Source organism: Hakea prostrata, chromosome 8, assembly GCF_041222555.1.
Source record: "Hakea prostrata isolate BN-2017 chromosome 8, UWA_Hpros_2, whole genome shotgun sequence".
Classification (NCBI taxonomy): Eukaryota; Viridiplantae; Streptophyta; class Magnoliopsida; order Proteales; family Proteaceae; genus Hakea; species Hakea prostrata.
Genome location: NC_142607.1, coordinates 12,805,217 through 12,947,992, shown reverse-complemented (window position 1 = coordinate 12,947,992; position 142,776 = coordinate 12,805,217). Strand labels below are relative to the sequence as shown.

The following is a 142,776-nucleotide window of genomic DNA, read 5'->3' as shown; positions in this document are numbered from 1 at the left end:
TCTTTTAACTTATCACATACTAGTTTTATCCTAATCTAGTACTCGTTGACCAAATTAGACCTCATTAAGCACATAACATTGGCATGCATGCCAAGATTGTTTCTAGAAAGCATTATGAACCCAATTATTGGACAATTTTATTTTGGTAACTAAAAGGGGATGTAGTAGTGGTGCTCTTGCGCCCCTCGCTAGGCTATGTTTGGACTTTCGAATTGACCTATGCAAACATTAACCCTGTGAACTACCAGTGTAAACATTGGCCCCGTCAGTGTGGCCCCGCCAAAAGCTTAGTATTATCTACAGAAGCGGGTAGTGACCCCATACCTAGGCCGAAGAGCACACAACTGCCAATGTGAGAAACAGAAGAGTAGAAGGAATTCAAACTTAAAACATAAGTCTACCAAACCACTTGAGAGTGAGCTTGAAACCACTAAACCACCACCTCCGGTGATATTATTGGACTAGTCTGGGAGGAAGGAAAAAATAAGAAACCTGGATATGACAATTTGCCAATCTTGCTTCTGCTTTAGTTTTGGCAATAGATTAATGTGGTCTGGGACTTTGAGAGTGGGAACAGCTAGAAAGTGAAAGAAGCTTTGTTTGCTGGGGTCCTCTGGCTGGCAAGAGCTACCATCAAGGCTCATGTCAAGCCAAGATTAGTGAGAGAAAGCAAACCAGGCATCCCAGTCCCAAGTCAAGTCTCTCTCATTTTCTTTTTCTTAGTTGGGGAGAAATTACAGGCATCAGTCACTTTATGAGTATACTGGATAGAAAATTCCCAAGAGAGTATATATAAATTCCCCTAAGCAATCCAACCAAGATCTTAGATGGATGTTAAAGCTTGCCTCCAACTCCCAGTGGAGTTCAATTTTTGTCCATCTTCTCTCAAATTCTTAGTTTTCAAAAATTGAAAAATGTGAATGCTAGCTCTTCTACAATCACCACCTTTCACTCTCCAATCCAATTAGTGTAAAAAAGAGAATGTTGTGGAAGTTGAATCATCTTTCCTTTCACCTTTCTAACAACTATAATGTCCAAAGTCCACCAAATTAAAAATAAATTAAAGTTGGTTATAGAAGGTGGATCTTTTTGCTATGATTTAAAGGATCAATTTCCTTCACATACATTTTGGAAAGTATATATGAAATGTATCGAAATTCCAACCACTAGAAAGATCTGGAGAGTGATTCAAAATTTTTGTGTTACCAAACTTAAAGTTCACACTGGACCACCCAGGATAGCTTGAGTACCCCAGGTTCAGTGTGGTTCACACCATTTTCCAACATTGAAATTTCAAATTTGGTTTCAAATCGACATAGCTTTGAGATTTAAAGATTTTGGAAGATGATTTCATACTATCCACTGTGGTCACTGATTCGAGTCATAGAAATAGGATCGTTAAAAGCAAAGGTAAGGCTGCATACAACTGATTTTCCCTATATTGTGCTAAAAGTGTGAGCCCTGTGATTGTGTATGACCTTTCTTCCCAAGCAATATGAGATTTCCCCAATCTTATCTGCAATCTAGATCAGTCCGCTAAAAATACATTAGGCTGGGGGTTCAATTGGATGAATTGTGAGCAGTTTGAACTTGGTGATGTTAGGTACATAATTAGTAGTCCAAAAACTTTGAAGCTAATGGAACGGGTAAAGTTCTTTAAACTATGCCATACTAAGCTAGTTCAATCTAGTGGCCATGTACCAAAGTGGACTTCATGTCATCCTGGAGAACTCTCACTCTAAGCATCCAAGGGAGCTCACAATTTGATGGTAAATTCTAACCAACCCCCCCCCCCCCAAAAAAAAAAAAAAACCACAATAATTTGATGGTAAATAGCCCTGTCGAGGTAGCTCATTTAAAAGTAAGTAGTAGGAACAGAATGGTTTAACTTCAGTGCTAAATGCGCAACACTACGCTGCCAACGGTCGAGAACGAAATCTCAACCTAAATTTCTATCTCGACTGTTGGCAGCAGGTATTGTGCATTACAACATTCAAATCCAGGTGTCGATCTCGACTGTTGGAAGATGTTGGGCATTACAACATTTAAATCCAGATTTCATCTCGACGGTTGACAACAAATGCTACGCATTAAATGCATAGTATTCAAGTCTCCCTTAAGTATACTACCCAAATTGGATTGAAACCTGAGTTTTGTCCCAAGCAATGTCGTATCACAAAAAACAATTGATTGACCCAAAGAAAAATAAGATTAAAGCTGGAAGAGATAGGCTAGATAGCTTCGCAGTTTACACTGTTCACCGTTGACTTAGGTTAGTACCTTGTGTCAGTGGAGCCTATCATCATCACCTGATATTTATAGGTGTTCTGTTCGTAAATTTCCCATTAAAATCTGAATTTTCTGCATCCTTTTCTGTTGTCTTCTTTCTATTTTTTATTTTATTTATAAAATTTTTCCATTGTCTTCATGCGACATCCTAGACTTAGGAATGAAAAGATATTGAAATCAAGGTTTAAAATATTGGTATCGATTATTGATCACGTGATTTTAAGAGACATATTGTACTATATCGAATATTATATTAGTCTAGTTAATATATTTTAGTTTAATTTAATGGAAAGACGTATCGAGATGTATCTTATCAGTTGGGTCAAATATAAATGTGTACCTACTAATACCGTATAGTATGTAGGATTTTAAACCTTGACTATAACACTAATATGAGAGAGAAAGAGATGATGGATGGAATTGGGTTGGAGACAAGGATGGATGGTACCTTGGAAGAGCACCATGTACCGTGTTTAATGGATGACATTAGGCTGTCCCCCACTTTTTATTTCTTCTTTTTGAGTTTCCAGATAAGATTACGGCTTTGGTGTGTGCTTTTGTTGAGGGCCTGATTATGAATCACGAGCGGATCAAAGAGAACCACCAACCAATCACTTTTATCACTCAAACAGATATGCATTTTCACCAAAACCAGAAACCAAAAATATAAAATAAAAGGGGGAAAACAGATCTACATTAGTCTGCATTAATACAACATTAAAATGCAACATAGGTAAGTGTGGTGAATGATAATAGATCACCTCTTTCTGAAGGAGTATATTGCATTGATTCTTCCTAAATGTTCAAGTAAATTTATAACTTTTACTTGGTAAGGCATCTTCAGAGCTGGTGGTGTTAAATCGACTGTCTCAGACAAAGAGAAGAGTCTTTTTCTCAGTATCAAAACATGATTCATGCCACCACCGCAGAGTTTCATCAAACTGGTTTCAGTTCTCACTCTCAAAGTCTCACCTAATAGACCCCTACGTCAGAATCAATGTGTTTGAATTATTTTAATACCAAATAGAAACTCCCTCCTAAGCTTCGGCCACCAGAAGTTGATCTCTAGCTACTGAATCTATCTTCACACATGCATTTGCTTAGGTGATTTGTGACACTCTACTTAAGAACTTACCCAACACACTGGACTATAGGAGAACTCAAAAGAACTGAAAACACGGGGTAAAAGCAAAGCTTTTTCTTTTTTCTCCTACAAAATTAGCCTTTTTTATTGCCATCAAATAATTTTTCTGTTCACCACCAGGAAACTAATGCATGAAATCATACAGTAGAGATGGCTTACAATTACCATTTGATAATTATAATACAGTTGCTTGAGCTCCAAATGCATCTCCACTGTAATGCCCACTTTAGACTGAAGGTCATCAGATCCCAGTCAAAGCATCGTCTTAGTTATATGAGGCTTACCGCAAGTCATGCAGGGATGGCACTTAAGCCAGATGATGATTTTACGGTTGCAGCAAAGTTCCGGGCCCAAAGATCATAGTGTACAATCTCCTCAAGAGATGGGCTTGCTACTAATTCTGCTTGGTGCTTCTCGCATGTCTCCTCCACAACTTTGAAAATATCCAGGTAGGGGATTCTGAAAAGTGCATACCACATGCTCATCAGTAGAGTTTGAAGATATTATAAGAAAATCAGGAGCAATGGTCATTGTGAAAGAAAAGATATTTCAGGGTATTCCAGCACATCTGGATAAGCAACATGTCATGCCAAATCAAATTAAGGTAGATGACCAGAATCCCACAGCAAACAGTGTATACAATCTGGTTGTTTCAGAACAGAGACTGGTCCTTCATTATTAGAAGAGGAATTTGCACCCCTCCTCAGATCTAATTTAATCAACTTCATCTTACTCTTTGTTGATATCATTTTCTTCTTCTCAACAAAATATGTAGTGAAGACACCTTAACAATTAGGAAGAGAGAGACAGCACCAAAGATACTGATTATCAAGACAATTTAAGTGACAAGAATTTTCACCAGGATTGCTTTTTATTGATCTGATAGCAAATGGGAGAGTTAGGTCAGTGAGGAGGCATTAGGTTCTACCTTTATTAGTTTCAATTTGAATCTAGAAAAGTTCCTTTCCCCCCTTCAGTGAATCATGCTTCAAAGACAATGCTACCAATGGCTATTACCCTTTGAAACTTCATAGAACCCCATAGACATGTTAACATTTTAAGCTTTCTACAACTTGTATCTCTGTTCTACGCACATGCTAAAGTTTAAAATAAATAAATAAATCCAGTCAGAAAAGAACGTTTGCAGCTTTGCAGTTGATTTTGAACTTCTTAAAGCATTACTTTTAAAAAAAACAGAAATTAAGTGGCAAACTGCAAGGTTATTTCTGTAGCAAAAAAAACAACTGTTATCATATGTTCTTCGAACACAAAAGTGATTCTGAATCCTTTTGATCCTATATAAATGTGATTTCGAATTCTAGATAAGAGAGCAAAACAGGGCAAAACTTGATGAGAGACAAGCAAAAAGAGAAAAGCCACTCAGTAAATGGGAGAGAATAAAGGAAAAAAAACAGAAGGGGCAAGGGTGGGGGAGTCCTGAGACAAGATACTTACTTTTCATCAATAAACATCTCTACAGCTTTCTCATTTGCTGCACTAAGAACCCCAGTCATGGTGCCTCCAGCTCGTCCAGCAGCATAGGCAAGATTCATTGAAGGGTATTTATTATTATCAGGAGCTTTGAACGTTAGGGAACCAAGCCTGCATGGTTCCATTTAAATAGAATAAAGTCAAAAATAAACAATAAAACTAACCAAAAGTTGAACTTTGGTCTCCATTACCTAATATCAGGGGGTTCAAACAATTCCAAGTAAATCTTTGCTGGTTAGCTACAATAAACTTTTCATGAAAAATGATTTCCATAACAAATATAATTGTCCTAGCCCCTAGGAATTTAGTTAACATCAACTCAATTATGAGTAGAAACTGGAAATTTTAACACCGTGACACATCAATGCGTAGGCTCACAACTTTACAAGTGATGAAAATATTAGTTTGGTTACTATTATCTAGAGGAAGGAGTATAACTTTTTGGCATCTTTCATCCCCAAAAAAAAAGAAAAAAAGAAAAACTGGCCTTTCTAACAATATTAAGTAGAATTATTCATATATTCCTGTTATGTGATTGATTCACACCATTATTGAAATTGTCTTTTCGAGTTTGGAATTATCACTGGAAGAGAGAGAGAGAGAGAGAGAGTTGAAGACTTAGGGTAAGAACAAAATATGAAGGTATTACAAGGCATTAGGTTCTGTAACCGATTCTATCCTCCTTATCTTTCTCTATTCTTCTTTGTGCGGAAGATCAGCACAGGATGGCTCTTGGCATAATGATAAGATTGCTCCATTAGAATCTAGAAATCTCAGGATCATGACAGGAAAATGCCTCTTCAGGAAGCAGAGTAAGGCTTCATACACTATGGCCCTCCCCAGGCACTGCAGGGGCTGGGAGCTTTGTGCAACAGCTATGCCCTTTTATATTTTATTGAAGATTAGAATAATCCAACTACAGTAATGTTCTTATTTCTGCTGCAAAATATGTAAAAATTGTATAATGCAATGCAAGGGAAAGAGAATCCCTACTTGCAAAGATCAAGACGAGGCCAGGTTACTTCAGAGCAGTAAATTCTGTCAGGCCAAGATAGTGTGTAAAGTATTGGCAAACGCATGTCCGGCCACCCTAATTGACCCAAGATGGATGAATCCTGGTGGAGAAAAAACAAGAAAGAAATCAAAATCTATCAGCAAGGAGGATCAAGTATGTGAAACCAAGATTTCAATTTCATGCAACTTCAATTCCAATGCCTCCAGAGTTTCCAAACTTTCTTTCTTCGGAAGTTTTGTGCAAAGATTTTAATATATTCAGCATATCCTTGTTATAATTATATCAAATGTTCAAAACCAAACAAAGTAATAGCTAGGATGATGGAGAAGGCAAGAAATGAACCTGTGTCTCAATCATCGAGTGTATGATCGACTGTGGATGAATCACAATCTCAACATCATCATATTCAGCTCCAAAGAGATAATGGGCTTCAATTACTTCTAGGCCCTATTACAGGAGAAAAGAATGCGCAAGAAATAAAAGGTAGTAAAACTTTAGGCCCTCAGAGGATGCATGATTCAGTGGGTAACATAACATAGCATGAAAAAAAAATCCATAAACCAAGTAGACAACAAGGAAAGAATGAAAACCTTATTGAAAAGGGTAGCAGAATCTACTGTAATCTTCTTTCCCATATTCCAGTTAGGATGCTTTAAAGCATCAGCAACTTTCACATCTTTCAATTTTTCAACAGGCAAATCCCTGTTGTGGAAACCACAAATAGTTGGTTAGCCCAAGACTCTGAACACTGGCTTTACAATTGAAGGTAAAAGTGTAAAAGATACAAGCCTTTCAAACTGTATAGACCATTATGAATAGAGAGACGTACAATGGTTTTACTCATTTTATTGAGAAAAATAATTACCAACTTTCAGGTTAGGGGTTTAGACAATTGGATGCAGTTACAAGCAGTGAGACATTAGAAAAGTATAAACAAGAGTATACTCCAAAGAGACTAGGCAATGGCTACCGGTGAACAGAATCAGAGTAGCTGACCCCATCTAAATGGAAGAAGGGCTTAGTTGAGTTACATGTGCATCTTAATTTCAATGAAGTCATTCACTTTTAAAAGTTGATGCATGTAACCAGAAATAGAAAATCATCATCAATTTTTATATCAGATTTCTTATTTTCCTCTATAACTGCCAATATGTGGGATTCACAATGCTTGAGTTATGAGTTCAAACCTGAAAGCTCCTCCTGAAGCAGTCAAAATAATTCGTCGAAGTGCACCCTCTGGCAATCCCTGTATACACTGAAGACAGAAAAAATCTCTCAGAGCTTCTCTAATCAGCACTGATAGCATCTTACATGAACACAGAATCATTAGAGAAAGCAAATACCCAAAAATTTCTCTCATATAATTGCAAAAAGGACTTCCGGTGAGATGGAGGAATCTCGAACTCATAACCCTTATTTATAGGCCAGATATATTCAGGTGAATGGGGGTAGAGATACTAGTAAGAATACATTTTCATACCTGAAATATAGCAGAATGTTCTGAATCAGCAGGAAGTATTTTCACTTTATGCTTCTGAGCAAGTGGAAGCACAAAAGGACCCCCAGCAATCAAAGTCTCTTTATTTGCCAGTGCTATATCTTTTCCTGCTTCTATTGCAGCTACTGTGGGCTGCAACCACAAGAAAGGAGCAGTGTTCAGCAATGGCTTGGGCTTCCATCGTTTGTTCATTTTTACAAGCCAGTACAGTTATGCATGCTTGAAAGTAAACCATAAGTTATTCAAACCAACATATCTCCTATTGTTTTTCTTTTTTTTTTTTTTTTTTTTTTGGGGGGGGGGGGTTGCTGAAGGGTCATTTTCATTAAAATAAGTGGTAAAATAAAATAAAACAATTGAGAGATCACCTTGGATCAGGTAATCGATGCAATCATTTTGTGGTGAGAAAGAAATGCTCAGGCTTTTTCAACTACTTCCAGGCCCAAACTAAGCACCACTGCACCTGATTAATGCCAATGTTTTCTTAAGACAGCTTTAATTTATGAAGTACGCTGCATATAGAGAATGATTTGACTTCTACAGTCATTGGTACCAATACCTTCCTAGAATGCTCTAACTTCTAATCTATAAGCTCTGATATTTAGGTTACCCTGTATCAGGACTTCTAGGAAGTTGTGTCATTTCACTCCAAAACTAAAATTAATCTTTTCAACTCCAATCGCTTTTAGGTGCTTTAGATCAAATCTTACCATGTACTGAAACAGGAAACTGTATTGGAGTTTCGACAGGGAACTGGACCACCACCACGTCCTGTAGCAGGAAGTATATATTCTCATATTATTGAAATGCAATGCAACTCCTTATATTGCTTTGATTCTGTTTTCATTTACACCTTATATACACCCCAAAAGTACTAGAATGTCACCACGTCGCCTTCCTTCTCGTCATAATCATTTAACCCCACACTTAGAGGGTGTATCAATGGACAAGGCTACCACAAGTTGAGTCTAGGAAGGGTCATAGCATATGCAGCTTTTTTTTGGCAGCTGTACAGCTGCAGATTGTGCCACGTATCTATGATAAGATCCAACGTTCCTGGTTAAAAATGCGGGGAATTAATTGTAAATATCAAATTCTCATTTTACCAAATTCCTACAACAACGATAAGCCTTGTCCCAACTAAATGGGGTTGGCTACATGGATTCCTAATCTCTTTCTAAATTTACATAGAAAACCCAAGTTCCCAAAGGCTCTCCTTCGAATCCCGAGTCTCTCTCTCACTCAACCCAGATACTTTCATAGATTTTCTCCCTCTACCTTCTCTATCTATTTCTCCGGCACTGACAACACATCATCAATGATATCAAACCATCATGAATAACATCAAAGATACTCGTTTAGGGTTCGGACAGTTAGGTTCATTACCATAGAAAAACCTCAAACTGCTGCGCGACAACAACTGAAAAGAAAAATCCCTTCCAATACCCCACACTCCAAAAAGCTAATAAGCAAAATTTTTAACCGAAGGATTTACATCCAATGAACTCATGCTTCGGTAACCCAGAGCAGCTATATTACAATACCACCCAAAGGAAATTAACACCCTATCAAAGAAAATTCACAACTCTTCAGAATCCAACCTACACAAGAACCCCTCATTCTCTCTCCAGGTAGCAAATGAATGTTTTATAGCCAAAGAAAAGAAGCCCCAGCTAACTCCATGCCAGCAGCCACAGTAAGACCGGGGGGGGGGGGGGCAAGTGTTCTTCGGAATCACTGGGCGTACAGGGGGCACATAGGCAGTGAATCAGGTTGAAAGTGAAAGTCGCCAAAACAGGCGGAATGCCCTTGAATTGCAAAAATTCCAATGATCAAGGATGAACCATGTTTTTTGGGGACCTCCAATCATTCCAATGCAAAACACCAAAAGTGCATGCTAATTCTGAAGAACATTTTAAAACAAAAGCAGATTGTTGACTCAATTTTGAACTCAGCCAATTCCTCACAAGGGAGGTGCAAATAGTCAGAAAGGGATGGCTACTCTAGTTATTGGGATTACTCTTGGGAGGTAAGTGTAATCTATTCTTTAATTCTATTATCCCACCTTCTTTTTTTATTCTTTGGTTAAATAGATCTTATTGTTTTCATCATTTGATGGGTCTTTTGATGAAATTAAATGTACTTAGTATGTTACACTTAAGTTGTCCCAGCCCCAAGAATATTCTAGCGCTTCATGTCCTGTTTCAACAAGGTATGTTGTTGGGACAGCAAATATATGTAGATCTTGGAGCCCTTCACATTCAGTTTGAAGGAGTTAATTCAGGTTCTTTCTTTTATTGAGGATGATGTTTAATTTGGTTCTGACTGAACTTGATAGGACCCCTTTTTCGTCTATGAATTAACCTCCAGATGAAAAGACAACAGCAGTACAACGCTGAATATATTCATTAAAATCTGAATAACAATTGACAAAACTTTCATAATCTCTCAATTGTAATGCTACTGCCATCAACCCAAAACAGAACAAATTCAAGAAAAACCTCAGAACCCTGCCGAAACCCTATCCGAGAGACCCCTATCTCCCAGCAAGCTCAACTTGCTTTCCACTCCATCATTCCCCCCCCCCACCCACTCACACTTCCCTCACCCACTCCCTTGTGTACCAACAATCCTAACATACTCTTATACCCCTCACCAATCTTTTCTTGCCACGTGGTTCATCCTCTGTGTCCCTCTGCCTCAGCAGGGTTGTGGTTGCTGCCCAATACTAATTTGCCACCTGTCATTTGTTGGTTGGGCTGGCTTTTGTATTTGCTAGTGATGATCCTACACTTCTCCCCTATCTCCCATTTGTACACCCGAGTCCCTAGGGGCTTATCAGAACTTTTCAGCAAGGATTCTTTTCTTGGTTGGCTTCTCTTTCTTCACCATATGTACATGTGTTACCTCTTTCTCTAAGAAACATGCAACCTAAGGGACTGTTGCAGGTAACTAGAGCCTGAAGTTGCTAAAGAACTAGATTAACTAGAGGTGAAATATATTACTAGAGAAGCTAAAGTGATAAACTGATAAATTCTCAGAGGTTGAAAATGTTTCCCGTTCTTGCTATCTTAAAGCTCCTTTCTGTAAACTTTTAAGGGGGTGGGATAACCCTCAAGCACTCACGACAAAACTTCCAGAGATGGGATCCATGTAATGTATATACCAAAAGTCAAAAAGTAAAGATGGTAAAAAAAAAAAGAAAAAAAGGGTTTTAGCCATTACCTTCAATCCTGCACAACCCACTATTCCTGTAACTACTGTGACAGCATCAGGATGACGAGCAACCTGAAGATGAACAAAAGCAACACAAATCAATGGATGATCTTGTGACTACAATCCAAGAAGCTAGAACAGTATAATACAGCATCCAACCTCTACAATGCCTTGCTCTCCAGGAATGATCTCAGGCCTGTAGTCAGCATCAGCCAATGCCTCCTTGAGTTCATCAACTAATGATTCATTTCTAACAGAAACCAACTGAGGCTTAAATCTTTTCACCTATTTTGGAAAAAAACAAATTCATGAAGCTACTGAGCACCCAAAAAAAAGTATTTTTAGGAGCTTCTGAAATTTAAAACCACCTCACATCTTTCCAGAGACTTAAACTAGAAATATCATAACCTGATCAGCAAGAAGTGTAACATTGGAACCAGCTGCCAAAGCCACAATCCTGAACTTATCAGGGTTCTCAGCAACAATGTCCAAAGTCTGAAAACAGCAAATTATAAAAGATCCAAAGTTGTTACGTGAAGAAAAGTAAAATTAAAGAAAAATAAAATGACGATGACAAAACTTATCAACTATGAGGAGTTGAGGACTAAATGGAACCCACCAATTCTGACAAAATTAAGTCTAATTGAATACCTTACAGTATAAAAACGATAAATGGAAAAACTAAACTAGTCTCTGAGTAGAGGAAAGATAAAATGGAAGACCCATACATACACATGGTAAGTTTTAAAGGAAGGGAAGTAAATTGTTTACTAGATTGTTTAGGAGACATTACCTGTGTTCCAATGGAACCAGTGGATCCAACGACAGAGATGGGCTTAGGACCATCCCAAACCTTACGTCCTGGCTCCACGACAGCTCGTCCTGGCCAGGCTGGAGGAGGTGGCTGTGCTGAACAGCAAACTTGTCCGCCGAATTTCATTCCATTGTCCTTTCTCTTGAAGGCAAATCCCCCTGCAAATACCTAAAGAAGGTCAAGATTACAAGTTCTCCTGACAATGGAGAAACAGACCTATTCTGCCAGTAAGATGCATATAAGCAATCAACAATAAATTGTTGGAAGTCGAAACATGAAAGCTGTATACTGCTACCAAACCAACAACAGCCAAAAAAGACAATCGAAACACGAAAGCTGTATACTGCTACCAAACCAACAACAGCCAAAAAAGACAATCGAAACATGAAAGCTGTATACTGCTACCGAGCCAACAACAGCCAAAAAAGACAAGGGGAGAAATCATTGGAACATAAAATCTCGGAATACACAAAATCTCTCCATGCCTTGTTATGGCTTTGAGAATTCACATACCAATCCAAACAACAGCACCTGTACTGATACGTTTCAAAGCTCTCCGAATTCGTACAATTCTCAAATTGAGTTTTGAATTCTATTCACAAAGAAAGCCGAAGAACCAAATCAACTACAAGCAACCAATTCTGATCGAATTGATTTTGCCGGAACGAACTACTAAAAAGGAAATGAACACTGAAATATGCTGAAATTAAACTGCAACTCAACAGAGAAACCATTGTTTGGCGAAAGTCAGTCCATGAAGCAACTGAAACAAATCGAAGCAAGCTCATATGCAATCAACAGTAACAGTGAAATAAAGTCAACCAGTACAACTCAATCAGCTCCGAAAGGGCAATAGATACACAGAAAAAAGATGCGACAGAGTTAGAAAGAGAAGGGAAAGGGGGAAAAAGATCAAACCTTTAAACAAATTAAGCGTAGGTTTACTACAATCCAAGAAGGACACGTTTCGGACTTCCATTGGAGAAGAGAATTTCAGAGCCATTGTTGCCGTCGCCGGAGGAAGAAGAACAAAACCAGATTCGAAGAACAAACAAGATTCTTAAGAATTTGATCAAATGTTCATCAAAACCAGAAAAAAACAAAACAAGGGCTCCGACTCGCCGAGAGAATCAGAGAAGATAAGAGTGGCGATGGAACGAAGCTCGTGGACAAACCACTGAGAAGTGTTTCTGAGTTTTATAATTCTCGAATTACTGAGCGTGGGAAAATAGAATATAGAAAACGGTCATGTTTTGGTATTACATTTGGTCCCCACTTTCCGTTATTAATTTCTTAATGATTTATTTTCATTTTTGTTTTTTTTACAGTTGGGTCCCTCGTTATTTCCTGATTTACACTACTCCCTTCCATAGTTCCATGATCCATCACTAGTATTCTAGCGTAGGTCAATGATGGTGAAAGATTTGAAGATTTTGAAACTTTTTTGGCATTTTTATGTGCCTTGTTTTTTATGTTTTGTTTTTAATATTTTATTTGGACATAATCTAATTGAATAAAAATAAATATGATGTGTAAAAATAAAAATTAGGGTTGTTTTAATTTTAATTATAAAAATTAACATAAATGATAAAAACAATATGGTGAGTCATACATAGCATCTACGTAATCAAGAAGTTGAAACAAAGCCTAAATTCTTTAACATGACAATTAGAAGATTGTGCTACATTATATCTTTTCACCATACATTTAGAAAGAAGGCCCACTATCGAACATTAGCTAGAGGTTTCTAACACATCAAAATAGAACCACATGTTGGACAACCTCATATGTGGAGCTCAGCTTGCAATCCCCCTCTCCCCCAACCAAAATTTTTTTACCCAGACAAGTAGAAGATTGTGCTATATTACACCTCTTCACTGTACATTTAGAAAGAGGACCCACTATCGAACACTAGCTAGAGATTCCTAGCACATCAAAATAGACCACATGTTAAACAACTTCATTGGTGGAGCTCCCCTTGCAACCCTTCCCCAACCAAAAAAGTTTTGTGCCCCCTCCCCCCTCTTTTTTCATTTTTTCATTTTATTTTATTTTATTTTTTGGCCCTCTACCTGTGTAAAATATCAGCACTTGTCCCCCAACCTTTGCGGGGCATATTGGAGAAATTTTTTTAAAGGAAAAAGTCAATGGGTAGAAACATCATTATGCCCTCTCTCGGGAAAATGTTGAGTCCTAACTCCACACCTGAACAACCTAAATACTTTGTTCATAGGACGTCAGAGTTTGAATCCCCTCGGGGCGCCCCCGCCCATATTAATTATATAAAACTCCCTTGAAGATGTAGTCGATGTGCACGTAAAGCGGCCTGGATGAACCTCAGATCCAAAAAAAAAAAATAAATAATTTTGGACACCTAAAAAATACGTAAGTGATGTCTTAACAAGTATATTAATATTATGATTATTTTATTTTTTTTGGAAAACAGTAATTTACTTTTTTGAATTATGTTATAAAGAAAATAGATTATGATAATTTTCTTTTTTTAACTACCATTTATCTCTTCTATTCCTTATAGGAGCCCTTATTAAATATTTTTACTAATTAATGTTTCATATCATACAAAGATATTTCTTCAACTTCAAAAACCTAGAGAATTTGGTTGTTGAATTTAATAAATTTGATTAACATTGAAATGATGAAATTTTTTAAGTAAATGTTGATTTGGAGAAACCCTTGCCTAAAAAGCAAAGATGCATTTATAATGAACAACATCAATTGCATCAATAAAACATGAGAAACGATGAAGCTAAACAATCAATACAATAATAATTAAAAGTTAATGTCAATATCTTTCCATCAATTCACTTCCATATCTCTCTATTGCTTTTGCAAGTAGACAAAGTCGTCGTAGCATTAGGATGAAAAACAATTAAAAGACATAAAGAAAAGATAGACCTTAAGGAGTTACATTAAGTAAATAATCATGCTTAAATGCTTAATCAAATTACTAATTGACAATTCATCAGCTCTGTTTATGAAGATGACATGCGACACATATTAAACTTTTTTTTTTTTGGCCATCAAATTGGAGTTATTGGAATCTCTAGCAAGTCTTTTTCACCCAACAAGAAAGAAAAATCAAAGGTCTTTATTATTCCTTTTAGCCTTTAAAGAGTTCCTTCCGACAATACCTTTTTTTTTTTTTTTGGATAAGAAGTTAAAAGAGTTCATTCATTGAACTTGAAAAGAACACAATCATAATTTATAAAATTAAATTATTACAACCAAACAGGTATAATTCTTGAACATAACTTTGCAAATTGATAAAAAATTCAGTTCCTACATTAAACTCATGTTAACACAAAAATCTTTCTCAGATCATAGATGTCACAGACAAACTCCACAGCATATCAAGGCATGCAATACCGTGGCACGAATCCAATCTAGTTTGGCCTAAATTGATAGATTGAAGTTAAGCATTTAGTAACCTGGAGATTTGAAATCTTTAGATTCAAATAACCAAACAGGCCCTACATAAATCTAGAGATTTCAAGATTTGAAATCTCTAGATTTATGAATATAAGAATTATACCTATTTGGTTGTAAAAATTTCTAAATTCATGAAATTTAGAAATTCACATTTTTACACTAAAAACGTGAATCTTCACCCATTGAACTTGAAAAGAACGCAGTCATAATTTATAAAATTATATTATTACGACCAAACGGGTATAATTCTTGAACATAACTTGCAAATTGATAAAAAGTCGGTTCCCGTTAAACTCATGTTAACACAAAATCTTTCTCGATCTGATGTCCGCACTCCCCTATCGGCGCCCGGCCTCCCTGTTTGGCCTTTGTGTTGGTTAGTTGTAACCGGGACTGAATCTTTGTTCCTCCATGAACTGGTTCGATTTGTTTTCGCTAACGGATCAGAGATTTATGGGTAAGGGGTGAAATCCAGAGATTTCAAAAAAACTATACATTTGCACATTCACAAAAATCACGTCGATCAAATAGTTTTATAGAATGAATCCACATATTTCATTCCACAACCAAACATTTAATTTTATAAATTATGACTCCATAGATTTGAAATCTATAGATTTGAAATATCCAGACTCATGTAACCAAACAGGCCCTTAAGTTATCCTGTTGAAATGAAATATATTAATTTTTAGAAAAAAAAAAATCCTCTATTATGCACAACATATATATATACCAAATAATAAGTTGAAAATTTTAAATTTTGATTTTAATTTTAAAAAAATTTAAAATAATTTTGTAATTTCTTTTCTTTCTCAGTCAATTATTATTTGATATATATAAGTACGGTGATGCACAGTAGATTTTATTTTTTATTTTTTATTTTTCACATGACATAATATTAAGGATAAATCTCTCTGATACCAAATTATATACAATAATACCCATTTCAATATTGTACCAAAAATCATGGTCTGAAATGACCAAAAACACCTTCATCTCCTGTTGAAGTTGAATGGAAAGAATCTCTTGCCAGTTTTAGTACTATGTCTTAATAATAGCTTCCAACAATATCTGTCCTATTAGAAGAACTTTCAGGTAAATTCCAAATCAGCTTTTTTATGATAAAAGTTTCTGAAACGGCATATGGTATGTATTATTGTTCAGGGAAAAAAATAAACACCCTTAAGTGTTTTTGGCTGTTTCTCTCTCCCTTACTTTACTTTAGCCAGAATTTGTTATGTTTTGACTGAAATTTTTGTACCTCGATTTGAAAGATAGACCTATACTGGCATATTTTAGTAGGCGACTTGAATAACCCGTTTACGGAGATTTGTGGTGGAAGCGGACCCACTATTGATCTTGGTTCGTGGAGACGGGTGTGGGAAAGAGCCCTGCAGTACCGTACGACCCAACCCGATAGGTAGACCCGTTTACTCGATTGGAGTCTATATATATATCTTATGTTTATTTATCACAGTATTGAGAATTTTGGATTTTTCGATTAGAGTTTTGGGTGAGGGTTCTCGCAACACCGTTTTTGGCGATTGGTTGTGAGATCTTCTTCTGTTTTTCTTCTACATAGTGGAAAAACTTTTATTCTTTGCCTATAGACGTAGCATACCACATCGGTGTGTGAACCATGTTAAATCTCTGTGTGTTTTTATTTTTGCTAGATTCGCTATTTTGTGGTGTTTGTTCTAACAGAATCAATTGATCAATATTTGAAACGACTTTAAATGATACATTAAATTCAATATCTACACCTATACCGATACCGATATGTACTTAAAATATGGAAAATAAATCTTGTTGTAGGTTTACTCATTCTAGTCAATTTCAATGAAAAAGTATCCACTACTTTATGTTAGTGTTAGCTTTATTTTATTAGTTTATGACCTAATTAGTGTCGGTAGAAGACTTCCATCGTTGCCCTAATGTAAATATATTAGTTTACTCAGAATTTATTATGTTTTGACCCGAATTATTGTACCTTGATTTGAAAGATGGACGTGAAATCTGTGTGGATCCATTATCGACGTTTTTTGGTGGGTGACTCAAATGATCCATTTGCGGAGATCTGTGTGGAAGTAGACCCGCTATTGATCTCAGGGGCGAGTCCCGTTGTACAAGTATCATCCGACCCGATGGGTCGACCCGTTCACTTGATTGAAGTCTATATAAATGTAACTTATGTTTGCTTATTACATTATTAAGAGATTTGAGATTTTCGATTAAGATTTTGGGTGAGAGTTCTTGTAATGCTTTTCTTACTGATTGGTTGTGAGATCTCATCGGGACCCGGATTCAAAGTGGGGGGGCAAGAAAAAAATCCGATAACCTTCCCACGGAGCACTAATGCTTATTTTGTAGCCCATTATTGATAATAATTTTTTGACAAATATAGATAAATAAATAAATAAATAAATAAATAAATATATTAAAAAAAAAAAAAAAAAAAAAAACATGATTCAACCCTAGAGTCATACACAAACCAAATTTTCTTTGTTGTAGATGAACCTGGTGTTTTCCTTACTAACTATGCTTTTTTCGAAATCAATACAATTGTAAGATAGCTGTTAAATCAAATTAAATCTTACTTTCCTTTGTGGGTTTTTTCCAATTTTTCCTCCCTCTTTGGGGAGATAATAGAAGAGTTGGGGGAGAGTTCGGTTGGTTATTTTAATTGGATGATTTTGTACCTAATGTTTTTTTCAAAATTTTCCTTCCCGTTTAAGATGAGAATATGCTGGAGAGGGGGGAGTTGGGTTGAGGCTGTTTTTTTGGTGCTTTTTCCTTATTTACCTTTATGGTTCTCAATTTGGGGGGGCCATGTGCTTTCCTGTAGAGAAGATGAGAATATGAATTAACTATCCGTTAGGATTTATACATTTTTCCGGGGGGCCGCCCCCCGGGCCGGTCTCTCTGTTCTTCTTCTACATAGTGAATAAAAATTCTTCTTCTTTGCTTGTAGACATAGCATACCACATCGGTGTGTAAACTATTTTAAATCTCAGTGTATTTTCGTTTTTGTTTATTTTTTTTGATTCGCTATTTTGTCGTGTTTGTTCTAACAGAATTAGTTGATCAATATTTTAAACAACTTCAACGATACACTCAATTTGATATCAACATCGACACCTATACCGACACCGATATGTACTGATACTACGTGCTTAAACTATAGAAAATAAATTTTATTGTAGGTTTACTCATTCAAGTCAATTTCAATGGAGTGAAGTATCCATCTATACTTTGTGTTAATGTTAGCTTTATTTTGTTAGTTATGACCTAATTGCATGGTGCCGGTAGAAGACTTCCATCGTTGCCCTAATCTTAAGATTGAGTGGAGCATAATTAAAGGGTAAAATATCTATTTAAATAGGTAATATAATCTATCAAAACATTGAATGGGTGGGGAAATCTTAATTTAGTATCTTATTTTGATTTGAAAAAACACTTTTTCATTGCCTTTTCTTCAATTTTGTTTTTGTTTTTGTTTTGGTGGAGTTTTTTCTGCAATCAATGGGTTCATTATTTGATAACCACATTTTGTTAATTTATTATTCAATTGCATCAGTGATTGTGACCTTTATAAGCAAAAAGATGATCCGTATGGTCATTTGATTTGTCATTTTCTTCTGACGTTTCTCACAACATGTATATATTTTAAGCAACGCGTAGACAAACGTTTCTCAAGATGATTTTTTACTCCCTACTCTTAATTCTTAACTATACACGTAAGTTCTATAACATGATTTAGATCGCTATCAATATGATACATTAGATTTCTCTACACTAATGGCGGTGTGGGAAATTTTCTTTCTTTATTTATATATAATCTTGAAGACTTGTTCACTTGAGCAAAGGCAAACGCCTCCAAATTATCAGGTTCTAAATAAGGTTTTGATGCCAATGCAGAGCTGTTCTAGTGGTGAAACTAATACCTCTTTGTGAAGAAGTGGTGGGTTTGAGTCGTTTGACTCTAACTGAGGTATATTAATATCCCCAACCGGCTAAATAAAGTCCTTTTATACCAAAAAAAAAAAAAAAAAACTTTGAGATTCTCAAAAAGTGTGCGATATAATGAAGTTCTAGAAACTAAACTTTTGACATTAAAAAAAGAATTGGATTTTGCTCTCAATATGGAACATGACCGATTGAAATGGAATCCAGCTCCCGCTAGACTCTTATTTCTTCATCCTTGAAGATCAAAGGAACTTAGTAACTGAGGTGTTCTAGGATGTTCTGTGATGAAATGGAAATCCTAAAAATCTTATAAAAACTATCTTCGAAATTAAAGGAACTTCTTCAGGCTAATATGTTGGTTGGGTCAAATTAATTTTTTCATTTTTTTGTTTTCTGTTGGGTACTTCGTGACACGTGTTTCTACAAACACAAAAAAAAATAGTAATATAATTTAATATAAACTCTAAGTAAGTAAAAATTTTAGGGTTATTTTAAAATATTTACATAAATCAAAGATGTCATATCATAACTTAACTAATAGAACTTAACAGCAATGAATATCAGTAATTATAAAAAAACTATAAGATTGGATTAATAATTTTAAAAAAATAAAGAAGATAAAGTAGTAATTAAGGTATAATATTGGAAAGAACAATAATTAATAAAAAATATCTTATAATTATTATAAATTCATAATTTGGTTTTATCGATATGTGTAAAGTTGGAGATCATCAAATCGTGTGACACATTGCACCAAATTGCCGACCTACCATCGCAACCGTTCATTTAATTTGTGTCATCTGACTCACACAAATTCGTCCTACACTGCATGGGTGGGGATTTTAAAATATACATGAAGAAGACAGAATCCACTTTGGAATCCAACATTTTTAAACAATTAAAAAAAGAAAAAAACGTGAAATGTGACGGTGAAAGATAACGACAATATCCAAAATTTCCTTATTTGTACAAGTTTTTCACGTGTTCTGCGCTTTTCACCTTTCCAAGTTAGTTAAACCCTACCTGGAAAGTGAAGATCATGAAAAATCAAAATACCTAACCCAATGAAGGTGTTGGGGAATCTTAATCACTGGATTAAGATGTTAAACCTACAAAGGGAGAAAGAAAGTGTACATTTAACTGGACAATCTTGTCCAAACCTACAAGAACAAAGGGAATAGTTGGTGCATGACTATACAAAAAATTAACAAAATTGTTTTAATGTGTACAGGGGTACCAAATCAGCAGTTAGATAGAGCAGATGGGACACAGGGATATCCATAGATGAACATATACAGTCTGCCAATTTTGGTAAAGAAAGAACAAAAAACATCTTGGAGGCAATACTAATGGGATTACAACTAAGAATGGACAAGGCAAAAGGGAATGGGTTATAAGTATAAGAAATTTGGACCAATAATGAACAAGTTGCGGCTCTATTACCATGGCCTTCAAGAGAGATATAGACTTTAGGGGAATTAAGTATGCTAATGGAACTGGCTAAGATAACAAAAAATGTGAACTACAATAAATTCCCAAACCCAGTGCTTCAATCATATTTTGAAACTTATGCTAATATAGCAGCTAATCAGGTGGATGACTGTAATAGAACAATACCTAATATTTGCAATTGCATTTAACCTTTCTTAATGCTATTTTTATTTCATCAAAAAAACAAAAAAAAACCCTAGGAGTTTCGATCATCTTTCCTGACGGAGAGTACTTTGTGTTCCCCAACGGTTATTGACCACAAATTACAGAGAGACCTACAAAATTAGGGCGATGGTTTTTTTTTTTTTTTTATTTTTTAAATATTTTATTATCTTTTACTTGTGGGCCCTATATAGTTTGTGGTTGTAAAACTGTAGAGAAAGCACGAAGAGCACAAACCTTTGAGGGAATAACAAAAAAAGAGGTTCCCTAGAGAATCTCATTACGACATTTAAAATCAAATATCCGATTGAGCATTCTATTCATAAGGTAAGAAGTAATAAGTATAACATCACTCCAATATTGCTCAGGGACATTCATAGCAATCATAATTGAACGAGCTATCTCTGAAAGATGCTGGTTCTTCCTTTTGACAACCCCATTTTAGGAAACTATATCAATGCAATTGGTCTAGAATATTACCAAAGTTAGATAGATATCTCTAAAGCTCACCATCAATATACTTGTGCCATTGTCACTACAAAAGATCTTCATAGTGGCATTGAATTGAGTTTTAATCATATTATAAAAATCACAAAAACATCTAAAAAACTTCATTTATTTATTTTAAAAGATAAATCCATGTACAATGAGAGTTACAATTAATAAAAGTAATTAAGTACCTATGATTAGTAATAGACACATGTCACCACATACATCAAGTATGAATTAATACAAAATGAATAAATTTCCCATTATGAAGAAAAGGTAAATAAGTAGAGGTAAATAAGTAGAACAAGTCTACTTTGCAAAAATACAGGCTTCATAAAAAAAATCATCATTGTTATAAGAAGAAACTAAATCAGTAAATATTTTTTTAAGAGTTTCTAAGGGGGAAGACTTCAGCAGAGAAAGATCGAGAAAGATCGAGATTTTTCTTTTCTCTTTTTTTCTTCATTCTCTTCCCTAATCAAACTTAGGTTTCGATACCATCTTGAGAAACATGATTTTGGTAAATGGTTTAAATTGATCAATGTGATCTCAAACCCTCTATTTATAATAAAGTGAAAAGAACACTATTACATAAATACATTTACTTGGATAACAAGAACTAGAAAATTACATGAATGAAAACTCTAACTGAGTTCAACTACTAATAGAACTCAATCAACAAGGTGCCATGTAATTTCGAAGATAATAATAGGTGGTGATTACTAGTTTCACCAAAAAAATAGTGAGTGCCGTCTAATTTTCTCCCCCCAAAAAAAATAAAAAAATTCTGACAAATGGTCAAATTGACATTATACATCCAACCTTAATAGCTTCTTAACACTATTAGATGTGAAGGAAGCAATAGCAATTTCAAAAAGGGCAAGGTTCTATTAGTAATTAAACTATAGTAGAGGGGTAACAATAAATTATCTCTTTAAATGATTATAGAACTACTTTGAGGATGTAACTTCACAGATTCAGTAATTTTACATACATATTCATTTTATATCTTTGCACTGGCCACCTCATTAATGCAGGGGAACATCAGAATAGAAAGTTCACATTACATTACCTACAGACATGAATATTGCATAAACAGGGTTCTCTAGCCAGTTTGGAGCATAGCCGAAATCACAAAACCAATAAAATCACAATACTTTTAAGTCATATAATCACCTTGCAGTACCATAAGCATCTACTGATCAGCGTAAATCAAAGATTTCAAACCTCAGATTTTGATTTATATAAACATTAGAGCAGTGCTCATAAAGTTGACTTCCATCAGGTGGATTCCGGTGGGAGTGAAATCCTCTCTCTGGGCACTCTCTCAGGACAGACATACCACCAAGATCAGTCAAACGAAATATTCCATGCTTCCTGTCATTAAAAAGAGAAAATCCGACGGGATAAACCTCTGGCGAGCAGTCTGTAATAGTTACTTCATAGAACGCTACAGCATGTTCTTGGTTCATCGGATGAGAAATGTAAAGTCAGTCATAGCAGAATACGACCGAGAATTGAACTAGTCCAAAATGTATGCAATCACCGCAAATGACGCAAACTTCTGTAGTGCATGAACCTCAAACTTTATTTTGTTCATAAGAGGTTTAGTTTTCAATGCTGAATCTAAAAGATATGCATCATCTCTGAAATCTGAATCAAGCCATCTATGCTACTCTCTAGTGTGCACATCAAGTATAAACATACAGACATTATACCCTACCAAGTTAGCCAATTAACTGTCGATGTTTTACTCTATGTGAAAAGAAAAATGATGTGATGTTACTGAATTACAGGATTCAAGTGAAGAGTAGTGCACCTTAAGGGATCAGTCGGAGCCATGACAACAGCAAAAGCCTCGGGCACCATTACCTGCGCATGGTTCAAGTAGAGGTAGCTTTAGATAGCTATTTGATCCCAAAAGCATAGCTGTAGGATACCCCAGTCCAATTCTATTGTGAGCAATTCCCAGAACAGGATGTATTCTGAAGACGGATACTGAGAGATTCTGATAAAAATATGGAGAAAGCCAGTAGATTTACAATTGAAATTATATTACATTATAACAGCAGCATATGGGAAGGAACATTATTAATCAATTGCAAGTTGTGAGTTCACCACTCAGAAGATGAATTAAATCGAACAGCTTATGCTGGTTCAAAATATACTGCTCTATGTAGAGGTCTGTCTGAATAAAGGCCGACACTGTTGTTTACTCCCAAGAAACAAATCTCAACATTTGTTTACTCCCAAGAAACAAATCTCAACATTATAATGTAATACAAATGCAATAGCAGGTACAAGTAGGGTGCAAAAATATAGTCAAAGGTTACCTGGTAGGAGAAATGAGTGTGCAAATCTACTGATGACATGAAACAAGCCTGAGAAGGATGTGTCTGGAAGAAAAAAATATAGAGAAATTGAGTACCTCAGATACATGGCTTAATAGCAAGAGATAAAATGTCACATTTGCCTTACAAAGCTTGTGGGCAGATTCAGAAATAGGCACATATGCATGGTAGATCTTTTCTTCCCCCAACCCATTGGGGACATGGTTCAGATCTTTTTGGATTATATCACTCTCTGCGGATTTTTGAGTTCAATATAATTTGGAGGCATAGACTAAGTAATCACTAGTCACTACTCACAACACAAGCCTTCTATCAGGAATACACGTCATTAACTGTTTTCGTGTTAACGAGTATTTTTTCTTTGAGAATCAAAGCTCAATTTCCCATACTAGTTACCCAAATGTCTATTATGCATAATCATGAGCAGCTAGTATGGCTTCCTCCCAAGAAGTGCTTATTCAATCTTACAACTATATGAGAAAATGGGATGTTGGTTGATGACCACAAATTCAAGATATTTGATAATCGATTGCAATATTTAATGCTAAAAGAGGCTCCATCTGATGATGGAACTTTTTGAACAGATAAAGTTTGATTATAAAACAACTTATTCTGTGCCTATAGGTATTTCAAACATTTCATAGAAACCAGAAATTCTTCCCCTCCCCCCCCCCCCAAAAAAAAAAAAAAAAAAAAAAAAAGGCAAAAACCATAAGTGTATCTGAGTAAGCAAAACCATAATCTGGTATAAAGAAAATCTTATGACAAGCACTAAAATTGAGCAAAAAAGAACTAAAATACCCCCGACAAACAATGAGGAAGCTTCACAAATTTGAAAACATGCTTAAAGCTAACATGGATACATCGTACAATAAAACACTGATATAACAGAAATAAAACTTACATGGATCCAGCCTATGGGAAAGAGGGAGTGCTCATTTTGTATGGCGTAAATCTCTTCCTCATTTAGTGCTTGACACTGTTATACCGCAAAAGTGGTCACGTGACATAAATTTTTGGCCACTTTGCACTATGAAATACTTGTTATGCCTTGAACTGGGCTATAAAATTTTGCACCAGATCAAATGGGATTTAATTAGCAGGATACTTACAGAATTGGAAGCAGATTCCTGCTTAGGAACTATCAAAGTGGTTACATAAAAGGTCCCCTTTTTCTGCACATGGGAAATAAGGGAAGCAAATTAATTTCAGAATGATGATCAATGTATTTTCCTCACCTGCAATCCATACAACATTAGAGAAGGAAAGTACAGAAAGGAGGAGGAGGAGGAGGTAATAAGCTGAAACAATTTTGCCATTCACACTCATATTGCTCTTCTGGTAGGTTCAAACTAGTAGAATGTACCCAAAGACTAAACAAATGCCATGAGGGACCCAACATAAACACAGTCAGTGTGGTCCAAACAACTGTAGTCGTGGCCCTTGGAAAGAATGAAATGATCAGATGGTAATAAACAACACATCTGAGGTGGTTTTGGTTGATGTTGAACTTGTAAGCAGGGGGTTAGTATGCCTAACTCCCAAGGTAAGAATGATGAGAAAAATATAAGAAGGTGGATCAACTGCTTTTGCTTCTATAAAAACATGGAACACATTATTTACAGGTAAGTTGGTCTTACAAGAAAAGCACCAAGAATTCCACATGTCTCTAGATCCTTGTCCGTATTATCTCTAGCAAGTTGTAGAAAATCTTCCATCAGCCTTGCTGACTGGAGAAAAAAATATTGAACTGTCAATAGTCTGTTTCTTCAAGGCAAACAGATGGTCTGTACCACAAATAGAAACTTGAATGCAAGAGAAAGTAGAACTGTAACAGTGAAACTTAAAATTAGAAAATAAATAAACAAAACTGGGGAGGAGGTAGAAGAAAAATGCACACACAGGTGAAAGTTCTTGAGTACTTACTATATGTACATCTTGAAGGAACCTGGATTCTGAGGTCCCACTCGATGAAGAGTATGTGACCCCATCTTTTGAATCAGAATCAGTGAGATATGAAACATAAGGCATGCTATGTATGTAGGAAAGACTGGGAGAAGGAGAAGATTGAGTAACAGTATGCACAATAATATTCCGATCCTTGGCAGTAGTGGTACCCACTGAAAAGACAGATGCCAACCCAGTTTTATCCTCACAAGCTCTGGTGAAACTGCCAGATAGCACAGAAAACATACATTGGAAAGAAGTCAAAAGGAACACCATAGACCAAGCTTTGCATAAAATACCCGTCTAGAAGTATGTTCAATCTATATACCCTCTTTTGCCTGTTGCACATAATTTTTCTGAAGAGAGGGAGCATTTCTTGTTACAAGGAAAAGTGTTACCTCTGACATTTTGCTCCTACTGTACAGCAGCGTGTTACCTGTGGTGCAGTTTACTATAGTTCATAAGAAAGAGTTCTTCATGACTTGAAGAGGTAAACGGTATGGGCTTTCGGAAAAGAGTCTACACTATCCCTCACACAAATCTCTGTTTTATAAAACAAAAGCTTCTCTATTCAACCTCAAAAAGAGGAAAACAGGTGTAAAAAGACAAACAACTAAGCAATCCCTCATGATAGTTTCACAATAACTGGATTTGGCCCAGAAATAGCATTTGATTTGTTCTGGGACAACAATGAATTTCTGTTTGTACCTGCATTTCAGTGATGCTTGGAAAGGAATTATTCTTTTGAGACCACAAATCATGGCCAACTGCAGGCGTCAACATCTCTAGTTCCTGGATAGAGTCTTGATATATCTGATCCAACATTGAACAAAGTTTTGTAATTCTCTGACATAAAGTAGTAAAGCTTGTATCTAAGATCAGAGCAAGTGATGTCATGAAAATACATTGCCAAGAACTTTGGCCCTAGAAATTACTCAATGTAAAACTTATATAGTTTAACATAAATGAAGAAATAAGGAGATCAAAATACACCTTCTTGTGACGGAGCTTTTCTCTTCGAGAGTAGGTTTTATAATCCTTATGTTGAGGCAACACTTCAACTAGCCTGTTAACATAGTATAACTTCAGCTTTTAAGAGTTTTTAAGATTGCTGACCTACAAAATGGGGATGGATCCAACTCATAACATTCGACAAGTAAACATCTAGTATTTATGGAAAAGGGAAAACAAAAAGAAGTCTTGTAAGTTCTAATTGTAAAACCCATCTCCAAAGTAGGAGAATAGAGTCATACGAGAACTCCCAAAGAGGTGAAAATATTTTACAAGATGTGTGAACCACAGTTACTCTTTATTAGCAGTCTGTTCAGCTCAAAACATCCTTAATTCGAAGACATCAATTAGTGGTAGTCCCATCTCCTATCACAGTTTCATGGACGCGAGAAAGAACTGGTGGCTATTCTGGATAGTACCCCAGAGCAGAGAAAACAATCTTAATCACTGGAAAAATACCACCACATCCAGGAAGGAGGAGATGGAAACCCCAGGAGCCATAGAATACAGGATATCCATAAAGTCCAAATTCAAAAATCAAAGAGTCATCATGAGAGTTCAACTTGGGGAAAATATGTTCCATGCTACCAGATGTGATAAGCAAAAGTTAAAAGGGAAACAGAGAGGATTAAGGGAGACATGCCTGCAATATCTGCTGAGAGTTGTGTAAACATCATGTCCTCTTTGTTCATCCATATAAACCTTAGCCTAATTGAACATAAACCATCTCCATTGCAAGGAGTGAGATAAACCAAGCAAGAAAGAACAAAAACTGATGAAAAAAAAAAAAAAAAAAAAAAAAGAAAGAACGGAAGAGGAAAAGAGGGGCATACCTGGTCTGCAAGTTGATTAGCAATTCTGTAATAGAAAGAAAGCGGGAACCGTTCGTCGGTGAGCGCTTCCTTTTTTGAAGGGTACGATTCCATTTCCCTTGTAGACTACAGAAGTGCTGTCTGGTTTTAACCCACTATCTCTTTCTACTCTACTAGTTTGTTTTCAAGAGTTGCAGTAGACTTTGCTTTGTCACGGCGTCTCTGGTTCAGAAGAGATGCGGTGGCACGACATTTAGTGGGTCACTTGGTCGCGCCGAATTGATGGCTTTCACGCTACACTCTTGAGACAGTTTTGAGCGCTATGGAAGTCTTCAGCTTTTGCTGTCCGAAGAGAAATTTTGGTTTCCACCTTCACCATCTATAATGGTTTCAGTCAGTTTCAACTTTCAACTTTCAGATTGGTATAACATAAGCGTGTGAATTGAAACTTCAAACAGTTTCCAGTCGTCTGGATAAGATTTTGGTGTTAACTGATGAGCCCTTTTTCTTTTTTGGGTCAAAACTCATTTAACCGATCCTTCTTCTGACTTCTGAATGCCAAGATTTTATAAATTTCTGATAATACTAGTTACTCACAGAGATGAACAATGGCAATCAATGTGAATCCACAGTTACCCACAAGAAAGAATGGAAAGACAATAAGAAAAAAACAAACATTTTGGGCCTGGTTTCTGATCATCCATAGTGAAAGAGGGAATCGTCTCACTAAGCTGATTGAATTGGAAAAGATATTTTTGACTACTGGGTTAGAGAGTTAATGATGAATCAAATTCCCATTATAGCGTAGCTGCGTCGCATCATAAAAGCTTTTTCAAATTGTCCTTATTATTATTATTATTAATTATTATGGGTGACGATGATCCACTGGGCTGGCGTGGGCCGCCATTTCTTTCCCGCAGCCTTTTAGCCTTTCCATGTTCAAATTCTTCTATATTCTATTCTATTCCTGCTCCAACACCTGGTTTCAAACGTTATCCGCCGCTTTTTCCTGCTTCTTATCTCTCCCGGTTTTAAATTGTAGGTTATTCTTCTCCCGCGTGTGATGTGATATCAGCTTTGATATTTAAATGATTTTGATAGATCTTTTGGACTTGTGTGCTACGCGCGTTAAAGGTGCAGCTATGCCGACTGAAATTTTGATCTTTACCATCTGTTTTACGAATCCGGATCAGCTATCCGTTCGGAGAGCACAGATTGGGAGTGCTCTCTCGACGGCTTTACCACCATAAATACATTGAGACCTAGGGATGGGGTGATGATCAGGTCGAAATTGAGACAGATAAGATTTCAATCTCGACCATAGACAGCACAACACAACATTGTTTTACAAATGCACAGCACAACACAGCACTACCCATTAATGCACAACATTGAAATCGAACCAAAATATTTGACTAGTGCGTCAAGACTAAATAGATTGAATCAATCTTCTAAATCTATCTCATGTTAGACTAACTCAATTTAATGTCTATACACCAAAACAAACCCCATCAGACAACACAGTTTTGGATGTCATACTTCAGGATTTTGCTAGAGTGATGTAATTAATACATAACACCTGCAACAAAATCTCCACCTTCTGAAAGTGTGTTTTCACACTTTTGCAAAATAGACAGTCGAGATCTCGATCTAGACCATCGCAGCATAGCGCTGCACATTAATTGCGCAACACTAAGTCGAGCCCCATACCCTATATGGCTTCGATGATAGAAGGTGTAGGCAAAATGATGATCCGAAAACCTTCTGGGGTGTCCAATGATCACCAGATTGCAGATCCATTGTTTTGGTGATCATTAAATTTATTTTTTCAGACACAGAACCATCAAAGCGATGAACACCATATTAACAGGGATGCAATAACAGACCAAGGTCGAGCTCTAGGAAGGTCGACTAAGTAACCTATGGGAAAAACGATTACTGATCATAAAATAGACATGGTTTGTACAAGAAACTCTAGAAGATGCTTGAAGAGCCAGCTCAACCCACAAGAGGCCAAGGAGCGATATATGAAGATAACCCTTCATGATGCAGTCCATTTAAGAACCCTCATAGCCATCCACTAGCTTCACAGACACCTTTCATTAAAATTTCACACGGTATACAAGATAAAGTCACGTCTTAGAGAGAAATAACGTGCATATGAGAAAAATATCATAGCAGTTTTCGCTTCTTCTTTCTTTCTATTCCGCTAGCAGAATCAAAATTATTACGTACCATGTCCATCAATCTGGTTAAGCATGAAAGTTGCTCAAGCTGTAGCTTTGATCATAACCACATCAGTTAAACTTCAACTTCAGTAGTTGTTTCCTGCGCCTGCGTGCCATTGGCATCCAGGCTCGGACGCTCGGCATTGATTTCCAGTTGACCTCCTGATTCTGATATTTTTGTGAACCTCTGCAACTCATCAATGTCATCTGAAGGGTGTGCAATTATCTGATCATTGCTGGTTTGTTCTTTCGGGATCAAAGATTTTGGCTGTCGGATTGCAGCAGCAGCTTCGGGCATTGAAACGGGGGGTGGCTGGGGTGGAACCCACACACGCTGAGGCATCTGCGGTTTAGCCATCCCAACCGTTCCATTTGAGGTTGTCACTGGTTCACCCTCAGATTCAATTTCTGTGATCCTCACGTTTCTCTGTTGCCACCAAGGTTCTGAACTGTAACCATTCAACTGAGAAGCAGATCTGCTATCTTGTTCCATGTAGCTTGAGCTTCCACCACCGTACTGAATACCAAAGCTGGGGTTGTTTTGAGCCTGGCGTACCTCCCATGGCTGTTCAGAAACAAGGTAATTGGGATGATAAGAAATAAGTATATAACTAAATAAAATGAACTGGGTATGAACACAAATCTGACAACATTCCTTAGCTGCAGCTCACTTCCCTACCAATTTCACATTCCATTACTATAATGATGAGATCATTGAAAATGAAAGTTCAGTTATGAAGCTTGTGCCAACTGTGCTTATAGCCATCATTCCACTGAACATGGTCGTCAACGTGTCTCCCAGGCATCTAGGCACTTTGTTTACCTTAGTCACCTAGATGACACTGGTTGTCATGTTGCTGTTGCTTTATTTCTGCCCCCTCAACCATCCTCATCCACCAAGAGGCCATGACAACTTTGCCACTGACTTTAATATCATAAGGCATCATATTCAAAGCTATTGTAGGGGCTTCGGAAACAGTCATAAGGGGTATATATGCCATTGGCCTCTCCAGAAAGAAGAAACCAGATTATCTAAACATAAATGTTATCTTCTTTATAGCACATCTAAGTGGTGGATCTCATGGATTGGATAGTTTTAGCTTTAGCAAATGACATGGCCTTCCCTATGACAATGGACAGACCAGTTCATGATGCTTCAATAGTCTCTGAATATGACTGTAGAAACAGTAAATAAATCTTCAATGCAGACCTCACAGTTATCATTTGATTCATTCAGTTCTCTACGTATATCCTGTTCCATTCAACAAAGCCACCCTGTACATAGTTCTATGAAGATAAAAGAAATGGTTGGAAGCTTATACCTTGGCTCTAGGTGCCAATCGAGGATTTGACGGTAGTTGATTAGGGTTCGGAGGCAGATCATTGATTTCCTGAAAACAGACCATAATTAGAGAAAATTAGAAATATCCAACAAAACTGGAGAAATCCAATACTTGGTGGGAAAATTACTCTGATCCCCGGGGGTTTCTCCCCTCGTTGCACCATAGCCATTATCTGCAAAGAAAACCTTTAGAAATCATGGTTTGCATTACTTGAAAATTTTGAATGCAAGAATGAGTGAAGCAAATGACAAAGCAGATATCTTGTGTATCGTAATTTCTTCCAAACCCACCCCACCACCTTAACTCCCCCCACCTATTTAAAAAATAAATAAATGAAATGAAACTCCTTTTTCCCCAAAAAAAGGAAAAAAGAAAAGTGTACAGTAATGCCTATGCTATTCATGACAATACCCTAAATTATCTTACCCATGCATCAGTAGTTCTGCAACACCCAGTATATCCAGCATTAAGCGGTCATCACTCATCACACAAATGGTCAGTGGAAGAACACTCAAACACAAGCTCTATCGAATCATATGTTAAAAACCTAATACGCTATTCTCTGGAGGGCTTCACAAGATCATGTTAGCTTCCTTCTTTTCAACAGATATAGCTTCAAAACAGAATCAAACATCTAGAGTCTACAGAGTATATTTATGTGTGGGATGGGGAGTTAGCTCAATTGTAACATGAACATTACCAAATTTTTTTGGTTGTGTTCTGACTATGTTTAGATTTCTTATCAGAATCTCCTTTCATAGAATTATAAAAAAAATTCAGAAATTATTATGGGTGAAACATTCTTGTCTGTGGAAGCTTGACCTTTGCTCACTTAACCTCAATAACAATCAATTAAAACAATACATTTTTTTTCAGCTGTTTAAAAAATCATTACTACTTTTCAGATACAGGTCCAGTCCACTTAACACAACACAATATGAAAAAGTGGAAAATTACCAGAAAATATTATAAGGAAAAGACAGAAGGGAACACTTTCGTGGAAATAACAGGGCCTCCGTTTTCGATTATGTACCTTCGTTTCAATTCCCTTTGTACCTTGAGTTAATGATCTCACTTGAAACAAGTTTATCTGGTAAAAATGCCAAACTAACTCTACTGTCCCCTTTTGTGCATCTTCAACTTTACCTTTTTATTCGATGAATAACAAAGGTCCCTTTGTTAAGCTCAACAGCCAAAAGTCAACAACATTTGAGATTTCTTAACCGGTTACTACGATGCTAGAATAAGCTTAAAATATCCACTTTAGCTATGTATGCAAGAAACAGGAAGCTCAGTCATTTTAGATACCTCCATATACGATTTCGAATGTGGTGCAACTGAGGGCTCTGTAGATGCAGGTGCTGATGAAGGCCGCACTGCTCAAAACACTCCAATCATAAAAATGAAGATATTGAAGATTATTTGAAAATGAAAATTTTCAAAGTATCTATAAACCTGAACCTAAGTCATAGCCCGATGTACCATTCACTTCCGATTGCTGCAAGCATCGAAAATTCATTAGGAATTAAACTTTGAATGACTCAAGTACTTAGAAAATTAGCATCTTAAGTAGGCTAGTGAAAAATACATAGGTATTCTTAGCTTACTATTGAACTTGTGAGTGAACCAGAACCTCTAGAATTTTCTTGGCCAACCAGAGGGGACTTCCAAGATGTGTTTGTTGGCCCTGATGATAGCAAAGAAATGAAAAGATTAAATCATTTTATCAACTTATTAGCTGGCAGGCAAGGTTCTTACTGAGAGCTCAAAGCAGTCTTTTGATCAAGGTGCTACAAAATGATTTATTTTCCAATATAAGGTGTTAAAAATTTTACTGTGCCGCAACCCTCAAAACCCACCCCCACCACCCCCCCCCAAAATAAAATAAAAAGAAGCAAAAAAACTTTGAAAATCTTGTATCTCAAGAGGTATGTAGCTATTCAAGAAAGCACAATATAAAAACAATGTGAAAGCAAAAAGGAATTACATTAACATGAAGTTATTTGAGAATAGTAAGGGTGTCGACTCACACCATGGACCATTAACCGAATTTAAAATTATATAGAACACACTGTACCATTCTTTACCGAAAAGATATGGTCTAGTATTGGCATGACTTATCTATACCATTTGGTATATGGTATGGCATCCATGGTGAGAGATCTCGCGAGATATCTCATTTTTTCAAATTAGCGAAACGAGATGGAGGTCGAGAGCAAAGAGTTGGGATATCTCACTCGAGATCTCACCACATTTATCTATATCTCGCCATATCTTGCCCTGAATCTCGCTGAACTCTCAAATTTTGCCTTTTGTTGTGGATTTCGGTTGGATTTTCACTTGCAACTACTCTTAGCACACTACAACATCAAAGGAAGATCAATCATTCTCTACTTGTCTTATGAACTTATGATTTAATGACTTATATAGAACTTCTAATGGTTGTATAATTTTATTATTCTATTCTTGAAAATTGAGATTGTGATACTCATATTGGTGGAATTTTGATAACATTTAGGTTACTTGATGCATTTGATACACTTGCTTTTCATTTATATGCCTTAAAGATTCTATATTACATGTTGTATAATATTGCATTCCCTAATCCTACAACATTTCGGTTTCACACTATGAGTAGACTTAGAAATCATACTTAAGATTGTTTTTTGATAAATCCAAGGCCACCAAGTGTTCAAAAGGCCTTAAATAGGCTAAATACCAATTGGGACCCTAAAACCCACCGAGTTGACGCCAAAATATTGTATATCTTGACCGAGATCTCGGTTTTTCAAGGTGGCGAGATCTCGCTCAAGAGCGAGATCTTCTACCATGATGGCATCAGTACAAATAAATTGAATATTAGTAATGGTGAACAACATGGTACAATAATGGTGTGACATAGTTGTACCGTTTTACCGTTTGGTCTTCAGTATGGTACCGGTATAACATAAATGTATTTGGCACCATACCAAATTGACACTCTTAACACACAATTCAACTTCCCCAACCCACTCAAAAGAAAAAGGGAAAACAATGGACGATTGATCTATTAAAATTAAATTAACATGCTATTAGGTCTCTGAGATCAATAATAGGAGCTCACTCCAAGCTGACAAGAAAGCCCTGAACGAAAGAGGTTAGGATTATCCCTTTGATTGGAAGTTTCTTAACTAGTCAAGCCAAGGACAAGACACAACTCAACAAAGAGCTTAAAAGCTGTGTGAGGTCCCACTGTAAAGCAAGAAAGCCATAGCAGCACAAAGGTTTATCAAGCAGCCACAGGCTCTTTTGTCAAGACACTAAAAAAGACAAATCATTGTTAAGGCTTGTCTAATGGTCCTGATGAGTCGTGAACCACATCTGAGGATGCACAAGCATGTTAAGAACCAAATTTACAAATACACTGTACACCTAAACAGAAAAAAATCCATGGCCTGACAACCTTAATAACGGAATAACATGGAATTTGAGCACACTCTGAATCTGCAGCAATTCACTATAATCCATGAGAAGGAAAAGGGAAAATAGCCTACCATTTGATGAAGCAGATGGAATATGTTCTACTGCTTGCTTCTTTAATGAAAGACCAATGTCATTTGTAGCTTCCAATTTCTGAAGAGCATTTCTCATAGTCTTCATTTCCTCTACTTGGACATCCAACAGATTTCCAAAAGCTTCAAAGTACTTCTTCTCTAGCAAAGGATACACAAAGGTCTGAGATTCTTTTACATTAAATAATAGAAAAAGAAAACAAAAAATTAAATAACACACAGACACTCACACCCCCACCTTCATTTTTGGACTTCAACATTTCCTGACTTGCTCTGGCCACATCAGCGGCTGCTGCTGCAGCTGCTTTTGCAGCTGATGCAGCTTCTTCAGCAAAACTTGGTTTCAAATCATTTTTCATCACAGTATCACCTTCTTCTTTGTCTTCCAAAACAACCTTTTTAATCCAAGACTTCAACCTAGGGACAACAGCATGCTGCATGGGGATATAATGTCAGCTTTGCAGCCAAATCTGAACCATTTTGAAATGAGTGCAACATGTAAAATATCAAGAAGGTCTAAACATTCTAGTTCAAAGAACCTTACAGTTGAATAACTATCTGTACAGGTAGCTGCAAATGCAAAGTGCTTGTAAATTGTATTAGTTACTCGATTTATGTGTTCTAAAGCCTCGACTGCAGGTACTTTTAAAAAGTTAAGCCTAAACTTTCTAAAAATAAAAAAATTGCATTGCTATTAACTCAGATTAAACGTGCTCGAGTTTTTTTAAACCATTCGCATACCTAAGCTGTGATGAAGTGTGACCCCTATTAAACAATAGGCATATCGCTCAGTAGGTCAATATTTGTATGTGGCATGATTAATTTGATGATATAAAAATGGCAAGATACCTTGAAAAACAATGCAGAACCGGCCCCAGAAGCAGCAAGGAAACCTACAGCAAGAAAAGCATGAGACCATTGAAACCGTGACTTTGTCATGGTTGCCACTGTAGAAACCATATTTCCCGCAGGGGCTGCTGCAGGTTGTGGATTTTGTGTGGTGACCTGTGCCTGCATGTTTGCAGATGATTTCAACTGGCCATCTGACACCAATAATACAATAGGACAATAAGATGTCAGCAGAAATGCAAGGGCTAGATGAGTTTGTATAACAGAAGAACTGATGGTGATTATGATGTTTAAGTGGGTGGAATTAATCCCTTGACATGGGGTATCACCCCAAGCTCAAGGATCTCCACATCCATATGATGGTGAGAATGTGTTTTGCTTTTCTAACCTTGATTTGAAGTAGCTGGCTGCACATTGGTAACAGCTGGAGTTGGGTCCTGTAATTCATACAGATGTATCAATAAAAAAGCATAGAAATAAGAGAAAGTACGGAGCATCAAAGTGTTCTAGTAACTTTAAAGGAAAAGAGAATGAACAAGGCACAGGCCGTAAATAAGTTCCTTACAGGCACACGGCGAAAGGCTTCATCTATCTCCTCCCTTGTTAGGCCCTTTTTCTCAAGGAAAGAACGCCTGTAGATGACTGGAGAACCCCTAACTTTAGGATGAGATAGAAATTTAACAGCATTTTGCACTTGTTCCTCTCTCATCGGTTCTGAGTTCACAAAAACTGATTTTGAAGAACTTTCTTTTGGCATCTCTCCCTGGGCATCTTGCCCATTTCCATCCACTGGTTTCTGAATCTCTGAACCTACATTATGAAATTCTCTATCAAAAGGAAACTCATAGAAAAGCACACGAAGTGCATATTTGACATAGATAGATTGATCAGAGTACAAATGCACGGTTCTGCATCTTCACCCATCTTGGTCAATCCGTGAAGGCAAACAAGAAAAATACCAGCTTTGGGTTGAAACAGACATTAACAAGATTCACCCTTCTTTTCCAAAGACAGAAAGTCTCATGTGAACAAGCTATTTTTTCCCCTCATTTTTAAGTCAGGGACATATATACACAAAATTCGTAAATATCTCTAGGATTGAATTGATTAACTTAGAAGACATAATGAACCAAAAATTTAACTGCCTTCAGGGGAGAAAGCTTAATGAAGCATTTGATGGCATGAACATGGATAAGATGGACACAACAGTTCTGAGATGCAACTAAACTCAAGCACCATCCTGAAATTGGAGCCCTATTGTTGGAATTGAGGTGCAGGAAGAGAAAACTTGCTGAGACATAGGGAGAGAGGGAAATCCAAGGAATATTAGAGTTCAACTCTGTCCTCAGGGCACGAACTAAGTTACTTCAATGGAGATGGTAGATGAAAGACCCAAAGACTTCAGATGCAAATCCAGCACCGAATTGGTTTGGTCTCTCTGATATCAACCTAGAGTTGATACATACAGGTGTTGGGCCTTTGCTTAGTACATTTATGTGGTCATGGGTACATTCTACGGGCAAAAAAGTCCAGCATCTAGGCCAAGTATGAAATAATTTAGCTTATTAGTTGTATTGTTTTAATTATGTAAATTCTGCCCAACTTAAGTTATAAGGGCAGAATAGTGTTTTTGTTTATGTTTTATTTCAGTTTTAACAGTCTAAGTCAGTTAGGCTCGTTTTTGTAATTTAAGTTAATTTCTAAGTCCTAACTTCACTAGGACTTCTTATGTTAGGCTACAAATAGCCCCCGATTGATTAGAATATACTACAGTTGATTAATGGATTATTTTTCTTTTAAGCCTGGAGTAGTTTTATGTGTGTGTGGCCACTACAACAACTGGCTTATGTCAACTTTGGCCAGAAGAGGTCCAAGACTTGAGTATCCCGTCAAGGTTCTTGGTAATGTCAAGCCAAATCTTTGCTGTGGCTCAATAAACAGCCTTCAAGAAGCCATTTCATTCAATCCAATGATCTACAAGGCTCCCCATCCAGGGGTATCAGGCATCCTGCACTCAATTCCCCTCTCACATCACCTTTTTTCCCCTTGAATCTTCAGACTTTTCAAGTGACCCAGAATCTACCTATTAGATCTATCCCACACTTTAGATACATCATCTCCCTCAACCCTACTCACCTTAGATCCCAATTTAACCCCATTTTGACCATCCAATTTCAAGATATAAATAATTTCTTGAAATTTTCGTACTTCATAAAACCCCCAGTACAAGAAACCTCATATCTTCTAATTTAACTATCCAAACCCCGCCAAACTTGGGGAAGCATATTCCCACATTATTACCTACATTCTCTCTAAGTTTCAACCCATTCTTACACCTATCGACTTCAGTTTCCCATCTCAAGGAATTGATCCCATATCTCCCATGGGATGGGTGAGTATCATTGATATGCTAAACATAATTTAAGAAGTATATGATTCTTAGTTACAAAACCCTAACTTAACCATTCCCCCCCTCCCCCTTATAACCAAACCTATCCACCTCATATGAGTTTCTTCTCTTAAAGACCTTGGAGGAACTGTCCCTCATTACGTGGAGGCTACATCAAATTCCCATCATAACTACTGTGAGACCAAAAACAGGACATAAAGTACAAACTGCAAATAATTTGACATTGCTTTGGTCTTTGACTTCGCACACAGCTCTGCAGCTGACTAGCTGAAGGATGGAATGAACACTTCTGCTGGAAGAAAGGAATAGCTCTCACCAGGCAACAATACCCAAAGCAAATGACTTTATTGGCAACCAACACCCATTTACAGCCTTCACTTTCTTCGAAATGCTATAATGTCAAAGCAGAAACAGGAAGTAAATTGTCTGGAATTTACTTAGAACTTCTTGGGCACCAAACAGGATTTCAAATATTGGTGAACAAAATTGGGAATTGGCCAGGATCGATTCTGTTGGTGTCGAATATTCCATGATGATTGATCACACCAAGCTTGATTGTACTAATCTGAACTGATCAAATCTTTGCTGGCTTGCAAGCAATTTGAAGAAGATTGTTAGAAACGGAGCCAATCGCTATGATCGGTGATCCGTTTGCAGCAACCAAGTTAGTGAACTTGGATTGAAGGAGTTCTAGAGTTTGAAGGAACCCTAGATTTGAAAGGCTTCGTAAAGAAGGAAAAGTTGGCAGTCTAGCTTGTGTAAAATGAAGTGTCTTACCTGTACGATCATCTTTCTTGTATTTATAAACATTGGACCCTGCCTTGGTTTCATTTGATCCGTCGAATATTTTAGTTCTCATTTGATGGTCACGATTCAATTTGAGCATGATATGTAACCCAATACTAATAAATGACTAGACCTGGGCTGATCAGGTATTATCCGGTAGATGGGTAATTTTACCCAAACACGAGCCCCCAAGCCTGCTAAAGTTGACCTTAGCTGAGACTCTGGTTAGGAGGCTTAAACTATAACTTTGATCAACATGATTATTCTTTGTCAGATTCATTCGGATCTATTCTCAACCCATCTTTAGCTGTGAGAATTCTTCACTATTTGAGTTTATCTTTGGTTAGGAAAATTCATTTGGAAACACTGAGCTCATCTTTTGATCAAAAGAGTTCATCAGGGAATTTTGAGCTCATCTTCTGATCAAGAGAGTTCATCAAAGAGTTATGAGCTCATCTTCTAATCGGAGACTTCATCCAGAGGATAATTTGAGCTCATCTTTCTAATCAGAAGAGTTCATCAGAGGATGTTAAATTCTTCCTTGACCAAGAGAGTTCATCAAATAATCCTTTCTTTCTTGGAGTAATCCATCTGATCAGGACTTTGTTTTTGAATTTTCACCAACTACTTGGCTAAATTTGGGCCCTTTGACACTTGTCACTTCATTTTACACAAACTGGACTGCCAACTTTTCCTTCTTCATGAAGTTTTTCAAATCTAGGGTTCCTTGAAACTCTAGAGCTCCTTTAATCCAAGTTCACTAACTTGACCGTTGGAGATGGATTGCCGATCACAACAATTGGCTCCGTTTCTAACCATCTTCTTCAAATTGCTTGTAGGCTAGCAAAGATTTGATTAGTTCGATTTAGTACAATCAAGCTTGCTGTGATCGACCATCTCGGAAGATTCGATGCCAACAGATTCTAATTTCTGATGTTATGAATCAGATATTTAAATCAAGATGCAACTGATTTAAGCTATTTCAGGCTGCTTCTAGGAATATTTGAATCGACTCAGTCCATTCCCAATCATGGATTCCTAGCTTTAAAAACCTTCATCTCTACAATTTAAAACAGGAAAGTGACCTAGCACAGTAAACTAGTCCAAGAGTCTGATACCCCACGATCTTAATATACATTACCACAAGTGAGAAAACCCAAATGAATCATTAAGCTCTGACTTCACTAGGAGTTATACGAAACGATGGAAAACAAAGACAGCAGAGCCACTCTCGTACAGGCTATTCTTGAAAAAGAAGACCCAAAGAGTGCTAAAGAAAGGTTAAAGAAGGGTTAACTAGGTTGTGGAATGTGGGGTATTTGAAGTGAAACGAGCTACAACAGTTGCAAGATTCAGTTTTCGTCTCATCACTCGTTGCTTTTTATTGTATGAAATTGAAAACAAATTCAAGCATGCAGCAAAATTCGATATCATTCAGAAATTGTCAGAAGATGGATTGCAACTAACAACATCGAATTCATTTCAACAATCAAAGAGGTCAACAAAGGAAACGAAGAATATATAATAAACAGCGGAGTAACTAATATAACGCTAACACGAACAAAATAAAATCACCTGGATTTTCAGTTTTATCATCTGAAAGGTTTGGAGGAGCCGTAGACTCGGAACCCATACCCACTTTCGATTGAATAAACTGATCTCTACTAAATCGCGAACAGAAGTTAATGATATGCTGGAATTTATGAATCTAATCCTTGAGAAATGAATTGAAGAAGAGCAATTAATGGAAACTACCTGTGATGAAGATGATGTTAAATTTCAAGAAATTGAAAAGAACAGGGCTTTAAAGGTTGTTGCGCATCTCGGAGTCAGAGCATATCATACAATGCCAAAACCAGACGTCGAACACGAGATCAGTCTTCATTCCAGTACCGTCTTATCCTTTCCTCTCAATTACTTGAGAAGTTGTTGCACAAGGCCGGGATTCCAAAACCACAACACGAGCCCAAGCCCAACCCTAAGCCTAGCTCAGCCCAGTTCAGCCCAACCCTAATTAGCTGAAGCCTTTGATTGATTTCGGGTGGGCTGGAGTACCCTGATTGTCCATAATAAGAGCATCAAGAAATGCATTTGCTTGGGTCATCTGAGTTTATGAAATTACTATAAGGGGTTGAATGGTAATGTTTCTCTTTCATTTCCTTGTTCTTAGGTACGAAAAGATTCTTCCAAGTTCTATGCATTTTCACCGCTTTTCACTATTTCTCAATGTTAAAACCATGTATACATACATGCAGTGGCAGACCCAGGATGCAATAGTGGGGGAGAGGCCGAAGAATGAAAGCCAGTAACATTCCTATTTGGGGTCCCACCGCTAAATTATTTTATTAAATTAAAGAATAGACCCACATATATTTTGTGGGGCCCACACATATTTGAAAAAAATGATAAATTATTGATAATGATATTTTTTTTTCTACAAAATATAGGTAAAATTAAAGCAACAATATAAAAAAATATATACACATGACTTCAACCCTAAAAAGTTAAATGCAAACCAAAATTTTCATTGGTAGGAGATGTAAACCAAAATTTTTTTTTTGTAGGTAAGAGATGCAAATCAATGGTAGTTAGTTACCTACTAACTATAGACATTTTATTCACAATACAAAATCAAATAACAAAAATTGCAGAAGAAATAAAGAAACATAGAATATAAAATCAAATTAAAAAGAATAACAAAAGAAAAGAGAAAAAAAAAAAAAAAAAAGAAACAATGAATAAATTGAGAAAGAGAGAGAGACTTAATTGTGGAGTAGATTTTTTTCCAAATTTTCTTAAGCCACGCTTATAGAAGGGGTAGAGAATAAATAGGAAAAAAAGAGGATAGAAGAGAGGAGATAAGAGAATAAAAAGGGATTGAAGAGTTAGTTTTTAATTAGAAATAACATTTTGATTTTTGAATACCTAATAAGATTTTTTTTTTCAAAAATTTTCTTTAACCCACGTTTATAGAAACAGAAGAGAATAAATAAGAATAAAAGATGAGAGAAAAGAGAGGGGAGAATAAATAGGGATTGATGGATTAGTTTTATTAGGAATTACATTTATACTCATCATTTTACCTTTAAAAATTGTTCACAATACTAGGAGGAGGGCAAATAGTGACATTTCACATATGTGAAGAGAAAAAATCGGAAAAATTAAAGGAATTAGGGGAATATGGATAAAATTTTAAAAAATCCGGGGGCCCCTTCATAGATCCTCCCCTGCATACATGTCAATGTAGGGTTGGTAGAGTGGTAAGATCCATACTTCTCAGTGGAGAGGTCATGGGTTCTACCCTTGCCAACAAGCATCCCCTTGAGGATTTAATCAAGGTGCGCGCAAGTTGGCCCGGATGAACCTCAGATATATATGGAAGAAAATTTGAGTTTTTAAAGTTTCAAAATACAAGATTATGTTTTGATGTAAAAAAAAAAAAAAAGAAGAAAAAGAAGGAATGCCCCCCGTTGGAAGACATGAATGGGAGACGATACTTTCACGTATTTGGAGAAGAATTTGGAGGTGCAAGACTAAAAATTTCATGTGGAGAGTCTATGCCGAAGCTATTGCCTCAGGAGAAGGTTTACGGAGCATGGTGTTCCCATGCAAATCCTTATAAGCGAGAGAGCCTTCATGTTAGCTACAAATCTCCTTAGGCTATGGTTATTTGATATGATGCTACATTACTTTTGGATCAAACGCATGGTGGGTTGGGTGTGGTGGCAAGAGGAAGTAACGGTGACCTGCTGAGAGCTTTGTCATGTGATGTTTTCATGGAGGACAACATAGTTGGGGGAAGGTCTAGCGATGTTGGAAGCAGTGCTCTAGGCAATTGACATCAAGTCTCGCAATCCCATTTCATCTCTGATTGTTTGTAGTTAATTGGGCTTTTCCAAGATAAGCATAAATTAAGTTGGACCATCTAACATGCAGTCCATTCAAGATAATATATTTCATTTATCTGCAACTGTTCCTAGCTGTGTTTTCGTGACTTATTATCCTAGGGATTTGAATGTTATTGCTCATTCCCTAGCCAGGATTGCCCTATCCCAGCCTAGGAGGGCGGTTTGGCCTTGTTCCACTTGGTGGATTCGTGACTTATATACTAAGAATCCTTTGCTGTTTTCTGGGCTCTTTGAATGAAATCTTTTTACCAAAAAAAAAAAAAGGAATACTATTATACAACCCTAAAGTATGTAATTTATATGGAAAATTTCGGGAACACCTCAAAATAAATAGGGAAAAGTATAGACACCCTACAAGTATGTCAAATTGACAACCACCCTTTTTCGTTACAATGATAAATTGATTAGAGGAAAAGACAAATATACCCTTAGCATTATTTATGAACTAAAAATGAAAATTATAGTTATTACCTTGTTCTTTATATTATGACTTAGAAAGAGAAATATACTTTTCATCTTTTTTTTTTTTTGGTTTGTCAACCCCGGTTTTATAAACCGGTGGTTCAACCCGCACACCCGTCGCGAGTGAGTCTCCCAGTGGGTGAGTCTCCACAAGGATTCGAGTTGAATTTTGCTTCCAAGCACCCGTTAATTACCTTTCATCTCTTTTATTCCATGTCAAATCCACGATTTTCCACCCTTCATTTCTCCTCTTCCATTTCTCTGATTTGAAGCTACACCACTGCAACTCCATGTAAATGCTATGGCTTTGTTTGAGGAAATAAATTGCAACCTTTAATACAAAATCAAATTGATGAAAGAAGTCAGCATTGGATAGTTTGTATCCAAGTGTAGAAGCAATAATTAGAGCAAAACACTGATGAAGTAACCCCATATCCGATCCCCACACACAATGTTGGTTTTTTGTATTTTGCAACAGGGTTAACACATCAACAACCTGGAGCAAGAAAAGTCCACATAATTAGAGTCAGGTGACGCCTTTACAAACAAGGGCTTCTGCTCAGGCCATTCGATTACCTTTCATGGGGTCTCCCATAGAAGAAGATTAAAAAAAAAAAAAAATCTATGAGTAACAGATTGCATATGCTCTCTCATAATGGACAAAATTAATTGATATTTTTTTTAAACCAGTAGTTTTTCATAATAGGAGATAGGGAGAGACTCAAACCCATGAATCTTTAATAAGAGGTGCTGGTATTACCAATTGAGCTACCTTTTGATGGCAAAACTGAAACTCAAGATCTTATTTCACTAAGGAAAATATAGTAAAATCACAAAAATTGAAAGCAAGAGGTTAGAACAATATAATAGTGTCACAAAAAATTAAAGGCAATTTAGAAAATTATGAAATTATATAACCATGGTTTAACAGAATTTTTCTAAAGAGTGTACCATTGTGCAAATTTAAGAGATATTTTGAGGTGTCTATGCCAATTTTATATAATTTTTTTATTTTTTGTCAATTATCTTGGGGTGTCCCTAAGATTTTTCTCATGCATAGAAGGATATATCTCAAAGCAAGGAACAAATAATGCAAACTAAACCGAGATGAAATTGTAACTTTTGTTTGAGGGTATGAAAGTCATTTCATGTGAAGATGATATAGATAGACATATTGTTATTGATGTGCCCTCTGGACCCAGCAGCTCAACTAGTTGGCTTATACAATCTTCAAATTAGTTATTGGATTAAGACGTGTGTAATATTCTAATTTAAAGACACTCATTAGATTTATATATACCAACTCTTAGATTAGAATATTAAATGTGGTTGAATCCTATGATTTTTTGGGCACTCATAGTAAAAAGACTATCAAAGAGAGAATTCAAACTTGCAATTGAAAGGACAAACAAGAAGAAAAGAAAAAAAGTTAATTGGTCACATCATATGTTTCACTAATTGTGCTTGCCAAATAAATGTGCAGAATTGTTCAGCTCGAAAATCTCAGTAGTCAGATCGAGATCTTCGTTGAATGTGTCCTGCACATTTATTGCACAGGACTGAAGCTCGATCAGTGTTCAACTTCATCTAAGCATTCAAAATGCCATCATCAAAGATTCAACAAACATAGTTATTGTGGCACAAGGCAAAGTAGACTTTGCTCATTCGGCTGCAACAACCAAGGTTAAAGCCATCCAAGCTATCCTCCTTCTTAGCCACCTTTCTAGGGACCTCTTCTATTACTATATATTCTTGTTGCTCAAGTGTCTTACTCGAAGATTTACAAAATAACAAGACCATGTTAATCATAGTGGAAGTGGGACCCCATATAATTTTTTGTTTAAGGTAGTGGCAAGGTAGTTGAGTATTTTTAAATAACTATCCTTTTATTTGGTTGAGTCTAACTTAGACTTCCACGTTGCTCTCCTGAGTTTAAGTGAGACTCTAATTAAACAGTTAGGGTTGAGGAAAAGAATATACTAAATAGAAAAACAGTAAAAATTCAGATTCTCTCTCATTGCTCTCTGTGATTTCTCTCTGAGAAAGAAGTCAATCATTATTCCCATCACTGTGGTTCGCTGATTTAAAACGTGTAAAGTAATGTGAATTGAAATAATACAAGAAGGTAAATCAAGGAAATAATAACATAAAGAGACACTTCCTCTGTCTAGGTCCATTGCATTCAACTTCAATGAGGTATATGATATTGAACATTTCTATGCGTTATTGATTAACAAGAAATAATATCATTAAGTCAAGATCAAAAGCATTCCTTCTTCTTGCTTTTTTTCCCCTTTTTCTTTTTGGTTAAAGAAATTGAAGCATTCACAATCAGAAGTACATGAACCTGCAACAGCTAGCCTAGATCAGTCAATTTTTATCCTTAATTTTCTGTAAAATTTAAAATTTTAATGAATTTGTGGATACAGTTAGTTACTTTCCCATAGAAGCAAGGGAAGATGGTTAGATTATGCCAGGACAAGAAGCTCATCAGCTGTGCAAGAATGAGGAGAAGATGGCAATATTATGACAACATTCTTTCTTTTTCGCTTACCATGCATTCAAGCTGTACATATAATATGAGAACATCTGTACTGAGATTATAACACTACACAACACAAATCTCCTTTCATTAATTGATCTGAGTTCAACAATTTCCACAACACGACAAGGAGATGTCACCATTATTAGGAAAACACATTTCATCATAACACATTCAAACTTATCATCTAGTGCCAGAACCACCCTAACTTGCAACTCCATATATATATGCTTCTTCCATTTCTTTCTCTTATACTTGTTTGTTTGAGTGCTTATGTGATTGGAGAGAAAGGTTTTAAATCCATGGCAGAGGGTTCCCTTCTTTCATCTGCTTTTTTAACTGAAGGATGTGATAAAGGGAAAGTTTTTGATCCAGCTATGGATGAAAAAGTTGAGTGCTGTTGGAAATACATCCTCATGAGGTGAGTAGCTAATCAGAATGATTTTACTTCTTTAATTTCTTTCTTTGTTCATGTTTCTCTTAATTCCATCTCTTATCATTCTGCAGTTTGCACATATAAACTTCTTCTGTTTGTCTAATTTCAATCATCTAGGGTTATACTATGAAAACCCTAGAGACTAATTGCTTAATACACAACTTGTATAGAACCACCCAAGCTATACCACAAAAAATATATAAACCCACCAAGAAGGTCAATGTTGAAGTTTGGTAGTTCAAACATATAAACCTCTTCTGATTTTTTTAATTTCAATCATCTATGGTTATATACTATGAAAACCCTAGAGACTAATTTCTTAATACACAACTTGTATAGAACCATCCAAGCTATACCACAAAAAATATATAAAACCACCAAGAAAGTCAATGTTGAATTTTGGTTTTATTAGCCAACCATGACCTCTCAACCATCTCTCCTTTTGTTGATTAGTTTAAAGCCCCATAGGTTTAAAATATGACCATGTTCCAATTCATTAAATTATGAACGTGAACATACATCGCACCAATCCGTGGCTTTTGAATCTACGTAGATCTGAAGTTGCTTCTTATATCACATTTTTTACCGAATAAATTTGCCATCTACCCAAAAAAAATGTAGACATATAATGCATCTTGGACCATCATATATTTATAAAAAAAGAAGAAGAAGAAGAGAAGAACACTATCAAAACAGCATCACTTCCACACCTTTGCACCCTTGTGAAATGTCACAATTCTGTCCCTGTTGATTCTTTTAGACACATAATGATTAGCCTGTCTAGAATCCTTTCTCAATTAAAAAGAAAAAAATATTGACAATTAAATAAATAAAAGGAGGAGAATCCTGCCACCTTCATAGAGGTATCATGGTAGCTATAACCAATCTAATTAATAAACATAAACATCCATCACAGGTAAGTTATCTTCTGGGTAGGATTGTAGGAATAAGAGTTTAATAGTGAATGATAGAGAAAATCATATTTTTCTCCTTGATGAACCTGGACGTAATGAGGATTATCATCATCATTTATTATGTCACATTCAGAAACCATGACAAGTATAGAGACATCTTTCTTCCTCTCACGGAGTCACAGGCACACACACACACAGATTGACAGATGAGGAGAAACCTCACAGCCACCAAAAACACTGCAATGGATAGGACCTTATCTCTTTCAAAGTTTCATCGAACACCCATTTTTTTCTAATGCATTGGTGCCGTTCATACCATGATATTATGATCAAAATGCTATCCAAGTCTCTATCCTTTTGTTGTTGTTCAGCTAACAATTTTAATTTTTAATATCCCTTAGAGACTAAAGAACAAACACTTCGTGGGTCACAATAAAGACCACTAGATTGAATCAAATCATCCTCCTTAACACTTGTTCTTGAGGTGTCAAGGCCACAAACCCAACAAAAAAAACTCCATTAATACGAATCTACTACCAAAATGAATTAAAATGAGAAAAGGGTAAATGGATCTTCAACCTCAAACGTCCAATCCTCATCTATCATGTAGAAGCACTCGTTCACTGGGCTTTCCTTTTCGTTATCCTCAAAGGTACTTATATAAATTCTGTAACTTCTGTGATCCGGTGCACAATGTCGACCCTTTCGTATAATTTGAGCTTGGTCGCCTCTCCAGGCTTTTCAAGGGCTCCTCAAACCGTAACTAGAGTATCATTTAGCCCAACCATCTCTTGTAAGGTCAATTCTGATTCTACTTCTGCCTCTCCTCCCACCCTTATCAGAAACGAACCTGTTTTTGCTGCACCAGCTCCTATCATTCCAACTTTGGTAATTGTTCTCACCTGGATCTTTTGTTTCTTTCAATCAACTTCTGGGTTTGTTTCTATACATTCTTCAACTTAAATTGCATTGGCATTGTGCTTGCATTGTCTTTTCTTTGTTTATATCTGTTTTTCACTTGCAGTCCAAACTGGATGAGAGACTGCCAATGTGAATACCTTGTCGACCACAAAACGGTGCCGGTTCACCAAATCACTTTAAAATTTTCTTTTTTAATTTTTTATGGCACCGAAGAGAAAAGCGAGAGTTTTTCAAATCTCTTTAGTATTAATATATATTTGATGTGTCGGGGTCAACAATTTGGTTTATAGACGTTAGATTGGGTTAGTTTAGTATGGAATAGATTAAAGGACTTGACTCAGCTCATTCTATCAGTTTCAAAGTTTTTGATGCATTGGTCAAGTATCTTATATTTGATATCATAGCTGGCAATACGACGAAAACAAAGTCCGATGAATACCATAATTAGTAATAGCATATGATTGTCAAAAATGAAAATGTAAAATAAATTCTAAGGGCATTTTAGTAATATACATATATCAGTATTTTGAAAGATTTCATTGAACAAAAGTTTAAATGATTAATTTAGATTCGATTTGATTGGATTTCCTCTTCCATCTCTCATGATGATAGTAAAGTTCTAGGGAAATTAAAATCAAGTTATATAGGAATATTGAAATACCTCTCACTTTTTCTATTCCAGCATATTCCAATCTTGTACAAATTTTCACATTATGTCATTTTTGGTTATGTTTGAATGAAATATCATCAACTTTAATTTATGTTATAGCCTTAAAATATCTTATTAGTATTATTATTAATTCTTCTTTTATGTTGTTGTTATCAAATAATATGTGATTTCTAAATTCACAAAATTATATCAAGTTTGGACTTGATCTTTTCCATATCTTTCCTCATACACTAGTAGGTTATAAATTAATAACTAAAATAAAATAATTCCAAATAATTTACTTAATTATCATATAATCTCTTAGATATCATTAAAAACTAAGGTTCATTTTCTCTTATATACCAGTTGAGGGACGAGAACTATTGAGATCACCATGGCTGCATTAAGAAAGTGTATGATGTTCTGTTGCATGAATGACAACTCTGTAAGATCTTCTATAACTATAATGGAAAATATATTATTTTTTCTGTCTTTTTTGGTTAAAAAAATTAGGTATTTGTTATAGGTGATGAAACAAGTGCTTCCTTTTATTAGGTTACCAGTTCAGTCTTTCGAGTTTCATGATGTTCATAATTCCTATGAAAATGCAAGGCATAAGCATTTATACATGTTATTGATAGTCACAAGTTTCACCCGAGAAAATAGTCACAACCTCTCCAATCCCACTCAAAACAAAGAAAATAAAAATAAAACTCCTCCCTCTTTTGATTTCTTGAAAATTGACATTGTGGTCCATGGTATTGAGTTCTTGAAAATGAAAAGTTGTCAATTGGGATAGTTCTCAGCAATTAATCTAAATGTTTGAACATATGATTTTGTATTAATATGATTTCGACAGCATAACAACTTTTGGTTCTCACACACTTACTTTCATTGGCTCATATCTAATACATGGGAGCTTTTGGGGAGTCGGGATGATCTTCCCGTCTCCGGGTCGGGGGTGGGGGAGAACAATATCTTTCTTCACCATAAAATTGATGTTGGACCTACATCTAAATAACAAAAAGATTAATTTAGAGGTAGGAACTCCAGTAGGTCTCACATAAACTCCACTCAATTTTGTGGTAAAGAAATGTCACAGGAGCAATATGTGTTCCCTGATGGGGGATTTGCACTCACTTTTGAGAATGCCTCTCTTCTGTTAGATCACATAGCCCAAAAACCATTCTATGTCTAAAATCAACTTTGTTTTGTTATTCTACTCTCGAGAGTAGACGATAATACTGTTTTCGGGCCTCTTTATTGTGCATTTAGGAAAGAAATCCACCTAATCAATGTTCATAAGTTTTATATTTTACCCTAAACATGGAGGACCAATCCCTTTAAGACCATTTAGGGGACCCAAACCTTGGTCTTCCTCATGGAACACTTAGGGAGTAATTAAACATTCGCTATTTCCAAGAGCCAAAATTCCAATAGACACCCCCATCTAGGGTATTTTGTGTGGTTGCCTCTTAGACAGCGCATGAAACACAATTTCGTGGATCATAAGACAATCAGGGTTGACTAAACTCACCACCATTATGGGGCTCACAAAGAACAAAATGATAGAAAAACTAATCCTCCAATGCAAACATTATTATATTAAAAAATAAACAGTCAATAGTTTTTGCTTCTGACAACACTACGTGACAATCATTGAAGACGTAAATAAACAAATTCAACATTAAATATTCTAAAACCAACCCCAAGAGGTTGTTTAGTTAACTAAAGACAAGCATCTTCAAGAGTTTGAATCTCATTTTCTATCGGGGTGAAGTTCTGCCTTATATTTAAATTAGATATGACCAATATTTTCTTGTGGAGGTAAGAAAAACAGAAAAGAAAAAAAGCCAAAGTTTTTCTTAACTTTTTCGTGGATGTAAGAAAAAATGAAGAAAAAAATTTCCGAAATGGGTGTAAGGAACTCGGTTTTAGGTAAGGTTAGAAACTAACTACGGTTAACAGATAATCCGTTGTCAACTATAAAAGGGGTCAGAAGTCTAAACCTTCTTTCGAAGACGCGGTTCCAAAAGTAGCGACTTCGGTTCTGATCCGCTCTCCTTCGCTTCGTCTCATCCTTCTCCAGAATTTGGCTGTACAGAAACAGAATATCCTCAAAGCCAGAGGTTTGTTTCCATACTTCTTTTTTGTACTTTTTTTTTTTTCTTCCAGATAAACCTATCTGAAACTCTATGATCTCTCTCCTTTTCAGCTTTGGCTTTCTTTGATTCTCGATTTAGTTCTGTTTCAGTTCTGGAACATTTTCATTTTGATTTAATTTAGCTCGATCGATTCTCATTTTCTGATTCTCGTGTGGATACCAATCCTTACTTCCCTGCAATTTCTTCGTCCATTTCTCCCCGAATTGCGCAAGAGAACTTTGCTTTATTCTTTTTCCCCCTCAAAAGATCGTTTTTGATCGATTAACTTGAACAACAACGTTAGATTTCTCTGATCATAATCCTTGAAATCTAACTTCTTCAACGAAACGATTTTCGTAACTCGATTTTTTTGAGTCTTTTACTGTGGTGATGTATGAAAGCTTCCAACGAATCGATTGGATCTTTCTTTCTCTTCTATTTCATTGGCGATTAAGCTTCAAATCTCTCGCTCACCATTGGAAATGAGAGTTATATAATTTGAATTAGCCAACTGTTACTTACTGGTTAATCCAACTAACTAGCTAGTGAGAACTATATTTAATTGATCTCCGTACCTTAAATTTACTTTACTGATTTATATATATGTATTTTTCGTTGGAACTGCAGAAGGATAGGATGGGGAGCGAAGCATACGAGGCAGCCATTACAGGACTGAAGAAGCTTCTCAGGTATCCCTACAATCTTTCTGCTATTTTTTTCGTGGAACTAATTTGTGCCTTTCGAGGTGAACTCGCTTATCGAAAGACGATGCTTTGACTTGTTTTCCTTTTTTTTTCAATTAAAATAATGTATTAAAAGATTTTACTAATTTTAGAAACCCTCAACAAAATCTGCAAAAACATCCAAATAAATGCATTTATTTCCATGAAGAGCGTCCGTAAGAGTAGGCGTAACGTCAGCCAAGATGTCGTTCTGTACTAACGTTAGACGTTTGCCTCAGTTTTTTATTTTATTTTTTATTAAAAATTAATGAGATTATTTAATTAAGTGGTTTATTTATTTTTTATTTGTTTGGGTTGTTGTTGCAGTGAGAATGGGGAACTGGAAACAGTGGCCGCTGCAAAAATTGAGCAGATAACGGCAGAGCTGCAAACCGCAAAGGTGGATTCCCCAGTATTTGATCCGGCCGAGAGGATGAAAACCGGGTTCGTTCATTTCAAGAAGGAAAAATACGAGTAAGTTATCTCCTTACCTAACAATGCAACGTGTCAAAGAGGGTTTTTGCAAGCCTACAATTGAATGGATTTCACTAAATTTCAGCCATTCAAAGCATTATGTACACATATAATTAACTTCACGTGAATTTTTTCACCAAACCATGTTTTAGAGCTATTTATGTAGATATCTAAATGAATGAAACTCAAAAGAACATTTTAAAAATGCAAAGACCTATAAAGGTTGCTTATAATTATAAATCTAAAAGAAAGATGAAAAAGTGACTACTAGGATATTTATCCAATGTTTCCAAAATTAGAATTGGTCATCTTGAATGGATATTTCTTCTTCAAATTTTGATTGGGTAAACAAATTCACAATTCATATATAAAAATTAAAAAACCTTCCTAGCAGATAGGAGTTTTGATTCTCTATCTAAGGATGAGATTGCTTATTTTACATATTTTTACTGTACATTTAGGAGATGTAACAAGAGATGTGAAGGAACTATGATCTTTTAAGCTTGCAACTAGAGAATGATAACTCAGAAACCCAGCCCCCATGTGTATACCATACAAAAGGTAGGTCAGTGGCATATATTCCAGAGCATCGAGTGGGCTAGTTGATAGAGCCAGACTCGCCGGTTTTGAGAATAAACGCTCAATTTGAGGAAATCAGCCACGCTGACAATTAGGTACTTTGCAAGTTTGCATGCCTAATTATCAGGTAAAAGTTGTTCTGAGAGACTGGTGGTTCTAACGTGAGTACGGCCCCGACACCACCCATTTGATGGGAAAAAGGTGCAGTTGTGGTTCGCCTGGTACGACTCTAGAATTTTCATAGATTCACTTTACAGCAGTTCACTTTTGGATAACCCACCTCATTCGCCAGAAACTACCTTCTTTTAAATTATAAAATTCACTTTAGAGCAAGTTTTGTTTGGGTGCTGTGCATTTATGTTTATTGTCAAGATTCAAAGTTGCGGTTGAAGTCACTGGTTAGGCAAATAAAAGTTACCAAAAAATAGTTTCTTTAAAAAAAACAAGTGGTTGAGATGATATTGATCACAATTTTAGATCTCGACCATAGATAGTTTTGTGCCGAAGCAAACCCATAATTTACTCGAACATCTTTCCAGGTTAAAGATTTATAAAGAAATTATGTTAACATGTGATTTTGCATTTGCAGGAAGAACCCAGCATTGTATGGTGAACTTTCCAAGGGTCAAAGTCCAAAGGTAAGATGCAAAACCTCAACTAATTCCTATGAGATTGGGTTTAATTATTAATGGTCGGTTTTGGGTTTTGTTTGCTTGTTACAGTTCATGGTCTTTGCGTGCTCGGACTCCCGTGTTTGCCCCTCTCATGTTCTTGATTTCCAGCCTGGGGAGGCTTTTGTGGTCCGCAATGTAGCCAACATGGTCCCCCCATTTGACAAGGTATATTTATTATCTTATCCATCTATTGAAAACAAAAAAAATAAAACAAAAAAACAAAAAAACAAAAAAAAACTGTTTCTTTCGGTTAGTCCACGCTGCTGCTGTTGAATTTGTCTTTGCTGTGATTTTCTATTGTATTTGTTCCTAATGAAAGAATTATCTATAACAGACTTGTCACACTGGTGTTGGAGCCGCCGTCGAATATGCTGTCTTGCATCTTAAGGTGAATAGCTTCTCTTTATTTTCCAGGGTGAAAATTTTGCAGTAGAAAGATCCATCTCTAGCTTTCATAACTGGAGCAATTGGGTAAATTTAAACGGGTAAAATAAATAAATTGAGGCTGACGTAGATGATAGATTCACTTTGGTTTTTGGGGACCACACACGTCCCTACCATGTGGAAAAGAGTCTTGTGTTTCCCATTAAGGCTCTACTCGTGTCCACTTAATGAAAGCAGAATACCCAAGTACCCACTTCCCGAATTGACAAAAATGGATTTCTCTTTCGTTTCTTTCCTTTTCTCTCTTTCCCCTCTTATTGCGGCACTAATAACGGATAAGAGTGACTGGGTCTTTATGGAAATTTTGTGGTGGTGGAGCTGTAGAAGTGGCATGATTGAGAGAAAGAGAGAGAAAATGGAATAGACTAAAAGGAGGAGAGAAAAAAAATTAAGGACTTCTAATTGAATCTTAAAATACGTACAGGACATGCCCATCTTCAAAATTGAGTTCTGAGTTCAAGTTTTCTAGGTGAGGATAGTGATGGTTTTCTCCTACTATAATAAGCAGATACTCATTTGGGTTTTATTTATTTTGTCTCCATCAGGTGCAATACATTGTGGTCATCGGACACAGCTGTTGTGGTGGGATCAAGGGTCTTATGACTTTCCCTGACGAGGGCCCTACCTCTACGTAAGATCTTTTAACCGTTTTTATATACTAAGCTACCCCATTAGGGTTGATTTTTTGGGTTGTACAGGAAAGAAACTTTTTAACATTCAAATGTTGTGTAACCATGCAGAGATTTCATAGAATCGTGGGTGAAAATTGGTTCACCAGCCAAAGTAAAAGTGAGGTCAGAGAACGGAAGCTTGCCTCTCGCTGACCAATGCACTCAATGTGAAAAGGTATACCTAACCTTATCTCACCTTCTTTATCTCCTTGATTCCATCTTATCACATTCTTCTCTGTTATACCTACCTTTAACTTACTTACATGATAACCACTACCTCTTATAACATTTTCAAATGCATAATTCAGCATTTTACACCTACCACCAGCACATGATCAATAATCCCACCCACCACTCACAGCATGGATTTAATCTACCATTCATTGGGTTGATTGGGTTGTTATGTGTCTAATGGGCACTAGATAAAATTGAGCCAACCTAATATGAGATAGATTAAACAACTTGACTCAACTCGTTCAGTCAATTTTGGAGCATTGATCAAGTACCTAACTTGAGACTTGAATATTAATAAGCTGATTCTGCTTTATATATGTAATCCTTCTATGCATTATTATTATTCTGATACAACAGCTCTTGGTTGTTGGATTGAATGCAGGAAGCTGTGAACGTATCACTGAGTAACCTTCTAACTTATCCATTCGTGAGAGACGGTTTGGTGAAGAAAACTTTGGGTTTGAAGGGAGGATACTACGATTTTGTGAATGGAGCTTTTGAGCTTTGGGGTCTTGAATTTGGCCTCTCACCCTCTCAATCTGTATGAACATCACCATAGTCAGTGGGCCTCCTTTGCTTTGTATGTTCTGTGTATTTTGAGTTCGATGAGCAATAATGGTCTTTGTATTATTTATAACTATGAGAATAGCATAAATAGCAAAACAAAATGGAGATGAGAACTTCTCCATTTTTTTTTTTACTTTCACTTGTTCGTTCTCCAGTTATGATTAAGAGAATTGATCATAGCTTGCTTTTCTCTTCTTTACTAGGTAAGGGATGTCGCTACAGTACTGCATTGGAAGCTCTAAGGACATCGTTAACAGCATCGCCACAATGATGTGTTTTGTGCTTTTGAGCCTCACTTAGATGACTTAGAAGAAAAAAAAACCCTTTCCAACATAATGCATTAAGTTATTATGTGCTCTACCTCTTGTATCAAGAAACTTAGTAATGAAATTGAAGGGGGAAGAAAACTTTATGATGTAAATTTCAAGTCAGTTCTACACCCCTTTCTTTTAGAACTAATGGAGTATATTGTCTCAGGATGTTCCAAGTTGGAACTGAATATATTTTATGAACTTTGATGCATTATTTCATGTGGACACAATTCACAGAACACCTTATGTTGAACATGCCGAAAGAAAAAAAAGCATTTTATCTTGGCGAAAAGAAGGGTCATTAGAAAAGTCATCAAAAGAGTTAGGTAAGGCATTAAACTAAATTAAGGCAAAGAGGGGAAGGTTAGAAGGCAAGGAAATAAGTGCATGTTGGTGTGTTAATTTTAAATTCTACTTCTCTAGCAGCTTTGAAAAAGGACTTTCACAAGCAAAAGGTCCTTCCAGAGCTCCATTCACTGAGATTATTTAACCCCAGAAGTAAAAACACATGAATCAACCTAAGTGTGTTCTGGGCTTCCATGAGAACAGAAAGCTTATTGTTTTGGTTCATTACCACATTATGGGCCGAGTTTTAGTTGCAGACTGCTTCTGGGCACCAAGGAGGTCTTTACAATGGGCTTGATCAGCCAGAGCATTACTAGATTCAGGCCATGTTAGGGCCTATCCAACCAAAGAGTGGTTCATTAGCCCAACCTGAAGCTTGGACTGGGCTAGGCTCTACCAAAATTGGGTGTTCCTCTCCAACATTTATATTTGGGAAATTTCATTGTCACATCTTTGACCTATCCCTAATATTAATGACACTTGCAAAACAAATCCAAATCAGTTATACCCCTTATCAGCAGTTCTTTTTTTTTTTTTTAGTGAAACTCCTCTGATGATTTAAAGTATCAATTCTACCCTTTTAATTAAAGAACTAATCAAACAAATGGAAAAGAAAATGTCCCATAAGCATTCACTTATCTCCGCGGCACATTCAGAATTCCGACGTCTGTCCTCCACCTGAGAATTTTCATCGACTTGATCTATAAATAAGGTGGGAGTATAGATCCTTTACTACATGGAGATGAAATTTTATATTCCATATGATTATATTCACGACACGTGTTTAGTCTAAAAACATTATCACATTTTTATAAATAAAAAAGTCAGAAAAAAACCAACCCATCTCTTGGGATTCCTAATTTTCATGATTCGTATACAAATGCAAGCATAAGATTTACACAATTAGTTATACATATATAGTAGCTAGAATTCGCGGACGAATGCACGTTGTTCTTTCTACTTTTTTAAATGATTGTTGATCAATTGGTCTGAAAGAGGAAGACCATTGCACAAATTGTTGTAGAATTGTTAAGAACCATTGCTATAGGAAAGTTTTTAAAAGATCTACCGAACCAAATTGAGATCCTTTTAACCAGGAAAAAGATTTAAAAAAAAAAAAAAAATCATTTGCGAATGATTTTTTTATATTTTTTTAATGAGGTTCATTCAGGCCAGCTTGCGCGCATCACGACTACATCCTCAAGGCGCTTTTTATATAACTAGTAAGGTTACACGTGCAAATGCATGTGGTGATATATATTTGAATGTTAATTTTGCATAATGAAATATGCAACATTTACTTTTCGATTACATATTTTCGAAGTTGAATTTGGACAAGTTTAATGTTTTTAAGGATCAATTTATATTACCATTAAGTGTACTTTGATTATTAGTAATTGTTTTTATGTTAGTCATCAAATTTTTTTTTTTCTAATGCAGAATTTCAACACTTCGCTAGATGTTGAAGTTTTGGTGTGCATAACTGGATTTCTCCACATTGTTAGATCTTGAGGTTTTTGTTTTGGATATGAGGTTCATCCGGTCCAGCGCACACGCACCACGATTACATCTTTAAGGGAGCTTTGACCTTGGCCTTGAGGAAATTCGTTCTTTGACCTCCTATGTGAAAGGGTTGAGCTTTGCCAATTGAGTCACCCCTCGGGGTTCCTCTTGCAAATGATATTTTCCTCTAAAACGAAAACGTTTCTAGAAATCTTTTACTTTCGTGGAGGAAAATAAGAAGGGTACCATTTCGGTGTCTTTTACTTTCTTTTTTGGTTTGAGCAATCAACAATCTTTTCTGATTATCTTACTTTAACCTACTACAAAAGGTTTAATAGATTTTAGGAAAAGAAAGATATTTAAGGTACTAAGAAAGTATATCGCTTCGTATCTCACATAAAGATTCTTTCTAACACCCATGCTTAGAAAATTACCATATTTTACCTTTTTATTTTTATTTTTTGTTTTTCAAAAATTACCAAATTTTAACATATTCTATTACTTTGTTAAGAAAGTATCATTTTTTCTATTTTTATTTTGGTAAAAAAATAGCGAGATTGCTATTTCATGCCATATTCCATTACAATCTTAGAATATTGTATATTTTATCAAAACAATACATCAAAATTCCTATTTTAAACGATTTTTTATTACCTTTAAAATATAAGATTCAATTTTATATATTATATATGTTCAAATTCTCCTTTTCATTAATATAAGATTTTTTTTAAATACCATAATTTTCCTTAATTATTCTCTTCTTCTTTTTCTCTATTTTCTTTTCTTAATTCTTTTAATTTTTTCATATAGGTTATTCTTTTTCAAATATTCCGATAGAGAAAATGGAAATCATAGAATTTAGAAGCAGATTCTCTCTCTCTCTAATTTTTTTTTTTTTAATTAATAGTAACTAATTATTAACTAAAAGAGGAGTATGTGCTTTTGTATAATAGTATGATATAAACATAAGCAGTTACATATATTATATTGATAGTCACAACGCACCCAAAAAAAAAAAAACCTCAATTTTGATTTCTTGAGAATTGAGATCTATCGTGGTTCATGGAATTCACAGAATTAAGGTTGTCAATTGGCACAATTCTATTCAGCAACAAATGTCAACCTCTAAACTATATGATCTCGACTCTATAACTGCTTTGGGATCTCTTAACAATCAAATAAACATATATAAATAATTTCTTGTATATGCGAACATTCAAGTATCTATTCTTAATTATAAAAAGATCTAACATCAACAATTTAATTATTATAATACAACTTTTAAGTTATAACTATTAAGGATAAGTTGTGATTAAGCATTCATTTTTAATTAGGTTATCTTATTTGAATTACAATGCTTACTATTCTTATAATAACAGTTTCTCACTTGGTTGCATGCGATGCAATGCGATACACATTGATACATAGCAATACAATGCAATACAAAATGTTACATATCCATAAGTATAGATCCAACTTAAAAGAGCGAAAGAGCCTGGTCTCATGACGAGTTATAAACTTTTGCATTTCTTACTATTTGTGACTACCTCGCCCATTGACATTGAAACTTGTACATGGGGAGAATTTTTTGGATCTGCACATCCCCAAAGCATAGGGGAACTTAATATTCGAACTAAAGATGTGTTATGTTGAAGAGAACAGTTTCCAAACCCCTTAGGCCTTGAACATACACTAGAAGATGCGTTTGGCACCAATTTGAGCAAAAATGTGATGTGAAACTTGAATACTTGAAGGCATGAACTGCTTCAGGGCAATCTGCAAGCCACGTGAATAACAGTTGCAAGATGATGGGTTGGACATACGAGCGTCTCAATTGAAAGATGATTTTTTGTTCTAATGGTCAATTTCCTTCTTTCTCAAGATAGAGTTTACTAATTTTCTATTTAAATTAGATTACTTTCATATGTATTTGAATAATTTATATTATATTATTCAACCATCGATATGTATCTTTGATAAGATATGATACGAACCAAAACGTCTCTTAAAATCGCTTGATTGATAGCTGATACGAGATACTTTAAACCTTGGTTGCAACGACCAAGGTTGAAGCTAATAGGAAATTCCTCCTTGTTAGCCACCTTTCGTTGGACCTCTTCCATTGCCATATATTCTGATTGCTCAAGTGTCTTAAGGGCCTATTTAGTTACCCGAATCTAGAGATTTCAAATATCTAGATTCACAAATGGGAGATTTATACTCGTTTGGTTATGGATGCATGAAATCTAGGATTCACCTCTTTACACAAAAAATGTGAATTTGTAGATTTATGGGTATGAGATTTCACCTCTATTATAAAAGCGCTAAACATTTGAACCATAACTCCATAGATGTTTTTTCAGAATGAATCTACAAATTTCATTCCAAACATTCGCTAACCAAACAATTAATTTTATGAACTATGACTCCATAGATTTGAAATCTATAAACTGGAAATATCTAGATTTTTGAAATCTCCATACTCAAGTAACCAAATTGGCCCTAATCAAATGAATCGCAAAGTAATATTATGTTAATCATAGTGTGTGGGACTCATTACACTTTGTGTCTATCATGGTGGCAAATCAATTGAGTATTTCTAGATAACTACTCTTTAATTTGATTTAGTCCAACTAAGAATTCCACGTTGGTCCCCGCATTTAGGTGAGACTTTAATTAAGTGGTTAAGTTTTGGGGGAAAAAATATAATAAATAGAGCGAAAGAATATGAAATACCAAAATGGTGAAAATTCAGATTCCCTCTCTTTGCTCTTTATAACTTCTCTCTTGTAAAGAAGTCCACCCTTAACTTTCATCATTGGTGATCCACCGGTTTCATCATTGTGAACTGAAATAATGTGAGAAGATAGATCAATTTAATAGTAACATAAAGAGACACCTTATGTGTCTAGATCCATTACATGCAAATTCATAGTATATAACATTGAACCTATCTATGCATTACTCTTTAACAGAAGAAAAAAAATGAAAAACTAAGTCAAGATCAAAAGCATTCTTTTTATTTTTTTAAGTAAAAAAAATCATATTCAGACGAACATAAAACCTTTATCATCTTAGGATCAGTCAATTTTATCCTTTTTTTTCAATAAAATTTAAATTTTTAATGAATTTATGGATATAGTTGCTTTCTTTTCCATAGAAGCAAGGGATGATTGTTAGATTAGTCCTGGACAAGAAGCTCATCAGCTGTGCAAGAATGAGGAGAAGATGACAATATTATGACAACATTCTTCCTGCTTACCATTTATCAAGTTGTACATATAATATGAAAACATATGTATTGAGACTTAGAACACCACACAATTCATATCTCCATTCATTGAATTAATGAGTTCAACAGTTTTCATAACATGACAAGGAGATGCCACCATTATTAGCAAACCCATTTCATAACATGTTCAAACCTAACATCTATCTACTGCTGGAGAATCAAAACCCCCTAACTAGCATCTCCATATATATATATATGCTTCTTCCATTTCTTCCTTTGTCCTTGTTTGTTTGAAAGCCTATGTGATTAGAGAAAAGAGGGGTTTCAAATCCATGGCACAGGGGTTCGTTCTTTCATCTATTACTTCTTTAGCTGTTAGTACTTTTTCAGCTGAAGGATGCAGTGGAAGGAAAGCTTTTGATCTAAGAATGGATGAAAAAGTTGAGCGTTGTTGGAAATACATCCTCGTTATGTGGTGAGTTTCAGATCGATCAAATGATTTTAGCCCTTTAATTGCTTTCTTCGTTCATGTTTCTTTTAATTCCTTCTCTTATCATTCCATAATTTGAACATACAACAATCTTCTTCTTCTGATTGTCTAATTTCAATCATTTAGGATTCACTATGAAAACCCTAAAGACTAATTACTTAATACACAACTTGTATAGAATCACCCGTGCTACACCACAAAAATATAAAAAGTGGGGCTTAAAGTCATTTTACCACAAATAAGAGCAAATCCATCATTCTGGTTTCGAACTTAATAGAAAATGTAACTATTGGTAAGGTTAATTTTTCAACTTATATACTAGTAATTTTTTCCACTAAGTGAGTACGTCATAGTTTCCCCCAGCTAAGTTGACTACCAATGAAAATCTCAAAAGAAAAAATAGAAATAAGAAGAGCAAGACGAAGTCCCACCTGAATAATCTAGCAAGCCATTTGAAGTAGAAGAAGGTGAAACAGAAGACCCATAAGACAACAATTAAACTTGTAAATGGATAGCTGAAATCTGCCTCCGAATTCGTTTAAGGGTGTCTGTATCCGAAATCTTTTTCACAAAAAAATATCTGTATCTGTTAGCTAAGCAACCGGATTCAGATAATTCCTTATCGGATTTGATAATATCCGGATAAAAAATAATCCAGCTAGAGTAAAGTATTTTCTCTGAAAAGGGACGATAATTGGATTCGAAAATCGGTAATCGGTAACCGGATAATCGAAAATCGGATATTATCTAGTTAGAGTACACTTCTCTCTAAAAAAGGGCTAACAATCGGATTTGGAAACCGGTAACCAATAACCGGAAATTAGAAATCGGAAATCAAAATAAATAAAAAATGACAATCACCAATCAATAATCGGATAGTTTATCGGATATTCGATAAAGTTCTAGATTCGAATTCAGATACTTTCTTTACATTTCTGCCGGATTCGGATAACGGTTTTGCTAATCGGATTCAGCTTAGATATTGGTCCAAGCCGAATCCGATCCGTTTACGGGTTTAACAACAATGATGGAGATGAAGATCTCTCATTCTTCTCTGATTGTGGAGTGAAAGTCAATGGCCTTCCACCAATGGGTCTACAAGCGCTGATGAATATTTCATTAGCAGTTTCTCTGAGCTCTGAATCAAATAAATTCCCATGAAATTCACCAAACGGAGAGGGAAGCGGGAGATCTGAGACTCAAAAATACCATTAGAATCTACACTGACACCATAAACATACTCAGAGTGAAGGATGAACTTCCAATTGTATCGACAAAAAATTTTTCAAAATTCATAAAGAAACAACAGAAATAGAACTCATGAAAACAGGATTAAGGATAGGAAAAAAATTCTATAATTTTTTATAAGTTATAACTATTAAGGATAAATTGTGATTAAGCATTCATTTTTAAGTAGGTTATCTTATTTTAATTACAATGCTTACTGTTCTTACAACGTCGGTTTCCTTACTTGGTTGCATGACCCCTATATACAATATTGAGTCCAATAGTTTCTTTACTTGGCTATATGACCCCTATATATATATATAGAACCCAATAAGAGGAGTGCCCAATAAGTCCATGACTACTCTATGTCATGAATGTTAAAATCTAAGTGAAGAGGTCGTGGATTTAAAAAAATAACTCCACCACCCTAAGCCTGTGGACCCCCTGTAATTTGTGGTAAATATCTGTCGGGAGAGCATAGAGTGCTCCCTGTTAGGGGAGACAATCCCAGACCATTTGGGAGACCCAAACTCTCATCTTCCTCATGGAACACTTCGGTAGTTAACAATTCACTATTTTGAAGAACCAAAATTTCAATTGACACTGCGTGTAGGGTTATTTGAGTGGTTGCCTCTTGGACAGGGCATACCACAAACCATGGTTGTCTAAACTCACCGTCATCGTGGTCCCCATGGGGATCAAAAGGATAGAAGAACCTCCTCCATGTAGATATTATGATATCACAAAATAAACAATCAAGAGTTTTTGCTCATTGAGGATATCGATGAACGAACACAATTGTCGAATATTCTAAAACCCACCACAAGGGTTGCTCATTTACCAAAAGACCACCACCTTCAAGAGTTTGAATCACTTCTGGCGCAAGGTCAAAGTCTTGTCTTATTTTTAAATTATATATGTAACAGTTATTTCGGATATAATTAAGACACACATGAACTGACCTAGATGACAATTCAAAAAAAGAAAAAAGAAAAAGAAAAATAAATAAAATATTCGAGAGCCAGTATTAACGAGGTCGGTTTTGAGTTAAGCTAGCAATTAACTATGGTTAGCAAACTCTCTTATGTTCAACTATAAAAGGGGACACAACTTACAAGTCTAATCCATTCTTTCAAGGACAACTAGCGACTTCGTTGACTCATCTGATCTCCTTCGGTTTGTCTCAATCTTCCAACAGAATGGGAAGCGATGCACCTTTCGAGTCAGCCATCACAGGACTGAAGAGCCTTCTCAGGTATCGCTTCAAGCTTTCTGCTATTTCTTTGAGTTCTCATTCGTTTTTTCTGGTGAATGTGTGAAAATATTTACTTAACGAGATTAAAAAGTTAAAAGAGATTACTTTGCTGCTGTTGGTATCAGTAAGAATGGTGAATTGGAAGCAGTGGCCGCGGCAAAAATTGAGAAAATAACGGCAGAGTTGCAAACCACAAAGTGGGCTGCAGGTCCAGTATTTGATCCGATCGAGAGGATGAAAACTGGGTTCCTTCATTTCAAGAAGGAGAACTACGAGTAAGTTTTCTCTTAATTTACCTAACAAACAAACCACAAAGGTATCCGCCAGGGACTTTACAAGGCCAGTGCCGCTGGAGTGGCGCTGCTTGTGGTGTCTAATGGTGGATGGGCGCTATGTGAATTCTATCATATTTTGAACCGCCCGCCTAAGTGGAGTAGATCTCCACTCTAGATTCACTTTACAGTATATGAGATGTGAAGCTTCTAGCCATGAAAAATAGAGATTTATAAATGAAACAGACAATTTGTTGAACATGTGATTTGCACTATTTGCAGGAAGAACCCCGTATTGTGGGGTGAGCTTGCCAAGAGCCAAAGCCCAAAGGTAAGACCTCAACTAATACTTCTTATGATATACATTATGTAAGGTTTTAATTAATTAAAATTGTGGGTTTTGGATCTTAATTGGTTGAATAATATTGTTACAGTTCATGTTCTTTGCCTGCGCGGACTCCCGTGTTTGCCCCTCTCATGTTCTTAATATTCAGCCTGGGGAGGCTTTTGTGGTCCGCAATGTCGCCAACACAGTCGCCCCATATGACAAGGTATATCTACGTTGTTGAATCCCATTCATGTTAATGGAAATCCTCTCTATATTGTGAAGGTACGTTGGAGAATGAGTGAAGAGAATCTGAGTTCCATGCATGTTTCCTACTGCTAGCTCTTCCACCTTTTTTATTTCTCAAAGAGTCTCAAGCCATCTCACTTTGGATTGTATTTCATTTGTGCTTTTCCATTCTATTTGTTTTTAATGAGAGAGTTATCTACGACAACAGATTGCACAAACTGGTGTTGGATCAGCCGTGGAGTATGCTGTCTTGCATCTTAAGGTGAATTGTTTCTCTGTTAATTCTGCTAATTTCAAAGCAGTGAATTGAAGTTAATTATGGTAGATATTCATAATTTGGGTTTTATTTATTTTGTCTTCATCAGGTAGAATACATCGTGGTCATTGGACACAGTTGCTGTGGTGGGATAAATGGTGTTATGACTTGGCCTGACGAGGGCCCCAAGTCCACGTAAATCTTTAACCCTTTTTATACTATATACTAAGCTTCCTTTCCCCAGTAGGTTTGATTTTTGGGTTGTAAAAGAAAGAAACTTTTAACACTCAAAAGTTGTCAAACCGTGCAGAGATTTCTTAGAATCGTGGGTGAGAATTATTCACCCGGCCAAACTAAAAGTGAAGGCAGAGAATGGAAGTTTGCCTTTCCCTGAACAATGCAAACTATGTGCAAAGGTACACCTTAACTTCTCTTCACCTTCTTTCTCCCTTTGATTCCCTGTTTTCATATTCTTCTCTCTTATCTACTTCTAACTTACATGATAACCACTTCATCTTAAAAAAAGAATTTTAATGTATAATACCACAAGTTCCAAACCTCACCCACCACTTAGCGCGGATTTAACCTACCAGTTGAGTTGTTTTGTGCTTAATGGGGTCTAATTTGGTATATGGACATTAGATTGAACTTGTCTAATATGGGATAGGTTGTATAACTTGATTCAATTCATTCCAATAACTTTGAAGCTTTTAGAGCATTGGTCAAGAACCTAACATGGATCTTGAATACTAATGAGCTGATTGTGTTTTATCTTTGTAATCCTTCCATGCATGCATTATGTGATTCTGATATGGCAGCTCTTGGTTGTTGGTTTGTACGCAGGAAGCTGTGAACGTATCACTTAGTAACCTTCTAACTTATCCATTTGTGAGAGACGGTTTGAGGAAGAAGACTTTGGGGTTGAAGGGAGGATACTTCGATTTTGTGAATGGATCTTTTGAGGTTTGGGATCTTGATTTCGGCCTCTCTCCTGTTCTCTCTGAATGAAAATCACCATAGTCAGTGACCCTCATTTTCTTTCTCTAACCCTTTTGCTTTGTCAAAAGGTGTTTGTGTGTTATGTATTTTCCTTTGACGAGCAGTTTGTGTGTTTTGTATTTTACCTTTGATGAACAATAATCTTGTAGCGTGCAGTTATAATTATGAGAATAACTTTACCAACGAAACACAATGGAGATAATTTCATATGTTTCACTTCAATTGTCCATTCTCCAGTTATGATTAAGAGAAATCATCATAGTTTGCTTTTTCTTCTTTACTATGTAAAGGAAGTCGCTTCAATATTGCATTGGAAGCCCTAAGGACATCGTTAATTAACAACATCATCATTAAATTATTATGTGTTCTTGCTTCTGTATCAACAAACTCTGTTATGAAATTGAAGGGGAAAAGAAAAGTTTATGTTGTCAATTTTACACCCCTTTTTTTATTTTTTATCTCAATATATTCTAAGTTGGAACTGAATATATTATATTAAATTTTGTTTTGGGTAAGAAAAAAATTTATTGAAAACAATAAGTCTTACAAACAATGTCATTTGCCTTACATATATAATTGCAAAAGTCAAGGATTGGACAAAGGCCACTTAGTCAAAAGCTCAACTCGCAAAGCTAATCTAAACAAGAAATTGTTAGAGATAATGGATGCACAACCATAAACAGAGAAGAACACAAGCAAAGCATACAAGGGAAATTTAACATGGTTCGGCAAAACCCTGCCTACGTCCACCAGAGAGAAAAAAAAGTTTCACTATTTCCAGGAAACTACACACCACTCTCACACCCACAAAGTACTACCCTTTGCTTGCCCCCCATCCTTATCCTCATGATGGATTTCTCAATCCCCTACAGGGATTGATTACCCAATCTTCTACAGAGATTGATACATATAGGTTATCTTACAAAGACTATTTATAGAGAAATCTAAAACCCTAATCCTAATGTAATTACAATTTTACTCCAGTATTAATAATTGACACAAACCCTGTTTCATTTACAAATACAACCAAAACCATAATTACATGGACCTACAGAATACAAAACACCCAAACCCTACACAAATATCATATTAAACTTAATGGATTATTTTATATGGGCTCAAGTCACAGAGCTCCTTATCTTGAAGTTATCAAAGGAGAAAAAGCACTTTATCTTGGTGAAAAGATGGGTGATTAGAAAGGTCGTTAAAAGAGTTAGGTAAGGCATTGAACTAAATTAAGGCAAAGATGGAAAGGTTAGGAGGCAAGGGAATAAGTGCATGTTGGTGTGTTAATTTTAAACTTTACTTCTCTAGCAGATTTGAAAAAGGGCTTTCACAAGAATAATTAATAATGGTCAGCAAAAGGTCCTTCCAGCCCATTCACTGAGATTATTTAACCCGAGAAGTGAAAACACATGAATGTGTCAGGGCTTCCATGGGAACACAAGCTTATTGTTGGGACTGCTTCTAGGCACCAAGGAGGGCTCTACAATGGACTTGATCAACCAGAGCATTACCAGATTCAGGCCAGGTGAGGGCCTACCCAACCAGAGAGTGGTTCCTTAGCCCAACCTGAAGCTTGGATTGGGCTGGCTATACCAAAAATGGGTATTCCCCTCCAACATTTATTTTCGGGAAATTTCAGTGTCACATCTTTGACTTACCCCTAATATCAATGACACTTGCATGGTGAGAACTTTTGCCAAAATTTGCCGGTTCGTCACATAGAAAAACTGCCGAACTAGCGAACATTGGGAACTGCCGGCATTAATGAATAAGAGCCTCTATTACCAAGCCGTCAAATCAGAATACAATTAATTTAAAATTTAAAATGGAGTATGGAACTACGTGAGAGTGAAAAGCTTGGTTGGATTTTCAAAAAGTTATAAAAAAAAGAAGTTAAAATTGAATGTTGAAATTGGAGATTGACAAGTTCATAGCAACATATGAGTGCATTTAAATTTTAAAAACAATGCAATATATCGTGAGAATTTGTGAATACATCGTTGATTTTGGTGAGAAAAATGATTTATAGCGATCTATCGATGAAATTTTCCTAATATTTTGCATTTGTCGATTTCGGTCTGAAAAAAACTTCGTTGTTGGCAGAAATGACCAAAATTCGGCAAATTTTGATGATATGTTTTAGGGATAATTACTATTGTCCCCTATACTTTGGTTTTATTCCTACTCAATCCTCCTTTTTTGTGAAATTACTATTGCCCCCTCACTTCTAACGGTGTTAAGTGGCTTTTAACTTGGAATATGTAATGTCTATTTTGTCCTTCATTAAAATTAAGAAATAAAAAAAATGACACTACCTTCATTTATGGAAACTATATTGAATGCCAATTATATTCTTAAAATCTTATATTTTAGCATCAATTTTGGATTTGAAAGAGTATTAGTCGTCTCCATTTAAAATGTGATGAAGACCCATATTAAGAAAGTTTGTGAAGATCTTGCTTCTTCGCTCCTAACTCCATCAAAATGTGCATCATGGTAAAGACAAATTGTTTCACAATATAAATTTGAGTTCTAATAGCAAAAACAATGTGATCTAGGAGAAAAAAATGAATCTCTTTATGTATGTTGTAATTCTTGGAATTTACACAAAAGAACAAAACAACAATGATTTCTTGCAGTGTGATACTTGTTAATGAGGGTCTTACTATTACACCAAAAAAATATAAATCCCAGTTCCCAAGATTTGGCCAAAAAAAAATATAAATCATATAAATTTTCAGATAAGGTTCATCTTCAATAGAAGTGTTGTCCTGAAATTATTTTCTTTTTCTGTTTTCTTCCGAGAATTTAATTTGGGGATTGGTGGGGACTACACACTTATGGTTGTTGAAATTCTCATTCTTCACTTATATTTTCTACAATCACAATGATGGAAGTTTTACCAACAAATTAACATATAAAATGTTAATTGATAGGAAATTTGGTAACATGCATTATGATTAGCATATAGTGGGTGATTTTCAATTTTCAATTTTGAATTAAATTTGATATTTCTTCATATTTAATCACATCAATCCTTTATTTCAGTGTTTTCTTTTAAGAGAAAAAAAAATGGATTTAAGGTTAATTTTTTTCTATAGCTAATTAAGGGTAATATTATAAATTGACAAAAGGGTAAATAAATAAAGAGATAATTGCAAGCTTATTTTTGAAATTTTGAAAAACAATATAGATGCCACATCATCAGTTAACTAACGGAACTTAACGGTAGGGGGCATTAGTAATTGTAGACAAAATTAAAGGTTAAATTAGTAATTTAAAAAATTGCATGAAATAATAGTAATAAAATCAAAGTCCAACGGAACAAGAGTAATTATCCCTATGTTTTAATATAAACACTTGCAAAACAAATCCAAATATCATTTGTACCACAAATCATAAACAACAGAAATATAGCTCACCTGCCCTACAGATATTCTCAGCAAAACCTTTCTAATCCTTGAATCGGTCTGTTCAGAAACATCCACCTGGCCCTCATAAGCTCTCCAACGGTAGTGGGTTTCTTCAACTTAGATAGACTACGACTCTCCTTTCCTGGACTCTTCTTGGAAGATCTTAACCCTAATGCGTTCTTAATTCTATTTTATCCATCTTGTTGTTTTGGTGATAAAAATCGTTCCATCATTTGGGTTTCAGATTTTTTACGTTGACTCTTCTTAATCCCTTTCTTCTGTGTATCGATTTCAAGATTTTCAGATTGAAGATCAACGAGCTTCATTGAAGTTTTTCCATCAAGTAGCGTTTCTGACTATTCGGCACCTTGAGACTCCACAAATTTGACCATTAGTCACTAGTTAGAATACTATTGGTTGGGTTGCTTGACTCTCACAAAATGTTTCATAAGCTGATCTAATAGTGAAGCACCCATGAGATGATAAAAAGTTTTGTCATCCAATTTTCACTATCATTCACATATTCTGAAATTTTTTTTTCTCTTTATAGCCTTTGAAATCGCCGCTAAACTCTTGTCTTTGAAATTCATCCCCAGCATAAGCCAATCATCCTCCCAAAACATTAAAGATGTACCATCCCCCGTATCCACAGAACTATTCTCTCATATTTTTATTCTTATTTATAATCTTGTGAGTCTCCTTGTTTATTTATTATTTTTTTTTCTCTTTTTTTCCTCACACCTCTGACAAACTACTTAAGTAGTTAGGAAAAATTTGGAAAAGCTGGCATATTTTGGAGTTTTGGTAAATCATCTCTACAATTATCAAGTATTTTCTCTCTCTCTCTCTCTCTCTCTCTCTCAATTTTTGTAGTATTCTTTTCAGAAAACATAAAAAACGATGAAGGCATGAAACCAATTGATTTTTTTCTTCTTTTTAATTTAATTACTCAACTAATTAATTGTTTTTTCTCTTCATATTAAAATAATTATCTAAGTAATAGGTATTCTCTCTCTATTTCTTTTCTATTATTCTTTTTAGAAAACAACAACCTAATTGATTTTTTTTTAAATTTAATTATTGAACTAATTAAATTAAATATGTTTCTAACTTGTATATTTGTATAGCTGTATTAAACTAATTATTCTATTAAAAGAAAAGAATTATTGAAGTAATTGAGCTACAATATGATAAAATAATCTAAGAGCGGGTCTCACATGAGCCCACACAATATGTGGAATGACTTAATGCTCTTCCAATGGAGAAGTGATCCGAATTTATTATTCGTCCTCCCCACCCTATTTAATTCTGACTCTGCCCCTAACCATAGATCAAAATAAGAATAGAAGAACCTCCTCCATGTAGATATTATTATGATATCAGAAAATAAACAATCAAGAGTTTTTGCTCATTGAGGATATCGATGAACTAACGAAATGGCCGAATATTCTAAAACCAACCACGTAGGTTGATCATTTACCAAAAAACCACCACCTTCAAGAGTTTGAATCCTTTCCGGTGTTAGGGCGGGCAAAGTCTTGTCTTATTTTAAATTATATATAAGTAACAGTTACTTTCTTGAAGACATAATTAAAACACACGTGAACTGACCTAGATGAGATTACCAAAAAAAAAAAAAAAAAAAAGAAGATAGAAAGAACTGACCTAGATGACCATTCAAAAAAACGAAAGAAAAAAATAAAATATTCCGAAGCCAGTATTAACGAGCTCGGTTTTGGGTTAAGCTATGAATTAACTATGGTTAGCAAACTCTCCTATGTTCCACTATAAAAGGGGTCACAACTCACAAGTGTAATCCATTCTTTCAAGGACAACTAGCAACTTCGTTGACTGATCTGCTCTCCTTCGGTTTGTCTAAATCTTCCAACAGAATGGGGAGCGAAGCACCTTTCGAGGTAGCCATCACAGGACTGAAGAACCTGCTCAGGTATCCCTACAAGCTTTTGCTAGTTTTCCAGTCGAACTAATTTGTACGTTTCGAGGTGAACTCGTTAATCGAAAGACGAAGCTTTGACCTTTACTTGTCACTCTTTTTTTCCTTTGAATGTGTGGAAATATTTACTTAATGAGATTAAAGATTCAAAGAGATAACTTTGTTGCTGTTGGCATATATCAGTGAGAATGGTAAATTGGAAGCAGTGGCCGCTGCAAAAATTGAGCAAATAACAGCAGAGTTGCAAACCGCAAAGGTGGCTGCAGGTCCAGTATTTGATCCAGTCGAGAGGATGAAAACCGGGTTCCTTCATTTCAAGAAGGAGAACTACGAGTAAGTTCCCTCTTTACCTAACAAAACACTAAGGTGTCCGTGAGGGACTTTATAAGGCAAGTGCGGCTGATTTGGTGTTGCTTGTGGTGCCTAATGTTGGATAGTCCTTACATAAATTCTATCATATTCACCAAAACTCATGGGTAGACATTACTCTAGGGTAAAGAACCGGGACTGATTTCAGTTTCAAGATTTATAAAAAGAGACAAACAATTTGTTGAACATGTGATTTGAATTATTTTGCAGGAAAAACCCCGTATTGTGGGGTGAGCTTGCCAAGAGCCAAAGCCCAAAGGTAAGCTAAGAAACCTCAACTAATAATTCCCATGAGATATATTATGTAAGGTTTAATTAAAATTGTGGGTTTTGGATCTTAATTGGTTGAATATTGTTACAGTTCATGTTCTTTGCCTGCGCCGACTCTCGTGTTTGTCCCTCTCATGTTCTTAATATTCAGCCTGGGGAGGCTTTTGTGGTCCGCAATGTCGCTAACACGGTCGCTCCATATGACAAGGTATATCCATGTTATTGAATCTCATTCATGTTAGAGATCCTCTCCATCCAGGCGGGTAGTCTTCTCATCATCCCATACTCACATAAGGCCTGACACAGGACTTGCCATATATTATATATAGGCCGTATGTGAATTTATCCGGATGGAGAGGATGTAGAATCTAGCCCAACTGTGAGGGTGGAAGAATAGGAGATGGCCTGCCCAAGTGAGGAGAATTTGAGTTCCATGTTTCCTTCTGCTCCTCCACCTTTTATTTTTCTCAGAGAGTCTCAAGCCATCTCTCTTTGGATTGTATTTCATTTGTGCTTTTCCATTCTATTTATTCCTAATGAGAGAGTTATCTACCACAGATTGCACACACTGGGGTTGGATCGGCCGTGGAATATGCTGTCTTGACTCTTAAGGTGAATAGCTTCTCTCTTAATTCTACCAATATAAAAGCAGTGAGTTGAGTTATGGTAGATATTCATTTGGGTTTTATTTATTTTGTCTCCCTCAGGTAGAATACATTGTGGTCATTGGACACAGCTGCTGTGGTGGGATAAATGGTGTTATGACTTGGCCTGACGAGGGCCCCACTTCCACGTAAATCATTAACCCTTTTTATATTATATACTAAGCTTCCTTTCCCCATTAGGTTTGATTTCTGGGTTGTTCAAGTAAGAAACTTTAACACTCAAAAGTTATCAAACCGTGCAGAGATTTCTTAGAATCGTGGGTGAAAATTATTCACCCGGCCAAACTAAAAGTGAAGGCAGAGAATGGAAGTTTGCCTTTCCCTGAACAATGCAAACTATGTGCAAAGGTACACCTTAACTTCTCTCACCTTCTTTCTCCCTTTGATTCCCTGTTTTCATATTCTTCTCTCTTATCTACTTTTAACTTACATGATAACCACTACATCTTATAACCTTTTTTTTTAATGTATATTAATACCACAAGTTGCAAACCTCCCCCACCACTTAGCACGGAATTAACATACCAGTTGAGTTGTTATGTGACTAATGGAGTCTAATTTGTATATGGGCATTAGATTGAACTAGTCTAATATGGGATAGGTTGAATGACTCGACTCAATTCATTCCATCAACTTTGAAGCTTTTAGAGCATTGGTCCAAGACCTAACATGGATCTTGAATACTAATGAGCTGATTGTGTTTATTTTATCTTTGTAATCCTTCCATGCATGTATTATGTGATTCTGATATGGCAGCTCTTGGTTGTTGGTTTGAATGCAGGAAGCCGTGAACATATCACTTAGTAACCTTCTAACTTATCCATTCGTGAGAGATGGTTTGAGGAAGAAGACTTTGGGGTTGAAGGGAGGATACTTTGATTTTGTGAATGGATCTTTTGAGCTCTGGGATCTTGATTTCGGCCTCTCTCCTGTTCTCTCTGAATGAACATCACCATAGTCAGTGACCCTTTTGCTTTGTCAAAAGGTGTTTGTGTTTTCTGTATTTTGCCTTTGATGAGCAGTTTGTTTGTATCTGTATTTTGTCTTTGATGAACAATAATCTTGTAGCGTGCAGTTATAATTATGAAAATAACTTTAATAGCAAAACACAATGGAGAGAACTTCATTTTTTTCACTTCAATTGTCCATTCTCCAGTTATGATTAAGAGAAATCAGCATAGCTTGCTTTCTCTTCTTTACCATTTAAAGAAAGTCGCTTCAATACTATTAGAAGCCCTAAGGACATTGTTAACAACATCATCATTAAATTATTATGGGCTTTTGCTTCTGTATCAACAAACTCTATGATGAAATTGAAGGGGAAACGAAAAGTTTATGTTAGTCAAATTTACACCCTTTTCTTTTAGAACTAATGAAATATACTATCTCAGTATGTTCTAAGTTGGAACTGAATATATTATATCAATTATTTTTTTTAAAGAAAAATAAAATCATTGAGAACAAGAGCTCATAAAAGCAATGCCATTTACTTTACATAATTGCAAAAGTTAAGGATTGGACAAAGGCTGCTTAGCTAGAAGCTCAACTCACAAGGCTAACCTGAACCAAAAACATCATATTAAATTTGAAAGATTATTTTATGTGGGCACATGTTACAAACTCCTTATTTTGAACATACGGAAAGAAAAAAAGCACTTTATCTTGGTGCAAATAAGGGTGATTAGAAAGGTCATTAAAAGAGTTGTTTTTTATTTATTTTTTTCAAGGTCATTCAAAGAATTTGCATTGAACTAATTTAGGCAAAGAGGGGAAAGGATAGAGAATAACATGTTAGAGTCTCGTTTGCACCCCCCCCCCCCCCCCCCACAACACACACACACAAAAAGAGCCATGTTAGTGTCTTAGTTATAAATTCTAGTTCTCCTGGAAATGGTCTTTCCAGCCCATTCAAGAGAAAAAACACATTAATTGGAGATCTATTTTCTGACAATGTGAATTTCTTATATACTAACAGGAGAGAATTAACCTAACTGTGTTCTGGGCTTCCATGTGAACAGAAAATTGTCCCTTTTGTTATTGTTTTGGTTCATTACCATTTATGGACTGAGTTTTCCTTCCAGGCTTCCTTGGCCAGCCAGAGCATTACCAGATCTAGGCCAGGTTAGGGCCTATCCACCAGAGAGTGCGTGGTTTCTTAGCCCAACCTGAAGTTTGGATTGGGCTTGGGCTCTTCAATGAAGGTAGTAGTTATTGAAAGGGGGGGGGGGGGTTGCAACAGTTGAGTTGAAGTTGAAACTTTATGGTGAAGAGAACTTGTAAAAACCTTAAAATCTGAAAGATGCAATCAGAGATGGACATTGGACACTGTAAGGGGGTTGGGAAGGATTCATGCAAAGGAAAATAGATCAGCTCAACATGTATACATATGGTGTCGTAGGAACCATAATCAGAGTTTGGGAATTGGGTTAATGCACAGTTGTTCTTTCAGAGAAGGTGGATCCCATGTTTGCTAAGTCACTATCTATGTTTCTGTTCATTGAGATCTACGTTTCATTGTTTTAGTACAACTTTGAATGGACCCTGCTCTGATGTGTTCTTCTCTTGCCTTGCGGAAACCTTTGTCTCTGCACCCAGCCACCACCTTCCACAGCTTTAATTGCAATACCCCGTGCATTCCTCATGATAAGCTGTTATTGTGATCCTAATTCTTGTTCTCGCTATGAAGATGGATTCGTAATGACATATTCTAATAGACAATCCATTTACCCAATTGAAGTCTATATGTATATACTTATATTTGCCTACGAGGTCATTTCGTCTAGTTGTAACTTTACCACCAAAAACACCTGCAAATAACGGGCCAACCTTGGTTGGTCAGGGGCCGCCTCTAACAATCAAATTAGTACTTCACATAACAGCAAGAAGACTCTAGTTGCTGAGCCTTAGGAATAATAATTAGAATGAAAAGAATTCCATTGCCTTTACCTCATCCGGTTCCAAGGCTTATATATATAGCCTAACCAGTGTGGTTTTAAACTATCGGATGCAATTTCCTTGCTTCCATCTTAGTTGTTCGGTCAAATAGACTCCTCTTGGGTCTCAAAGTTTAGGGCTTGTTTGGTTACATGAGTCTGGAAATTTCAAATATCTAGAGATTTCAAATCTATGGAGTCATAATTTATAAAATTAACTGTTTGGTTAACTGCATGTGTGGAATGAAATCTGTGGATTCATCTGTGATTTTTATGAATGCATAAATGTTTAGCGTTTTTATAGCAGAGATGAAATATCTGGATTTCACCCCATACCCATAAATCTATAGATTCACGTTTTTAGTGTAAAAAGATGAATCTCTAGATTTCATGAATCTAGAGATTTCAAATCTCAGGATTCATGTAACCAAACAGACCCTAAGACAATTTCGTGTGTAAGGATTTTTCTCAATTGTTCATCACGGCTCTGCATGATTAAGGCTCTTTATCCAAGCCTTTCCTAGGGGCGGAAGCGGCGTAATCCTTGCCGTTAAATATATGCCGTGCTATGTTGGTTTAGAACCGGTTGAGACCATGAACCCTCTCTAGTTGGACCTAGTCGGGCAAACTGGACATAATAGAAGTCGATGAGAGATTTGTTAGCCTTAGTTTTGGATGAGAGTTTTTGTAATACTATTCTAACGAGTGATTGGTTGAGAGATGTGCATTCGTACTTATTTTATATGATGGAAAGTTTCAACTTGTGATTTCTTGGTATACTTTTTTACAATAACCATCACCATTGGACCTGTTTTTCATCATCTTCTCTTCCAAAATCCAATATTGATGAAATTAGCTAAGATGATTCAACTATTGCAGCGGGTGCTTGTATGATGTTCCAAAAGATAGAAGGTGATTAATTACTAAACCTGTTTCATTTCAAACCTCTACAGTTGACAATGAAATTAACATGAGTTTTTGTCCCTAGAGAAGCTTGTTTTACCCGAGTATGAAAGATGCCCAGTATAACCAAAATAACTTGAGTGTACACAGAGAAAGAGTATTCCATGCTTTACTAGAAAAGCTGAACTGAACTAACTTCAGTTCATCACATCACCTTCCTTATTAAATAAGAATCCCTGTTTGTCCTCTCAAGCTATTAAATGCAGATGTTCAGCAATGCCGGCAAGAATAGAAAACAGTACAGGAAAAAAAGTAAAGTAATTATTGTTGATTCTCCAATACTAGAACGCCCTAGTGATATTATTATGGAGAAATTATTGTGAAGCTACAACTCGGGCCAACCCATATCAGTAGGATACCCAGATAAAAGTTCAACCATGCTAGGTGTTTCTTGGTTTATTTCATCATAGAACAACCAGAAAGAACTCACAAAGCATTCACTCATCTCCGGTAATGGCACATTCGGATCTCCGACGAGTTTCACCTGAGAATCTTCATTGGCTTGGTGTATAAGATCACTGCTGCTACTACCATTGTCAAAACCTGGGTCTTTAGGATCTGAGTTCGAATGGGGTCTGGTCAGAGTCTCCAGTTCCTCTCTACATTCTGTAGAAGGCATTTTTACTGATGGTTGGCCTGCATTCTCCTTGTTCTTTTTCTTCTTGATCCCTAGCTTCTTGCTCAGATATGTGTTCCAGTGGTTCTTCACTTGGTTGTCTGTTCGACCCGGCACCCGACCCGCAATAAGAGACCACCTGCAAAGTTGCAGCATTCAGTCAGTGTCATATTACATATATGTGGGACCCACCTCATGGGATTAGAATGGATCGGTGGGTCAACCCATCCATCTAACCGATCGACCCTCTCTAATTTGTGATGAAAGTAGCTTGCTTGTTAACACACTTGAAGCCTTTCAATACTTGCTAAATTTGAATTACTACTGAAGATGAACAGAAATGAGTCTCAAGAGGAACTAAATCTGAGAAGTTGATTTGGGCAGTGATTCAAAAGCAGAACAGCAACAAAAAGAAAATGGACAAAGATGGACTAACGACACCAAGAAAGGCCAAGCAACCTCAAAACAACAAAATTTGAGAGCATGAGAGAAGAATCTTTCTACTGTTGAAGTTAAAAAACACAGCTAAGCTAGAACTGCTAGAAGAGGAAAAGAAGAACCTGTTGCCCAGTAGATTATGAAGTCTAATGATGAGGTCGTCCTCTTCTTCTGAGAAATCACCTTTCTTCACATTAGGGCTAAGGTAATTCATCCATCGTAACCTGCAACTCTTCCCACACCTCTTCAAACCTGTGTCTCCAAATGAACCATGTTCAATTACAAAAGCTAAGCTTTTTGACAACGAAAACCCAAGTTTCCAGCGGAAAATCATTCTGTGGGAAGAGAATTATAGAACTTATATAAGGGTTGCCTCACCTGCTGCCTTAGCGATTCGATTCCATCTCCCTTTGCCATGCACTCTTATATACTCCGTGAGAATCTTGTCTTCCTCCGTCGTCCACAGCCCCTTCTTGTAATGTTTCCCTTGCTCCATTTGTTGCAAACCTTCTATGCTTAGCTTGAACAGATGCTGATAGTATACACAGCGAGAGAGAGAGAGAGAGAGTTGTGTGATTTCGATGAAGGATCGTGTGAAGTGTTTTGATGTGTTTATATAGCACTTAGACGAGCTGTGTGATTTCGATTTGGATGAAGGCTCGTGTGAAGTATTTTGACGTGTTTATATAGCACTTAGACTTCAGCTGCCAAGATTAAAAGTTGTGGTCAAGATCCACCACTCGTTTTTATTTTCTTTTGTTTACTTTTTTTTTTTTTTTTTTTTTTAACTTTTTGTACTACACCAGCTGTGTAAAAACAAATAAATAAATAAAAAGAGAAGAAGAAGAAAGAAAGAAGCACGAAATTGTACAGTAAGTCTGTGACTTTTTTCATTAGTCGACTAAATTTTAAAGCAAATTAATTTACACACTTTCTATTTGTAAATAATTATGTCTATATCTCTTAGGATTTATCTATTACAAACATCTCCATATACCTATCATGGTTAATTTTAAATAAAAAACCATATTTGTTTCTATTAAATCTTAACCTAAAACTTTTTTTAAAAAAAGCTATACATACAAAATAAAATAAAAAATTGAGGTGAATTGACTTCTTTTTAGGATACTACTTTGAAATTTTTGTTTTATTAAAGATTCAAAATGTTGTATTTGAATAAGAACTTTAAAGTTTTAGTGACAATTTAACCAAATTCTAAAGTTTGAATATGGCTTTTTTTTTGAGGGTTTATAAAAAAAAAAATTTTAATTCTTGAAAATACAATACATATTGACTCATCATTTAACCCTACTATCAGGGGTAGAGCCCGGACTTAACATCAAGAGAAGCCTGAATAATGATTATAAAATTTCAATCACTAATATTTAAAGAAACAAAATTACTAGGAAGTAATTCAAAACAAACATTAATTTCTTACAAAAACAAGAACAAATAAAAAGTCACAAAAATACAATAAATTTTCTATCTATTGTCTTTATCATTAAATCTCCAATTTGAGTGAAGGAAGGGGAGAAAGCAAGTATTGATATTTTACATATGAAAAAAAGGTTAGAGAAGTCTCTTTGGAACAACAAGAATTCTCAAAAAAATTGAAGCTAGGGGGGAGGGGGGGGAGCTCTGCCCCAACTTATAATTTTAATAATAGAAGTACAATTGTTATATGATTCAAAACATAGGGATGTAAAGACCTATTAAATCTTATTTGGACTAATTTGGCTTATCTAGTTAGTCCCACTTTTGCTTTTCATAGCTAGGAATTTGGCTAGTATTAAATTTGGGAGCGTCCTTGTGAACTTATTTAATATGTCGTCAAACAATCTATTGTGCTCGAGGGTTTTGTGTGAAACTCCATCCAGATTCCTTCTTTTTGCTAATACATTTTCTTTTCATAAAAAAAAATGAGAGGTGTAAATTTAATAGAATAAATTTCAAAGGGTGTAAAAGTAATTATTTGTAAATAAAATTTGGTCCATATTTAAAATATGTGGGTCCTATAGATCTCTCACTAGATTCTTTCAAGATATACCTAGAGCCTCATGATTTACACTCTTTCAGTTTTGAGTTGCTCAGAATGCACTTTTCAAGCTGAGTGAGTAAGAGTAAGATATAGGCATTGGAGAATAGTTTATGGTAAAGATTTAATAGTTTCTGCCCTGCATGAATAAGTTTAGTTGATTTTGTTGATTGCCCATGCACGCATCGAACGTCATCATCAATCAAACCCAATCGTATTCGCTTGACGATTAGCCATTAATGGTGTCTCAACGAATCACTTCCTGCTCCAATCAACTCATGCCTTCTTTTATAGTCTCTGCAGTCTCTATCAATCACTACTCATTCGTCACCTTTGAGTCCTTTGAGTTCTGAGCAGTAAAAAGAACAGAACCCAACCTTCCTAGTATGTTGGGGGTAAGAATCTATTCATTCACTTCTTATTCTGAAGGGCAATTTGTAGCTGGTTTTGACTCCAACAACAAAAACGGTGATATTACAGTTATTGTGTTAATTAATTAATGGAGTGTACGTCAATAAATGAGGTTCTGTGGTTGTCTAGGGTAACTACTCCACCTACCAGACACAAAAAGTTGAATCCCACATTCATAGAGAACTTCAATTTTTCAATGAAAAAATTTTGGAGTTTTTTTTCATGGCATCCATGGACCATATTTCTTGACTGTCCACATAAAATAGGAAAATTTTCAAAGTGCCCACACTAGGCATTTTGAAAAATATCAACTATTTGATTTTAACCTTTCGAATGTTGACTTTTCAAACTTTAATTGTTAATGTACAACAATATCTCTCACGCTCGTAAATTATCAAAGTGCCCTCACTCAATGTATACACAACTCTTGGGTGGGTGAAGAGACCAGTAACTCGTCGAAAACCCCATTACCCCTCCCCTGGCATTTTGGTCCCCTCCACCACCGTTCCGTGCAAAATCAAAGAGTAACCTTGGGAGTCGCTTGGCAACTCTTTCAGATTCATAACCCCCCCTCCCTTTGTTTTTGTGGTGATATGTGGGGATAGCAGAGTGCTTTAATTGTGTGTTGAGTTGGATTCTAGAATTTGTCTTAAAGGGGTAAATAATTCAACTCTATTTTTTAGTGTTTGGAACTAACTAATATAATGACATATTTCTTTTCAAGCAAGGACAATAGAGAAGAGAACAACGTAAAGGAGTTTGCTAGTAGGGATTGAGGGGGGGGCGAATAATTTTGAGTGAATTTCATCATCTACATCATTTCATCAAGTTTCAATTCACTCGACATAATGTGTCCTATATGTTTTGCAAAACCTATTCTTCATATCAATTTAAAAACAAAAGAATGAACAATTTTGACAAACACCTACCATTTTTTCTCTATTCTTCGAAAATAAAAGAACACCAAAATTATTCATCGGAAATGTTACCAAATACATTCCTACCTCAATCCATGCAGTTCAAATGACACACATCCACATGACAAACTTTAGCACCAAGTCATAAAAGATATTAAATACAACCCTCACCGTAGCTAAACCAAATCCTATATATACCTATACCGGAACAGAAGTTTGTTGTGGACCTTTCTCTTTGAAGATTTAAGACAATAGAGCCAACGAAAACTAAATGTAATCCCTAAATATCCCTTGTCCTTGGGAATTAATTCTGAATGAATTTCATCATCTACACCATTTCATCAAGTTTCAATTCAGTCAACATAATATGTCTTATATGTTTTGCAAAAACTATTCTTCAAATCAGTTTTCTCACAGGTTCGTTGTTTAAGAACAAAGAACGAACAATTTTGACAAACGCCTACAACCCTTTTTTCTATTATCTGAAAATAAAAGAACACCAAAATTGTTCACCACAAATGTTACCAAATGCATTCCAAACTCAAACCATGCATTTCAAATGGCACACATCCACATGACAAACTCTAGCACAAAGTCATAAAGATGTTTGATGCAACCCTCACCTTAGGTGAACCAAATCCTATATCAGAAAAAAAGTTTGTTGTGGACCTTTTTCTTCAAGATTTAAAGACAATAGAGACGACGAAAACGAAATGCACCTCCATAAATATCCCTTGTCCTTGGGAATTAGACAGAAACACTGTTTCTGTATAAATCTATATGCATACCAAGAAGGATACACCTTATCACGGGCGGCCATGTATGAGAGAGACAGAGAGAGAAAGCTGTAGAACCGTTTAATGAATAAAGCTTCCCCGTGAATGGAACTGTAAATCTAACTGAACCAGCAGGAACTTATACAATGATTATCTGAAATCAACCCTTGTTTTTAAAAAGTCAAGAAGGCATTCCTGAGCCTTCCTTCCTTTCCTTGGATCCTAGAGGTATCTTTTCTCTCTCTCTGTGTTGGAAGTTACAACACAAAACCAAAGGTAGCCTTTTCAGATTTTGTAACTAGGAAGTCCCTTATCACTTGTCAACCTCTTCTTCTTTCTTTCAGTACTCCATGACTCCATGTGACCAAAGTTGATGAATACCCAGATGGGTTTGTTGGTCAGTGGAGAGACTTTAGATGTACTGAGACATGGCAAACAGCCAATGGGTCATCAGCTCATGGATGGAAGACTAATAACAAAATTAGAAAGCTGTCAATTCATTGTAGGCCAAATGAGTTACTGTGTGAAACCATGAAAGCCAAGAAATTTTCAGAGGGAAACAAAAAGAGCATTAAATGAGTTAAAGAGAGACAGAAGATAGGAAAACTCTTGTGACACCCACTAGGTGTTTGTGTTTTTGTGTGTGTGTGGGCTTCTGCGTGTTTTGTTTCATTGCAGAATCAGTCGTGATGATAGCGATCGCCCAGCATTTAATGCTTGCTTGGGCAATGGTCTTTTCTTCTGTTCTTTTTCACAAAAATGCATCAATGGTGGCATGTGGCCCTGGGGACTGGAAACACACGTCAGAAACTGGCCTTGGGCCTCAATGCTCACATAATTTGCATCCTCTCCTCTTAGATACTATCAAATTACAAGGGTGTTACCACCTGATAAACACCCTGATTATCAACTGTAATACCAAATGTTATGTATTTGATCAATGTAATAAAAACTCCAAAGTTGTCAACAGAGAGCTATTCTAGTGGATGAAACCAACACCTCTTAGTGAAGAGGTCGTAAATTCAACTCTTACTGAGGCATATTAATATCTTCATCCCCGGCTTAATAAAACCCTTTATACCAAAAAAATAAAAACTCCAAAGTTGCCCAATCTATTGCCCTTACACTATTATAATGGATTTCATTAGACACACAACATACAAGCTAGGGGTGTAAACGGATCGGATTCGGATCGGATAGTGGTATATCCATATCCGCATTCTATTATATTCAGACGGATTCGGATAATATTCTATCGGTTTTTGGACGGATTCTGTCCGATTCGGATGATAATCGGATAGTTATTTTCTTAAGTAGATTCTTCTAAACAGACATGAATATAGATTGAATACAAGTTTTCAACTACCTGTTTATATCTTTACCTTTTTATTTGTGAGGGCTAGGTTTGAAATTTAAGAATTTAACAACTTTGGTAAGCTATTTTAGTAGAAAATCTAGAAAAATAATCACATATTATAGGCAAAAATTATAAAAATAAGAATAATAAGTCTAAATAAGTAACTTAATCGGATAATTTTATCGGACGGATAATATTCGGTAAGAAAGGTGTATACCATATCCGCATCCTATTAATAATCGGACGGATTCGGATACCCCTTAACGAATGCGGATGCGAATTCAAAAGCAGATTTCGGTTATCCATTTACACCCCTAATACAAGCCCCATTTTAGACGTATAACAATTTTTTGAGATAATTACTATTGTGGTCTTGTGTTGTTACTTAATCACTAAAAGGAACTTATTCTTTTTAAAATTGTTTTTGTCCTCCTCAATTCTAACATATTAATGGACAATTATAGTTGAATATTTAATATCTATTTTGCTCTTCTAAAATTAAAAAACCAAAAAGAGCCTATTTTTTCCGCTTAATAAATAAAAAGTATATAAAATACCAATATCACACTTGTATTCTTATCATTTTGAATTCACACAAACAATAATAAGAACTTCCTAAATTTTATAATGTCAAATTAAAAAGTAAATAAATAAAATATAAAGAATTACCACTTTTTATTTTTTTTATTTTGAAAATGAGTTTTTTTTTCTTTGTTCTCTTTATTTTGATTGGAGAATAAAATTGTTTAATTATGATAATTTTTTTCTAATTATTCAAAATTATAATATAATTTAATATAAAATGTAAGTAGGTAAAATTTTTAGATTATTTTTAAATTTTTAGATAAATAAAAAATGCAACATCATCAGTCATCACGTAACTAACGGAGCTTAACGGCAAGGAGGCATCAGTAATTACAAAAAAAGTTTAAGATTAGTCAAAGCAAGGTTGGTAGAATGGTAAGATCCATATTTCTCAGTGGAGAGGTCATGGTTTCGACCCTTGTGGACGACAAAAGCTCCCCCCTGAGGATGTAATCGAGTAGCGAAAAAGCCAACTTGATGAACTTCAAATACCAAAAAAGCTAATGATGGTTTAGTAAAGCGGTTAAAGGTCCCTTGAGGATGTAATCGTGGTGCGCGCAAGTTGGATTTTTATCCGCCCCATTACTGAGAGCCTCCCTTTTCCTCCGTTAGATGTTAGACACGCTGATTATTCCAATCGAATGAATCAAAATTCATCATCTCTCTCCTCTCCTTCACCGTCTCCAGGTCGGCCAATGGCGACAGCGACGGGAAATGTTTGGAGGTAGACTACCACGTTTTTCACCGTCCTGATAAAAAAATGAATAATCCTTCTTGGATCTTCTCTACCAACCTTCGATGTGGTTCTCCATACCTTTTGAAAATCTTCTCATCTTCTCAATCAGAACCTCCATGCTTGCTTGTTTTGCAGACACAGTAGCTTCATAGGGAACCCAAAACCAACTTGCATTTTTCCTTTGCCTTTTTTTTTGGGTTTTTTCCCCCTTTAGTAACTGGGAAACTCCATTTGAGATAGTGGGTATATCTCTGTTAGCAGAGAGTTCTTTGAGCTCTAATTAAGTTCCGTTCTGTCGTGGGTTTAATCTAAGACTCTATTTTATATCCTAGGTATCCATTAAATGTATCAAACTTGTTTGCAGGGAAGGAGGAGAAGAAAGACGAGAAAGCTGAAAAGAGGAGATGGAGAAAGAACTCTGAAACTCTAAAACGGCAGATTCACATGCCCTGCTCCGTAATCCATTACCGTTGACGTATTTCCCCAGGTTTCACCCAGCATCATTCCACCGCCATTGTCTACCACATAAGCCGTCATCATTAGCCGCCGATCGTATGGCCGCTGGACTCTGTTTCGGGTGAGTTGCTTTCAGCAGCCCCGCCAACCCAGATACATGCGGGCAAGCCATGGACTCCCTGACAAGATGTTGAGCTCCGTATTCCGCTTGTCCGACGGTAAACCCAACGACCCCATCCCCTCTGGCCATGCCGCCAGTATATTCAGTCCCGGATCTATAATCCCATCCGAAAGCCCCGACTGAGGCCGCCGGTAAGACGTGGTAGTCTGCCACCAAACCTTCCCCGTTGAGGTCGTTGTTGGCTGGCCCGAAGATGGAGATGGTGAAGGAGAAGAGAGAGATTTGGGGATTAGGAAGGTGTATTTTTTTTTTGATGAATTTTAGTTCATCCGATTGGAATGGATCGAAGTGTGTAATATCTAACGGTGAACTGGAGGAAATGGGAGAGTGTCAATACTGGAGCGGATAAAAATCCGCACAAGTTGGCCCGGATAAACCTCATATCCACAAATATATATATATATATAAAAATAAAAGATTGGAACAATAATTTCAAAATATATTAAAAACAATAGTAATTATCTCTAAATTTTTTTTAATTTTTTTAAATGCTCGGCCCCACATGTACGGTAGAAAAGAGAGAACAGGACTGGGACATACCACTAGGAGCAATTAATAAGTTCACCTGTGCCACGCTTTGTTGTCACACTATTTACCTCTCAAAGGTCCCAAAATGTTGGTTTTCTCCATGTGAATTGTGATCCTGTGACTCTGTTCTTTACTTCTTTTAACCACAGGGTTGCCTCAACAATGAATGAAAAAGACTTGTTGACTTCTAGCAATTATCCAAATTTGTATTTGACTTTGTGTGGGGTGGGGAGGAAAACAGGCACGTAATCCAAAGTCCAGGGCTCATTCCTCAAGAGTGGTCATGCTAATCGTATCCTGGACCTCAAAAAAAAAGTGGTTGAATTTGAGAGTTGGATCATCTCCCAAAGATTATTGACACAAATTACAAGGACCCACATAATTAGAATGATAGGAATTTTATAAAATATTTTAAGTAAAGTATATTTGATCGGATGTGTCAATAGCTTAACTGAACGATTCTAAACATTCACCATCAAATTTGTTAAATTAAATCTAAATCATTCAATAAAATTTATATTTTTTCTCCCATTATTTATGGGTTAGATAAATTTAACTTAATATCACTGTTGTCGATTCTCGTTGGCAGTAACATCTCTTTCTTTTTCCTCAATTCCTTCTCTAATATAATTTTTCTACAGGTTCAACAGAACTAATTTTCTGGAGAGACTTAGAGGAAAAATTTTGGATTTTGTAGAAGATTCACAGAACATAAATATGTGGGAATTTCTTGTTTGTATCATTCGAGACGGAATTAAAAATAAGAAAAGAGTCATGAGATTTCAAGGAAGACAAAATTTTTTTTTTCATTTCTTCAAGACGACAACAAAAGAACAACTGCAATCAAAGGGTACAAACTTGATGAATGCAAATGAAAGAGTTTTCAGTGAAACCGATGAAGAGAGAACAGAGGAAGAAATAGAAGGAACAAAGAAAGAAGAAGTAACGTTACTTTAACTGCCATTGTTTTCTTCTCCTTTTTTTTTTTTTTTCTTTATTTATTTATTTTTTTTTAATTTAATCAGTGATACAAGGTTATCTTATCTAACCCATAAATAATGAAAAGAAAAATAAAAATTTTATTGAATGATTCAAATTTAGTCAACAGATCTGACGGTAAAAATTTAAAGCCGTTCAGTTAAACATATTCACACGTTCATTCAGCTACCGCCTTTCCAATATTTTATTATTTTTTACTTGTAAGTCCCACGTAGTTTGTGGTTGTAAAGCCATCAGTGCGGTCAAGGGAGATGATCCACACTCAAAATTTAGGACCACAAACAAGGCGAGCCATGGCATATCTTCTTTGAAACCCTAAATTATTCTGCCCTGTTGCTGAAGTTAACAGTATTATAAGTATTATAAGAGACTGAACAGTATTAGGGATCCAGAACTGAAAGATCAGTATGAAACCAAAACTGCCAAAGTTCAATTCACAAGCATGGACCAACACAGAAATTCACTTAAGATGCAAATGAGAAGAGGTTCATGGACTAACCCATCTGCCATGAGGCACATTGTAAAACACTGACTCATTGATACTTCAATATACATTTCAACAACAGAAGAAAAAAAAAAGGATAGAGACTTCAGTAATCAATATACACAATCACAGGAAAGAAAACCCTACTCCAAAATATATTTTTATTGTAAACAATATCCAGTAAATGATAATTAAGGCTTGAGGAGGAAAATTTTCTTTTTTTAAATTAGTACAGCCTTGCCAGCAACACAAGAAAAGGTAAACTTTCTGGTCCCCAGCAAATCATTTACCCATGATAGATCCGGGCTGTGACCTGGTAAATGGTAATTGACCCTAGTAAAATAGCACAACCTTGCTCCTTCTCTAATGAAAGAAACAAACTCTAGTCGAACTCCTAAATCACCCAGTCATAGATCAGATGCCACCAAAACAAATTAAATTATTACTATAATTTTACTATATTGAAGAAATTAAATTACTATGAAGAACACCAGAATCTGTAACCCTATGATTTTGGTTGTAAACTGGATAACCAATGTGGCCTAAAAGTAATAGATGCAAATATAAATAATGGGCAAAGATTAACTCAGCAATACGAAAATGCAAAATTGCATGAACTGAGAGGTTGCAATACCAAGGAGACCAAACAAGCGTACAAACCCAGATGCCACAAGGACAACAGTGATCAACTCCACCATGAATTTTTTGTTTCGTGCCACTGAGAGACTCTGAATTCATGATTGCATTTGCAACTAGGATTACAGAAGAGGCAAAGTCAGCATTCACCTGAGTTCCAAAACAAAGATATAAGGATATTTCATCATTAATTGGCAACCACAGGATTAGCAACAGGATAACTTACAAATTCATGTGCTGGCTAGGGGTGTCAACCATTTTGCAAGAAAAATAAGGGAGAATTTAATCTAGATTAGGATGTCTAAGAAGTAGTTAATTATCTCAGAAAGCTGTGAATGATAAATTATCAAACCCGTTTGAAAACAAGCTTCTTTCTTTTCTCATTATCTTTTCAGGGAGAATTTTTTCATCTTGATAAATATTGGTTACACTCTGATATTCATACAGAAAAGGAAAAGTTACTAACACCCTGAATTTTTTTGGAATTTACTAATGAGACCCTTTTCCCCCCCTAATAATAGAACTAATTGAATCTTGTAATTTGCATAAATATACTTTTACCATAACAAAGGGTGACAATAGGTTTAGTTTGGTTTCAATTCGATTTGGTTCAATTATGTTCTAAGCAATGGTAGTGTAAATGCAACAAGTCCGGTGATATTAACATTATAAGAGAGATATGTACAACAATAGCTTCAATATGGACTAGATGCACAAGGCAATCAACACCTAACTTTGTATATCCTACATGGAAGATCAGCTTTAAGACATCCTCCAAAATCATGATGAAATTCCCACACTGATAATTATGTCTCATCAGGCTTTGGTTCAAGGATTACAGGTATTTTCTCTAAGTGGTCACCACGCAACACCTCCACCATGATCTGAATTGCAAGAAGAAAAAAAATTGGGTGAGTCAATGACATGGGACATGGTAGAAAGAAACAAATCTGACAGAAAAGAAATTTGTACATTTCATTAAGCAACATTCTCATGGTTCCATAAAGGCAGATGGCACTTTAGGAACTACTTCAAGTCCAAAAGGCAAGAAATCAGCTCAGCAAGATTGGATTTTTCTTTCTTGATTGGTCATGGGAAGTCAATGTTTTCTCTTTAAACCAAAAAATTGAGATCATCTCCAGGAAGGAGCAAAATAAAAGCTACTTTCAGAAATATTTTCAGTTTCTTTGGATGATATAATGGGTCAAGAACTTGCTTCACTGGTGCCAATGGCAGCACCTTCCAAAACAGATCACAACCTTGGCATCACCATAGGATGGTTGTGTCTGCATAACTTTTAGCGAGGTATAACCTCATGGAATGCTTGAATTAGAAGGTCACCTTCATGCTTAAGTCAGAAGAACACAAGCCGCTTACTTGAGTTTGGTTCCTTTGCATGTTATTGCTAGGAACCAGGACCCTGGAGATCAGTGCTCAAATCTCCAGTCTTCAACTTGCACCAAAACGAATGGCACCCTTCCTTCCTTCCCCTACCTCATCTCCGGTGGTGCCTCATTTTAGCAATGTAGTCCAGGACCACATTTAGATATTAGAAGTACACAAAGAGACCTCAAATTTCCCTGGACTGCTAAGTTTTACCACACCGAGTCAAATTTTGTACAATGACTACCATATCCCGGCATGGAAACTTCTGGCAGCATTACGTAAGAATCTTCTACCAGTTTAGTAGTACTTCACATTGAATCATCTATCTAAACCCTAGTTACTGCACATATTAATTAGTGGAAAAAAAAAAATAAAGCCTCAAAATTTTACCAATTTCCTTCTCTTGCAGTTCGCTATGCAAAGAAAACAAGAGATACCAGTTCAAAAAATGAAGCCAGAATCTTACATTCTCACCAACTTTACATTGGTCAAGGATTCTGTACAAGTCACTCCCACTGCTGACTTTTTTCCCATTTACAGATGTTATGATGTCACCCAAAATAAGTCTGCCATAGCCATCTCTTTTGGTTGATTTTAGACCCTGCAAAATGGACTTTAGTAAGTTACACTTGCACAAGAACCGTGCTATAAATATTCAAAGCTAGTAATGAAAAGGAATTTGTATATACCGCTTTGCCAGCTGGACCATTTGCCGGTGCATCTAAAACAAGAACCCCACTAAGACCAAGTTGTTCCACAGACTGATCAGGTGCAAACTTGATTCCTAAAATAGGTCTAGTAACCTTCCCATATTTTACCAGCTGATCGACAATACCACCGACCTGAAGAAGTGAATGGAAGTGCAGATTATTCACACATAGTAAGGGTGAGGATTTTTTATTTTATTTTATTTTATTTTATTTCTCAACAGAAAATGTATACAAAAGCTGCAAATAAGGAGCCCCAAGGGATAAGCTCGGGTGAGAAGGACCAACAACTCACAATCAAGAGGTCATGAATTCCACTCCCCTTGGGACCTTCCCACAAAAACAAATGCCGCAAAATAAGATTTTACGGCATAACTTTCTGCTGCCCCACGGGTAGCTTGGTTGTCAAGGACCAACAACTCACAATCAACAGGTCATGAGTTTCACTCTCCTTGGGCCCACACTTGTTCTGCAAGCACCCCCCCCCCCAAAACAAAAAAAAAAAAACAAAACAAAAAAAGAGCTGCAAAATAAGATCATGCAATAACTAAAACAATATTTTCCTTTAATAAACTGAAAGTATGAAAAAGAAGGCAGAGATAGTAACCCACAGTGTCAACTGGAATTGAAAATCCAACACCAGTAGATGCACCTGATGGAGAATATATAGCAGTATTTATCCCGATTAGGCTGCCAGAACTATCAAGAAGTGGTCCTCCACTGTTACCAGGGTTTATGGCTGCATCAGTCTGTATAACATCCTGAATTGGACGACCTGTAGCAGCAGAACTGATTTCCCTACGAAGTCCACTATACAGAACATAAAAATATTGTATCAATTGAAAGATCAGCCTTCTAAACAGAGTAGAAGCAAACGGGTGGGAAGGTGGAAAGCGATAAAGGCAGCAAAATAAAACAAAGAGAACAGCATCTACATTGTTAACAAACTAAAAAGAGAGGAGGGAAAGACGATAAAGGAAAAGATTAAAAGCAGAAATGGACATGAAATGCAGAGCCTCGCCCACCTGATAACACCAGTTGTAAGTGTATGGTCAAGCCCAAACTGCAAAACACACAGAAAGGTCAATCCTCTCCTAGAAATATAAATATTAAGGAATTCTGCAATCACAGTATATAACAAACTTCTAGAAAAAAAATAAAACATGACTTTGTCCTGTTTTTGAAGTCATATGTTGGATGCTTAGCAGATGGGGGAGATGAACATGCTTTTTATATTGTTAATCATTTGACAAACTGTTTATTTTAAACCCCATATACTGGTAATGTTTCTTCTTCTCCTCATAACTATTGTACATTCTAGACTCTTACCTGTTAAAGAGTCAATTTTCCAAGATGCTAATATAACCCTATACTTTTGGACTAACTTCTTTATCTTGAATTGCCCACTGTGCAAGAACCCTTGCCTATTAATCACCACATGCCAGTAACAATGCAGCATGTCACATACATTGTTAACATGTGAAGAAGAATCCTAAATGCCCTTATCATGCCAAATAACACAGCTGTTGCCTGTACCTGGATCTTTATAAAAATGGTAGAATTCCGTTGGAGGACCATGTTTTCGTTTCACAACATTTCTCAATTTTGGATTTCTGGGTCACACTTCGTTTCATTTCCATTCTGCTAACTAGATATAATATCTAAACACAAACCAAAATCACAGGATCATTTCCTGAACTCATTATGAATAACATCAGTGGCATTAAAACTCTCAATCTTACATTTGATTAGAAGCTCAATCAGCCAACGCAGGGTGATCATTAGCTATATTTCTCTCTTCCAAGCCCCAGCCCCTCTAATATAAGAAGATTCTATTAAGATTATGAGGTCAGATGCCCCAAACAAGGAATCTGACACTAGAAGGCAAATAAGTCCAACTCAAAAAGCTCTATAATACCAAGGAATCACAATTCATGCACCTGGACCTTAGGTCAAAGGGGTTTATATTGCAAAAATGCTATTTTAACTAAAACATGAATAGAAGGAATGAGTAGAGGATTTATTATTAATCAGATTGAAGGATCTAGTTAAAATCATACCTCTTTAGTTTTAAATCTTAAAGTGGTTTAATTTAGCTGGATTAGATTCTTTGAGTCTATCTTGTTTCAAGCTGTTTTCTTCATAGCATCCTAATCAGTTAAGGCATTTTCCAAGATTAGGTTCCTCTGATTTCACCCTTGTTTCAACTTTCAAATTGTTTACTTAAGATCATCCTGGTCCGTTGAGTCCATTTCCCAGATAAAATTTATTGTCTGGAAGCCTTTTAGGCTGAGTCTGAGTTATGGTTTTTGATCTTATATAAGGGGCTATAGCCCTGCACATGAATTTGAAGAATGAAAGCCAGCATTTCTATTATGATTCCAAATGCAACCTGCTATGTTAATTCAGTAAGACCCCCGGTAGTGATTCCAAGATCGGGGTACTGATGGTTCTTCCAACCCAGATCAAGTGGGAATCCTGATCAGATCTGTCCCTCTCATTTCTTTCTTTCCCACAGCTGAGATCAGTTTCAGTTTCAGTTTCTGCCTATGGGATTCTTCTATCAAAATGTCTGTTTTATGGGTTTTAAGAATCTCAGCCTCTGAAGGATTCTCTTATTACCTCAATTCTGTCCATTAGACTATATTTGCAGACTTGATTGTATTGACTGTTTGACTGGTATACTGGGATTTCATGCTGATCATAATTGTTTAACTTGAGTTCTTTTTCTCTAAAACATGGACCTATCCCTATACCAGAGATCCTAGAGCAAGCTGATCTCCCACTGGCCTTCCTAGATCAGGAATAGCTTGCTTTATCAAACCATGGAAGAAAGACGAGCAAGAATGCCAAATGGTTTACAACTCCCATATCCAAGTTTCAGAAAAGAAAAATGTTTTGAGCATCCTAGAGAAGTATTGCCATGGTTTGATAAACCACAGGACTTCTGTTGTCATTATATGAAATTAGTTATTTTGATCACTCTTCTTCAGGGTTAATTCTGGATGGTCAAAAAGCTTATTCATGAAAGCAAGATGTGATGTGGTAAGTTAAAAGCTTATTTCACTTGACTTCCCAAAAAGACCTTATGGATCCAAAGTTCCAAACACATCAAAGCATGATATTGTGGATCCAATCTACATTTGACAGGTTACGACTTACAACCACCTTTATAATTGTTAAAAACTTGTTTTGCTTTTATTAACCAAAGGGGAAAAGTCTCTGATGCAGCCAATATACCATACACCTTACACTTGGTTTTTATATTTTATTTTCTCTCCTCTTTCCATGTGAAGGGTATCATTCCCATCTGCAACTGGAATGCCACGGCCGATTTCCCCACTCTGGCACTGTGGGGAATTCTCTCCTTAATCGAATTGGTACTTTTTGTTTGTCTAAGGATTAGAAAAAGGGTTATGTACTCACGGTAGACTACAAATCCTGATTTGGGTTATTACAGTATTGGTATTTTTATCTAGGAAAGAGGTGAAGCACTAATTGGAGTAGCTAAAATTGCAATTAGAGCAACAATTCAACTCAACTCTACTCAGCCTTATCCCAACTAAAAGGGGTCTACCACATGGATCTCTGTTCCTCCATTCAGTTCTGTACAAAGCCATACCTGTAATTAGTCCTAAACCATGCATGCCATTCCTCATAATTTTCACCAATCGTATCTAAAATTGCTGGAACGATATTAAGAATTGTTTTTCTTAAGAATCAAAAGGGCCAATTTTTGCAGACTCCTGGATGTCTGGTCATTACCTATGTATAGTAGTGAAATCAGCATACCTTGACTGAAAGGTTAAGCTTTTGAGTTATGGTCAGGGGAATGATTCTCTTTCAAGCAGTTTGACAGCGGAACCCAATCTCTGATCATGATGAACAATCCTAATTTCTTTTTCTTTTTAAATTGTCTACATAATTGGACATTATCCGCAGGTTTTCTAACTGCTCACTGCATCCAAAGAAATCAGGAAGAAACTAAAGTAGGAGAGAAATCAGGAATACGTTGAATATTCTTGAACTGCCAAGTGTCTAAATCTTTCTGTCTCCCTCCGGGTTGGCCAGGCCACCACTTAATCCATGACCAAGATCGCCTTGCACGCAAGGAAATGGACCACATTTAAAATTGATTGCTTCAACTAACAATGACGCAATTGGACCCAATAATGAAGACAGAAAGCAACAGACATCGAAAGCATTATGAAAGCATGGGAAAAAACCAACTTACAGGATTTCCAATAGCATAAACTTTCTGACCAACAAGCAAGTCTGCAGAGACACCAACAGGTATGGGTCTCAGTTTATCTTTTGGTGCATCAACATGCAAAACAGCAACATCCTTATCTTGGTCAAAGCCTACAACTTTCGCCTCAAGTGTTGTTTGGTCAGCAAGAGTAACCCTGTGCAAAGTGACATTGATTTCAATGCTGACTAAATTTTCTTAGGAAAACTTCAAGTTTAAGAAGATTATGGTTAGAAGATTGAATAGCACAACTTGTGGGAACAGATTATCTGGTGCATCATAGGAAGATCATTAAATTTCCCCAGAAAAACTGAAATACATGAAAATAAAAATTGCAAGTACATCCAGAAATAAACACTCTTGAAGACAAGCAAAGACAAAGTACAAGCTAAAGTCCAAGTCCAATTACATATCGGTATTTTGTACACCATATTCATCAAAATCAACAGAAAAGACGAAGTAATACCAATTCTCATTCTCACAGAAGAAGCAAATTAAATGGAAGGATTTTAACTAATTCAATCTTTCCAAATTCTAACCAAGACACAAACTTAATGTAGCTTATTAGGTCTCCTGTTAAATTATCCTTCTATGTCTTGGGACAAAATGCATATATGTCATGGGCAAACAATTTGGCCCAGACAAAAAAGGGAACCAGGAAAGTACATTGTTGACTGGCGGTGCAGGCCTTTCCTATCGAGAATCAAATTCCAAAGAGTATAACTTCTAGGATTGATGTACAGAATTGCCTAGGGTGTAGAAACTATATTAAAAAGAAGTGACATTCATTCAGCAGCAAATAAATCCTACAATAGTTCTATACCATTGCAGAAGCATCACAATGCAGAAATAGTTGGCTAGTCATTCATACAGCAACAACAAAGTTAACAGAGCTAACTTGAAGTATCTCCTCTTACTACCATCTTGCATTTCTCATTTTTTCCAGTTTTCATTGCTCTCCTCATTTCCCATCCCTCTTCTCACCAGCTCTCCATTCCCTTTTTATGGTTAGACCTTGGTTTTCCTTCCTTAATTTTGTTGGAAAGGAGTCTCAACCCCATTAAGTTGGGATAAGACTAAGTTTGTTGTTGTTCCTACAAACCATGGATTTCTCTTCTACAAGAATATAGGGGCCTGTTGGCTCTGCCTGGATGTGAGGGAGACATCGTCATCTCAATTAATATTCCCATTCCACCATCTGTAAGGTGAGATTGTCAGTGTGAAGAACTGCTGACTTCCAAGGCAACAGTACGGAATTGCAACCTTTAATCTTTGCAACATATTCAGTAATACTGCATTCCATCCAAGAAGAAAGTCCAGAAACCCCGCATGAAATATCACCAGAAAGTCTTCCTAGTGCCAAGATTATTGACGCACAAATGGTGGACCTGTACTCCTGGTCCACAATACTGCAAACCCCAAAATGGATGAGTATTTTAAAAAAATAATAAATAAATAAAACTTGCTTATGGCAACATAAGTACCTAACCGTCTTCTTTCCATGGAAAGTTAGCAATACTGTTGGAAAGTTAGCAATACTGTTGCATATATATTGTTCCTCTCTTTTTCAGTTTTTGCGAAGGATGTTTAGCCTAGAGGACTGACTAAGAGCAAGACACCCAACATGACTTCAAGGCCTTTTAGCAATCCAAATTCATAAAATGAAATAGATGCATGTGTTACGGACATGGAAATGGTACCACACAACTGGCAGCTCAGAGATGCCCACATCGGATGGCACAGGCAAACAGTACCTATAGTGCGTTACCGTTGAGTATAATCAACAACAACAGAACTCCATGTAAAATTCTGAGCTAGATTCACAGACTGAACAAATAGGTTCCTTCCAAACATTTCAGAAGCCCACCCACTAAGATACTTAAAGAAGTGGATATTCCCAAAAAAGAAATGGCGAAAGCAGAGAAGGAAATGCAGAGAAATTCAAGAGGGATCACCACTAAAAAAAACGAACCTGAGATCGGACGCACCACGAATCACATGATAATTAGTAACAATGTGGCCATTCTTATCCCAGACAAAACCCGAGCCAGAGCCTTGGGGCACCTCCAACAAATCCAACGTAAACGCGTCCTGCCTAATTACACATCCAATTCATGAAACTCAGAATGCAAACAACAAACAAAAGTAAATTGAGTGTTGCAAAGATACAGCAAAGAAAGCGGAAGGGTACCTGGAGGCGAGGTTAGTGATGTAGACAACAGAGGGAGTGTTCTGCTGGAAAAGCTGGACAGTAGCAAGCTCATCTGACTGCAACTTCCTAGGAGGAGTGACGACAAAGGCGGACGCAGCATCCACATCAGCAAAGGAGAGAGAGAAGGAAAGGGCGAGGGAAGTGCAGAAGACGAACAGAGATTCTAAAGCAGACGAGAAAGGAGAAGAATTGCTGAGGGCTTGAAAGCGCTTGTTGAAGCAGGAGTAGCGTGAGGAGGGTGGATTTGTGTGGGAATTGGTGGCAGCTAATAAATGGGTTCCTCTACGACATCTGTTGAGGTGTACAGAGACAACGGAGGAGGAGAAGAAACGATGATGGTTGTGGAGGACAGAAGTATTGGATTTGAGAAGAGAGAGCTGAATTTTTGTCTTTCTAGTTGGTGTGAGAGAGAACAAAGTTGGGGCTGATGAGGTTGGGTTGTTTGCAGGGGAAGAACAATGGAAGAGAGAGGAAACGAAGAATGAATGAGAAGCCATTCCGGCAGCGCCTGCGCCACCTCCTACTAAGAAGCCTTAAGGCTCGTCAATTCTCTCTCCCATATAACTCTCAATTTTTATCCGTTTCTCTCGATTTCATATTATCTAATAATTTATTGATTTTTTGCTTTCGGGAAATCCATACATGGCCTGACCCTTCTCCTAAGGTCGTGTGAGATTGGATGCTGGAGACTTCCATTGACAATAGTGAAGACGCCAGACGACTCCAGCACAACCGGCCAACTTCTCATTCTTCAATTCCTGGATCTAAAATGCATTCCCATTGCTATACAATCAAAAATATACCACCAGATTCATGAATATTAGTCAGACATTCGGAACAAAATTGAAGAAAACAAATGGAAGAATTGAATTATATTAAAAGGGAATAAAATCAAGCATGCAACGCATATGAGACTTCCTAAAAATCTTACGTCTAAATTATTTTATCAATACTTAGATATGGTAAAGAAACGTCTAGAGATCTGGTAAAGAAACATCTAGAGAGATCTGTAAATTATTTTATCAATACTTAGGTATGGTAAAGAAACGTCTAGAGATCTGTATGTGCTTCCCTAACGAGGAGGTGATCCAAACTCTAATCACCCTAGTTATACCTAGAAATTGATATTGGATTCAGTCTAGGTAAATAACCGATCTGAATTATGGTTTGAATGGACCAAAACATTAATCCAATGCCTACACGCAAAAAGCTGAAAACCTAAAACCATTGTTGATATTATGCACCAATCGCGTAGGCATCTATCATACTCTCCAAAATATACAAACCATGAGTCTGTAGAACAGAAACATTTCAATCTACGTAGTTGGGTGTTCAACACATGTCCAATATAAAAACAAAATCTTCCTTCTTAAGAAATTTTTGAAACTAGACTCCCAATTAGGAACAGGGTTCATAGTTAATACATGCACAACAGAATCTACTAGAAGTCTAGAAACCTTGCACCATTATTTCGAGAATCGGTCAGTTCATGCCAAGAAAGACCAGCATCAGTGACTTCCCAGTTTTAGGGTACTGGAACTAATTCTGCAAAATTTCGATCCAATCTGGCAGCTGTTTCCTAGTTTTAAAGCCTTGTTCCTCATTCATTTCAATCCAACTCGCCATGGTTTCATAGCTGAATCGTACCTTAACATGACCCCATGAGCCAAGAAAATGCAAACCAATTGTTTGCACTTATAAGTTATAACTGCTTCTGGTAACCAGACATAACATTCAGTATCATGCAAGATAAAATAGGGAAGATGGAGCCACCTGGTGCAAAGAGAGAAGATGGCAACCACCCGGTGGTTGTGAATAGCTTCTCTAGTGAGGCCAAAGAGAAGAATTGTGATTTTGTGCATAATGACAAGTGCACAAATAGCATGCATAGAATACAATCATGAGTGAATGTCAGGGTTACATTCAAGAACTGTGTAATACAAACTTGGGGAGGATATATCAATCTTGACAAGCTTGTGAGGGCAACAGACGACCCACCAAAACATGTAGAAGACATAACATGGGCTGATTCTTACAACAGCCAAACAAATTTATTAGTGTCCAGTGACAAAATAAATACTTCTAGGTCATTGCTTATATCATTCCCGTTTAACCCCCCCAACCCACAAAAAAGAGAGCTTATGTATGACACAAATTCATCATCAGATTATTCCAATCTCCCAGTTACTGAATTATAGATGAAGGCTCCAACACTAAAAACTCAGAATGGTCCACAATTCACCAGTAAATGTTTCACAGGAGACCTGTAGCCGGCTTTGGAGAAACTGAAAAGATTATATAAGTTTATAAAATTCTTCTCGGGGGTCTCAGTTCTCTAGGTAAGTCATCAAAATTCAGTGTAATCTGCTTGTAGCATTTGCGTCTTCTCCATTTTCCAGATAATACCTTGTGCCAACCAGCTTGGGAAAATTTAGAAGAAAATAGACATTCATAAAATTCTTCCAAGGGGTCTCAGTTCCCTTGGTAAATTGTCAAAATTCCCAGAGTTTACATCTGCTTGTAGCATTGGCCTTTTCCCCATTTTCCAGACAATACCTTGTGCCAAGTGCTCCTTGTTTGGTGTCAACATTACATAATTTGGATCAGCTCTCTCATAACTACATTGAAGAATATAAATTGTCTGTCAGTAGGCTCTACTATGACTGAGCTAAAAATGTTGAAATGCAGTAAATATTCCTCAGCATACACAACTTGAACTGCCAACAACAGCTAACCAAAAAAAAAAAAAAAAACTGTCAACTAATTCAATCTGTCATTACAGTGAGAAAATGTGGAACAGAACACACAGAGAAACACTGACATGTCAAGAAAGTTGCCAAAATATGACAAGAAAATCTATATCATACTACCATGATAAAAGCTGAACTCAAGAGAAATGGCAACAGTTCTATTTATTTAAAGTTCTTAATCATTCAATTTGCATACAATAATAAATAATACCCAAAACCGTAATTTTGCTTCATAGTATAATAATCCATATTAATTGCAACTCCATTTTCAATAATACATAATTACTTGATAGCCACTTTCTTTCTTCTATATCAGTTAATTTTTATAACCCCTAAAAATGCTTTTTAATATGTTTTTTTTTCCATTTATTGTTATTATGTTTAACTTAACTAATTAGTTATTCTCTCCCTCCTCAATTATAGGAGATATGATAACTTACTTGCACATTACAATGGAAAAGAAAAAAAAATAATACCTGATTTCAACCAAAATTAGAAATATTCGCAAACACAACCAAACTGTCTAAATTTATTAGAATCCTTTTATCAAATTAACCTAATACCACAATAATGACAATACAAATTTAATCCACAACAATTGCAAAATTATAACTTTAATTTACTTCCAAATTGTAATTCATAATAAATAAAAAAATGTCAAAAGCCATATATATACAAAAAATTGTAATTGAAGGATTTGGATAATCATTAACTGACAAAAAGTAAATAGTCTAATTTAGTTCATATTGTTATGAAATTAGAAAACAACTTATACCTGAATTTTTCTTTTTATATTAGTAGTATTCCAATTGCCTCAAGTATCTCAAATTTATTCTTTAAAAAAAATATAATAATTAAAGAAAAAACCAGAGAAACATAATTAGAGAAAATGACAATAGCCAAAACAATTCCCAAGTATCCATGCGGATTTTGTATGATTATTTATTGTCATCAATCATATGATTATTTATTGTTATCAATCATGCATAATGTGCGAATAAACAAAGTAGTTCTAATTCATCAAGGAGAGAAAATGAAATGAAACTCTCATAAAGCATCTCACATGATTAGCAATTTTAAACATCACAATTAAGACATTTCTTTGTGTTAACTTTTTTTCACTTTTATTCACTACTTCACATCATAGCTCGAAATATTATTTGCTTTATGATATATGCAACAACAACTAATGGTTATTTACAAGTATGACTTGGGATGGGTTTATCTGGTTGAGAGCTGGCTCAACCTAATTTTGACAAGTTTTACCAAACGTTCGAACTCTCTTGAATTATAGACAAAGTATTATGAAATCTATTAGTAATTTTGTACAGAAATCTGAAAACGAATTAATTACCAAGTTATATATATGAGATATTTCTCACCTCCTCTATCTGATATTTTCTTTGAACCCACATATATGGCTACACGTACATATGCATGTGGAAGTTTACTAGTGTGTGTGTGTATACATATATATTCTCTTTCTTTAGTTCTTTTTCTTTTTCTTTTCTTTTTTTCCGAGTTTTTTGTCTAGGAGAAGGATTGAATTGAACCTGGCTTCTCGAAGATCCTCAATACGCAGTCCAATTCCAAATGCAGTCTTCGCTAACCTACGATCTCTAACAGCTGCAGAAATGCAATATCTGTGGTTAGTACATTTCAAATCTTTAAAGTGCAGTTCAGTTTGCAAGTTGCAAGTGTCTACTGCAAGCTAAGCTTTTCCATTAAAATGTCAACCCAATTCTGGCAACTTTCTGGAGAGCAATGGAGATCTTAATCATAAATCAGATGCATCACTGAGAAATTAATGCTAAAGTGTCCATCTAGTATGCTAGAAAAATCAAAATGTATCACTAATTCCAAATTTTGTTTAAACACACATGATGAAGAGAAGCTAGCAGACTTGCACCAACAGTATAACCAAGAAATCAAAAACCATCTTAAACCGGGTGGAAACAATAAGACAATACCACTCTTTCTCATTGTTTAAAGGTAAGAATGAGGTAACAGTACCAAAATTAATATACCAAATATTAAAAAGCACCATTCAATGAGCCATTAGAAAAACAATTAAATGTACCCGAAATGCTGACTGTGAAGGAAGGCTTCCACCATGACTTGAATGCCAAACCGATTGATGAGCTAATGGGACCCAACTTTCCCTGCAGATATGAAACAATGTCAGTGTTAATCCACACCAGAGTCAAGATTAGCAGGCATTATGTTCGGCAACAACATCATAGCCTTTTCCCAACTTAATGGGGTCAGTTACATGGATCCCAGACAGAGAAAAGAGGTACTCAAGCAGAGGGCGTGGGGCACGCAACCTCAACAGAACATAACAACTCAAAATCTAGGGTATCCACTATAACTGTAGACCACTTCTAAACCACCGTAACAATAAGCTCTGGCTAGCTAAAGTGGGTGGCAAAAACAATGAAACTAAGTCGTGTGATCAACAATCAATTTACTCTTGGCTAGAAATATTTTGTAACTACTCATGATCTTAGCGATGCTTTAACCAAAAGATTGATCAATCACTCAAAATCAGAAGGAAGAAAAAAGTTACCTTCACCAGTAAGTTCTTATTTGCTTGCCAAGATGCAGCTATCTGAAAGGTGGCATTTTGTGCACTATTTGATGACTCAGCTCCACCAATGCTTCAGAATATGATCAAGCAGAACTCAGGAATCATGATTAAATACAATGGTTTTAAATTAGCAATTCATTTCACCACTTAGTGTGTCCATTTACCTTGACTCCAACTCAAACCCGAAATCAATATAGTTTGTGATTCCAACTATTTCATCTTCTTCAAATGGATTCTTCACCTGATAGGTAGGACCAATCCACCAGATTGTCAGGTATGTTCAACCACATGGGTGCAAAAGAAGAATCAGAAAAGCAAGCTGGATTCGCCACCAGCAGAAATTCAACCTCGGGGAGACAGTAGAAACAAAAGAATTGGAAGTGTATTCTTCCAAAAGAAAAAAAGAATTGGACTTACAAAAGTAGCTTAATTTAAGGGTAACAAGATGTCAAAATAAGTTTAGGGCCTTTGAAGCTCAGCTACATGAATCCAGGCGTAAATCATTTAAAACAGAAAGACAACACACCCTTCAAGGACCCATGGCAAACATCAAAGAAGCTAAAGAAGCTCCACTGTCCAAAAACAATGACCAAGTGTTACCTTACCATAAAGACCCTCTGATAAAAACACTGTCTGGCTTAGGACCTCAGACAATCTGTTATATGAATATGGACACAGGCATCAGAATAAAAAAAGAAGCAACATTTGAACCAGCAAGGCACTAAAAACCCAATTTAGAGACTCGGGAAAATGGGCAAATTCCTTCGTGCAATGGCGGGTGTACACAGTTGTAGCCTAAGGCCAAGGCATTGAAACAGACTCTCAGCAAAAATTGCTGTGGTAAGGCTGCTTAGGGAGATGCACCCCTCCCCCCACCCCCAACCAAAAGAGAGAGAGAAGGGGAAAAAAAAAACTAAACTCAGCTTGAGCAGAAGCCTTCAGCACCAGGTTTGCCTTTTTCTTTTTTAATCATTTCTTATCATATGGATTGGAAGGATCAAACTATTAACATATATATGTTCTTGACTAATTTTATATCTTATTTTACATACAGTCTTAGTGAAAGAAATCAAATAGCAACTATGTATACAGAAGATGGTAGTTATTTCATGTACATTATGAGTCGTAGTCAGGGTAGGCTATTGATGGGGATTAAATCCACCTGACACCAGGTTTCAGAAAAACAACTGCAGTCAAGAATTCCAGACCAAAGAAATAAACCAAATTTCAGAGGAATGAACTATCAATGTATCAGTAACCCATAACAATGCTCAATCAAAAGCAAGGTCTCAAATCAAATTCAATCTCAGTTATTTCAATTGATGTCAAAACATCTCACATCTATATATTTTCATTATTTTATTTTCTGAGAAGAAGGAAATAACAGGGATTACATGCTCCTTAAGTGTTCAAACCAGCAATGATAATGACTACATGGCTCTGGAAAATGTTTTCAAAGAGCAAACTGGTTAACCCTAACAAAGTTGAAGATGCTAAAATACACACATAGGGATTGGACAAATTGGAAGAGAAGTCTACTTGGTATATGTATTATAGAGAAGGCAGAAAAGTGTACCCGTCTTTGAACCACAAAATGTTGATAGAATGAAGCAATCATCTGCGATTATACAACAAAAAACATTATATTAGTGCTTAAAAATGCATAAATTCACCACCATCTTGTATCTCAAAGCTAGCATGAGAATTATCTATCAGCGCAAATGCCTAAGAATAATGCTCATTCAAAGTTGCAAAAGCATTCTGGACACATTATTAAGTCTAGAGAGAATTCTTTCATCAACATTCCCTAAGTACAAACAGCACATCACTAGAGATGACTTGATGTGGAAACCAGACATGCCACACTGCATAGGGATACAACTTGGGTCCTAATGCCAAGTAGTGTCTGACTGTCTGACTTGCTCCTCAAATCATAATACTGTCTTAGTAGAATAGTAGGTACCATAGCATAGGGATACAACTTGGGTCCTAATGGCAAGCACCATAACCTTGTGGAATGGGAGATCCCTGTTGGCAACATCCAGTAAGCTTGTTAATTTGTTTTACTACAAGAAGAAAAAGTTTTCTGATCTCACACATCGACTGACCCATGGAAATTTACCCAAAATAGAGGTTGCTAACTGGGAAAAGAATTCAAAATTTCAGGACTAAGGAACAGACAAACATGGGATGATGGCAAAGTAAATAAATTGAGGCTGAAATCTAACATGTGATGAACCAGACCATTTCCTAACTATCCTAGAGTCAGAATATCACATAATCCTGCACATGGCACAATATGCATATGGATGGTGCAGACTACACAACTTTACACTAAAAAATAGATTAGTTCACTTAGAGACTTAGAGTTATGTATTGGAGGTGCCTTTTTCTGTTTTTTTTCGAAACAAAAATTTGATCAAAACCCTCGAAATTTTGCATTTCTGGGAAGTCGAAACAAAACCATGAGGGAACTCGAAACTGCAAAAATTCCCCAACCAGGTCGAAATATGTTCGAACCGGCTGGACCAGCTGGTTCATTTCTTTAAATTCCTTTTATTCACATGCTTGCAGAGTTTCAAGCGCGATACAGAGGCGGAAGTCGAGTTCCCCCCCCCCCCATTTTCCCCTAAGTTTCAACCATTTTTGCATTCTTTTGAATCATTTCAAACACTTTTAAGGACTCCTTTGTTGATTTCGGCCCTTCTTGATGGATTATTTCAAGGGTTTTCAAGCTTTGTTGCAAGGTAACCTAAGGTTTCCTCCATATTTTTTTACTTTTGCCTTTCTTTCATGGTCAAATGGTATTGGATTGTTTTGAAATTTTTTTCCATGGTCTCTAGTAGGTAAATTACATATGTATGTTGTTGGATTTGATCTTTGACATGTTCTACTATTTTTTTATTTTTTTTATTTTAAAAAAATACATAAAAATTTTCATTTTTTTTGTTTGTTTCATGCTCAAATGATGTTGAACTGATTTGAAATTATTATATGTTGTCTCTAGTAGGTAGATTTACAAATGTAATTGATTGAATATGATTTTTCAAGTGTTCTACTATGTTTTCTGATTTTTCATGTATTTAATAATTATTATAAATAATATTTTAATTATAAAAAAAATTTTAATTAGGAAATAAATTCCCAATGTTTGTGAATACCTTAGTTTATAAGTAATGTGTGTTTAGGGTCTTAAGGCTAAAATTAGAGTGGTGGGTTTGTGTTTTAACGATGATTATTATGCATGTTGTATTAGGCACTCACTTTTGAGTTAGAAACTATTATGTCAAACATAGTTTGGCAGCATGGTAGGCCTCTAATGGATGACAAGAAGAAGTCAGAGTGTAAATATTGTTTGAAAAAGATTGGATCAAGTGAAGCTACTCAACTGACGGTCCATCTAATGGGAGGGGACCGCAATGTGCTTGGATGTCGCAATGTCCCTTATGAAGTTAAAGTGACAATGGCAAAATATGTGAGATGAGGGCAAGAGAAGAGGGCAAAGAGGGATGAGTTGCAGCATGCTCAGATGAGGAGCTAGGAGAGCAAGACATGGTCCAAATGAGCCAAACCTTGATGCATCATCTCCAAAGTCAGAGATGAACAGAGTATTGAGGATGAATAAAAAGTCTCATAGACTCGATGAGAACAAGAGGACACAAGCCACAGTATCAGAAAGTCAACTCCCCTCCCATGGGCCCCGCAGCCCTGACCTAGCGCTAAATTGTTGCACCTAGACCCAGTGCCACAAATTCGGATGTCCAGAGACTATGCACTGATCCTGACTTGTTTAAGAGGCCACGAACAAAATAGAAGAAATTGCAACATTTGTGGGGTGATATGAAGAAGAAGGTGGGGATGGCCTTCTCTAAGTGGGCATTGTGTCATAGTGTTCCTGTGCACGCTGCACAGGGGCCTTATTATAAGACAATGGTGGATGAGATCAGTGGTGTTGGACATGGGGTGGTTGGGCCAACCCCATATGAGATATATAATGTATATCTTCCACGGCATAAAGAAGACTTCAAGACCTATATTGATGGTCTTAAGCCGATGTGGAGGCACTATGGGGTGACAGTGATGTGTGATGGTTGGAGTGGTCCAACTAGACAGTCTATCAACAATTTTATGTTGAATTGTGATGGGAGGACGGTGTTCCTCAAGTTTGTTGAAGCATCCAGTCACAAGAAGGATGTGAAATACATATATAGGTTGTTGAAGAGTGTGGCGAAAGAGGTTGGAGTTGAGCACATGGTGCAGATTGTGAGAGATAATGGTTCCAACTTCAAGAAGGTTGGGATGAAGTTGATAGAGAATCCCAGTTATATTTGGACTCCTTCTGCGGCACACTGTATTGATTTGATGCTGAAGGACATTGGAGCAAATTAAAATTGTGAAGAAGGTTGTTTAGCGGGCTTGACATGTGACCACATTCTTATATAACCATGGATATGCATTGGATATGTTGATGAGGATATGTGGTGGTGACTTGGCTTGCCTGGGGTCACCAAATTTGCTACAAATTGGATTGCCTTGAAGTGTTTTTAGAAGAAAAAAAACCAATTACATGCGATGTTTGCATCAAAAAGTGGTTCGATTGGCCCCAATCAGATTCACCGGCAGGGAGAGCTGCACTAGCCACCATATCTAATGATCACTTCTGGGAAAATCTGAAAGTGTGTGTGAAGCTTCTAGACCCTTAGTTTCAATCTTGAAGTTGGTAGATCAACAAAGAAAACCAATTTTATCACATATATGGGCTGCAGTGGAGATGATGAAGGAGATGGTTGGGAAGGTATATCCTAAGGGCAATCAAAAATTCCTTGATATCATCCAAGAGAGATGGGACAGGCAGTTGCAACATTCATTGCAGTGGGTTGGTGAGTTGATAAGTTGAATTAAATTTTCCAAGTGATTACTTAATACTTATTATGTTGTTGTGTAGTTTCTTACCATCTCATTTGTAAGGTCTTTAAGAGGAAGACCGAAAAGAAGAGCTAAGACCCCAGGAGACAACACTGAGTTGTTCCTTGAGGTATCCAACAACAGGGGGATGGGGAGTAGCTAACAGTCTAGAAGATACATCAAAATAGATAGCATTCCAAATCATGTTTGTAGAGCGGGGTTTGGAAGTCCATCTCCGAAGATTTCACTCCCACCAAAGATAATGAATAGAGGCATAGTAAACTAGCTTACCAATCCAATCGCAAATGGAAGAGCCTGAAAAGTTTCTCATTTGTTGGTTTGTTTGATAGCCTATTATTTGAATCCCATATAACACTACTATAAAGAACTTGGGATGAGGACAAACTTGATCCAGGCAATCCATCAAGTAGTGGAAAGGTTGGAACTGGATTGACGAAACAAGCATTAATTAATAACAAGGTAAGATTGTGACTTGTCAGATGACTAGTACTTAAAATAATTACTTATTTTTTATACTAACATTGTAATAATTTATCGTAGTTTAAGGCTTTTAGAGATGCCATTGGTAGCTTCAATAGCTTGATGGCTATTTAGGCTCGAGAGACCAACCACTCCTAGTTAGTCACTTAGTCCAAGTCTTATATACTCAATTTTAGTTTTTCATACAATTAATTTTTAGTCTTCTTAATTAGGTTGGGTATGTTTCTTGCAGCTGAGTGGTGGCTACAATACAGGTTAGACTTAGAGTGCTTGATTCATCTTGTAGTTAAACGTGCTCTCTTATACATCTTTTGCCACCGGGTGTAGGCGTAACTGAAGCACATTCAACTTGATACATTTTAAGAGTAGAATTGATTGGGGGTGAAGTGGCTAGAAGATCTTGTATATGTGCACTATAATATAAGGTTAAGAGAGGAGCACATTGAGAAAGGTCAAGATGGAGGTAATGGGGACAAGATTGAGTTGGTTGAGATCAAAGCCATTGATGATGATGATGAAGGAGAACCCTCTATTCAAGAGGTCAACCCGGCTATCATGTTGCATGAGAGATGGTAGATAATGTGGACGAGTTCTTGGCGACAAATGGGAGAGTTTACATTGAGTCTACCCGTCCCTTTGTACCACACCCAGGTGCATCCAGTGTCAATGAGGATAATATTGTGTCGTCAGATGGTGATGATGATGTTACTCAGCCACTCACTACTCAGGCACAGAATAATGACAATGATGATGACAATGATGTTGGACCTAGTAGTGGGGATGACAGTGAGAGTGATAATGATGATGGACCTAATGACCATGATTCGACTGATCGATGCGAGACCACCAACACCACCAGAGCCAGAGCCAGAAACAACCTCAGTTGAGAGTCAAGGACAAGGAGGGCCACTGAGGTTCACGGGGGAGAAGTCACTTCAGCCACGCTACCAAGGATGCCGATCATGGTGAAGCAGCATCTTGAGGTTATACTTCCACCTACAGCCGGAAGGGGAAAGGGAAGCAGCATAGACATGGATATGAGGATGATACCTCATCGTACAGGTCTTACCATCCCATGGATGTGGGTAGCTTGGCAAGCACCATGGGATCTATGAGTCTAGATGAGTCGAGAGGCTCCACAGCCAAATAATGAATACCAGCAACAACAAATCCCCACTCATACGAGAGTGGTATGAAGAGTGTTGCTTCTTCTTCTTGGGCTTATGGTCATACACCTTATGGTCATGGGTTTCCTCAGAATTATAAGGGACATACACTAGAGAGACAGACTAGGATGTATTATCCAGTGCCTGACAGGAAGACAATATGTGCACAGGGGTGCAACTTATGTGGATACTAACTATGGGGTACAGACATTCGTGGAGCAAATCTTCAAAGTGGAACCACCACTAATACCCCCTCCATCAAGACTTTCCTATCTGAACTGCGTATTCTCTCAAACTAGATATCTTATGTATGTTGATGACCACACCTATAGAGCTACAGTTGTCGATTACCTCAACAACCATAGGCATAACATGTCAAGGGATGTCTATGTCCGTTGGTCAAAGGAGAGGTTGTTATAGGCACAATACTACTTGAGTCACAGGATGGATCCACCAAAGCACTCCTCTTGGCACTGAGTTAGTGAGTTGCACTTCCCTTTCATTTTCATTGTTAGTTACATTGTTTTTGAAGTTTTGAACTTAGAAGTTATATATTAAATGTATGTACTTAAGTAGTTAACTTTATAGTAATCTTCTCGGACAACTCTACATTGATGTTATGTACTTTGAATTACATATCTATATTGACTTTTTTAGCAAAATGCATGTGCTAATGTGTTCTTTATACTCTAATTAACTTAAACGCAAAGTCTCACCCCAAAATACTTCCTAAAACCTATTAAAACTTGCAGGAAAAATTTCTAAGTTTCCACGAAATTTCCCAGCTTTCCACCTAAGTTTCCCATTTTCACATGGTCGAAATTTGAGTTTCCCTCAAATTTTTTTCCATGCTAGGAACTTGTATGTAATTACTAATTACATGTATTATGTTAGTGAAGCAAAACAAGCATGAAGGAAAACAATCTACAATGCACAACATTCTACCACAGTTTTTTCCATTTTCCTTCGCTTCCCTTTCTTCAACCTTCTAACCATACCTTTCACTTCCTCTCTTGTTCTCTTGCAATCTCTAGATTCCAACTAGTTGAATATTTAACTTAGGCATGACGAGCTTTATATGCAATGGAATTGTTTTTCCTTGGTACTAAACATTTAATGAAATTAAATAAACTCTCGATACAAAATAAATAAAACATACATTCAGAGATTTCATTGTTTTGGATATACAATCTAGGGGTAACGAACAATAGCAAGGGGAATAATAACGTTGGGGCAATTCATTAGCTTGAGATATCTTTTTCGTTTCAACTTTTCTCTTGGAATGAGATTTCCATATTGGCATCATCCCTGAACAATGACAAGATTTTGGAAACTTTCCAAGTCTGTATATATTCGACTTCGATCAATGAAACAAATCACCACCATAACAGCATCTTCAAAATTATGCCAAGAGCATACTTTGGTTCACCATATCACCATTAGAAGAAAAGAGATGGCATGCGAGTTGAGGGATCTCCAATGATATTGTTCTCCATCGAACTGGACCATATTTTAATGCAGTTTCAGCCATTTCAGTTTTAATTAGGACAGAAATCTCAAACTTTTTCATAATAAACAAAAAAATGTATGAATACAACATGATTATTGAAAGCACAAATGTCCCTTTGTATGCTAAAAACTGAACTCAGGTAAGTACACCAATTATGTGTAGGCAAACTGTGCAACACAATTATTGGAAGCATATGTATATTCTTTTGCCACCTAATGTCATTCATGTAACAGCACCATAATGGAGAATAAACAGAGTGAACATAAAAATAGCTTCTTCTAAGCTTACAGATCTAGTGGGTCATAGCCCAAAAACATAGTGTCCAGAATTTAAAATCGACTGACGAATAATGCACAATCTAAAACTAATGGGATCATTTCACAATCAAAAGCTTAAAATAGAAATATCAGCTGAAGTTTTGATGGTGAACATAATGGTCAAGGTTTGATGCATTTGTGTTGCTCAAATTTTTGTCTCAGTACCTAGGATTGCCTATATATCACGATAACTATGATGGTTGCTTTTAACATTCTACATGTTATTTTACTTCCTCAAATAATATTAATAAGAGTTTTTTACATGTTACCCACTATAGGGGGGGGGCACCCCCCGCCCCCCTCCCTGGGGGCCTTAACTCCCCCCCCCCCCCCCTCCACAACTACCCTCCCCCACTGTTTGTTTTTCACCCCCGTTTCGTTTGGTGTGGACCCCCCCCTACTGCCCTTGGGCAATAAAATGACATAATTACTGATAAGTTGATTTCATACATATTATTTTATATGATTAATTTATTATATTTCCATGTATTTACAATTGTTTTATATCAATTTACCCTAATATAATATGAAAATGAATATGTTGCACCCTTTCCTTTAATTTCTATAATTTTGGTGATTTTATATATTTCCTAACAAATTCTAATCAGATTTATTACTTTACATGTAGGAATTATCAATCAATCCGTATTATTGCAAGAGTCCTACATCAAGTCAAAAACATATGTCCTTGCTGCTTTCGTTTTATTTCCTATTTAGGATTTGATCAAAGAAGGGAAAAGAGGAAGAAAATCCAATTCAAATAAGAAGGATATAAGTATCCCCATTTTGAGTGTCTCTGCCCAGTTTTGATCAAGATCTTCATCGGATGTCATATGGTGTCCGATCAAGCTGATTTTTGGAGGAGAGCTTCACGACCTCTTGGCTTCAAATCCAACGGTGGGATTATCCATTGGAGATCTCTAAGTTAGTCCGATTCATACGTCAAAACACTCCTTGGTTAAGTCGATAAGAACTCGGTTTGATTCAAACTCGAGTTTAATTAATCTAAGGGATAACTGGAGGGGGGGCGTTTGGGCTTTGGGGGGGGGTGGCGTGGTTGGTTTGGGTCTGATCTTGGGATAGTTTTTCTTGATCTTCTTTCAATGTTCTTGAACTCCTCGTAATGTTTTTAGTTTCTAGTTGAACTAATTTAGTTTTTCTAGGGATCAGATGTAGCCTATCTTTGAATTCCCACTCTTGACTTCATCAATATAATTTTGATATTGTTTCCCTTGATTGAGTTTTTACTTCTATTCTTCATGCTTTTGATTAATTGGCCACTAATCAACTGTTTGTTAATCATAATGCTGGAGGGGTTTTGTGTTTAGTTCATTGGGTGCCATGTTACATGTGGATGGATATCTTACATGGTTTGTGTAGTTGTTCTGGATCCCGATTTTGATTTCTCGGTTGTTGTAACCCACTGATATAGTGGGTTGCTTGGGTTTCTATTAGTACTCGGGAGACTAATAGATAGGAAAGGAATCTCGACTATCAATCAGAAAATATTTCTCAAATTATAAAGAGGGAGAAAAGGGTGGGAATGCTTAGTTATGGTGAAATCTGACCCCTAGGTCTTTAGTAATTAATAATCTCAATTTAACTTTCAATTTGCAATATAGTCTAGAATAATTATCTTCCTTATTATTTGTTCAAATAAAATTGGTATAATTAATTTGGTACTTAATCTATAGTCTTGAGGGATGATCTTTTATCATTATATTACTTGTTACGACATATATACACTTGCGTTGTACTTTTCCCCCCCCCCCCCCCCCCCCCCCCCCCCCCCCCCCCCCCCCCCCCCTTTTTTTTTTTTTTTTCTCCTTTTTTTTTTAATTTTGGGAAGCTGAGATAACCCTACTAATATCTTAGAAAATCAATACTAAAATGCAAGAAATTAACAAAATAAACTCTGGTTTTAATGGTGCCAGTTACCCCCACACCTAAAGGTGTCCCTCAGCCTACGGGCTACGGCTGCCCAAGAACTCTCATAAAACATTCTATACCCTCTCCACTCACTTGTCCCTCTATTTATAGACCCTCAACTAACCCTAATTCTCTCTCTCTCTCCTCCACATGGCCTCATCCTAGGGTCCTAACAGAAGCTTGCGAGTTTTTCCAATGGAAACTAAAGCTTTGGCTAGGTCAAAGAGAGCTCACTCTCAAAATCACAGTAAAACTAAAAGACTTTATCCGAATCAAGCATCGAGAGCCGCTTCGATCATTGACCCATGCTTCAGCAGTGAACGAGAAAAAGCCGTCTGGCAAGCAAACCAAGGAGAAAACTCCCCACTTTCATGGTTCTTCTTCTTCTTCACTGCCCTTGAACTGGGATCACTATGAAGAAGAGATCGATTCAGGGCCAAAAGATCTGTCACAGATTATGAACCTTCTTGTTGTAGATGTTGAATACAACATTCAAAGCGAGGTCACCGGCAGAGGAGGGGGGAAGGTGGGACGGTGGTCACTAGCATGGGAGGGGGTGTGGTGGTTGCCAAAGGTGGCGGGTGGTTTTCAACGAGGGGTAGGAAAAAGATGGGTCACCCACCTAAGGTTGGGTATAGAAAGGTATTAAATGGGGGTAATTACGTTATTTTACTGCCCAAGGGCATTATGTTCATCTCTCAAGTCACTTAACAAAATCTTGGTTCAAAACCTAACTGTGGGTAACTAGTAATTTAGCAAGTGGGTGACATGTAATTTAAGCCACTATAATGGGGAACCTAGAGTTTCACCCCCATTATAGTGGGTGACATATAAAAAACTCTATTAATAATTACTATACTTCAATAGCCTTCAATCTAATGAGTACATAGCCAAAGCTCAAATGGGTTAAGTATAAGGAATGAAAAATGGGAAAGCAAATACTAAAGCATGTACCTGAGAACTTCTAGCATATTCAAGGGCAAAATTGAATGATGGGCTCAATGGACTAGTTGACCCTAAACCATAGCCAATCGCACAGCTCCAATTCTTTAAGTCACTAAAGCTTGTACCACCTTCGTTGACCACTAAAAGAAATCATCAAAAAGGACATTAGCACGAAATTTGTTTGGTCATCTTCCAAAGTTTCACTGACAATGCTATACAGAACTAAATCAATAAGCGATATAGAGCTAAAAGAAGGATCAACATATTGAAATCAAATGCCATTTCTGTGTGGAAGCATGGTTCAAGAACTCAATTTCGAACCCAAATTGGCGAGGCAAAAAACTAAGTTGGACCAAGATCTCCAAAAGTTGGTACACTTTCTTTTGGTTGAATCAAATCCAAGTTTTAGTAAAATCCATGATCTTACCAAGATATCGAGAAATATCCAAAATATTAACTTGTATTTCATCTCATCTTGGGAGCCCAAAAAATGAGCCTAATGTTACCAAGATTCTCAATCCAAGCGAATTCTTCATCTATGCATGGAAAGGTGGGTTGCATTATTGTGCTCAAACCATGTAAAGTATACTTAAAAGAAAAGAATAAGTTGACATGGTCCAATGTTTTGGTGTCTTCACCAAAATTCTCAATGCATGTAACTCCCACATTGCCTTTTGTGAGCTTTAGTTTACCACAAATATCATACACAGAATCTTTACTCTTTTTTTTTTGGATGAATAAATAATTAAATTACCAAAAGCCAAAAGAGCACATACAAAGGGAACAAGGGGGGGGGGGAGAGCCCCAATCAAGTAGGGGACATGAAAGAAGCTGAGAGACTCCAAGAACTAACAATCAACCTATTTCTTGGAGAGTCTACAACAGGGGGGTGGGGGAGAGAACGAAGTCTCGAAGAAACATCAAAGTAGATGGCATTCCAAATCATATCTCTAGAACGGGATTTGGAGGTCCATCTTCGCATGTTATGCTCCCACCAAAGAAGGTGAATAGTGGTGGCAAAGACAAGCTTACCCACAAGGTCACAAATAGAGGTACCGGCAAAATTTCTCAGGATCCAATTCCAATCTCGTGCAAAGCCAAAAGAACGACGAGATCTAGGCCAAATGATAAACTATGAAGTTGCACATTGATGTACTAAGGAAAATATATACTGATCTCTGTGAGTTAAGGTTGTACAATTGAACCAATGAAGAAGTTAAGGTTATCCGATTGAACCAAAGAGGTCTCAGAATACTTTATTTTGGCCCATGGTTGTGTTCCACAGTACTTAGGATTGCTATTTTGAGTTTTTTATTGTAGTTAACCTTTTTCTATAAGCCTACAAGCGGGGTATAGTTAGTATAAAGGATTATTAAGTATCTCCATTTCCTTTTTTCTACTTTACTGTCATTTAAGTGTTTTAATTAGGCTTACATAAGTCCAGTCCTGTTTTCAGTTACCGAATTAGTAAAGGACTGGGTTAGGCATTTCTCTATAGCTATTTGAGTATAATTACAAGTCTTCTATGTAAGTTTGTAAGTGGTCAAGCACTGTACATTTGTACTTGAACTTTTATCAAGAAAAGCTTTGTCTGCTGCCTATCATGATATTCTCTCCCTTTTGTACGATCAAAATCTCAGTTACTGATTGATCCTTTTAAACACCTTGCAGTGAGAAGCCGGGTTTCCTACTCTCTTCCTTATTCTCTTCCCCCTCCGTTGATTAAGTTTTCTTCTGCTTTTCCACACCTTTAAACTCTGCAAAGGAATTATGTGCAAGTTTTTTACATGAATTATGGCCGAGGGATTATATAGCCTCAACAGCATAGAGGGCCAAGAACAGCATCTGTTATAAAACCAAGTCGTTTGGGCTAATTTGGGTAGGGTTGGCCAAAATCAATTAGGGTATGTAGGGGACCAATGGTGAAAACCTATTGTCTCCCTATAAGGGTTTTTGGTTGGTCAGATTCACCTAAAAATAATGGCAAGTCGGCTTAGGCTAATTCGTGTAGGGTTAGCCAAAATCGAATAGGGTGCGTAGGACAGTAGGGGTGAAAACCTAGAGTCTCCGAAAAACATTTTACCATCCAATACAGGCTGGGAAGTTAAAACCACACAAAGACAAGCACAGTCAAGCACATCTAACAAGGTATTCAGGAAATATTCAAGCAATTTTAGGAATGGTTGTTGGTAACAATCTCATACAACCACCAGAGACAAGCAAAACCTTTTCTCTGAATGCTTAATATATGATTCCTTATAAACTCCACATCACAATGTAACAGAAATATCCTTCAGGAAAGATCAACCATAAACATAAAGAATGCATATATTAGCAGATTGGAAGTCTCCCCTCAGCTTCCCTCAATATACAGGTTCCTAAAAAGACAACAGTAACACTTGTACAATCAATGGTAAACCAAAAAAAAGTGGCAGTAAATGTGAAAATGTATGAACAGAACTCACAATGTGGTTTGTATTGAACCCCTGCAGTCAGCATCCCCATTCGGCTAACCAACCAAGCACTTCGTGGAAAGTCATTTCCCACTACATAAAGAGCAGAAAAACGCAATTAATCCCAAACATATATTTCTAAAACCTGTTTCTTTAATGTAATCTGTATCCAACAACCAAAGTTCAAAGTTCAAATTGCAGTCTTTCAAAACTTAAATGACACCACAGCTGTAATGAATTTAGAGAATAATTTCAGCCAAGTGTTTTCAGCCTTCAAGTTTGCGCTTTATAAGCAACAAATTTTTGTAGCTTCGCAATGGTTCTACAAATATATAGTTATGAAGAGCAAAAGCTTATGTGCAGGCCCACATAGGAATCCCCTAGGCCTGACAAAGGGATTCACATGCAAAGCGGACTCATTTATGGTGAACAATTTAAGTTACTCTGTTACTCAACTTTTCCAGTCACATATGTTGCTATGTTGGTTGATTTTCAAATATTTCACAACCAGGACCAAAGAATGTTTTTGTTTTTTGCTCAAATAGGATTGTTATCTTGTTTTCCTTAGTGTTGTCAGAGTTACTTTATGTTGGCTTTGAGAGGGTATGGGTCCAATGGCCAAAAAAAATTGATGGAATGGCAAATCATGGCTGGACCAGCATGACCAAATCTGATTACCTAGACCCAGATGAACAGTCTCAAAACTGTCTTTTGGTCCAAAGGGAGTCACTAGGGGATAATATTGTAGCCTACTAGCCTTTTACTTTATTATGTTTTATTTTGGGTGAGTCATGTCTCCTTCTAGAAAAGTGGCAAATGCTTAACAACTACCTTGAGAGGGGGGGTCTCCCTTGGTGGGGGAGCAGAGACGGCCAGCCAAGACATGGGTTTGTTGTGTGCGTGGGCAGTATGTCCACACATGGAAGAGCCATGACACATGAAAAAAATCCATCGACGTCCCATTTGTCCCATTGAGAGGCATCAACGGTGCGGCGACTTGGGTCGTGGTGCATGTGGCGGCCCAGCCTTGCTCACCACAACTTGTCCGGCTGGCGGCTGCCCAACCATGCATGCCACGGGGTGCACAGCTGCCCAGCCTTGTGCACTGTGGTGAGTGCGGCTAGGCAGCCATGTGCCCCAACGTGCATGTGCCGGCCCAGCCTTGCGCACCCTGAAGCATTTGGCTGCCCAGTCCCATGCATGTATTGTTGGCTCGATTGCATGTCCCTTATCAAGGTTGGGTGGTGATGTGGGTGCACTCACACCGCATAGTGCGCAAAGTCGCAGGCACTCTTGCATTTCCATGTGCATGCATTGCAGGGGCACCCGTGTCACGGTGCACACGCCGACGAGCAAGCTTGTCATGTGTTGCATATATGCGGGGGCCTCTGCAAACACCCACCTAAAGAAATGCAATATTTTCTCTCCCCCACTAGTCCCCCGAAGCACCACACACAAAACACTTTTGTTATCCAAAAGGCATATGCATCGTCATGCAGCCTACACCTGTTTGTTGATCATGCCTCTAACGAATAATGGTCTAGGAGGGGGCTATGTGTTTTTGGCCCCCTACTACAGGCGGCCCCTAGTGGGAACTCCTTGGGGATGTGGTAGAGCTATCAGTGTCCTTGTTTGACGTAGCTTCCTAGTTTGAAAGTAGTTTCCATTTGGTGCTACTATTTTCTTATTTATATGCACATAAACTCTCTAAAGGACTAGAATGAATAATTTAATGAGATTTTTTCACTGGTCGCTGCCAAGAGTTGGCCATACGCTTCTCCTCACTTCTGAGTCTACTGATTTTTTTTTTTTTATTATTATTTTTTGTTGTTATTCTTCTTCCATCTCTCTATTCTGTTCCACTAAGCCTAATTCAAGAGAACCCATGTATTAGAAATCAAAAACTGACAACTCTAATTTTATGACCTTTTTTTTTTTTTTTTGGGGGGGGGGGGGGGGGGACACAGATTAGCCTAGAATTTGTGTTTACATCAATTGGTACCAAAGGAGGCAGCCAAGGATGTATGGGACAGTGCCTCTAAGACTATTAACCATGTGAGTGACTCAACTAAGCTCTATCAACTCCTCCATAAGGTCATCACGGTAATTTAGAGAATCGGGGTATCTTGTATTATACCAAAATTATCGGTCTTTTGGAAGAGTATGATCATATAGACACATCCTACTGTCCAACCCCAAGGATGAAGCAAATATATATAGTACAATTAAAATAAGGGCCAGTGCTAATTGGGATATTAAATACTTAAGGTCCAGATTTTGGGCAAGTCATGTATTCCAGCTCCCATCTCTAGATGAAGTGTGTAGCAACCTTGGAAAATGAGGAGACTCAAAGAGTGCCATGAATACTATACCATCATTGGGGAGCTATGAATTTCCCTATAGCTACCATAGATATTAGTATGGTGGAAGAAGAGGCCAACAATCAAACTATGGGGATGACAGGGACAGAGCTCTAACGTGATCATTGTGGCAGACCCAAGAACACCTGGAAAATTGCTGGGTTCTTTATGGCAAGGTTGTCAAGGCGGCAAGGCGACCAAAGCAGTTGGGTCAAATTTTTTCAATACTACAACATTTAAGCTGATAAATTTCTATTATAAGCTAAACAAACATTCAATAATCACATTTATCTTTTAAAAAAAAACAAGCATTCAAGAATCATAATTATGAAAGATTATTCAAAAAACAACATAAGCCTCATCAAGCATCATAACATATGACTATAAAATATATCAAATTATAAGCATGAAAATGAAAGTAGTAATTTTACATGTTTACTTACCTCTATGATAGTGTGATGCCAAATAAGTGTCTTGTCCATTTAATGATTCATTGATTCCCGATTCCGAAATGACTAACTATTAAGTTCGTATACGACTTTGTAGCATAAAATTTGATTTTTTTTAAAAATAAAGAAAAAATATTTTATGTACAAAATGTCAAAAAGGGCGCCGTTTTGGCGTCTAGGCGGTAATAAAGTGCACAAGGCGATAACGTATTAGCAATTAGGTGAAAAAATGGTCAAAAAACTGCATGTTAACAAAGCAGTTCAAAACAAGGCCGTTGAAAAACCGCCTTGCAGCCTACGCGGACACTTTGACAACCATGCTTTATGGCCACTCCTCTAGAGTTGCTACTTCTCAAATGCGTGGTGGCAAAAGAGGGAGAGTTAGAACTTCCTCGCCCTTCAAGATTTACCTGTGACGGCTGAAACCAAACCCATAGGGCACTATCTAGCACCATCTAGACTTTGGGCAGACCACAATTCCTTTACTCTGGAAAATCTTGCAGCCTTTCAACAAGATATGTCAAAGCTCGAGAAGCTCTTCTTTCATGACCACAGCTCCAAATTCTTTAGGCCCAGCCTTACAAGTCTCTGCATATTGCCCCTGGATTGTACCACTGGGTGATACTTGAACTGCCACTTTGACCGATTTCTCTTTGGGTGGTGATGGAGTCAATTAGCATTTTGTGTGGGTCTTAATTCCTAATGAAAGTGGTGACTCTTTACTCTATTTGATCCCTCTCTCTAGTCTCTTCACCCATGGCACAACCCCTCCCGATTCCTTTTCTTTGTACTGTCAATATCATTCTACTGCTCTCCCCTCTTGAGCAGTACTTACATCCCTGTGCTTTTATTTCATCTTACCTGATGCCCAAGGTTGGCTCCAAGACATGGGTATAAGTTCCTTTCCTGCCTTAATCCTTAGGTTATATTTTCAAAGACCTTCCCTATTGGAAGAAAGACAACCTGCCATCACAACAGCAGCTTTGAATCCTGCTTGGGGCAACTTCAGGGATTTAACAGTTACATCCTAGTTAAAATTTTAGCAGGTTATTGCTACCTCAAATATACAGTCAAAATCTGGCAGGCGAAGTATTGGAGCCTCTGTCATCTTTTGCTTGATAAGATGAAAGGCTTTGGTTGCCGCTGCTGTCCACTTGAACTCACCTTTGCCTTGCTTCAAACACTCGGTAATAGGTGCCATGACTGCACTAAAGTTCCGAATAAATCTCCTGTAAAACGATGCAAGTCCATGAAAACTACAAACCTCAGTGATTGTCTTTGGTGTAGCCCAATCTGTTATACTTGTTATCTTCTCTGGATCAGCTTCAACTCCCTGTAATGAGACAATAAAACCAAGGAACACAACCTTTGGCAGCATAAAGGAGCATTTCTTGAGATTGATGTATAGCTTCTCATGGCGAAGCACTCTTAAGACTTGCCGTAGATGATCGATGTGATCATCTGGATGCTTGTTGTAGATCAATATATCATCAAAGTATACGACCAAAAATCGACCAATAAAAGGACGGAGTACCTGTGTCATCACCCTCATAAATGTACTAGGTGCATTCGTCAGACCAAAAGGCATGACTTTCCATTCGAATAGTCCATCCTTGGTCTTGAAGGCAGTCTTCCACTCATCTCCAGGCCAAATACAAATCTGATGATAGCCACTTCTAAGATCTAATTTAGAAAAGATCTTAGCCCCGGATAGCATGTCCAACATGTCATCAAGCCGCGGTATAGGAAACCTATACTTGATCGTAATCTTGTTGATTGCTCTCCACACACATGCGCCGGCCACCCTTTGTCCACACACATGCTGCCATGAGCCATCCATCTTTGGAGTTAGTAATCTGTTGGTCAAAGATCACCTCCACGATGGACTTAAGCTCTCCGAATGAATCCTTTTCATGTAGCAACTCATTTTCTCCTGTGTCTTTTGAGTTCATTGTGCTCTCTGTGCCTTGGCTCATAAGCGATAAGCCTGGCGGTAGGTTTGGTAACACCGAACCCGGTACCAAATCAATGACATGTTGAATATCGCGCATAGGAGGTAGCTCATTAGGCAACTCATCAGGAACCACATCAGAAAAATCAGAAAGTAACTCTTTGATGGGTGGAGGGAATGTCGCCTCAGGTGGAGGCGTGACTACCCTTGTAACAAGAGCCAATACCAGCCCTGTATCATGGCTAGTGTGAATGAACTCCTTGTGAGGAACAACCAACAGCTTCTTTTGCGGTATGGACAACAACTTTTGTGCTTCATTGGTCCCCTTTTGGTTGGTCCTCAAGGACCTCCGTTGACATATTTCAGCTGGGACATTGACTGGGTGGAGGACAGTGTGAAGTCCTTTGAACTTGAATACACATTGATTTTTCTTCCCCCCGACCATAACATCATTATCATACATCCAAGGTCGACCAAACAGAACATCAGTAAGATGCATAGGGATTACATCACACCATACCTCTTCCTCATATCGATGGAGCTTCAGTGGTACGAAACACCGTTGATTTACCTCCAGAGTATTCCCATTCAGCAAGGATACCCGATATGGTTGAGGTTGCTTCTCCACCTTCAAGTTTTCTTTCTTCGCAAAGGTGTCTGAAGTAACGTTGACACAGCTCCCACGGTCAACTATCACCAAAGCGGTATTATCTCTGGACTTCATACGGCTGTAGAAGATACAATTGCGCCGCCAGTCCTCTCCTTTGGTTTCAGCCACCAAGATGCGGCTTACTATATGAATGCCATAAGCATCACCTCTATTAGCATCATCCTCATCATATGCAGCTCCGTCATAGTCGCCATCATCGAGCGGGTATGGGAATAGATCAGGATCTTCTTCCTCTGCTGACTTTTCTATCTCAAAGAACAAGCATTAATCTTTTGACGATGTGGGCAATACTTAGCATAATGTCCAACCTCTTGACAGTGAAAACATTGGGCTTGGCTGCCACTAGTCATAGGAGCCTTGCCCTTATCTTGTCGGGTAGGAAATGTGGGTTGAGTAGGGGTTGTTGTTGTAGGTTTTGGTGCTGGAAAATTTCGCCTAGCCTCCCCGGCTTGGTATCCAAACCTTTTGTTGTTGGATGCCAATAATTCTTCCGCACGTAGGGCCTTTTCAAAACAATCCCGCACGTTCTCTACATCCACAACGCCAATGGCCCTATTGATTTCAGGCCGTAAACCCAATCTGAAGCGTGACAAGATTTGGATCTCCCTCTCTCGAATTCCTGTACGAGAAGAAAGAGAGTCAAATTGTTCCATATATTCTGTAACTAACAAGTTCCCTTGGCGAAGAGAATTTAACTTGTCTTGTAGTCGCAATCGAAAAGTAGATGACAAGTACTTTTCTCTCAGTTCTTCCTTCATTTCCTCCCACGTAGTAGGAGCTATACCACGATCTTCCAATTCATATTCGCGAGTTCTCCACCATTCACGTGCAGCTCCAACTAGCTTGGTACGTGCTAACTTCATCTTTCGTACCTCCGAGAGTTCATACCAATCAAAATAGTCATCCAACGCTGCCAACCAATCATAAAAGATTTAAGGATCATGCTTACCCGAGTATTCTTTGAGTTCAAGCTTAACTCTGTGAGAGTCACCAACATGCTTATTGAATGTAGGTTGTTCTCCAGCAAAATAACTTCGTAGGTGCTCCTCAAAAGTTGGTTGCACAACTGGAATCCTTTGGGGTCCTCTCCCCATATTTCTTCGAGCAGGAAAATTGGCTACAGAATGAGCTGGATGGAATTCTTCACCAAGTGGAGGGTGAGGAACATGAGTAGAGGCAGCAACTCTGGCCTCCATTTCTGAGAACCTCTCGTCCATTTGCTTCTGGTTCGCAGTGATTTGGTTGCTCAGTTGTTGAACCATCTCCATCATTGCTGCCATAGGATTAGTTGGACTGGATGGTCCAGAATTTTCACTCCCTGTCATGGCTCTGATACCAAATAATGTAGAACTGTATTTGAATGATCAAAACAGTAGCCAAATAGGACCTTTCACAAGGAATCAACTTCAGATTTGATAGACTTAAGATAGATAAAATTCAGATATAATGGAAGGCTGAAAACCGAAGTGGTAGAACAAGGATATTGGTTTAAGAACAAGGACTAACTAGGTTTTCAAAACAGCAATATGCTATAAAGAAGAATGGATGGAACAATATAAGAGAATTAAGAGAACAATAAGGACAACAAAGTAACATGTAACACCCGGGCTTCTCACCGCAAGGTGGATCGATTGGATCGAACACCAATCTACCTTGATCAAACACAAGGGTTCTCCAAGAGGAGGAATGCTAGCAAGCAATTTGATTTCATTTCACAAGTTGTCTTCACCACTTACATAAGTCTCTTTATATAGCATTCTAAAGAGACATAAACACTAATGGCAACATCCAACCACTAGCTAACACCACCTACCTATTAATAACTCAACTACTACCTAACTCTTGACAAAGGAGAACTCCTTTGACAATGAGTTCTCTTATTTTCAAACCAAAGCCCCTTTTATTGACTTTCCAACAACTAGACTTAGGCTTAGGTCTAGGCTATGAGGTTCAACATATGTGGGCTAACTTTAACCCACTAAAACAGCCTTAGCCCATGAAAACCATGGGCTGATTCAAGTGACAACTTTAGGCCTTTGATGGGCCTGACCCAATGGGCTTCTTCTTTCGTAACTATGTCTTCAATTCTGCATCAATTAGATATCTACAATCCCCGTGAACTAACAACTGTATGATTCAGCGGCTGCTGTTGCAATGATGGCATTTCACCACTAATGCAAGCTAAGTAACATGTTAATGTAACCCTTAGGCCAGAAGCAAAGTTTGCAAGCAACTAAATCTTCTATGACAAACAGAACCATGTTATACTGCGAACGCTGATTCCTTTCCTCAGCAAAGGCTCCCAAAATATGAAACTGTTCAACCAATAATATCTCAGGGAACTCTATAAATATGCTGAAGGATTAATACTCTCCATCTACCCTCCCTCTCCTTTTCCCACCTCACTATACTCCCCTCTCATATTCCTATGGTGATAATAAGCAGAATGAAACTTATAAGCTAAAAAGTGATTCGACTAAACAGAAAATAACCTTCTTTGTTTACCAACTATCATCTGCAGGACCTTGAGTCCTAACAATCACTATGGAAAAATGTGTTGAGGTCAGGAAGGTCTAGGACAAACCCAACTGTTCCCAAACAGATGGGTTGGATCACCTTAAACAATGATTTAGCACTGGGTGACAAGAAACAAATTAACTTGGCATACAGATCCAATGAGATCAAGGAAAAAGAATGAGAAGATCAAACTCGATTGAGGGCAACAACAGCCACTTACAGGAGAAGGGGATCACTGTAGCTCCAACAGATAATTTTTCTGACCCATATCTCAAGCCTGTAACACCATAATCTTCTGGACATGCCCTGAATGAGAAATTCACTCAGAGAAAATAATATATATACAAGCTAAATCTCAGAAACTATGACATAATGTAGGATCACCAAGCCTCAGAGAAAAGTAGAGATACCTTTTGTTTATTAACAATGGAAAAATGCCAAAAGCACCGAATCCATATTTAGGATAATAAGCACATGATCTCATGCGCAAAATCCTAAGTAAGAAGATGCACATAAAATGTCAAAAATAACACCAAAAAGTAGTAACAGAAAGGATTGTCTTTCTGGCAAAGCAGAAGAGGATCCTGAATTTTACATAAAATAATATAAGATATCTCAACTTCATAAATTGTTCACTTACGGTTGAGAAGTTGAAACAAAGAGGTCCATGAACGTATGAGGATCATCAACATCCCTGCCAACACAAGGAAACAACATAGAAATCACTGAATTCATCATTAAATGTTATTAAACTGCAAAATTGTTTTATCTGATGAAAATTCTCCATACCTTTGCCATCGAAACATAGCATTTCCCAAAATGTTCTCTTTATCATTATGGTCAAGTGGACCTGAAACCTGAACAGGTTAAGAAGAATATATCTTCATGGTGGAAACTTCTCGAGCTTTGATTCTGTTAAGATGCCAATATTGAGGGGTATACCGCAGGTGGATAAAGGGGCTGCTGGGTATCAAACCCAAATGACCATGTCGGGGACAGGGACAAGTGGCAGGGGATCATTTGGGAGCACCCACATGATTTTGGCTATACTTAAGGGAAGGGCTGGGTGAAAGGTTGGCAAGAAATGAATACAAGAGGGGGAGCTAAGCTTGGAGGGGAGAGGAAGACTCAGGTTAGGGGCAACACAGAATAATCAACTCAAAGGATCTTAACCCGCTAACAGTAACAACAAAATAATAACTGGAAAAAAAAATAACCTTAGGGATTAGGGCTATGTTTGGAAGCCAAGAAAAGAAAAGGATAATTGTAATAGAGAGAAAGAGAGAGAGAGAGGGGGAAAGAGAATGAATCCAAGGCGAGAGATAGATGAATAAACCAATGATTGTGTTCTCATGTTTCTGGTCTCACTATATTTTTCCTGTTCTTTTCTTTTCTTGGCTTCCAAACATAGCCTAAGAATCGACTAATGGGATCTTACCCTGATACCAAAAATAGAGACACAATAAAAGAAAGACAAAAGGAGTTCCTTCATAAGTTTTACGTACTACTCCAATCATAACAAACATCCCCCAGATGACTTATTATCTGACTACTCAAGCTCTCTATTTAATATAAAAGAAGAAGAGTGAAACAAAATCCAAACTATTTGATAAGGAGCGCAAAGAATAAAGCTTTTTTTTTTTGGATGATTAAATCAAAGAATAAAGCTTATTAATTGACCTTGAATGAAGCTGATACCATACTTTTGCTAAGTATAAATTTTTTTTGGGGGGGGGGGGGATGGGGGATTGGACGCTTGAACTTTCCTTAGTTTTGTTCAGCGCTTCTATACTTCACCAAAAAAAAATTCAGTGCTTCTATATGGTGTTATGGAAGTATATGCACTCAGGATCCATGTAACCAGCCCTATATACTTGGGATAACTCTGAGTTGTTGTTGTTATTGTTGTATTACGCTGAGGAAGGACCGAAGAATAGAATGAGCAAAATATCAACAAAAGATAGAAGAATGTCCCATGCAAAGGCCAATGTGTGGATTTCCTCTCTATTTTGTTTGTTAATTGGCCAGGGAGGATAGAATGAATCACCATGAAACTAATAAAACTAATAAATAAAAGCAGACCCATTGTCAACAACAAATGAAGACACACTATAGATGGATTCAAAGTCAGCATTAGATAGCAAACAGTAGACACTGGACAACGTTGACTAGTTTTAAAAAAATAACTATAAGATTGATGGATACAGTTGCAATAAGATCGACGCTACGGTCCTCAATTGGCTTCAACATAATTCTCGTGCTAAAATGCTCCGCTTGTTCAAAGTAGTCCTCGAAAAGGCATTTCAATGCAAGCTTTCCGAATAACAAGTCATATGATGATTCTAACATCCTGCATAGTTAAAAAAATTCAGCGACAACAAACAATGAGAACTTGTATCCTATAACAAAGAAAAACTATGGAAAGTCTCACATGGGTAAAATGGTCGGTTTCTCCTTATAACAGATTACTTGAAAAATGGTGGCGTGTGTTGTCACAAGGCATTCGAGCAACATAACGGGACCAATTGTTTAGTTCCAGCTCTGATCAATCTAATAATTTATGAAATTTGCACGATTTGATTAATGACAAAATGGAAAATTTACTGTTTCTATTGTTTCCAGGCACCACGCCAGCATCTATCATAAAATTAAAAGAAGGAATTGAGAAAAATGTCCAGTAAGTGCAAATTTTAGAGGCTGACCAATCGAAATATATAGACTGGTTGGACAACCAAAATAAACTATATATTAGGGATGGTGAAGACTGTCCAGTAAGTGTAAATATTAGCCGATGACCAATTGAAATACATACATTGCTTGGATAACAAAAATAAACAATGTATTAGGGACTGATTAAGGTACGCTTATAGTCTGCTCAAGTGTACAGATTCATTCATAAAGCAATTTGTAGCGAATTAGGTCTACTAAAGATTCACCCTGATTGATATCAGTGAAGCTACATTCGTTTCTGACCAATTGCTGTTTTCCAAATGAAATCGGCAGAAACACCTGCCCGGAGAGATAAATAAAGAAAACAAAGAAAAAAAAAGAGGTGAATAGATTTTCGCGATCACCTGGTCCGTGAAGCCAAAGGAGGGAAATCAAACAGAGGCGGAACCAAAACCATTGGAGGCGGTGGTTCGTCCTTGCTCAGAAAATACGCCAGGAGATTCCCCATTCTCTCTCTCTCTTTCTCGCTTTGTCTCTGCGATTGTAAGGTTTGCAGCAGCAGCTTAATTCGATCAGCAAGAAAAAGAGTACAGAGCTTATCTTGGCACTTGAGAATCCATATCAGATGAAACCGAGGTCTGAGGTGGGGATGATCTGAAAAAATGCCCTTACCCGCCTTTCTCTCTTCTGCTCCATGACATGTTCAAATTGCGCATGTTCCATTTATTAAAGTTGCGTAAATTACAGCTTTTTGCCCACCATTCATGGTATATACATCTAGGGCACTTGCATTTTGCAAATTTACCATATTTTCCACTTCAGCGATACCATCTTAATTTTGGGCAAATACCATTTCGCACTTACACATTTGCCTTCTTCTTGGTTGACCAAATGACACTTAGACTCACTCTTAGTTGGATAATATTATTTACTGCCTACCTAAATTACCCTTACCTAACAAAATATTTTAGTTTAACTCCTAAATACAATTAATCACTAACTTAGATAAAATTCTAAATTATCCTCAATTAATCTTACTTTTACAATCTTTAAAGGCCTGTTTGGTTACATGAATTCAGAGGATTCATGAATCTGATAATTATACCCGTTTAGTTGTAAAAATCTCTAAATTCGTGAAATCTAGAGATTCACCTTTTTACACTAAAAACGTGAATCTGAAGATTTATGGGTAAGGGGTGAAATTCAGAGATTTCAAAAAAAACTATACATTTGCACATTCACAAAAATCACGTCGATCAAATAGTTTTTTAGGATAAATCCACATATTTCATTCCACAACCAAACATCTAATTTTATAAATTATAACTCCATAGATTTGAAATCTCTAGATATTAAAATCTCCAAACTCATGTAACCAAACAAGCCCTAAACTAACCGTGTGTTCTTTAATACATACATTTTTCTTTCATTTGAAAACAAATTATATAAGAAAGACATTTATATTTTTTAATTAATTGTTTTCTTTTTTTTATTGGAAATAAGTATCTAGGTTAAATAATATGGGGTGTTTGGGATTTTAAGAAAAAATCCACAGTAATTTAGGGTTTTAATTACTAAGGTAATTAACTATATTTTAGGATTTTAACAATGTATTAATTAAATGTAATGTAGGGTTTGAATTACTATGATAATTAAGGGTAATTTAAGGTTTAATCTAAACCATTTTTTTAGTTAAGAGTAATTTGGGGTCTAAAATAATTTTTTAATAGTAAAAATATAATTTAACTAAAAAAAAAATTAAGAAAATAGAGGTGTTTGATATCTTTGCTAGGTAAAAATATAGGTAAAAAGAGAAATTCAAGAGGAAAAGGATTTCATCTCCAAAGGTTTGTGGAGTACCATAATTATGTTTTCATTTTTTTTGCTTTATATTTACCTTTCTTATGTTTCAAATTATATATTATTAAAATGATGAGGTTAACATTGACTCAACATCTATTGTAATTTCAAATTTATGTATTCCTTTACTCTGTAAGAAATATGGTAAAAAAACAAAATGGCATATAGTTAAGTTATCTTAAGGTATTTTTTTCCATTTTTTCCTTAGGTATGGGAAGATTTTGAATAAGGCAAATATATAATTTATTTATTTTTTTTAACAAACCACGTTTGGTAGAAGGAGACATCTATAATAACAAAAACTTGTGGGAGCATAATTTGTAATAGTTTGCAAATCCAAGTAATGCATTTGTAATTCAATCTTTCATTTTCAATGTCAATTAATGGTATATCCAATCCCAAAAGGGTTAACAATGACCAACGCCTCATAGTATACAGTTATTGAATCACTTTGAAGCCAAAAGCATGCTTTGTATATAAAGTAGTTACCTCCTAAAAATGAAGAATGAAAAGCATACAAGTACCAAGATTTCTCGGTATAAAGTATATAGGTACAAGGGTACTGTTATTATGTCATAACTAATAGCAACAATTACAAAAGTGGAGTCTAGATCCTCAACCCATCAAGTTAGAGGTTTGTGCCCCCCTCGCACTTCTCCACTATAAAATAAAGGTAAGATCCACATCTGAGTAATGGCAAAATGAATCAGAGGTGGTAGGTCTCACATAAGTCTTACTCTTATTGTATAGTAAAGAAAAGTGAAAATAGCACATCCCCTAGCAAGGAGATGACTTTGACTCCACCAAAGTGGGCTAGTAAGCAATTAGTCTTGCCTTACCCCATTTTGTTATCTAGTCTTTATTCCTTTACAGATCTCTTAAAAATGAATATGGTCTCTCATGCATGGTAAGGAGTTGAGGATGAAATCTTAGACGTTAGGTCTCCAATTCTAAATTAATGAACTTAATTTGGAAAGCTATATACTTTAAGTATATACTAGGCTACAAGTTCTTTGTCATTCCCAAAGGGCCAAAACCTTAGTTTTGGATATCATGTCCTTGAGGCGTGTTGTATGTCCCCTTATGAGGGTGTTGGTGTTTTTTTGGTATTTTTGTTCTAAGGATTTGTGGACGTGATCCATTTTGGGCTTGACTCAATCTTTACCCTAGCTGACCTTACCTATTGCATGTACGACAGTTTGGTCATTTGCCGTTTCTTAGTTCGGTTCAAACCTTGTGTACTCATGTAGGTGTGTTTGTATTTTTTTTAGTTCTCTGAATGAAGTGTTGTTTACAAAAAAAAATAAATAAAATAAAATAAAATAAAATAAAATAAAAAAATATAATAGGACAAACTACTAATTGTTGTTAAAGGCTCTTTCAAATTCAAGATATCCACTCCACCACCCTAAACTGAGGGCTTTTCTCTTGATGTTTGAGTGGAGAAAAGTGTCTATATAGATCCACTTCACTAACCTACACTAGAGGCTTTATCGCTTGATGTTTGAGTGGAGAACGGTGATTGTACTTTTAGAATTTGGTTCTTCTACTTTTAATGGATTGCATAATGCTATATTTACACCTTATCACCATACATTTAAAGGTCCACCCACTATTTGGTTATTATTATTATTTTTAAAAGTTGATGTTTATCTGAGTTAGCTTGCGTGCACCTTGATTACATCCTCAGGGGAGGAGACTTTGTCTACAAGGGTCGAACCATGACTTCTCCACTGAGAAGCATGGATCTCTACTACTCTACCAACCTTGCATTGGTTGTTTTATTGACTTCAACAAAAATTTAAAGAGGGTTTTTGCCCACTGGCTAATTTGGTTCCAATGTCCATGAATACCCCAACAGCATAGATACGTTGATCAACAAATGTCTCTCCTTTTTTTTTTTTTTTATCTTTTTTTTCTTACTCATACCTCGACTACATCATTAGAGAGAGGTAGCTTTTTTACATTAAAACATAAAAAGAAGGAGAAGAAGATATTTGATGAGAGGTGAGACTATAATGGAAATTGGTAGAATTTTAGAGAATTTAAGAGAATAGTAGTCTGGCTTGTATTTTAAAAGGAAATTGATTTTGCAATCAGATATTCCACGAGAAACTATAGAATGCTAGAGTCCAGCTTGGAGAAGGAAGTTGATTTGCAATCAGATATTGCGTGTGTGTGGGAGAGAGGGTTATAGGCTTATAGCTTTGATAAATTGAATAATTTGTAACATTAAATTAGGGTAACTCTGGAAGTGGTGCTCAAAATTTCCCCATAATTTTAGATTAGAGTAGAAAGAGTGGTATTAATGTATTATGTAGATCCATGGTGGCATCCTTGGAATATCCATTTGGAGGGAAAGTATAAGTAGCTCTTGAAAGATTAATATATTAGAAACAAGGGAGAGGAAAAATTGGTGTCCTTTTTGAAAGATAAAATCTTACCCAAAATTTTGAAGGAGAAAGCGAGAAAGGGAAAGATTTTGAGATGGAATTTTGTAACTTTGCGTGATATTGTTAACTATTTTGACGAACTAACATGAGTTTTATTCCCAAGTCCCAGTCAAAAGCCAAATCGTTCACGGTTGGAGAAATTTTGGGAAAGTGTACAGCCCACAAACGCATAAAAAGGATGGAACGAACTTCGGCGACGTTTCTCTATCCAATAGAGCTGCCAAGAAGAGCAAAGTCATCTGTGGCGTCCCCGAATTATTTAATTCCCTCCATTGAATTTGAACTGAAAATCATGGAATTTAGAAAGACGGATACTACGGTCGCGAATCTGTCTCCGCTGTATTTTTAGAACCCCAAAGGCGGTGGAACCAGATTGGGTACCTGGAAGGCACTTGATACCATAGCTGGAAGCCGTAAGTTTTCAGGGCTCTTGGTGTTTGTTTCAATGTTTCAGTGAGTTCTGGATTTGGGTTTTTGTCTTTCACGCGGATATTCATCACCTAGTGAGTTTCAATTTGAAAGTTGAAACCCAGATCATATATTGGTCTTATCTTTGAATTTCATGCTCTGATGATGTTGATTTCTGTATTTTTTGTCTTTTGTGCATACCTTTCAAATGAATTTTGGATTTTTTTAAAAATCTTTTTTCTGGATTTGGGTTTTGTATCTAGCATCGCTTCCTGGTGCAGCTTCCATATTTTTTTTTCATGTGTATCTTGACTTGGGTTTCTGGAGCTTCTTGTTGTTGATGTAATGGGTCCTCTAAGATAAGATGGTCAACATGATATAATCCTCCAATAAAGAGGCCAACTAAGCTACCCCTGCACATCAACTAACTACTGGTACCTTCCAAATAGTGATTAGTTTCAGTTGTTCTGTATAATATTGGTTATTAGAATAATACAACAAACTCATGCAACACCCATGTTTTCACAACATAATTACTAGTTGATTAGATTTCAAAAAATTAGTATAATATGCATTGACACGCTCTCTCTCATGACAAACTAGAAGTTGACTTTTGAAAACTAATAAAACATGTAAGATTCATAAGACATTCAAAAATTGACATAATATAAAAAGTTAAACGGACAAAGATGGCTCAAAAAGATCCACGTTGGACAGTGATGTTTAAACAAGGTGCTCCATTGCCATTATTGGTGCTTCATTTCTTCCCCCATCACATGGTTTTCTTTTTCGGTGTGGGCAACCGGGTCAGAAGTTAGCTGTTACTAAACTTAGGTAGATTACGTAGACAAAGGCAGAGATTGGAATACTTTGTTTTAATTTATTGTTGAGATTGCATGTGATGTTCAAGTTCCTTCCATTTTGTTTGCAATCTTCAAAGGAAAAATCCTGTCTAATACAGAAAAATTGGTATTGAAATATATCTTCTCATCATTCAGTTTTCACTGTCTTAACAGAAGAACAGCGATGACAACTAATCTGGCAACAGGAAGGGGGCACTTGCATTTTAGTGTGAAATCATTCAAGGATCAAGGCTTTAGACAATCTTCCTGTGTGCCTAGTGTAACCTTCAGGAGATTTATAAATAAAGAGCTTTTCAGGTACACGTTCCATGAGGATCTTGACATGAGTAACTTTTCACATGTTTGCTTGGTAACATCAAACAAAATTATATTCTGATTTGTTAGTTGTGTTCCTTCTTCTTCTTCTTCTTTTTTTTTTTTTTAATTGGTGGGTGGGGGGGGGGGGGAGAGTTTTCTACCCTATGAAGGGAATTCGAGGGCTTGGGTGCCACTGAATGTTGTCTTTTGTTAAAAATAGAGCCATGTGCAGTTTCCCTTAGAACCACTCTACTTTCATGTCTGTCACCTGTAAAACCCTCCCCTTCAAACTTTATTTTTTTGATAAGATCCCCTCAAACTTGGGTATCTGTGACAAAGTTTCTGAACTTATGTTATTGATCTCTTGTTTTATGGAAAGTCAGTTCCAATGCCCAGTCTACAAGTTAGGCATGTTGTAAAAGAAAGATTTCAGATAAACTTAGAAAATTTAGTATGACAATATTGCTTCTATCTGTTGTTATCAAAGTTGTCCTCAGTTCAGATACAATTCTAAATTGCTGTCAACTGTGAACTTATGACATTACCTATTATGTGACAGGTCAGCTGGAATATCCAAGTTAATGCACATCTGTGGGCATAACTTTTCCCAAGTTCATACAAGTGAGAAGAGGACCCATTTCAGAGCCGTTACTCTATCATGCTTGAGAGACGATAATACCAGGTATTTTGACTTTGCCGTCATTGGCAGTGGAGTTGCTGGCCTTCGGTATGCTCTTGAAGTTTCAAAACATGGGTCTGTAGCAGTGATCACAAAGGCTGAGCCTCATGAATGCAACACAAACTATGCACAAGGAGGTGTTAGTGCTGTTTTGTGCCCTTCGGATTCTGTAGAAAATCACATGCGAGATACTATTGTGGCAGGGGCATATTTGTGTGATGAGGAGACAGTGAGGGTAAGCCTATTGCTTTTTACTTATCTTTTCACCACCATGCATTAAATTGGGTTTCATCATTTTTTATGTATTTCCTGACTTATGGAACTGCTGAACCTATCAGATCTAATATATATCATATGTGCCAAAAAAGAATTTTTTTTTTGGGGTGGGAGTCACACTCACATTAAGCGATCCTCTTTAGATCTTCCCAATTATTACTCCCTTATTTTATCTCCTCACAGATGGCTCCTCTTCCCTTTGCACTTGTTTTGGATTCATTTTTCTTTCTTCTGCTGCTAATCCATATCAGCTTCGCCATCTTAATAATGCAACTCTGTGTACTAATAGTTTCCTGGTCATCCAATGTTCTTCTCTGTAGCAGTCCTTGGCTAATTAGCATTGGACACATCTTTTAGTTGGGTAGGTCTCTCCCTTTACCTAGATTTCTTATTCCTATGTGGAGATCGATATTGAGAGTTATTAGTTGATTCACCAGCTAGAGGTATAGCTGTTAAGGACTTTTTACATTGTCTGAATTCCACTCACATGGTGTTTTTCTTACATTGACTTACAGTTTTCAGCTGGAGGTTTGGCTGTTTTGCTGATTTCCTGGAGTGGGGTGTGTTTAATGATCACTGTATTCGCTCTGTTTTGAATTAAACTTGAAACATTTTCTCTGTATGGTGTTCCTGGTTGTTCTGCTATCTTATAAAATCTTCCTTTAGGATTACATAAATTTCCAGAGATATATGGTTAATCCATCAAGTAATAATTTGTCTTATACATAATTGTCAAACTGAGATGATGGAATTAGTCTGGTGGCATATTTTTTGTCATATTACTTGCCTACTTTTACTGATCATTACTCTTGTTTCTATAATCAAATACATTCCTTTTACAGGAGAAAAAAAAAAGAAAAAAAGCAGGCCCTATGAGTTAATGCTCATTTCTGAAGGGTTAATTGTTTTAAAAATCATCAATTTCCCTCATTGCATGATTGAAGGCTTTCTTATGTTCAGTTTCTTTATCCAGGTGGTATGCACAGAAGGTCCTGATAGAGTTAGAGAGCTGATTTCCATGGGTGCATCGTTTGACCATGGAGATGATGGGAATTTGCATCTAGCAAGGGAAGGAGGCCACTCTCACCGTAGAATTGTCCATGCAGCAGATATGACTGGGAGAGAGATTGAACGGGCATTATTGAAAGAAGTTCTTGATGATCCTAACATCTTTATGTTTGAGCACCATTTTGCCATTGATTTGCTGACATCTCAGGTCTCTCCCCACGCTACAACATGTTTTTAAACCTCATTTTACTGTGCTTGCTGGAGCAGATATCTTGTCTCTAGGACATAGTTTCTCTCCAATATACCAGAATAAGTTCCATTCATTTTGATGTGTCATTTTATGCTATATCAACACATTGTTTCCCAAAAAATATCTAGGACACAAATTGGTGGACTATGTGGGTGGGCTATCAATTTTATACTGCACAGCCTACACAAAATGCACATGCAAGGGGGTGTCAGGATGCATCGATCACAGCCTGGAATTGAGATCTCCTTTGATAAAAACGTACAGATATTGCACAATTTGATCCCTCTTTCATTTGGCCAAAGAATAAATTATTATAAATTGTTGACAACAGATCAAAAACATATAAAATAATAATTATTCCTTTTTCTTTTTTGGGGGCATGGAGGATCATTTTAATAATAGCCTCTTCATTTTTATCTTTTTGGGGACAAAATTGATCATTTCAACGTGTCAGGTGAAAAGCCCCTAAGGTAGAGTCAGATGTTGCCCATGATCCTCATCTCATGAATACATGGCTTAATGTACTTAGTGCCACAATATTTTCGGTATCAGTTTTGTGCCTATCAGTGGTTTTCCTTTTATTCTTGAAACATTTTGTTAGTCTTGAGAGAAGCTTTCTTTAATTTTCACTAATCACATCAATGTATGCAGATATAAAAATTAGTCTAATGTTCACTATCAGTATTTCCCCCCAATTTGATCTGATTTTTATTTCCTAGAATTAATCAAATAAATTCATTCAAAAGAAGAGGAAGAGAGATTCTGAAACAATGAATACTTTCTGTTTTATTGATTGGTTCCAGGAAGGCTCAGAAACAATCTGCCATGGCGTGGACACATTGAATACTGAAACGCAAGAGGTAAAAATTACTGGGATTGTCAACATTACTTCCTCTCCTGTTAATTCCTTCTGTTAATAACTTTGAAGCTTTATAAACTGATTGCAGTTCTCTGGTTCTACATTTGTGCTCACAATTCTCAGGTTGTACGGTTTATCTCAAAGGCGACATTAATTGCATCTGGTGGAGCAGGCCATATCTATCCTAAAACCACAAATCCACTGGTATTACCCAGTTTTCTAGTCTGTCCTCCAGAAGGAATACAATTGGATAAATTTGTTATGGGTTTGATTATAATGTGATTCAAAAAGGAACTGAGACAATCTTAACTAATAATTTTGTTCTGTATTTCACCTTTTACTGTCAATCTATGGGCATTTATACAGTTGAAAAGGGCAAAAATCTAAGTTTATCTATTAATATTCAATTTAGGAGGATATTTTGAATGCTCAAAAGTTTACAATTGATCAAAAACTTGAGGTCCTACATAACCTCTCTTGCAACAATCATGCATTTGAGCTTCATCATTCTCCTCTGGATAAAGAGAAGTCTGACCTGTATTAACTTTTATAATGTTGAGAACCCAGTCTTTTCTTAGTAGTCTTTAAGGTTTAAATGATATGAGGCACAGACATATATGTGGGTTTCCTTTGGATTGTGCACTGCATGAAATTTACTAGCATGAACATATTTTCTACTGGGACCAAATGCATTCATTAGGAAACAGACAGCCTTTATTCCATTTTGATAATTTCTTGACAATTGAAAAAAAATTAGGTGAAAGAGTAGAGGAAAAGAAATATAAAGTGCGTAGATCTTTTGTGCTACTTTCCCTCCCCCCCCGGCCCCTCAAATTTTTAGTTAATTATGCCTCCCTATTTTGAGGTCGTATTTCAGTTTCCACATGGTTATTATTTTTTGCCATCATTAGCTTCCAGCAAAGTCTACCAAGAAAGAGCAATTGTATGCACAGAAAGTTAACAGATACCCTCCATTTTATTTTCTTCTCTTTTTTAAACCTAGTCCATAGTTGGTAAGTGTAGATCTTAAGTAATAAAGGGAAAATTATCAATGATGGTTCTACTGCATCATTCCACCTTCGGTTTATTAAATCCAACATATATGTTCTCAGGTAGCCACTGGAGATGGAGTTGCCATGGCCCATCGAGCTCAAGCTGTAATCTCCAATATGGAGTAAGTAAATGAGCAGCAACTTGCATTGGAATCTCTTTGTCCATCCATACAATTATATTGTGCTAATGTTAACACCTTTTCTGATAGATCAAATTGGTGAACACCATAGCGTCAATTGATTATGAATATGAATGCAATTTCAATTCTCTGAATGATCAAGATCCCAATAAGGCCGACAGATTAGGTGTAGTCATTATTGACATAGAAACAAATAAGGGTTGACCTGTGTGAAGATGAGTCTCAACCTTGATATTGAGTCTGCAATTTGCTTAGCTTTCAGTGGATCTCCTTAGTCACCAACCTAACTATCAAACCTTTTGGTCCATGCAACCAAACTATATCCATTTTGAATTACCGCAGTTCATATATCAAATTGCCCTTGCAACTCATTATGTTTCTCAGGTTCGTGCAGTTCCACCCTACTGCCTTGTCTGATGAAGGCCTTCCTGTCAAGCCAAGCGAGAAGCGTGTGAATGCATTTCTCATCACTGAAGCTGTTAGAGGAGATGGAGGTATCCTTTACAACTTAAGCATGGAAAGGTTCATGCCCCTGTATGATAAGAGAGGAGAGCTTGCTCCCCGAGATGTGGTTGCAAGAAGCATAGATGATCAGCTGAAGAAACGTAATGAGAGGTATGTGCTACTTGATATAAGCCATGAGCCCAGAGATGAGATTCTTTCTCATTTCCCCAACATAGCTTCTGAATGCCTCCGCTTTGGGCTAGACATAACAAGTCAGCCAATCCCAGTTGTTCCTGCTGCTCATTACATGTGTGGGGGAGTCCGTGCTGGACTCCATGGGGAGACAAATGTTCAGGGCTTATATGTAGCTGGAGAGGTTGCTTGCACAGGGTTGCATGGTGCAAACCGATTGGCGAGTAACTCATTGCTTGAGGCACTTGTGTTTGCACAACGAGCTGTGCAGCCTTCGGTAGACCACAAGACCAATTTAAAACTTGAGCTCAGTTCTTTGGATGCATGGGCTTGGCCAGCAGTTTCTATTTCACTCGGAAGCAAAGTTCTGTCAGATATCACAAGGAGGACAAGGGAAGTGAGGGAGGAACTACAATCAATCATGTGGGATTATGTGGGGATTGTGCGGTCAACAAACCGGTTGGAGATTGCAGAGTCAAGGCTTGGCGAATTAGAAACAGAGTGGGAAGAGTATCTATTTCAAAGAGGTTGGGAGCCTACCATGGTAGGGATTGAAGCATGTGAGATGAGGAATCTTTTCTGTTGTGCAAAACTTGTAGTGAGCAGTGCGCTTGCAAGGCATGAAAGCCGTGGTCTTCACTTCGTCCTAGATTTCCCCCATTTAGAAGAGAGCAAGAGGCAGCCAACAATTATATTTCCCCCTTCTCCTGCGAAGGGTACATGGAGTACTCTACAACTACACAAGCAATAGCATTATTGACTACTTGAAGAACCATTATTCATTATACCCACCCAAATTTTGTTCTACACTTTCTCATCCAGATAATTGGGCTGGATGAAACCGTTGGCTGTTACAAGCATTATATTTATTGAGAAAGAAAGAGAACTGACATACCTTCTGAAAGGTTCAGAGCTGGGACACTTCGCTTGAAATAGAGGGAAGTATAGTGTTTTATTTGTTGATTCAATGCAATTTTGTTTCCTTATCATTTGTGTAGCTTTGGCACACCTAAATCATCCCTAAATGTGCAGCAATGTTGGCCTTAGTATCTGGGTACACTTATATGTTCACCAATAAATTTCTCTGTAACCTTTTCAGTATGTGGAACATGAAATTAATTATACAGCAGCACCATTGACAGGCTAACTTGTCAAACCTTGAACTTTGTAGCTTGGTTAATTATGAGGTAAATCATAATGTCAAATGGGTTATCTAAGCTGTTGACTAAGCTCACTGCTTCTTATCTTATAAACAAGTGACTGAGGGTGTTGGAAATTGAGAGTATAAAATCCCAGCAAAAAAGGAACCCATTTTCGACCAGAATGTGATTCAAATGCCTACTTTAAATCCCTGCAAATGACATCTAGTAGTTGGGATTCAACGTTTGTGAACTGGTAGAACTTTGGGTTTCGTATGTCCAATTTCAGAATAGAGTGATCAAAGTATCGTAGGAATCTTAAAAGCTTCAGGATGTGGGTTCCCAAAATTCATTATAGGCAACAACCACAATAGCTGGAAACTTGAAAGAGTGGGGACTTTCACTTAAGCAATGAATCAATTTTGGAGAAAAGTCAATTGCATAAGATGGATCTGTTTCAAAATAAAAACAGTAAATGCTATTGAGACCTATCCACCTTGATTACTATTGAACACCAGTCGATGTATACCTCTACTGTTGGCTACTATATATTTTTCTTCTTGGATCCAGGGCAATGGGGAACTCCCAAGTTCTTCAATTATGCCTGAAACCTTCTACTGGTTGATCTTTGAAGAAGATTGGTGGCATCAGTCAGTGTTGGTTGGATTGGTGTCATTATACCCCTCTGATCAGTACAGCTTATACGATTCTGATCCCTCAATCTGTTACATAGATTCAGATTTTAGCTCATCATTGAATCTAATTGGTAGAATACCCCAAAATCAGGAAGAAGACAGAAGGCTTGTAATTCTTTTGCAGCTGGCTCTGTCTTATAATAATTCACAATTAAGGTAACATGTCAAACTCTTAACTGAAATACTGTGGAATACTAAACTATTTTGTAATATTATAAGGAGCAGTTCAGTATACAATGAGAAAATCTCGTATATTCCATTAAATAATGAATACAAATGATAGTGACCAACAAGTTCCCCTAAATCAATGGAATACAAATACACCAACCTTCTAAAGAATGGTACAATTAAATATATAACCAAAATCCCCTCCCTCCTGTTATTCACTCACCCACCCCAACAAGAATCTAATCAACAACCCATCACCTAATCTCTCATCTATTTTTTTTTCTTTTTTTCTTTTTCTTTATATATATTTTTATATAAATATTCTATTTTACATACATGCTTGATACACCAGCAGCATAATCATACCATAATGCCATCTTCATTTATAGGATTAGAGTTGTTTACGAGGAGGGTTTGTAGTGATCGTGCTTTTCTATTCCGAACCCTGCCAGCTTCTTTTAACAACTCTGCTAACCTTCTCTTCTCATCATCGACATCAGGATTTGCTGTCCCGAGCTTCTCCTCCCTCATCCCAACAACATATTCCAGAATCTCAATTGCATCTTCAAACCTGCATAAAGTGTGACAATAAAACATAAAATGCAAATACAAGGCAAGAATAAAAGTCAATCTCTATAAGTTTGGCTATATATATTTCTCATAAATATCCATATTGAGTACGGATTTCCAACTTGGATTTTACTCATTTTCCACCACTGACTGTGACAGCTAGCAAAAATTGTTTCTGGGATGAAGTTGCTTATCTAGTTTTATTCAGGAGGAGAGATGCAGCTGTGCTCTTGCCTAGACAAGTTTACTTAAATGACTAAAGTTGCATTTACTAGAAAGAAGGAAATGAAACAAGATATTAAATAAAAATGGTTAAATATTGAAAGGCAAAGAAAACCCGTGTAAGATGACATAGAAGTCAGCCTGAGAGAGTGAGAAGTTGAACACATGATTTATAAGCAAATTAGCATAATAAAGTTACACTAAAGGAAATAGGTACGCACCTGCCCATTGCATCATAAGTTCCAGCAAGATTGCTGTACACTCCTAGTGTATCAGGGTGGCATGGTCCATATTCTTGTTCCAAGATACTCCTTGCTTCTTCGAACAGATCTGCAGCCTCGTTTATTGCATAACGTTGCACACATGCCAGTCCCATTTGGTTGAGGGCGATAGCAAAGAAAGCTGATTTCTTCTCTCCGCTTGCCCTGAGCTTTGAAATAGCACTGTTGAAAGAGCTGTAAGACTCAGAGTAATTCCCCAACACATAGTACATGACTCCCATCTGGGCCTCAATTCCTGCAATCGTGCTTTGCTGACCAGGGGCATCAGCATAAATCTTTAAAGCCTTCTGGAGTAACTTGACTGCTTGCTCAGGCTCATTCAAAGACTCATAGATAGCAGAAACATCTGTTAGACCACTAGCTATCTCCTCTCGGGGGGTTCCTGGAATGGGCTTTCCATAAATCTTTAAAGCTGTCTCACAGTAGGATGTTGCCTCTTTTACTTTCCCTATCTTGTTATGCAAATCAGCCAGGCGAACAAGGACTGAGGCAACAGCTGGATGATTCTCTCCTTTGGTAGACTTGAACACCGTAAGTGCTTTCTGATATGAAAAAATAGCCTCATCATACCGAGCCAATGATAGGTAGGTATCTCCAATGCTGCAATCCACAGAAGCCACTTCTGCTTCTTGACCATTGGCCACCATAGTCATGCTAGCCAAAACAAAATGCTCAATGGCAGCCTCATGTTCACCTTTTGTTTGACAGATAAGACCCATAAGCCTCCTGTCTGCTGCCTCTTCAAGAGAAGCAGGTTGACCATTCTCCCTGTGGATATCAAGAGCCATCTGACACAGTTTCTCAGCCTCATCAAACTGTAGTGCTTGAACATGTGCTTCAGCCAAATAGCGGCAAGTCTCACCAACCCTTGGATCCACATCACCTAGGACCTGCTTCTGAATCTCTAAACCTTTTCTGTAGCACATCAAGGAATTCTCGAGCTGACTTACCATTGCATAAGTATCGCCCAGTTGCATGTGCCCAGCAAACTTAGCAAGGGCATGATCATGACCCTCCTCCACGACTGGAATTTTGATTGAGCGCAGTAGAATAGGAATTGCTTGGCCGTGTTGGCCTAAGCTGCAGTGTATTGCTGCTATGACATGCAAGGTCATAACCAAGTCTAAACTAGGTTTGCCATCTTGACATTTCTCAAATGATTTCTCCGCACGAAGAGCAAATTTAAGAGCTTTACGGGGATTTTCACCAGAAGAGATCAAGTCCCTTGCCCGTTGAAGAAGAAGAGGCCCAGGCTCTAGGTTCTCCGATCCTGCTTCAGATGCATCCTCAGCTCCCTTCTGTGATTTTGACACCTCCAAAGCAGACTCCTTCAGTTTCTTCAATGAAAGGGCTCCAGCATTTGGTTTCGGTGATTTCTTATCAACACGCTTGTCAGTAGGAGGCTTATTTGGTTTTTTGCTCTTAGAATTCAATTTAGTAGATTCCACTCTTAATAGAGAGGGTTTCTTCGATTTTACTGAAGAAGCAGATTTAGGAGACTTGGAACTAGTGGACTTGGTGCTACCCAACTCACCAGACTTCTTTCCAACAGAACCATTTTCCTTCTTAGAAACTGAAGCACTTTTACCACCGTCCAACTTCTCCTCATCCTGTGTTATCTCCACTTCTCCCATATCTCCCCCGACTAGATGATGCAGCTCCGAATCAATCCTTGACTCATCGCCATCAGATCCATAGCTACGCCTTGACGGTGATTGATCAGAGCTCTGCATTTCACAGATGTTCTCATACAACTGCTCTATAGAGGTATCAACAGCACCATCCAACTGGTGATCAAGAGCCTCAGTCCGAGGACTTGCAGGGCTCAAAGTACTCCTCGGGGATCTATTGGGAGCTACCTTTTCCTTCAGAGGTGAAGAATTGTTAATCATGTCAGTGGCCACCCTCTCTCCATTGATGCCAGGCATCTTAATTCTAGTAATAAATCAATGGAAACTCTGTATAAGAGAAAACAACAACCTGCAAAAGAATACCAGCATATGAAAGCAAATCACAAATTCAATACCACGATGGTGAAAATTGCAACAGACAGATTCAAATAACGCCAAAGAACAGTTCCCAGAACCTACACTCGGAAAAAGGGAAAATTTTGCATCTTCTTAGATGTCTAGTCTAGAGATACGATTAGACCCAATACACAAAAGAAGAATTCACAATTTTCTGTTCCACAATCCACATCGAAACGCAATAAAAATTTGACGGTTTCACCCAGGGATCTCTATAAATTAGTTCAAAGTTTATAGGCACATGACATCCATCAAGAACAGAAATTCAAGCACAACTTTAGAGATATACCAAACATATTAGCAAAATAACAGCGTAAATTACTCAAAAATAACAGAAAAATTAAGGTAATCAATCTCTGCAACTGAAAACGGAAAAAATAACAGAAACCCAGAACACACACGCAAATAGGAAATAATTGAAACCCAAAATCAACGAAAGAGAAAGAGTACCTTTAACAATTCAGCATGATGAGACAGAATGGAAAGGCTTCTGTATTCTCCAGTCTTTATGCAAAGAAGGGGTCAGAGTATAGAAATCTATCCTTTCTGTTTATATACAGAAGAAGAGAAGGGTTGGAAGAAGACCAGGAAGAACTTTAACAGATAGCATTGAGATTAGCAATAGGGGTATAATGGGTAACTGCAAATCGTTTATTCCTAGAGGAAATAAACATTTATTCTCCTTCTTCTTCTTCTTTGTTAATTAATTATTGAAAAAAACCAAATTTTTTTAATAATCATACATGAGGAGAAACTGGAACTGGTGAGAGAAAGAGAGAGAGAGAGAGAGAGTTGCAGAGGTGCAATGTCGAATCAAGGAGAAGGCAACTTCTCCCCCACCGCCAGCAACTGCCAATCTGTTTCTTTTTGTTGGTTTTGACAAACTGGAAATTGATACGTGGCACAGTTTCCAACTTTTCTGTCAAATGACCAGTATACCCTAATCTATTCTTTTAAATACTTTTGTCAATCCCATTAAGTCCTGCTTTTATTTTAGTTAATCAATTAATCAATAATTAATGTTACCCAGTTTTCATGGCTTCTAATGGGCCCACTTCCACATCGGCGTTTTCGACAAATAGCGTTATTTCGTTTTCATCCAGCTGTGAATGGCGGGAAACGACATTAAGCCCCGGAAATAACGGGTATTTGCCACGTGGAACAAGTAACCGCAATGCTGGAATCATTTATTCCTTCTATTTACTATCGAATTTATTACACGTCACGTTAAATGGGTTATTTTTTTGGTCAACCAGAAAGAAGGGTTATTGAATGAATAGTACGGTGGTGTGGAAGGGCATTTTTGGAAATAAGGTTTAAATAATTGATTTTGAATAAATAGTAATAAATAAGGTGGGGGTTTCTGAACAAACACCTTTCATTGTCGTCTTTTCTATTGAAGGAGTTTACTAATTGTGGGGTCCAACCGAATTGACACCCTCACCACAATGGACGGGAACCTCTTGTCTGCAAATGATGAGATTGGGAAACTCCATGAAATCCGGTCATCTAAATGTGGTTCAACTCCAGTTTAATGCGCAACTCACTCCTGTTTATGGCAAAGATCGAAATTTCGATCGTTCATTTTGTTTTTCATCCACTTACAAAATAGTCTGTCGAGATCAAAATCTCAATCGTTCATTTCGCTTTTTACCCACTTGAGAAACTTAATGTCGAGATCAAAATCTCGACCTTTGTTTTACTCTTTTTTTCTGGTAAAGCTTCGTTTTACTTTCGTCTGCTTGCAAAATGGAAATCGAAATCGTCCATTTCGATTTTCACCCACTTGCAAAATGAACTGTCAAGATCA

The 142,776-nt window shown here is 36.7% G+C and overlaps 11 protein-coding genes across 18 annotated transcripts; 4 read left to right on the top strand and 7 right to left on the bottom strand.

Annotated features, from left to right (window-relative positions):
• Positions 1-3,702: 3,702 nt before the first annotated feature.
• DXR (1-deoxy-D-xylulose 5-phosphate reductoisomerase) lies at positions 3,703-12,657 on the bottom strand. Its single transcript, XM_089165062.1, has 12 exons — positions 12,386-12,657; positions 11,447-11,625; positions 11,062-11,148; positions 10,813-10,938; positions 10,663-10,725; positions 7,420-7,569; positions 7,127-7,194; positions 6,530-6,641; positions 6,282-6,386; positions 5,918-6,039; positions 4,889-5,035; positions 3,703-3,892 (listed from the first exon to the last, which is right to left on the bottom strand). The coding sequence occupies exons 1-12, from the start codon at positions 12,468-12,470 to the stop codon at positions 3,724-3,726; spliced, it is 1,413 nt and encodes a 470-aa protein (XP_089021188.1). The 5' UTR covers positions 12,471-12,657; the 3' UTR covers positions 3,703-3,723.
• Positions 12,658-22,009: 9,352 nt separating this feature from the next.
• Positions 22,010-27,935, bottom strand: LOC149007014 (AMSH-like ubiquitin thioesterase 2). The gene is made up of 12 exons (XM_089166485.1): positions 27,168-27,935; positions 26,978-27,042; positions 26,317-26,389; positions 26,032-26,136; positions 25,722-25,759; positions 25,303-25,546; positions 25,017-25,106; positions 24,489-24,551; positions 24,281-24,355; positions 23,359-23,421; positions 22,845-22,897; positions 22,010-22,402 (listed from the first exon to the last, which is right to left on the bottom strand). Exons 1-12 carry the CDS (start codon positions 27,258-27,260, stop codon positions 22,228-22,230), a joined length of 1,137 nt encoding a protein of 378 aa, XP_089022611.1. The 5' UTR covers positions 27,261-27,935; the 3' UTR covers positions 22,010-22,227.
• A 985-nt stretch (positions 27,936-28,920) lies between these two features.
• PEX14 (peroxin 14) lies at positions 28,921-40,207 on the bottom strand. 3 transcript variants are annotated; one of them, XM_089165277.1, is made up of 13 exons: positions 40,069-40,207; positions 39,889-39,977; positions 35,683-35,927; positions 35,506-35,554; positions 35,118-35,311; positions 34,507-34,702; positions 34,251-34,409; positions 32,325-32,404; positions 32,173-32,215; positions 32,026-32,093; positions 30,845-30,889; positions 30,697-30,765; positions 28,921-29,939 (listed from the first exon to the last, which is right to left on the bottom strand). In XM_089165277.1, the coding sequence occupies exons 2-13, from the start codon at positions 39,944-39,946 to the stop codon at positions 29,448-29,450; spliced, it is 1,698 nt and encodes a 565-aa protein (XP_089021403.1). In that variant the 5' UTR covers positions 39,947-39,977; positions 40,069-40,207; the 3' UTR covers positions 28,921-29,447. The 3 variants fall into 3 exon arrangements, with proteins under 3 accessions (XP_089021403.1, XP_089021402.1, XP_089021404.1); XM_089165276.1 differs by having other exon boundaries at positions 39,889-39,974; XM_089165278.1 differs by having other exon boundaries at positions 32,179-32,215; positions 39,889-39,974.
• Positions 40,208-47,258: 7,051 nt separating this feature from the next.
• Positions 47,259-55,153, top strand: LOC149007012 (carbonic anhydrase 2-like). Of its 5 annotated transcripts, XM_089164708.1 has the most exons (11): positions 47,385-47,463; positions 48,512-48,590; positions 50,917-50,978; positions 51,339-51,485; positions 52,654-52,702; positions 52,787-52,903; positions 53,073-53,126; positions 53,728-53,813; positions 53,923-54,028; positions 54,470-54,628; positions 54,858-55,153. In XM_089164708.1, the coding sequence occupies exons 2-11, from the start codon at positions 48,540-48,542 to the stop codon at positions 54,894-54,896; spliced, it is 870 nt and encodes a 289-aa protein (XP_089020834.1). In that variant the 5' UTR covers positions 47,385-47,463; positions 48,512-48,539; the 3' UTR covers positions 54,897-55,153. The 5 variants fall into 5 exon arrangements, with proteins under 5 accessions (XP_089020831.1, XP_089020833.1, XP_089020832.1 ...); XM_089164705.1 differs by lacking the exon at positions 48,512-48,590 and having other exon boundaries at positions 47,259-47,463; XM_089164707.1 differs by lacking the exon at positions 48,512-48,590 and having other exon boundaries at positions 47,259-47,463; positions 54,470-54,645.
• Positions 55,154-62,913: 7,760 nt separating this feature from the next.
• LOC149007011 (carbonic anhydrase 2-like) lies at positions 62,914-65,265 on the top strand. Its single transcript, XM_089165774.1, has 8 exons — positions 62,914-63,017; positions 63,143-63,292; positions 63,572-63,620; positions 63,724-63,840; positions 64,072-64,125; positions 64,229-64,314; positions 64,430-64,535; positions 64,963-65,265. Exons 1-8 carry the CDS (start codon positions 62,962-62,964, stop codon positions 65,125-65,127), a joined length of 783 nt encoding a protein of 260 aa, XP_089021900.1. The 5' UTR covers positions 62,914-62,961; the 3' UTR covers positions 65,128-65,265.
• A 5,114-nt stretch (positions 65,266-70,379) lies between these two features.
• On the top strand, positions 70,380-72,889 carry LOC149007010 (carbonic anhydrase 2-like). The gene is made up of 8 exons (XM_089165673.1): positions 70,380-70,485; positions 70,675-70,824; positions 71,071-71,119; positions 71,222-71,338; positions 71,689-71,742; positions 71,838-71,923; positions 72,038-72,143; positions 72,577-72,889. The coding sequence occupies exons 1-8, from the start codon at positions 70,430-70,432 to the stop codon at positions 72,739-72,741; spliced, it is 783 nt and encodes a 260-aa protein (XP_089021799.1). The 5' UTR covers positions 70,380-70,429; the 3' UTR covers positions 72,742-72,889.
• Positions 72,890-75,451: 2,562 nt separating this feature from the next.
• Positions 75,452-77,384, bottom strand: MYB66 (myb domain protein 66). The gene is made up of 3 exons (XM_089166135.1): positions 77,124-77,384; positions 76,868-76,997; positions 75,452-76,446 (listed from the first exon to the last, which is right to left on the bottom strand). Exons 1-3 carry the CDS (start codon positions 77,239-77,241, stop codon positions 76,017-76,019), a joined length of 678 nt encoding a protein of 225 aa, XP_089022261.1. The 5' UTR covers positions 77,242-77,384; the 3' UTR covers positions 75,452-76,016.
• Positions 77,385-87,350: 9,966 nt separating this feature from the next.
• Positions 87,351-96,080, bottom strand: LOC149007008 (protease Do-like 1, chloroplastic). Its single transcript, XM_089166062.1, has 8 exons — positions 95,380-96,080; positions 95,161-95,283; positions 93,174-93,345; positions 89,965-90,002; positions 89,551-89,749; positions 88,922-89,074; positions 88,699-88,833; positions 87,351-87,730 (listed from the first exon to the last, which is right to left on the bottom strand). Exons 1-8 carry the CDS (start codon positions 95,895-95,897, stop codon positions 87,653-87,655), a joined length of 1,416 nt encoding a protein of 471 aa, XP_089022188.1. The 5' UTR covers positions 95,898-96,080; the 3' UTR covers positions 87,351-87,652.
• A 561-nt stretch (positions 96,081-96,641) lies between these two features.
• On the bottom strand, positions 96,642-125,764 carry LOC149007007 (uncharacterized). The gene is made up of 14 exons (XM_089164905.1): positions 125,488-125,764; positions 124,619-124,763; positions 123,203-123,270; positions 123,054-123,107; positions 122,824-122,907; positions 122,634-122,719; positions 114,479-114,559; positions 112,023-112,153; positions 102,317-102,358; positions 100,905-100,981; positions 100,720-100,810; positions 100,231-100,312; positions 99,704-99,776; positions 96,642-98,018 (listed from the first exon to the last, which is right to left on the bottom strand). The coding sequence occupies exons 1-14, from the start codon at positions 125,589-125,591 to the stop codon at positions 97,850-97,852; spliced, it is 1,287 nt and encodes a 428-aa protein (XP_089021031.1). The 5' UTR covers positions 125,592-125,764; the 3' UTR covers positions 96,642-97,849.
• Positions 125,765-129,333: 3,569 nt separating this feature from the next.
• On the top strand, positions 129,334-137,337 carry AO (L-aspartate oxidase). Its single transcript, XM_089164670.1, has 8 exons — positions 129,334-129,809; positions 130,821-130,964; positions 131,524-131,878; positions 132,893-133,135; positions 133,981-134,037; positions 134,160-134,240; positions 135,149-135,210; positions 135,613-137,337. Exons 2-8 carry the CDS (start codon positions 130,831-130,833, stop codon positions 136,613-136,615), a joined length of 1,935 nt encoding a protein of 644 aa, XP_089020796.1. The 5' UTR covers positions 129,334-129,809; positions 130,821-130,830; the 3' UTR covers positions 136,616-137,337.
• Positions 137,338-137,944: 607 nt separating this feature from the next.
• LOC149007005 (protein KINESIN LIGHT CHAIN-RELATED 2-like) lies at positions 137,945-141,796 on the bottom strand. Of its 2 annotated transcripts, none has more exons than XM_089164669.1 (3): positions 141,417-141,796; positions 138,880-140,874; positions 137,945-138,437 (listed from the first exon to the last, which is right to left on the bottom strand). In XM_089164669.1, the coding sequence occupies exons 2-3, from the start codon at positions 140,865-140,867 to the stop codon at positions 138,227-138,229; spliced, it is 2,199 nt and encodes a 732-aa protein (XP_089020795.1). In that variant the 5' UTR covers positions 140,868-140,874; positions 141,417-141,796; the 3' UTR covers positions 137,945-138,226. The 2 variants fall into 2 exon arrangements, with proteins under 2 accessions (XP_089020795.1, XP_089020793.1); XM_089164667.1 differs by having other exon boundaries at positions 137,946-138,437; positions 138,880-140,919.
• Between the last annotated feature and the right edge of the window lie 980 nt (positions 141,797-142,776).

Excerpts from the sequence above, each read along its gene's own strand:
- DXR (XM_089165062.1), bottom strand. The coding sequence starts at position 12,470 with ATGGCTCTGAAATTCTCTTCTCCAATGGAAGTCCGAAACGTGTCCTTC. Across the intron at positions 6,642-7,126 it reads GCTTCAGGAGGAGCTTTCAG|GGATTTGCCTGTTGAAAAAT; the intron begins GTTTGAACTCAT and ends TTTCCACAACAG. Across the intron at positions 6,387-6,529 it reads CTGCTACCCTTTTCAATAAG|GGCCTAGAAGTAATTGAAGC; the intron begins GTTTTCATTCTT and ends CTCCTGTAATAG.
- LOC149007014 (XM_089166485.1), bottom strand. The coding sequence starts at position 27,260 with ATGGAATCGTACCCTTCAAAAAAGGAAGCGCTCACCGACGAACGGTTC. Across the intron at positions 26,390-26,977 it reads ACTCTCAGCAGATATTGCAG|GCTAGTTGAAGTGTTGCCTC; the intron begins GCATGTCTCCCT and ends CTATGTTAACAG. Across the intron at positions 26,137-26,316 it reads AAAAGCTCCGTCACAAGAAG|ATATATCAAGACTCTATCCA; the intron begins GTGTATTTTGAT and ends ATGTTGGATCAG.
- PEX14 (XM_089165277.1), bottom strand. The coding sequence starts at position 39,946 with ATGGGTTCCGAGTCTACGGCTCCTCCAAACCTTTCAGATGATAAAACT. Across the intron at positions 35,555-35,682 it reads AAGCCTTTCGCCGTGTGCCT|GACCCAACTCCAGCTGTTAC; the intron begins GTAAGGAACTTA and ends TATGAATTACAG. Across the intron at positions 32,216-32,324 it reads GTTCACTCACAAGTTCAATA|CAATCGGAAGTGAATGGTAC; the intron begins GTAAGCTAAGAA and ends CGATGCTTGCAG.
- LOC149007012 (XM_089164705.1), top strand. The coding sequence starts at position 47,269 with ATGTCGACCCTTTCGTATAATTTGAGCTTGGTCGCCTCTCCAGGCTTT. Across the intron at positions 50,979-51,338 it reads GGACTGAAGAAGCTTCTCAG|TGAGAATGGGGAACTGGAAA; the intron begins GTATCCCTACAA and ends TTGTTGTTGCAG. Across the intron at positions 54,629-54,857 it reads GCCTCTCACCCTCTCAATCT|GTAAGGGATGTCGCTACAGT; the intron begins GTATGAACATCA and ends CTTCTTTACTAG.
- LOC149007011 (XM_089165774.1), top strand. The coding sequence starts at position 62,962 with ATGGGAAGCGATGCACCTTTCGAGTCAGCCATCACAGGACTGAAGAGC. Across the intron at positions 63,841-64,071 it reads CAGTCGCCCCATATGACAAG|ATTGCACAAACTGGTGTTGG; the intron begins GTATATCTACGT and ends CTACGACAACAG. Across the intron at positions 64,126-64,228 it reads ATGCTGTCTTGCATCTTAAG|GTAGAATACATCGTGGTCAT; the intron begins GTGAATTGTTTC and ends TGTCTTCATCAG.
- LOC149007010 (XM_089165673.1), top strand. The coding sequence starts at position 70,430 with ATGGGGAGCGAAGCACCTTTCGAGGTAGCCATCACAGGACTGAAGAAC. Across the intron at positions 70,486-70,674 it reads GGACTGAAGAACCTGCTCAG|TGAGAATGGTAAATTGGAAG; the intron begins GTATCCCTACAA and ends GGCATATATCAG. Across the intron at positions 70,825-71,070 it reads TTCAAGAAGGAGAACTACGA|GAAAAACCCCGTATTGTGGG; the intron begins GTAAGTTCCCTC and ends ATTATTTTGCAG.
- MYB66 (XM_089166135.1), bottom strand. The coding sequence starts at position 77,241 with ATGGAGCAAGGGAAACATTACAAGAAGGGGCTGTGGACGACGGAGGAA. Across the intron at positions 76,998-77,123 it reads TCGAATCGCTAAGGCAGCAG|GTTTGAAGAGGTGTGGGAAG; the intron begins GTGAGGCAACCC and ends TTGGAGACACAG. Across the intron at positions 76,447-76,867 it reads CATAATCTACTGGGCAACAG|GTGGTCTCTTATTGCGGGTC; the intron begins GTTCTTCTTTTC and ends GCAACTTTGCAG.
- LOC149007008 (XM_089166062.1), bottom strand. The coding sequence starts at position 95,897 with ATGGCTTCTCATTCATTCTTCGTTTCCTCTCTCTTCCATTGTTCTTCC. Across the intron at positions 89,750-89,964 it reads CTTACAACTGGTGTTATCAG|TGGACTTCGTAGGGAAATCA; the intron begins GTGGGCGAGGCT and ends TGTTCTGTATAG. Across the intron at positions 87,731-88,698 it reads AATGTAAAGTTGGTGAGAAT|ATCATGGTGGAGGTGTTGCG; the intron begins GTAAGATTCTGG and ends CTTGCAATTCAG.
- LOC149007007 (XM_089164905.1), bottom strand. The coding sequence starts at position 125,591 with ATGGGGAATCTCCTGGCGTATTTTCTGAGCAAGGACGAACCACCGCCT. Across the intron at positions 100,982-102,316 it reads ATTTTGTGGTTCAAAGACGG|GTGAAGAATCCATTTGAAGA; the intron begins GTACACTTTTCT and ends CCTACCTATCAG. Across the intron at positions 100,313-100,719 it reads ATAAGAACTTACTGGTGAAG|GGAAAGTTGGGTCCCATTAG; the intron begins GTAACTTTTTTC and ends TCATATCTGCAG.
- AO (XM_089164670.1), top strand. The coding sequence starts at position 130,831 with ATGACAACTAATCTGGCAACAGGAAGGGGGCACTTGCATTTTAGTGTG. Across the intron at positions 134,241-135,148 it reads CTAAAACCACAAATCCACTG|GTAGCCACTGGAGATGGAGT; the intron begins GTATTACCCAGT and ends ATATGTTCTCAG. Across the intron at positions 135,211-135,612 it reads GCTGTAATCTCCAATATGGA|GTTCGTGCAGTTCCACCCTA; the intron begins GTAAGTAAATGA and ends TATGTTTCTCAG.
- LOC149007005 (XM_089164669.1), bottom strand. The coding sequence starts at position 140,867 with ATGCCTGGCATCAATGGAGAGAGGGTGGCCACTGACATGATTAACAAT. Across the intron at positions 138,438-138,879 it reads ACTTATGATGCAATGGGCAG|GTTTGAAGATGCAATTGAGA; the intron begins GTGCGTACCTAT and ends CACTTTATGCAG.